We start from the raw sequence: 144,179 nt of genomic DNA, 5'->3' as shown, positions 1-144,179 counted from the left end.
GATGTATTTTCCCCCTCAACCCCATTCTCTTTGCCTTCTCTCTCTAAACTTTGAACCCCTGCACTAATCAAAAACCAATCAACCTCCACTTTAAATATACACAATAACTTGGCGTTCACAGCTGTCTGTGGTAATGAATTCCACAGATTCACCAACCTCTGGTTAAAGAAATTCCTCCTCATCTCTGATATAAAGGGATGTCCTTCTATTCTGAGGCTGTGACCTCTGGTCCTAGAGTCCCCCACATCCTCTCCACATCCATTAGATCTAGCCTTTCAATATTTGATAGCTTTAAGTGAGACCCCTCCTCATTCTTCTAATTTCCAGAGAGTACAGGCTCAGAGCTATCAAGCACTCCTCATACACTAACCCAAGCCACACGCACAAAATGCTGGAGGTACTCAGCAGGCCAGGCAGCATCTAAGGAAAAATATACAGTCCTTTCATTCCATGGATCATTCTCATAAACCTCCTCTGGGCCGTCACGTTCTTTCTTGGTTCTGAGGGACCCAAAACTGCCCACAGTACTCCAAATGCCTTCGAAAATCTTAGCATTACATCTTTGCTTTTATATTTTGGTTCTTTGTAAATGAATGCTGACGGTGCGTTTGCCTTTCTCACAACCGACTCGAACTGCAAATTAACCTTCGGGGAATCCTGCACCAGGATACCCAAGTCCCTTTGCACCTTCTATTTCCGAACTTGCTGCCTGAAAACAGAAGGTCACAGCTGTTTATTCAGCCTGTGTGGAGAAAGCAGATGTGTTTGTATGTCAGATGTGGATCAGAACTGGGTGACACCATATTGAGTGGTTCCTGCAATGAAGTTGTTAGTGGGGTAGTATGCGGCGGGTCAGTGTGCTATTGAGGGCTCACCACGGCAAAGTCTACAGGCATGCTAGGCCCAAAGCATTATGCACTTGTGGGAAGACTTGGCATGATTTGAGGCACCTTGTGTACTTTTCCTTTTTGAACTTGTAGAATTGTCACCAAATGGTGTAGCAGTTAGTGGACAGCACAGTAGCATAGCCGCTAGCACAAGGCTGTACAATGCCATCTATAAGACTGGGGTTCGATTCCCCCTGCTGCCCTAAAGGAATTTGTACCTTTTCCCTATGACCACCTGGGTTTCCTCTGGGAGCTACAGATTCCTCACACATTCAAAAGATGTACAGTGTGTATGGTTAGGGGTTAGTGAATTGTGGCATACGACATTGGTGCTGGAAGTGTCGTGACTCTTGCGTCACATTTCAGTCTTTGTTTTGATGTACAGTACAGTGCAAAAGTCTGAGACTCTAACTATATATGTGTGCGTAAGACTTGCACAATGCTGTAGAGAGTATGTCTTTCCAGTTACTAAGTAACACTGTACTACTGAGCTAATACAAAACTAAGTACTCTTATTTCTGTTTTCCCAACCACCTCCCTATTTTAACCAATATACAGCACTGTTTATGAGCAACTGGTTTCAGATTTATGGCGTCTCTGGTTTTTTAGATTTGTTTTTCTTTCATATTAAAAGATAAACATATCTCTGTACACAAAAACACTCAATGGCCAGTTTATGAGGTACACCTGTATGATGGCTCATCAGTGCAAATATCTAAATAGGCAGTCGTGTGGCAGCAACTCAATGCTCATCCATCCAGTATTTGCATGCCACAATTCCTGTAATAGCATCAGCTGGAAGTGAATAAAGAAAGGTACTGGATGATGCTACAGCAGTGTTCAAGGATGGCACTGGAAAACTCAAACATATCTCGGGTAAAACAGTGTTAAATGACATTTCAAGCTGTCCTGCTGAAGGGTCTGGGCCCAAAATTATAACTGTACTCTTTTCCATAGATGCTGCCTGGACTGCTGAGTTCCTACAGCAGTTTGTGTGTGTTGCTTAGAAGATTATGGGCTCAGATCATGACGCAACAAATGTGAATTCTTTAAACCAAGTATCACTTAAGTCTGATTTATACTTCTGCGTCAACTCGAGGCCGTAAGTACTGCGTCGCCGCAAACCCTACGCAGAGCTGACACGTATCCCTATGCCAGAGCCTGACGCGCACCTCTCCCAAAATGTAACTATGCTTCATGGCAACGCAGAATGCAACAGCTGTGATTGGTCTGCTTGGTAGCATCGCATTTCCTCCTACGCTGCAATAGCTTCCCATTGGGCGACTGAAGGGCAGGGAAGGAATTCTGGCTGCAATGCTTTCCATAAAGCTTTACAGACCTCCGAAATTATGGAGAACACATTTCGCTTTTACGAAAAAAGACGCTCGCTTCCTGTTTACCCCGAGAAAGACTACCATGACCATGAAGCCTTGCACGGGCAGGTGTGTGTGCGCATGCGCGACATGCCTGAATTGCAGAGCGATGCAGGCACACCAACGTACAAGTATAAATGCTCACAACGTGTGTCGGCCACTTGCATAGGTTACGGCGTCGAGTTGATGCAGAAGTATAAATCAGCCTTTACTGACGTCATACGGTTGATGCACAAGGATTACACAAGCATGCAGAGAAAATTCAAGCAGTAGTGGATGCCCCGAGGCCAAGGGGTGTGTCAAGTTTGAGGTCCTTTTAAGGATTTGTCAATTACCAGAACAGGTTCCTATCAAACCTGGCTACTGTGCTCCACCCCTTAAACGTATTACTACAGATCGGGAAGAGATGGCAATGGATAAGGCAGTGTGAGGTGGCTTTCCAAAAGGTAAAGGAAATGGCAATCTTCCCTCCTCACTCTTTCCTCCTTCCCCCTCACTCTTTCCTCCTTCCCCCTCACTCTTTCCTCCTTCCCCCTCACTCTTTCCTCCTTCCCCCTCACTCTTTCCTCCTTCCCCCTCACTCCTTCCTGCTTCCCCCTCACTCTCTCCTCCTTCCCCCTCACTCTCTCCTCCTTCCCCCTCACTCTCTCCTCCTTCCCCCACTCTCTCCTCCTTTCCCCCTCACTTTCTCTTCCTTCCCCCCCACACTCTCCTCCTTCCCCCCACAGTCTCCTCCTTTCCCTGACACTCTCCTCCTTCCCCCACACTCTCTCCTCCTTCCTCCCCTCATTCCCTCCTCCTTCCCCCTCACACTCTCCTCCTTGCAGGTAGGTTTGCTAGAGAGGATCCAGTGGATTTAAACTAGATACGGGGGCGGGGGTGGGGGGTGGGAACCAGAGTGTAGGAACAGATGTAGGGAAGAAGGAAGAAAAAGAAAATAGTAAAGTTGTTTGCACTGTTAGTGATAAACAGAGAGTAAGAGGTGGAAAATTTCTTAAATGCATTTATCTTAATGCTAGGAGCATTATAAGAAAGGCGGATGAGCTTAAAGCATGGATTGATACCTGGAAGTATGATGTGGTAGCTATTAGTGAAACATGGTTACAGGAGGGGTGTGATTGGTAACTAAATATTCCTGGATTTAATTGCTTCAGGTGTGATAGAATCGGAGGGACAAGAGGGGGAGGTGTTGCACTGCTTGTCAGAGAAAATATTACAGCGGTGCTTTGGCAAGATAGATTAGAGGGTTCGTCTAGGGAGGCAGTTTGGGTGGAATTGAGGAATGAAAAAGGTGTAGTAACACTTATGGGAGTGTATTATAGACCTCCAAATGGGGAGTGAGAGTTGGAGGAGCAAGTTTGTAAGGAGATAGCAGATATTTGTAGTAAGCACAAGGTTGTGATTGTGGGAGATTTTAATTTTCCACACATAGACTGGGAAGCACATACTGTAAAAGGGCTGGATAGTTTGGAGTTTGTCAAATGTGTGCAGGGTAGTTTTTTGGCAGCAATACATAGGGGTACCAAGTAGAGAAGGGGCAGTGTTGGATCTCCTGTTAGGGAATGAGGTAGGTCAGGTGATGGAGGTATGTGTTGGGGAGCACTTTGGGTCCAGTGATCACAATGCCATTAGTTTCAATATAATTATGGAGAAGGATAGGTCTGCACCCAGGGCTGAGATTTTTATTGGAGAAAGGCTAACTTTGAGGAGATGCGAAAGAATTTAGAAGCAGTGGTTTGGGACAATTTGTTTTATGGGAAGAATGTAATTGAGAAATGGAGGTCATTTAAAGGTGAAATTTTGAGAGTTCAGAATCTTTATGTTCCTGTTAGGTTGAAAGGAAAGGTTAAAAGTTGGAGACAGTCATGGTTTTCAAGGGATATTCGAAAAAAGAGAGATATCTACAATATATATAGGCAGCATGGAGTAAACGAGGTGCTCGAGGAATATAACGAATGTAAAAAGAATCTTAGAAAGAAATTAGAAAAGCTAAAAGAAGATATGAAGTCACTTTGGCAAGTAAGGTGAAAATAAATCCCAAGGGTTTCTACTGTTATATTAATAGCAAAAGGATAGTGAGGGATAAAATTGGTCCCTTAGAGAATCAGAGTGGACGGCTATGTGTGGAGCCAAAAGAGATGGGGGGGGGAGATTCTGAACAATTTCTTTTCTTCGGTGTTCACTGAGGAGAAGTATATTGAATTGTGTAAGATAAGGGAAACAGGTAGGGAAGTTATGGAAACTATAATGATTAAAGAAGAGGAAGTACTGGAGCTTTTAAGGAATATAAAAGTGGTTAAGTCTCCGGGTCCTGCTAAGATATTCCCTAGGACCTTGAGGGAAGTTAGTGTGGAAATAGCAGGGGCTCTGACAGAAATATTTCAAATGTCTTTAGAAACAGGGATGGTGCCGGAAGATTGGCGTATTGCTCATGTTGTTCCATTATTTAAAAAGGGTTCTAAGAGTAAACCTAGCAATTATCGGCCTGTGAGTTTGACGTCAGTGGTGGATAAATTGATAGAAAGATTTTTAGAGATGGTATATATAATTATCTGGATAGACAGGGTCTGATCAGGAACAATCAACATGGATTTGTGCGTGGAAGGTCATGTTTGACAAATCTTACTGAATTTTTTGAAGGGGTTACTAGGAAAGTTGACGAGGGTAAAGCGGTGGATGTTGTCTATATGGACTTTAGTAAGGCCTTTGACAGGGTCCCACACGGAAGATTGGTTAGGAAAGTTCAATGTTAGGTATTAATATTGAAGTAGTAAAATGGATTCAGCAGTGGCTAGATGGGAGATGCCAGAGAGTGGTGTTGGATAACTGTTTGTCAGATTGGAGGCTGGTGACTAGTAGTGTGCATCAGGGATCTGTACTGGGTCCAATGTTATTTGTCATATAACAGAATGATCTCCTGGTGGTTTGATGTTTATTTTTAGAAGCTTTTTGTATGATGCATGACTCTGGGGTTGTATACCTAATGGGTTCTTCTTTTTTCCTCTCTTTTCTGTTAAGTAGGGTTTTTTTTTGTTAGCACAAATTTTTTTAATCTTTAAGATAATTTTTTTTTGAGGCATTGTAAGTGTTGTTACTTCGATGTACTCATGTTATTTTTCCTGTATATAACAATAAAAAGATTTGAAAAGAAAGAATAAATTAATGATCTGGATGAATTGGGTAAATCGGATGAGTAAGTATGCAGATAATACTAAGATAGGTGGAGTTGTGGATAATGAAGTAGGTTTTCAAAGCTTGCAGAGAGATTTAGGCCAGTTAGGAGAGTGGGCTGAAAGATGGCAGATGGAGTTTAATGCTGATAAATGTGAGGTGCTACATTTTGGTAGGACTAATCAAAATAGGACATACATGGTAAATGGTAGGGCATTGAAGAATGCAGTAGAACAGAGGGATCTAGGAATAATGGTGCATAGTTCCCTGAAGGTGGAATCTCATGTGGATAGGGTGGTGAAGAAAGCTTTTGGTATGCTGGCCTTTATTAATCAGAGCATTGAGTTGGGATGTAATGTTGAAATTGTACAAGGCATTGGTGAGGTCAAATTTGGAGTATTGTGTACAGTTTTGATCACGGAATTATAGGAAAGATGTCAACAAAATCGAGACAGTACAGAGAAGATTTACTAGAATGTTACCTGGGTTTCATCACCTAAGTTACAGAGAAAGGTTGAACAAGTTGGGTCTTTATTCTTTGGAATGTAGAAGGTTGAGGGGGGACTTGATAGAGGTATTTAAAATTATGAAGGGGATAGATAGAGTTGACGTGGATAGGCTTTTTCCATTGAGAATGGGGGAGATTCAAACAAGAGGACATGAGTTGAGAGTTAAAGGGCAAAAGTTTAGGGGTAACATGAGGGAGAACTTCTTTACTCAGAGAATGGTAGCTGTGTGGAACGAGCTTCCAGCAGAAGTGGTTGAGGCAGGTTCGATGTTGTCATTTAAAGTTAAATTGGACAGCTATATTGACAGGAAAGGAATGGAGGGTTATAGGCTGAGTGCAGGTCAGTGGGCCTAGGTGAGAGTAAGAGTTTGGCACGGACTAGAAGGGCCGAGATGGCCTGTTTCCATGTCGTAATTGTTATATGGTCAGACATCCCACCCTGCAAAAACTCATTTCAGGGAGGTAGCCCCATCAATTTGCGGGACACTTCCAGGAGAGATGGGATGTCTGCAATAGAGTAGCTCCTTAGCAGCTAGCCAGCTAGTTTAAATAACATTAGCTATGCTAATGAACGATTGACACCTGTTAAACTCACCTCAACATGTCTTGTACAGTCTTAACCCACCATGGGCAACAGAAAATTCACTGTTGCAAACAGTGCAGCGAGCAACACTATCATTATTTTGACCCCTATTAGGCAGGGGTACACTTTAGGGTAGTCTGGGGTGACGTACGTTTTATATTTTTTTGGAACACTGCCACTCTGAATTTTTGGAACTCTCTCGCTCTTGCTCTCTCTCTATCGCGCTTGCTTTCTCACTCTCTCTCACACGCTCTCTCTCTCTCTCTCATGGTCGCTCTCACTCGTGCTCGCTCTCTCGCGCTTGCTTTCTCGCTCTCGCGCTCTCTCTTGGGGTCGCTCTCACTCGTGTTCGCTCTCTCGCTCTCGCTCTCACTCTCTCTCACGCTCGCTCTCAAAAAATTCAATTTCCAGGACATTGTATATAATTTGCGGGTATCAGGGAGTCACTATCAATATGCGGGAGACTCCCAGAACTTCCGGGAGAGGTGGGATGTCTGTATGGTTGTATGGTTCCCCCTCACTCTCTCCTCCTTCCCCCTCACTCTCTCCTCCTTCCCCCTCACTCTCTCCTCCTTCCCCCTCACTCTCTCCTCCTTCCCCCTCACTCTCTCCTCCTTCCCCCTCACACTCTCCTCCTTCCATCCCTCACACTCTCCTCCTTCCCCTCACACTCTCCTCCTTCCATCCCTCACTCTCTCCTCCTTCCCCCTCACCACTCTCCTCCTTCCCCCTCACCACTCTCCTCCTTCCCCCTCACACTCTCCTCCTTCCATCCCTCACACTCTCCTCCTTCAATCCCTCACTCTCTCCTCCCTCCCCCTCACTCTCTCCTCCTTCCATCCCTCACTCTCTCCTCCTTCCATCCCTCACTCTCTCCTCCTTCCATCCCTCACACTCTCCTCCTTCCCCCTCACACTCTCCTCCTCCCCCACACTCTCCCCTTCCACTCCTCACCCTCACCTCCTTACACCCCTCACCCTCACCTCCTTCCACCCCTCACCCTCACCTCCTTCCCCCTCACCTCCTTCCCCCTCACCTCCTTCCATCCCTCACACTCTTCTCCTTCCCCCTCACTCTCTCCCCCTTCCACCCCTCACTCTCTCCCCCTTCCACCCCTCACTCTCTCCTCCTTCCACCCCTCACTCTCTCCTCCTTCCACCCCTCACCCTCACCTCCTTCCACCCCTCACCCTCACCTCCTTCCATCCCTCACACACTCCTCCTTCCCTCCTCGCTCTCTCGGCCATCCCCCCTCTTTCTCCCTCCCCCAAAACTCTCCCTCTTTCTCCTTTTAGAGATTTGGTACCTGTGCAGCTCTCTTACTATCTTTATTTCTCTGCATAGTATTGTGCAATACTTTCAATAACCGAGGTACTTTTATGATTTGTGATGTATCTAGAAGAACAAACACTACATTAATAAGCTTTGATTTACTTCCTAGCTTCACCTGACCATGTACTGCATATTCCCCCCCTCTGGCGCACCCGTGTGTCCCTCCCCCCAGCGCACCCGTGTCCCCCCCCCAGCGCACCCGTGTGTCCTCTGTTCCCCCCCCCCCCAGGCGCACCTGTGTGTTCCCCCACCTCTGGGCGCACCTGTGCATCCCCCTCTCTGGGCTGAACCGATATCCTTCCTCCCTGATGTGTACCTGCGTCCTTCCTCCCAGGCTCTGTCAGCAGTCCTCCCTTTGGGCTTCACCTTTATCCATCTCCCTGGACTCTGACCATCTGTCGCCACGGTTGTGTTGTGGTTAGCGCGATGCTGTTACCACTCGGGAACGTAGGAGCTCAGAGTCCTATTCTGATGAACTCTGGAAGAAAATTTGTATTTTCTTCTCGTGCATGTCGGTTTACTCTGGCTGCTCCGGTTTCTTCCCACAGTCGAGAAATGATCAATGTAACGTGTCCTGTGATTCAGCTAGGGGTTAAAATTAACGGGTTGCGGAGCGACACGGCTCGGGGGATCGTAAGAGCCTGTTCTGCTCTGTATCTCCAAGAAATCGGAATCAGAATCACTTTATTGCCAGTGTGTGAAACAGACCAGAATTGATTGTGGTTTGGTGGCAGGCATAAAACACAGGACAATACTATAACAGGCAACACGATGGCAGCCAACAATTTACAAGACAATAGTGAACAATCAGCGGAGTGGTTACATGTACAAACATCAATAATCAAACTTAAATAATTGTGAACATATGAAGAGATTAAATGATTATTAACAGAGCAAGAAGGGTAGGAAAGACCATTTAATGCAGGGGTCCCCAACCAATACTTGCTTCATGGTATTGGTAAATGTGCATAAAAGAGGTTGGGAACCTCTGAGTTAACCAATGTTGTTTATAGACATTTAGGGTATTACACCTGAGTGAGTTTTGTTGAGAAGCCGGACAGCTACGGGAAAGAAGCTTTGGACATGACGTGTAGTAAATAAATCTGTCTCCCTATCGTCTCATATTCTCTGTGTGTTTCATCTACTGAAAAACACAATTCAGTTATCTTGATCAGAAAGTTGGAGAGAAAAAAACAGCCTATTGATTCTGAAATCTTATAATTCCTCTCACAAAGCAATCAGTCCCACAAACTGGCAGTGTCAAGATGTTGGCCAAGAAACATTTAGGACAAGAGGTGCAATGTCTTCACAGAAAACGGAGAACCCATGGAATTCTGTACCATAGAGGGATGTGAAGCCAAGTTACTGAATACATTTGAGAAAATAGACAGATTCCTTGACACAAAAGGGAAGGGAGCAGGAATTAAGTCCTTTTATCGCTGAAATATATTGTTAAATTTGTTGTTTTGTGGTAGCAAAACATACAAAGTTACCATAAGTTACAAAAAAAAAGAGTGCAAAAGAGGACTAATGAAGGCGTGTTCTTGGGTTTATGGACTGATCAGAAATCTGTTGGCAGAGGGGGATGAAGCTCTTCCTATAAAAAGTTTTCAGGCACTTTAGCTCCTCCTTGTAGTAAGGGTGGTGATGGTCCTTGATGATGGATGCCTCCTTCTTTAGTCACTGTGTTTTGAAGACATCCTCAATGGCAGGGAGGCTTGTGCCCATGATGAATCTACAAGCCTTGGCAGCCTGTAGTGATCCTCCATAGAAACTTGCTAGTCTTTGGTGAGAGACCAAATCTTCCCAAAGTCCTAATGAAGTACAGCCTGAGACTGCATCAATATGTTGGGCCCAGGATAGATCCTCTGAGATGAGGCAGAGGATCAGGCAGAGTGGTGGAGCAGGATCGAGAGGCTGATTGGCCCATCCCTAATATTTTTCTCTGTTTCTATCTTGCCTGCTGTAGAAATTCAATCATCAATTAAAGCAAATCAACTCGGTACAGTGTTATTACAGCATCAGCGACCTGGGTTCAATCCTGCCACTGTCTGCAAAGAGTTTGTATGTTCTCCCCATGGCAATGTGGGTTTCCTCCGGGTGCTCTGGTTTCCTCCCACAGTCCAAAGACGTACCGGTTAGTAGGGTAATCGGTCACGTAGATGGAATTGGGTAGCATGGGCCTGATTATTAGAATCAGAATCAGGTCGAACGTCACTTACATATGTCACGGAATTTGTTGACTTTGTGGCAGCAGTACCATGCAATACATGATAGAAGAAAAAAACTGTGAGTTACAGTAAATATATGTATAAATACTCAAGTTAACTAAGTAGTGCCAAAATAGAAATTAAAAAAATTAGTGAGGTAGGTTTCATGGGTTCAATGTCCACTGAGAAATCAGATGGATGGTGGGATAAAGCTGAATCACTGAGTGTTTGCCTTCAGGCTTCTCTACCTCATTCCTGATGGTAGCAATGAGAAGAGGGCATGTCCTGGGTGATGGCGGTCCTCAATGATGGATACCGCCTTTCTGAGACATCGCTCCTTGAAGGTGTCCTGGATACTGTGGAGGCTAGAGCCCATGATGGAGCTGAGAAAGTTTATAAATCTTTGCAGCTTGCTTCCATCCAGTGCAGTAGCCCCCCTCCCCCCACCCCTCGCATACCAGACAGCGATGCAGCCAGTTAGAATGCTCTCCATGGTATATCTGTCGAAATTTGCAAGTGTTTTTGGTGACATACCAAATCTTCTCAAACTCCTAATAAAACAGAGCCACTGTTGTGCCTCTTTGTAGCTGCATCAATACATTTGGCCCAGGATAGATCCTCAGAGATGTTGACACCCAGGAACTTAAAATTGTTCACTCTCTCCCCTTCTGATCGCTCAGTGAGGACTGGAGTGTGATGCCTCGTCTTACCCTTTCTGAAGTCCACAATTAGCTCTTTGGTCTCACTGATGTTGAGTACAAGGTAGTTGCTGCAGCACCACTCAACTAGCTGATATATCTTGCCCTCTAGGCTCTCTCATCACCATCTGAAATTCTGCCAACAATCATGCATGGCATTTGAGCTGTGCCTAGCCACACACTCATGAGTGTAGAGAGCGTAGAGCAATGGGTGCGCCAGTGTTGATTGTCAGCAAGGTGGAGGTGTTATTTCCAGTCCGGCTAGGAAGTTGAGGATCCAGTTGCAGAGGGAGATACTGAAGCCTGGGTTCTGAAACTTTTCATTCAGAACTGTAGGACTGATTGTGTTAAATGCCAAGCTATAGTCAATAAACAGCAACCTGACATAGGTATTTGTATTGTCTGGGTGATCCAAGGCTGCATGAAAAGCCAATGAGATCGTGTCCGCTGTGGAGGTTTACAAGGAAAAAGGTTTACAAGGACGTTGCCGGGACTTGAGAAACTCAGTTACAGAGAAAGGTTGAATAGGTTAGGACTTTATTCCCTGGAGCGTAGAAGAATGAGGGGAGATTTGATAGAGGTATATAAAATTATGATGGGTATAGATAGATGAATGCAAGCAGGCTTTTTCCACTGAGGCAAGGGGAGAAAAAAAACCAGAGGACATGGGTTAAGGGTGAGGGGGGGAAAAGTTTAAAGGGAACATTAGGGGGGGCTTCTTCACACAGAGAGTGGTGGGAGTATGGAAAGAGCTGCCAGACGAGGTGGTAAATGCGGGTTCTTTTTTAATATTTAAGAATAAATTGGACAGATACATGGATGTAAGGTGTATGGAGGGATATGGTCTGTGTGCAGGTCAGTGGGACTAGGCAGAAAGTGGTTCGGCACAGCCAAGAAGGGCCAAAAGGCCTGTTTCTGTGCTGTAGTTTCAATGATTCTATGGTTCTATTGCAGTGTGTTCAGGTCCTTGTTGAAGCAGGAGTTAATTCTAGCCTTAACCAACCTCTCAAAGCACTTCTTCACCGTAGGTGTGAGTGCTACTGGATGATGGTTATTAAGGCAGCTCATGCCGCCCTTCTTGGGCACTGGTATAATTGTTGCCCTTTTGAAGCAGGTGGGAACTTCTGGCTGTAGCAGTGAAATGTCTTTGAACACCCCTGCCAGTTGGTTGGCACAGGTTACCATACTGTATCTCTAAATATAAAATAATATGAAAGAACAACTCTGTCTGCTCGCTCTTTTCTCTTGTAGATCCTGACCTGTTCCTGAAAACAGCCCGCCTGCAACGCCTGCCCTCCTCCTCCTCTGAGATGGGCAGTCAGGAGATATCGCCACTGCGAGTGACCAACAAGGATCCATTTTCTGGTGACTGCGCCTGTCGCCAGGATGGCTTGACCATCATCATCACCGCCTGTTTAACATTTGCAATCGGAGTCACCATCGCCTTGATTTTGCAGATATATTTTGGAGACCCACAGGTGTCTATTCATTCTTAACCACAAAAACACTCCATTGCGATTGATCAGGCACTTTTCACGATTTCTGGACATGCTAATTAGCCAGTCAAATACATTAGTACTGATGTAATTATGGTAGACAATTTGTACACAGAGAAGTCCCACAAACAACAGTGTGGCTTAATTAAGCCGGCTAATGTTGAGGGTTCAGTATCAGCTAAGATACCAATCAGGACAAACGCCCATGTTCTCTCTCAAAATATTGTTTTTGATTGTTTCAACCCAAGAGGACGATTAGGGTCAAAGTTTAACCTGTCTTGCTACCCAAGTTCAAGTTCAAGCTTAATTGTCAATCAACCATATATGAATACCCATGAATATAGCAAAACGAAACAGTTTTTCTCCAGGACCGGGGTTCAAAACATAGTACCAATAGTTAGAACAACACAGAGCACAAAGAATGCAGTAAAATACAGTCATGTTAAAAAAAAAAATTACCCAAGTCCCTGAGTCCATGGATATTGCAGCAGTCTGAAGTCGAACACAATATAGCTTGTTTTCTGCTGAGCAGACACTGGAGGGCAGCACTGACAACAGCACAGGATTTTGTAAAAACTCATTTGTACACAGGATGTGGGTATCACAGGAGAGACCAGCATTCATTGCCTAGGCTCTGAACCAAGTGGCCCGCTGGGAATCAGCCTGGAGCCACATATGGGCCAGACTGCTTCACAATGGTAAATCTTCATCCCCAAAGAACCTTGGGAATTAGCAGAGTTTTCCACAACAGTCTATGGTCACTATTATTGATACTGATGTGCTTATTCCATATTGATTTAATTCATAGCTCACAGAGAGATACAGCATGAAAACAGGCCCTTCGGCCCACTGAGTCCATGCCAACCATCAGCCATACATTTACACTAATGCTATTGTAATCCGATTTTCCCTACATTCCATCAATTCCCCAAACATCAAGTTAAAATTCAATTTATTATTATCTGTCAGTACATATATAAAAAGCAAACAAAACAATGTTCCTCTGGACCACAAAACATGTATCACACACAGCGCATAAAACAAAATATTAGCCCAAAAAGTTAGTGAAAATGCATGTAATGTGCTGCACAGGCAAAACAGTAGAGTATAGAGTAAACAGCATGCTGTCCTAGTGACGAGACCTCAGTGGTGGCAGGGTATTCAGTAGTCTCACAGCCTGAAGGAAGAAGCTGTTACCCAGTTTAGCAACCCCGATGTTCCTGTACCACCTCCCTGATGGTAGAGGGTTAAAGAGACTGTGGGATAGGCGGTAGGGATCCTTCATCTACATTGCTCCTGGTAAATGTCGCGAATGGGGGAGGGAGAACCCTGTAATCCTCTCGGCATTTTTTTTTACTGTCTTCTTAGGGTCTTGCAATCCATTCTTTACATCATACCATTCATTTAATTTCAAATGACAATTTACAGTGGCCAGTTAACCTGTCAAGCTGCATGTCTTTGGGATGCAGGAAGAATCAGGAGCACTTGGATGAAATCCATACACTTACAGGGAGAACCAGCAAACTCCACATAGATAGCACCCCAGGACAGGATTGAACCCAGCAGAGCCACCGCACACAGTGCCACAGAACTAAATTTCTTGAATTTAAATTCTTCATCTGCCATTCACGGGATAAGAACTGTTTCCAGATGGTCCATATCTCTGGATGCTTATCCAGTAACATGGTACCATGTGTTCTCAGCCTGACTGGAGCAGTAGAAAGGGTGTGAATACTGAGTTTAAAAGGAGGGTCTTCATTCTCTTAAAAGTGTGGTCAAACGAGGGAGAAGGGAATAGATTTAAGAAAGATTAGAAGAAATCTTGTCCCACAATGTGTGGTGGGAGTCTAATCTCAGAATGAGTAGAAGTAGAAACAACCTCACATTTAACACGTACCTGGATCACCCAATGGAGTTTCAAGCCTTGAGCTTGAAGGTGATTAGATCCAGCAACAGCCTTCCAGCCATGTAGATATGATGTACTCAATGGCCATCTTCTGTGCCACAAATTTCTAATTGTTGTGAAATTCAACTGCTGCCACATATAGTCATAAGGGAGAAGACCCCTAGACATGAAGGGATCCAAAACAAAACACAAGTTTTGGCATTCTTACTGCATACTAGTCAGAATGCATTTAGGACATTTTTCACCATTATGTTTATTGAGAATCTACCAGATTTGGCAAAGTTTGTAAAAAGTCCACAAAACAAAGGAAGTTTTGTGTCTATGACTCCATGTTCCTCTCATTTTCTGTGCAGATCTTTCACCAAGGAGCAGTGGTTACAGATGTGGCCCATTGCTCTGCAGTTGGTACTGAAATACTGAATCGTGGAGGCTCTTCAGTGGATGCATCTATTGTGTCTGCGTTATGCCTCGGAATTATCCATCCCCACAGCTCTGGAATTGGAGGGTAGGTGGTGTTGTGTGTCAATAACAGAAATGCTCCTACTCTTTCGCAGAATTGTTGTTCTACAAAGAGGGCTATATGTCTTTAAAAAGAACTTTGCAAAGTTGCGTTGTAAACATTTAATGTGAAATTCCCTCTTCCATTCCGGCTCAGCACAAAGAGGCCAGTGTTAGGTTGTATACTGGAGCTGGGCTATATGGCAAATATTAATTTCAGCAGCAACCGGTCTTCAGATTTGAATGTGGATTGTAGATCGAACTTAAAATGCAGCTCTGAACAAAAGCCTCCCTGGAGCTGCAGACTGGGGTTGATTACAAACCAGGAAACACCCATTGAATTGATGTCTGCATGAATCCAGAGAGAGGATCACATTCATTTTGGGTGTCTGGAGTGTGAGTATGAAGAAGGATGTGTCTGAGAACTATATGTAATTCAAGGGAAGCATTGTAGATACATTATAACCATAGAATTGTCCTGTTGTTGCCTCTGATCTTTAGCAGATAAAAATGGCATGTAATATTGGGTTGAGAGAGGCCTCTTCCTCCAAGAGTGTCTCAATATGATACCATGCTGCTCGATTTTGTTGGGGAAAAAACACTTAAATATCCTCTAACTTCAGTGTCCCTGTGGTGACTTTGTTCACGCCACAACAGCCTGTAGTTTAATGTAAATGGCAGAAAGATGTTACTTTTTTTCAGTGGTGGCATAGAGAAACAACATTGGTGTTCAACAGTGGAGAGAGTCAGGAGCTTTAAATTCTGGGGCATTCACTGGGGAGCAGTGCTATCTTTCTCTTCTCTGAGGAGGTTGAGGAGGTTTGGCATACAACTGAACTGTACTGTTGAAAGAATCCAGACTGGTTGCATCAAGGTCTGGTATGCCAATGCAAATGTTCAGGAACATTAGAAGATGCAGAGAGTAGTGGCCACAACCCAGTACATCTGTAACATAATCCGGCTACCATTAGAAATATCTACATGAAGCACTGCCTCAAGAGGTAACATCTGTCATTGAAGATCCCCACTATCCGTCTGACTAGATTTAATTAGTTGGAGACAATATTGTGGGACAAAGGCCCTGTTCCTCTGTTCTACAGATTCAAGGACAGCTGCTTCCCTTCAACCACTTGTTCCTTAGACCATAAGCCCATAAGATATAGGAGCAGAATTGGGCCATTTGGCCCATCGAACCTGCTCCGCCATTTCATCATGGCTGATCCATTTCTCTCTCAACCCCAATCTCTTCCTTGTCTTCTCCCCTTATCCCTTCATGCCCTGACTAACCAAGAATCTATCAGCCTCTGCCTTAAATGTACCCAGTGACTTGGCCTCCACAGCTGCCTGTGGCAACAAATTCCACAGATTCACCATACTCTGCCTAAAGAAATTCTTCCTCATCTCCCTACAAAAAGGACGCCTCTCTATTCTGAGGCTGTGTCCTCTGGTCTTAGACTCCCCCACCATAGGAAACATTCACTCTATCGAGGCTTTTCAACATTCTGGTGTTCAGGTTTCAATTGGATCCTCCCCCCATTCTTTTGAATTCCAGTGAGTACAGGCCCAGAGCCATCAAACACTCCTCATATGATAAGCTTTCAATTCCGGAATCTTTTTCATGAATCTTCTTTGAACCCTCTCCTATGTCAGCACACTCTTTCTGAGATAAGGGGCCCAAACTGTTCACAATACTCCAAGTGAGGCCTCACAACTGCCTTATAAAGCCTTAAAGTTGGTTCTTGGACTAACTGGCACAACCTTAATCAGTACCTCAGCTCTCTTTGTACTACAATGGAATTGCTTTTCATTCTATCTTGTGAAGATTGTGTACATTTTTTTTTGTGAGTGTTTGTATCTGATGTTAAGTGGCTTGATGATGCTGCAGGTTTTTCCATTGCACCTGAGCATACATTCACTTGTATATTTGACAATAAACTTGACTTTGAGATATAGAAATGGATGTCCTTTTGGTATTAGCTTAAGGAACAATGCCATACCAGAACAGAGTATAGTCCCTTCTGTGGGAGCACTGACATCCAATGTTGACAGGTGAAAAAATACCTGGAAGTCGTCCATGTCTGTTACCTTGACAACGCAGAAGCTTGAAATATGTTCAGGTACTCACCTTTTTTTGCCTGTAACAAATGTGCAGTGAAGATATCCTGATAAAGGATCTCAGCCCAAAATGTTGACTGTTTATTCCTCTCCATAGGTGCTGCCTGACCTGCTGAGTTCCTTCAGCATTTTGTGTGTGTTGCGGTAACAGCGGCTTCTGATGGTTGATGTCTTTTCTTTCAGGGGTGGAGTCATGTTAGTTCATGATATCAGGAAGAATGAAAGCTTCATCTTTGACTTCAGGGAGACGGCTCCAGCAGAGGCCGAGGAACAGATGCTCACACGTGGCTGGGAGGATAAGGTTAGTGATGCTGTCCGCACCTGGCTTGCCCTCCAAAGGCAGAATACTGCAGATGTTTGAGATCAGAAATAAAATACAAAATCACAGAAATGTATAGCAAGCCAGGCTTTGAGAGAGAAGGGTCTCAGCCTGAAACATCAACTGTTTATTCCTTTCCATACATGCTGCCCGACCTGCTGAGTTTCTGCAGCATTTTGTGTGTGTTACTCAAGATTTCCAGTAACTGCTGAATTCCTTGTGTTAATAATTTTACTGGTTGTCAGACATTTGAAGAAATACAGAGCTCATGATAAATATCGACTTCTGTTTGAAGCCTTGAGTTTGTACTTCAATCTTGTTTGCGATTCATGGTCCTCGTCTCTTCCTTAACCTGAGCAAAATTACCAATCCCTGCTTCATGTTTCAATGGCCATATTGTCTCCTTGGCCTTTCAAAACTAATTTTTTTTCGCTGTAGATGTGACAATAATAAACACATTCTGCAGATGCTGGAATTCCAGAGCAAAACATACACACACACACACACACACACACACACACACACACTCACACTCACACTCACACTCACTCACTCACTCTCACACACACTCACACTCTCTCTCTCTCTCTCACACACACACACACACACACACACACACACACACACACACACACATATTGCTGGTGGAAGACTTCAAGTCAGGTAACATCTATGGAGAAGAATAAACACTCAGTGTTACTGGCCAAGACCCTTCACGAGGACAGAAATGTCAACTGTTTATTCCTTTCCATCGTTGTTGCCTGGCCTGCTGAGTTCCTCCAGCGTTTTATATTTGTGACAATCCTAAGTCAATTCCAGCACCAAAGTTTTACCTCTTGTTGCAGCAACTAAAAGTTGTTGATTCCTCTTAAAGAAATGTCCAAGGGCAACGGTGCTCTTCCCTCAATTTTACATGGAAAAATGTTTTGCAGAGGAGGATTAGAACTGAAAGAACTCCATTATAATATCTTATTTCCCTGTTTGTGCAGCCTGGTCTCTTGGTAGCTATCCCAGGTATGATACGAGGATTTCACCAGGCCCACCAACTCTATGGCAGGTAAATATTACACCAAATCCTAATCTCGAGTGCTGTCTATGTGGAGTTCGCACGTTCTGCCTGCAACCATGTGGGTTTCTCCCGGGAGAACATAGAATGTTACGCAAAATACAGGCTCTTCGGCCCACGATGTCGAGCCGCCTCTTATCCTACTCCAAGATCAATCTAACCCTCCCCTCCCACACAGCCCCCCATTTTTCACTCATCCATGTGCCTATCTAAGAATGTCTTAAATGTCCCTGTGTACCAGCACCCCTGACACTGTAATGAGCTCTCCGGCCTGTGCGGGGCGCCAGCGAGTGTGGGGCGATGATGATTTTAGAGCATCTGAATTAGTTAATTCAGTTTAACAAGAGTCATTTAGATTTCATTGTGTTTCTCTCGAGAGACTCGCTCTTTGTAACAGACCTTCCTTGCCCAACAAGCCCATGCCTTCTAAATATGCCCAAGTGACCAATTAACCTATTAACCTGTATGTCTTTGGAATGTGGGAGGAAATCAGAGCACTTGGAGGGAACCCACGCGGTCACGGGGAGAACGTACAAACTCCTTATAGACGGCGGCGGGAATTGAACCCAGGTTGCTTGCGCTATAGTATTATGCCAAGCATTCCAGTACCATTGACATGGCGATTTACAGTGGGAAGTGCTGGCTAATTACTATGGAAAATGTTTGTCCTGTGCATTTACTTCACTGTTACTTCTTGCTTTCCTCAGAATCTCCTGGTCTGAGTTAATGTCTTCAGCATCAAAATTTGCACAGGAAGGTTTTAATGTCAGTCAGGAACTTGGTAAGTATGACTTCTGTTCTTCCAATGTGAGATTCAGTACAACAGGCTGCTAGAACAGAGGGCAGGAGATCCATCTGTTCTGTGCGCATCCGACAGATAAAAGGCTTTGAATAAAGTTCAGTCCACAAAGAGACTTGGGGAGGTGACAATATTTTACAAGATACGGAGGGTTGAAGCAGACTTCTGTAGGGAGATGCAGAGAGCTGCTCGAGGGTGATATGAATGCCCTGAAAGGGTCATGAAATTTTGGAAGCTTTTACCCCTCAGGGCTATGGGGGATTCACATCCAGCTGCTTCCAAAACTGAGATCTGATTTCTGGATGTTGGAGATATCGAGGGACATAAGGTATTGAGGTAGAAGACCAGCTATGACCTTATTGTTTGTCAGAAAATGTCTGAAGGGCTACGCTATATTCCTACTCCCTGATTTTTTTGTTCTTATTCCTCAGAAAGCACAGAATCTTTATTTATTTAAAGACGCAGCCTGGTAACAGGCCCTTGTGGCCCATCAAGCCTGCACTGCCCAATTGACCAATTGACCTACTGACCCGTATGTCATTAGAACGTCAGGAAACTGGAGCACCCGGAGGAAACCCACACGGTCACGGGGAGCGACGGAACTGAACCTGGGTCGCTGGCACTGTGACGGCGTTATGCTAACCGTTACATTGCCTTGCCACCCATCTTGAATGTGGGGTCTGGTTCTCAATCAGACTTGAAGACTGTCACGGGCATCAAGACTTTAAGCAGGTTGCTGACTGTGGAGACCAGAATGTCAGAAGGAGTGGCATCCTAGGTAGCCACGCAAGGCAGCAGGAAAGTTCAGAGCAGGCACTGTTGATCTGACGGATGGGTTTAGTGATGTCATGGGTAAATGTTGCTATAGAAATGAAGGAACAAATAAGTCTAGTAAATATTATATTGCATTTATGCACTCCTAACCTTGCCTTCTGACAAACAAAAGAAGTGAGTAGATGAGATAGTGAAGAACAATTATAAGGCAAGAATAGAAGACGTACAGTAGTTCCAACATTCAGTTTAACGGAGAAGAAGGCATCCGTTAGTCTTGTGAGACCATGGATCTGCGCCTGGAAAGTCTTCACTCTCCAGGGCGCAGGCCTGGGCGAGGTTGTATGGAAGACCAGCAGTTGCCCATGCTGCAAGTCTCCCCTCTCCACGACACCAATGTTGTCCAAGGGAAGGGCATTAGGACCCATACAGCTTGGCACCAGTGTCGTCGCAGAGCAATGTGTGATTATGTGCCTTGCTCAAGGACACGACACGTTACCTCGGCTGGGTCTCGAACTTACAACCTTCAAGTCACTAGTCCAATGCCTTAACCACTTGGCCACGTGCCCACACAGTTTAACAATTAACCAGTTTAATGAGCTAATCAAGTGAGCCTCAATAACTTGACAGTAGTTCATTCCCAGCTATGTATTTATAAAGGTTGTAAGAAAATTTAAAATCTCAGTATGTCATTCTCTCTCTGGGCTATAAATCAAATGTACCATTTTCGACGAATATTTTAAAGTTGATATTTAATTATTTACCTTCAGACTAATATTCTTGTGGCTTCCATGATTCTAGCTAAAGCAATTGATCAAGTAAAGGACAAAAATATGTCGGAGATTTTCCGCGAAATCTTCCTGCCGTATGGGCAACCACTGCAGCCAGGGTCTTTCATGAAACGCTTGGATCTGGCGGCCACTTTAAATGCGATTGGCACGGAGGGTGCTTCAGCATTTTACACCGGGAATATTACCGAAGAAATGGTTTCTGAGGTAAAGAGTTAAGTTTGTCAAAGCAATCATTTGATCTTCTCAGTTCTCTGCGATGGTAATTAAAATTTGAAGCTGTTCAATCTTTGTGACTCAGTTATCTGAAGATGATCATTTGCCTGTTTTGGGAATATCCTGATATAGGGATTGTACAAAATGGATTCCAATGGCCTGAAGCAAAGTGTGAAAACTAAGAGACTGATCTCCATCATTAGGTCTATGATAATATAACCAATCAGCACATCACAAAAACCAGCCTCTCCTCACGGACTGCCTACACTTCCCACTACCTCGGCAAGGCTGCAGCTCGATTGAAGACCCCTCCCCTCCCATCTCAGACATCTTCTCTTCTTCATCCTCCCATCAGGCAGAAGATAGAAAATCCTGAAAGCACGTATCACCAGGCTCAAGGACAGTTTCTATCAGTTCATTTCCATAGAAGCTGCCTGGCCTGCTGAGTTCCTCCAGCATTTTGTGTGTGTTGCCTCAGTTTCTATCATGCTGTGTTAAGACTACTGAATGGAGCTCTTGAACGGACTCCTGGCCTCACAAGTTACCTCATTTTGGTCCTTGCACACTATTGTTTATCTGCACTGCATTTTCTTTGTAACTGTAAAACCGCACTCTGTATTCTGTTATTGTTTTTCCCTGGTACTACCTAGATGTACTGATGTGATGAAATGATCTGTATGGATTGAATGGAAAACAGTTTTTTCACTGTCCCTCGGTGCATGTGACAATCATAAACCAATTTACCAATTGACCACTAAGCCTCAAGGTTTCTCTGATGCCCTAGCAATTTACGAGAAGGCATTTCTAATAATTTATTCCTGAGGATTCAACAACTGTACAGAGAGCAAGTAGTCATATCAGGAACATGGACCTCCTGAAGAGATTAATGTTGACTCATCCCCTCTTTCGTTGTAGGTTCGGAGTAAAGGCGGAGTGCTCACTGCCGAGGATTTTGCTAACTACAGCGTGATTGTCAAGAAGCCAATTGAAGGATCATACCAAGGTACGCATTGATCTCTGCTTGCTAGTCTGAGAGGTGGGGTGGGGGTTATTACATCTTCCCAGATCCTACCAACATGTGAAAACCTGGAAGCCGCACCTTCCTTAAATAACAGCTTTATTAAAGATGAGCTTTATTTGTCACAAGTACATCGAAACCTGCAGTGAACTGCATTGTTTGCTGCAATGACCAAAACAGTCCGAGGATGTGCTGGGGACAGCCTGCAAGTGTTGCCGTGCTTCCAGCTCCAACACCGCATGCCCACAATTTACTAACTCTAATCCGTACACCTTTGGAATGTCAGAATCAGATTTAATATCACCAACATATGTCATGAAATTTGTTAATTTAGTGGTAGCAGTACAATGGAATACATGATAATATAGAAAAAAATACGGAATTACAGTAAATATATATATGTATGTGTGTATGTATATATATGTGTCTGTGTACACACATATATACACACACACACACACATATATTTATATAAATAAATAAATAAATAAATAAATAAATATATATATATATATATATATATATATATATATATAAAAAATTAAAATAGTGCAAAACAGAAATAATGAAAAAAAGGTAGTGTTCATGGGCTCATTGTCCATTTAGGAATCAGAAGGCAGAGGGGAAGAAGCTGTTCCTGAATCGCTGAGTGTGCGCCTTCAGGCTTCTGTACCTCCTACCGGATGGTAACAATGAGAAGAGGGCATGTCCTGGGTGATGGGGGTCCTTAATAATGGACCCTGCCTTTCTGAGGCACCCCTCCTTGAAGATGTCTTGGATACTATAGCGGCTAGTAACCATAAAGGAGCTAACTAATCTCACAAGTTTCTGTAGCTTTTGATCCTGTGCAGAGACCCCCACCCCTCATACCAGACAGTGATGCACCCAGTCAGAATGCTCTCCACGGTACATCTGTAGAAGTTTTTGAGTGTTTTAGGTGACAAACTAAATCTCCTCAAACTGAATGCAATCTTGCCACTGTCTTGCCTTGTCTTGGGAGGAAACCGTAGCACCAGGAGTAGACCCACATGTTCACAGGGAGGACATACAGACTCCTTAGGGACAGCAGCAAGAATTAAATCACTATCTTATTATCACTGGTGCTGTAAAGTGTTTTGCAAACCACTACGCTACTGGGTTATGCTTGCTGCCGTGAAGGTTCTCTTCCAAGTTACACACCATCCTTGGAAACATTTTGCCAGCTGTTCTGAATCCTGGAACTTCCTCCCAAGGAGCTTTATGGAGGTAGATACTGGACTAAAATATTTCTGCCCGCTTGAAATACTTTGTCATATAACCAACAGGGGTTTGGCAGCAACAGCACTAACCAAGTTGGCCAAGTCCTGACTATGCACTGTAACTCAGGATATCACTGCTGCATAGGAGTGGCTGATTGGTATTGGTATTAGTATTGGTTTATTATTAGCTCATGTACCAAGATGCAGTGAAAAGCTTGTCTTACATACTGTTCACACATATCAAATCATTACACAGTGCTTTGAGGTAAAACAGTAACAATGCAGAATGAAGTGTAAAAACTACAGAAAAAGTACAATGTAGGTAAACGATAAAGTTTAAGATCACAATTGGGTAAATTGTGAGGCCAAGAGTCCATCTTATCTTACAAGAGTTTGATAACAATGGGTTAGAAGCTCTTCTTGAGCCTGGTGGTATGTGCTTTCAGGCTTTTGTATTTATTGCCCTTTGGGAGAGAGGAGAAGAGAGAATGTCTGGGGTGGATGAGGTCTTTGATTATGTTGGCTGCTTTACTAAAGCATGGAGAAGTATAGCCCATAGAGGGGGTGGCTGGTTCCTGTGGATCGCTGAGATGTGCTCACTACCCTCTGCAGTTTCTTGCGGTCACATGCAGAGCAGTTGCCATTCCAAGCCGTTACGCTTCCAGACAAAATGGTTTCTTTTGTGCGTCGGAGTCGGTGTGCTCCACCGCAGTGCTGGGGGCGGTGTGGTACGGCGCCCAAGCTGGAGTCAGTGCTGCCCCCAGAGTTCACTCAGTGTTCGACTGTGGACAGCTACAACATTCATGGACTCAGGATCTTGAGCTTTTTTTGTGTGTGTGAGACTGTATTTTACTGATATCTTGTATGTGCTTGCTATCTTATACATGCTATATGTGCCTCGTGCTGTGTGTGACTGTCGGTACTGTACTGTGTCTTACACCTTGGACCCAGGGTAACGCTGTTTCATTTGGCAGTGCTCATGTGTATTCATATATTGTTGAATGACAATTAAACTTGAACTACTGAACTGTTGAACCATTAATACACAGGCAGCTACGACACAATCCTTGACAGATTAGGTGAGAGTCCAGTGACATGGAATGCAAGATGACTTGGGACCCTTCACTGCCATTGTTATGTGTCATCGTCTTCCACCAGCTCCACCGTTGAGGTCTTGGTTGGATCTCTCTTTGTCTGGAACCTCCTTCTTGACCTTACCACCATGGGTGGCCTTACCAGGAGCTAAATGCTAGATGGCTAAACTGCAGAAAACATCATTGTCGGGATCTCTGGAACTCGCAAGCCTCTCCATCACGACAAGGTGACGATCCCCCGAGTGGACAGGCTTAATGTTGAAGACCTGAGGCCCAGAACTGGCCGCATGCCTAGCCAAGCTGCTCCTGTACAGTTACAACACTGGTGTGCGCCTGACAATGTAGGGGATCGCTCAAGTATCTCCTGATCATAAAAAGCGGGATAAGTTGGCACATGGATGAAAGAAATATGGAGGACAATGTGGGAGAGATGGGTTAGATTGATCTTGGAGTAGGTTGCAGGGTGAGTCCTCGGGATGTGCGCAGCACAACTGGCAGGTATGTTTACAGACATTTTAAATCTCTCTCACTCCCAGTGTAGAGTGCCCTCCTGCTTCAAAACATCCACCATTGTCCCTGTACCTAAAAAGACTAAAGTAACATGTCTGAACGACTGGCACTCTGTCGCACTCACCTCAATAGTAAGCAAATGCTTTGAGACCCTGGTTGAGGACTACATTTGCAGCTTGCTACCACCTGCACTGGGCCCCCTACAATTCGTCTACCAACACAACCGATCAACAGATGACGCAATTGCCACAGCTCTACACACCGTCCGGAGAAGAAGGATGCTTATGTGAGAATGTTGTTCTTGGACTACAGTCCAGCATTCAACACCATAATTCCCTCCAGGCTCGACAAGAAGCTCAGAGACCTCGGCCTTCACCCTGCCTTGTGCAGCTGGGTCATGGACTTCCTGTCAGATCGCCGGCAGGTGGGAAGAGTGGGCTCCCTCACCTCTGCCCCTCTGAACCTCAACACAGGTACCCCTCAAGGCTGTGTACTAAACCCCCTCCTTTACTCTCTGTACACTCATGACTGTGTCACCACCCACAGCTTCAATCTGCTAATTAAATTCTCTGACGACAATACACTGATTGGCCTAATCTCAAATTATAATGAGGCAGCCTACAGAGAAGGAGTCATCACCCATAATGGTGTCAAGAAAACAACCTCTCTCTCAACGTCTCAAAAACAAAGGAGCTGGTTGTAGACTACAGGAGAAATGGAGACAGGCTAACCCCTATTGACATCAATGGATCTGGGGTTGAGAGGGTGAACAGCTTTAAGTTCCTCGGCATAAACATGACCAAGGATCTCACATGGTCTATACATACTGGCTGTGTGGTGAAAAGGCACAAGAGTGCCTCTTTCACCTCAGACGGTTGAAAAGGTTTGGTATGGGCCCCCAAACCCCAAGAACTTTCTATAGGCACACAATTGAGAGCATCCAGACTGGCTGCATCACTGCCTGGTATGGGAGCTGTACCTTCTCTCAACCGTAGGACTCTGTAGTGAGTGGTGTGGACAGCTCAGCACATTTGTTGTTGTGAACTTCCCACTATTCAGGACATTTACAAAGACAGGTGTGTAAAAAAGGACCTGAAGGATCATTGGGGACCCCAACCACAAACTGTTCCAGCTGCTGCCATCCGGAAAACGGTACTGCAGCATAAAAGCCAGGACCAACAGGCTCTGGGACAGCTTCTTCCACCAGGCCATCAGACTGATTAATTCATGCTGATAGAATTGTATTTATATGTTATATTGACTGTCCTGTTGTACATAATATTTATAAATTACTATAATTGCACATTGCACATTTAGGTGGAGATGTAACGTAAAGATTTTTACTCCTCATGTATATGAAGGATGTAAGTAATAAAGTCAATTCAATTCAATTTACTAGTAGCCACTTTATTAGATACCTACTTGTACCCTATAAAGTGGCCACTGAGTGTACATTTGTGGTCTTCTGCTGTAGCCCATGGTTAAAGTTTGACGTGTTGTGCATTCAGAGATGCTCTGCTGCACACCTCTGTTGTAACCTATTTGAGTTGCTGTCACCTTCCTGTTTGTTTGAACCAGTCTGGCCATTCTCCTCTGACCTCTCTCATTAACAAGGCATTTTCAACCACAGAACTGCCACTCACACCAGTCTCTGTAAATGTTGAGATTGTTGTGCATGATAATCCAGCAAATCAGCAGTTCCTGAGATACCCTGTAGCATCAACAATCATTCCACGGTCAAAGTCACTTAGATCACATTTCTTCCCCATTCTGATGTCTGGCTTGAACTATCACTGAACCTCTTGACCATGTCTGCATGCTTTTATGCATTGAGCTGCTGCCTCATGACTGGCTGATCAGATATTTATATTAATGAACAGGTGTACCTAACAAAGTGACGACTGAATGTATAATTGAACAACTTACTCACCTACAACCTGCCCACCAGTGCTCAGTATTGCTTTTTACAAATAAAATATGGCTTTGGAAACAGTTTAGTCAAAAATACTGATTAGTCAAAAATTCTTCATTCCTGATGAAAGGTCTTGGCCCGAAATTTCCATAGGTGCTGCCTGACCTATTGAGTTCCTCTAGCATTTTGTGTATGTTGTTTTAGTCAAAGGTAGCTGTTATTTTCTGGTGTTTTTCAGGTCGTTTTGTGCTCACTGCTCCACCCCCACATACGGGACCCGCACTCATTGCTGCTCTCAACATTTTGGAAGGCTTTAACATAACGACCCAGGCATCCAGGAATCTGACCTATCACTTACTCACAGAGGTAGGACTTACCAGCTGCGTGTAAGATTATCTTTTCAAGAGGTCCCTTGGGATTGAAGATGGCTTGCTCCTACTCCAGTTTTGTGGGTTCTGGGGTAACCGGGGTAACCAGCGGACCCAGTGTAGGTCCTGCAGAGTCCAACATAGGTAGGGATGGGGTCAGAATCAGAATCAGGTTTAATATCACAGGCATATTTCCTGAAATTTGTTGCTTTGTGGCACCAGTACAATACATATACATAATAAAAACTAAATTACTATAAGAAGTATGTACCTACAGAATTGTGCAAAAGGTTGAGATGCATATACAGTATATAGCTAGAACTCTGGTCAGGTCACTCGTCTGAGTGCTACTGGTACCATGTAACCCATGTCGCATGGTCGGGTGGTCGGCCACTAAATCGGCTCCCCCAGCAGGCTTGCCTGGTGAGGAGGGTGGCTAGACACCCTGCAGGATGAAAAACGAGACCTGTCAAAGGTGGATGAACCCGCTTGTAGGGTCAACGGCCATCCAGCAAACACGTGCTGTGAAGCGCAGAAAGGGCATCCGTTGCATCGAAGCTTGGTCTGGCCATTCACCGCAACAGAACCTCCCCCAGTCGTCTTGGACTCCACCATGCCACTGGATCCGGGAGGGGATGTCGAGAGGGTGGGTCTGGACCTGTGCAACCCCCTACTCGCCTAAAATCCACTCACGCACACGCTGTTCCTTTCTGAGGAGTGGGGTAAACCCCACTAACTGACTGAAAGGAACCATCATCATCCTATGGGATGGATAGCCAGAGAGAGGGTGCATAAGACTTTTGCACAGTACTGTATGTTATGTCTTTCCAGTTACCAAATGACACTTAATACTACTGAGCTAATACAAAACTAAGTACTCTTATTTCTGTTTTTCCAAACACCTTCCTATTTTAACCAATCTAAAGCACTGTAAAACTCTTGGGCATCCTAGCTGTATGTATGTGTCTCAGACTTTTGCACAGTACCTGGGTAAATGTTAACTTAAATAAGTAGTGCAAAAAGAGAGGCAAAATTACTGAGGTAGTGTTCACGGGTTCATTGTCCTTTTAGAAATCAGTTGGCAGAGTGGAAGACACTGTTCCTGAAACATTGAATGTGTGTCTTCAGGCTCTTGTATCTCCTTGATGATAGCAATGAGAAGAGGGCATGTCCTGGATGGTGACGGTCCTTAATGAGGATACCCTTTTTTTTGAGGCATCACCTTTTGAAGATGTCCTTGATGCAGGGGAGTCTAGTGCCCATGATGGAGTTTATATGATGGCCGACTTTATAATTTCTGCAGCTTTTTTCCAGTCCTATGCATTGGCTCCTCCAAACCAGACTGTGATGCAACCAGTTAGAATGCTCTCCACTCTACATCCGTAGAAATTTGCAAGAGTCTTTGAAGACATACCTTTCCTCAGACTCCTAATGAAATATAGCTGCTGTCGTGCTTCCTTTGTAATTGCATCAATATGTTGGACGCAGGATAGATCTTCAGAGATGTTGACACCCAGAACGTGAAATTGCTCACCCTTTCCACTTCTGATCCCTCGATGAGGACTGGTGTGTGTTCCCTTGATTTACCCTTCCTGAAGTCCACAATCAGCTCCTTGGTCTTACTGACATTGAGTGCCAGGTTGTTGCTGTGACATCACTGAGCCATCTGATCTGTCTTGCTCCTGTACATCTCCTCGTCACCATCTGAAATTCAGTCAGCAATAGGACCCTAGTTAGACCCCACTTGGAGTACTGTGTTCAGTTCTGATCGCCTCACTACAGGAAGGATATGTGAAGCCATAGAAAGGGTGCAGAGGAGATTTACAAGGATGTTGCCTAGATTGGGGAGCATGCCTTATGAGAATAGGTTGAGTAAACTCGGCCTTTTCTCCTTGGAGTGACGGAGGATGAGAGGTGACCTGACAGAGGTGTATAAGATGATGAGAGGCATTGATCATGTGGATAATCAGAGGGTTTTTCCCGGGGCTGAAATGGTTGCCACAAGAGGACACAGGTTTAAGGTTCTGGGGAGTAGGTACAGAAGAGATGTCAGGGGTAAGATTTTTACTCAGAGAGTGGAATGGGCTGCTGGCAACAGTAGTGGAGGCAGATACAATAGGGTCTTTTAAGAGACTTTCAGATAGGTACATGGAGCTTAGTAAAATAGAGGGCTATAGGTAAGCCTAGTAATTTCTAAGGTAGGGACATGTTCGGCACAACTCTGTGGGCCGAAGGGCCTGTATTGTGCTGTAGGTTTTCTATGTTTCAATGTTTCTATAGTTGCGCAATTGGCAAATTTATATATGGTGTTTGAACGGTGGGCTAAGCACACATCCTTGAGGTGTGCCAGTGTTCACTGTCAGCGAGGATATGTTATTTCCAATCCTCACAGACTGTGATCTCCCAGTGAGGAAGTCAAGGATCCAGTTGCCAAGGGAGGTTCAGAGGCCCAGATTTTGGAGCTTGTTGATTAGAACTGAGGGTATGATTGTGTTGAAAACTGAGTAGCGGCCTGACGTGGGTACTGCTATTGTCCAGGCGATCCAAGGGCGAGTTGAAAGCCAGCAAGATTGAACCTGCTGTAGATCTATCGTGGCAATAGCAAAATGCAGTGGGTCCAGCTCTTTGCTTAGGTGGCAGGGTGGAGATACATCTCTACCAAAGGAGGTGTAAGGTGCAACTTCCCTCTGTTAGCCTGCAGGCCACCCTTGGCAAGGTGTAGCATCTGCATAGCCCCCGATCAGAGTCACATGGAGCCATGGGAGCAGGTGATGGGTGGTTGTATGAGCAACTGGTGCATGTCACAAGTCCTGGTTAGTCGACCACTGACACCAGGCAGACAATCTCCGATAATGGCAGGGGTCACCCATCTTGTAAAGGCACTATCCAGAAGAAGGCAATGGCAAAGCACTTCTATAGAAAAATTTGTCAACATCATTCGTGCTCAAGACCATGATCACCCACGTCATACAACACAGCACATAACGAACGAACATAGGTGCTGCCTGGGTTCCTCCAGCATTTTGTATGCCTGAAGTAACGTACTGGTAAATGTAGTGAAGAGCACTTAACTTTTATCTTTCTGTTTCAAGATGCATCTAGTTGATGATCTGTGTGCTTGCTATCATAAAGATATACATTATATTTATTGCTTATGCACATCACTACTTCATCAATTTCTTTTCTCTAGACATTGAAAATTGCCTTAGCTCTTGCAAGCAGTCTCGGAGACCCTTTCTTTGATTCCACAACAAATGAGGTGACAGAGAAGATGATAAGGTGTGTGGTCTCATTTTGGTTTAACTGTTACTTAGATGCACACTCAGTGGCCACTTTATTAGGTAGACCTCTACACCTGATGAAAGGTCTCAGCCCAAAATGTCAACTATACTTTTGTCCATGGATGCTGCCTTGCCTGCTGAGTTTCTCCAGCATTTTGTGTATATTACACCTCTACACCTGCTTGTTAATGAAATATCTAATTAGCCAATCACGCGGCAGCAACCCAGTGCATAAAAGCATGCGGACATGGTCAAGAGGTTCAAGACAAATGTCAGAATGGGGAAGAAATATGATCTAAGTGACTTTGGTACTTGACAGGATAGATTGAGTGTCTCAGAAAAAGCTGATCTCTAGAAGACCATAAGATTTAGAAGCAGCATCAGGCCATTTGGGCCATCAATTTTGCTCTGCCATTTCATCATGGCTGATCCAATTTTCCTCTCAGCCCCAGTCTCCTGCCTTCTCCCCATATTCAATCATGCCCTGACCAATGAAGAATCTATCAACTTAAATATACGTAAAGATTTGGCCTCCACAGCTTCCTGTGGCAAAGAATTACACAGATTCCCTGCTCTCTAGCTAAAGAAATTCTTCCTCATCTCTGCTCTAAATAGACATCCCTCTATTCTAAGTCTGTATCCTCTGGTCTTAGACACTCCTGGGATTTTCACACACAACAGTCTCTGGACTTTGCAGAGAATGGTGTGAAAAACAAAAAAAAAAAATCCAGTGAGTTGCAGTTCTGTAGGTGAAAATGTTTTGTTAATGAGAGAGGTCAGAAGAGAATGGCCAGACTGGTTCAAGCTGGCAGGAAGGCAACAGTGTCATGTGGGGGGTTAGCTTATTAACTGGTCATAAGCCGCTTCTGCTGTGTCAGTCATTGATTGGCTGTTCTTTCCCATTGGTTGGTTTGCCCGCTATGGCACCGGTTTCTGGTTCTGAGCATCCCGGGTGTGTAAGAATAGCATGTGTGGGAGTCTCAGTCTGTGTCTTTTGAAACCCAGGGCCCACTTCAGGCTGAAGTAGCGACCAGCGCTGAAGGACCGTTGAGAAGGAGCATTGCAGACAGAGACAGGCCCCCATGCTTTTGTTTGGTTAAGTATTCCTTTGGAACAGGCTTTGTTCTCCAGTCTTATAATTTGGGGAGATTTAATAGAATGCCCATTAAGTTAAATAACAATGCATCACAACAGTAGTGTGCAGAAGAGCATCTCTGAATGTACAACATGTTGAACCTTGAAAGAGATGGGCTACAGCAGCAGAAGACCATGAACATACCCTCACTGGCCACTTTATTGGGTGTAGGAGGTAACTAACAAAGTGACCACTGAGTGCAGATAAACAATTGGGTCAAACAGTTCAAGACATTTTAGTCACCTCCATTTGTGAGGGTAGCAGGGTGGAGATATATCGCGACCAAAGGAAGTGTAAGGTTCTCCTTCCCTCCGCTAGCCTGCAGGACTTTCTTGGGCAAGGTGTAGCACCTGCTTAGCCCCCTGATCAGGGTCACGTGAAGCCAGGGAGCAGGTGGTGGATGGTCGTATGAGCAGCCAGTGCATTGTAGAGACACTGCCCAGAAGAAGGCAGTGGCAAACCACTTCTGTCGGAATATTTGCCAAGAACAATCAAGGTTATGGAAAGACCATGATCGCCAATGTCATGTGACACAGCACATGATGATGATGATTTGTGATAGGACATTAAACTTTCTAAGATGGTTGAAGAAAATCAGTGAAAAAAAACTGCAGATGCTAGAAATCTGAAATAATAACAGGAAGTGCTGGAAAACTTCAACAGGTCAGGCAGTATAAGACCATCAGTTCATAAGACATAGGAGCAGAATTAAGCTATTCAGCCCATCAAGTCTGCTCTGCCATTCCATCAAGGCTGATCCCATTCTACCCCATACACCTGCTTCCTCGCCATATTCTTTGATGTCCTCTCTGATCAGGAAATTATCAACTTCTACCTTAAATAAATGCATGGACTTGGCCTCCGCTGCAGTCTGTGGCAGAGCATTCCACAGACTCACTACACTCTGGATAAAAAAATTCCTCCTTACCTCTGTTCTAAAAGGTCACACCTCAATTTTGAGGCTGTGCCTTCTAGTTCTGGATTCCCACACCATAGGAAACATCTTCTCCACATCCACCCTATATAGTCCTTTCAACATTAGGTAGGTTTCAATGAGATCCCCACACATTCTTCTAAATTCCAGTGAGTACAGGCCCAAAGTTGCCAAACGCTTCTCATATGTTAACCCCTTCATTTCTAGAATCATCCTCATGAACCTCCTCTGGACTCTGTCTAATGACAGCACATCCTTTCTGAGATATGGGACTCAAAAGTGTTGACAACACTCCAAGTGTGGCTTGACTAGTGTCTTATAAAAGCTCAGCATTATCTCCTTGCCTTTATATTCTATTCCCCTTGAAATAAATGCCAACATTGCATTTGCCTTCTTTACCACGGACTCAACCAGTGAATTAACCTTCTGGGAGTCTTGCACGAGGACTCCTAAGTCCCTCTGCACCTCTGATGTTTGAATCTTCTCCCCATTTAGATAATAGTCTGCACTATTGTTCCTTTTACCAAAATGCTTTATCATACATTTCCCAACACTGTATTCCATCTGCCACTTTTTTGCCCAATCTTCCAATTTGTCAATTGCATTCTTCCTCAGCACTACCTACCACTCCACCTATCTTCGTATCATCAAAATCTTTGCCACAAAGCCATCAATTCCGCTATCTAAATCATTGACAAACAATGTGAAAAGTAGCGGTCCCAATACTGACCCCTGAGGAACACCACTAGTCACTGGCAGCCAACCAGAAAAGGCCCCTTTATTCCCACTCACTGCCACCTGCCTGTCAGCCATTCCTCTATCCATGCCAGTATCTTTCCTGTAACACCATAGGATTTTATCTTGTTAGGCAGCCTCATGTGTGGCACCTTATCAAATGCCTTCTGAAAATCTAAGTAAGTGACATCCACTACCTCTCCTTTGTACACCCTGCTTGTTACTTCCTCAAAGAACTCTAACAGATTTGTCAGGCAAGATTTCCCTTTACAGAAAGCATGCTGACTTTGACTTATTTTATCATTCGTCTCCAAGTACCCCGAAACCTCATCCTTAATAATAGAATTCGACACTTCCCCAACCACAGAGGCCAACTGGCCAATAATTTACTTTCTTTTGCCTTCCTCCCTTCTTAAAGAGTGGAGTGATGCTTGCAGTTTTCCAGTCCCCTGGGACCATGTCAAGATCAAGTGATTGTTGAAAGATCCTGACCAACGGATCTGTTATCTCTTCAGCAAACTCACTCAGGACTCTGGGGGTAGTCCATCTGACCCAGGTGACTTATCCACCTTCCAGTTTTAGCATCTGTAGAAAGAGAACCCATTAACGTTTCAGACAGTATCTGTGGAAAGAGAAACAACAAACATTCCAGGCAGCATCTGTGGAAAGAGAAACAGTTAACATTTCAGATAGCATCTGTGGAGAAATAAGTAACATTTCAGCTCTGAATCCATTCATCAGAACTGAAAAAAGAGAGAAACATGCTTATCTCTGTAGCAGAGAGTGTGGGGAGGGTAATGGGTGGAACAGGGGAATTTATGTGACAGAGTCAAATAGTGCGGCCATTAAAGGACAGTTCACCTACTTTGTCTGTGCAGTGTATACCATGTTGAAGAACTTTTCAGTGGTATCGTAAAGGCATAATTGATAAATATATTGACACGGTTTTGTACTGTGTAAGGGTGTGCTCAGACAAATTTTTACACTCTGGAAGACGGAGTCTATGTTCAGTACACTTTGTAGCAAGCAACCTCAAGGTTGAGCTGTCAGGAAGCGTTCAGATTGTTTGCCATAATTTCAGTGGTAAATCTTCAGAATGACAAATTAATGCCAAGATAACTTTCCAATCCTCTGCTGTATTTCCAGAAATCAGCCAAATGGCACAGAGGTGCAGCAGTTAGTAATTCATGTCTATAGAGATCCAGGTTCAATTCTGTGTGTGTGGAGTAACACACAAAGGCTGGAGGAACTTAGCAGGCCAGGCAGCATCTATGGCTAGGAATACATAGTTGACATCCCAAGTCGGGAGCCTTCATCAGGACTGGAAAGGAAGGGGGAAGAAGGCAGAACAAGAAGGTGAGGGGAGGGGAAGGAGTACAAGTTGGCTGGTGATAGATGAGACCTGGTGAGGGGGCAGGTGGGTGGGTGCGAGAGGTCAGCAGAATACTGGGAAAAGCATTGATGTGGGGCTGGCCCTTTTAATCATCGGTAGAAAGTGGGAAGAGGTCCTGCACAGTGAGGATAGGGAGTGAGGAAAGAGGCTGAAGAGCAGGATTTCCAAGGTAGTCATCTCTGGATTTCTCCCAGCGCTATGTGAATAGGATGATAGCGCACTGTTAGACTGTTTACCAGAGCTTTGTTTAGCTCTGCTTACCACACTTTTATTACAGACACCCTGTGCAATACTACTATCATCAGTTCTTACCTGGACGGTGTGAACGTGCACCCATTACTGTATAATATTATGGTAATTCTTGTACTACCATCTTATCAGTATGAACTTGTAAATCTTATCCATCTTATTTTTAAGGTAACTTTTTTTTTGTTCTTACTTCTCTTCTAGTATTTGTATATTTGTGCTCTTGCAACACTGCCGAGACACTGTAATTTCTTTTGGCATCAATAAAATATCTATTTATCTAGTATAGGTGAATGAGTGGCTGAGGAAGTGTTGCAGGGGGCAAGGTTTCAGATTTCTGGATCATTGGGATCTCTTCTAGGGAAGGCACGAACTGTACGGAAAGGATGGTTTATACCTGAACCCGAGAGGGACCATTATCCTTTTGGGCAGGTTTGCCAGAACTGTTGGGGAGGATTTAAACTAATTTGGCAGGGAGATGGGAACTGGAGTGATAGGGCTGAGGATGAGGGTAATTGGTATACAAGTTGATGTTGTGCATAGTGAGACTGTGAGGAAGGATAGGAAGGTGATAGGGCAAAATTGCAGTCAGTGGGGTGAGTTGAGGTGTAACGGGGAGAATGTTGAAAAGGGTGATGAATACAGGACTGAAAGTGTTATATCTGAATGCACAGTATACAGAATAAGGTAGTGCAGTTAAAGATTGGCAGGTATGATGCGGGCATCACTGAGTCATGGCTGAAGGAAGATCATAGTAGGGAGCTTAACTTCCAAGGATACACTTTGTATTGACGGGAAGCTAGGCAGAGGGGGTGGGTAGTTCTGTTAGTTAAAAAATGGAATCAAACCCATGATATAGGAATGGAAGATGTAGAATTCTTGTGGGTAGAAGTAAGAAACTGCAAGGGTAAAAAGACCCTGATGGGAGTTATATACCGGCCTCTGAACAGTGGCCAAGATGTGAGATGTAAATTTCAGTAGAAAGTAGAAAAGGCATGTAATAAGGACAATGTTATGATAGTCATGGGGGAATTTCAATATGTATTTAGTTTGAGGAGATCAGGTTGGTGCTGGATCCCAAGAGTGGGAATTTATAGAATGCCTGTGAGATGGCTTTTTAGAGCAGCTTGGAGTTGAGCTCGTTGGGGCAAAGGCATTTCTGAATTGGGTGTTGTGTAATGAACTAGATTTGATTAGGGAGCTTAAGGTAAAGGAACCCCTATGAGGGAGTGATTATAAATTGATAACATTCACCCTGTAGTTTGAGAGGGAGAAGATAAAGTCAAATGTATCAGTATTACAGTAGAGGAAATGGAATTACAGAGGCATGAGAGAGGAGCTGGCCAAAGTGGATTGGAAGGGGACATTAGCAGGAATGACAGCAGATCAGCAATGGTTGGAGATTCTGGGGGCAATTCATAAGGTGCAGAATAGATGCATCCCGAAGATGAAGAAGTATCTAAAGGGAAGATAAGGCAACTATGGCTGAGAAGGGAAGTCAAAGATAGCATGGAAGCAAAAAAGAGGGCACATAATAGAGCAAAAATTAGTGGGAAGTTAAAGGATTTGGAAGCTTTTAAAAACCAACAGAAAGCAACTAAAAAAAACTATAAGGAGAGAAAAGATTAAATGTGAAGGTAAGCTAGCTAATATTCTTAAAGAGGATACCAGAAGTTTTTTTCAGATACATAAAGAGTAAACGAGAGGCAAGATTGGATATTGAACCAGTGGAGAGATAATAATGGGGGACAAAAAATATTAGACGTAATTAATAAGTATGTGTGTCACTCTTCACAGTGGAAGACACTACAGTAGACCAGAAATTCGAGAGTGATGGGGGCAGACGTGAGTGTACTCTTTCTAAGGAGAAGGTGCTTGGAAAGTTGAAAGATCTGAAGGTAGATAAGTCACCTGGACCAGATACTCTATACCTGGGGTTCTGAAAGAGTTAGCTGAATAGACTGTGGGGCATTAGAAATGTTCTTTCAAGTATCATTAGATTCTGGACTGGTTCAAAGGACTGGAAAATTTCAGATGTCACTCCACTCTTCAAGAAGGGAGGGCGGCAGACAAAATGAAATTATAGGCCAGTTAGCCGGACTTCAGTGGTTGAGAGGATGTTAACATCCATTATTAATGATGTGGTTTTGGGATACTTGGAGGCGGCACATGATAAAGTAGGCCAAAGTCAGCATGGTTTTATAAAGGGGAAATCTTACCTGACGAATCCATTGGAATTCTTTAAGGAAGCAGCAGGCCAAATAGACAAAAGAGGATCATTGAGTGTTGTTGGAATGGATTTTCAGAAGGCCTTTGACAAGGTGCCACACATAAGGCTGCTTAACAAAATAAGAGCCCATGGTATTACAGAAAAAAAACTGCTGGCATGGATAGAAGATTGGCTGACTGTTAGGAGGCAAAAAGTTAGAATTAAGGGGGCCTATCTAGTTGGCTGCCGGTGACTGGTGGTGTTCCACAGATATTGGGACTACTTTTTTATGTTATAATTCAATGATTTGGATGACAGAATTGATGGCTTTATGGTCAAGTTTGCAGACAATGCAAAGATAGGTGGAAGAGCAGGTAGTGTTGAGGGAGCAGGGAGTCTGCAGAAGGGCTTGAACAGACTAGGAGAATGGGCAAAGATGTGGCAGATGGAATATAGTGTAGGGAAGTGTATGGTCATGCACTTTAGTAGAAGGAATAAAGGCTTGGACTATTTCCTGAAAGGGAAGAAAATTCAAAACTCAGAGACGCAAAGAGACTTGGGAGTCCTCATGCAGGATTCCCTAAAGATTAACCTTTAGGCTGAGTCAGTGGTAAGGAAGGCAAATGCAAAGTTAGCATTCATTTCAAGAAGACTAGAATATCAGTGGAATGATGTAATGCTGAGGCTTTGTAAGGCACTGGTGAGGCCTCAGTTGGAGTATTGTGAGCAGTTTTGGGCTCCTTATCTAAAAGATGTGCTAGCATGGAGAGGGTCTAGAGGAGGTTCAGAAGTATGATTCCGAGAATGAAAGGGTTAACATGTAAGGAGGGGTTGATGGCTCTAGGCCTGTATTCTCTGGAGTTTAGAAGAATTTGGGGGAGGGGGGGAATCTTATTGAAATCTATCAAATATTGAAAGGTCTAGACAGAGTGGATGTGGAAAAGATGTTCCTTATAGTGGGAGAGTCTAAGACCAGAGGGAACAGCTTCAGAATAGAGGGGCATCCATTTAGAACAGAGATGAGAAGGAATTTCTTTAGGTAGAGGGTGGTGAATCTATGGAATTCATTGTCATGCGTGGCCATGGTGGCCAAGTTATTGGGTATATTTAAAGCAGGGGTTGATAGGTTTTTAATTAGTCAGAGTGTCAAAGATTATGGGGAGAAAGCAGGAGAATAGGATTGAGGGGGAAAATAAATCAGCCGTGATGGAACGTCTGGGCAAACACAATGGGCCAAGTGGCCAAGTTCTGCTCCCATGTTCTATGGTCTAATCCAGTCCAGTCCATTGTGATGCAAGTTTACTGTGCTTTCACCCTTCAGCAAATTGGAAGCCAATTCTCTGCGTCAGCTGATTAATGAAAGTGTGGCCTTCCCTCCAAACCACTACCTCCCCCTCTATTCCCTGAAGACTGGGCCTTCCGCAAGCCAAGTCCATGTTATCGGACCTGATGACTTCATCGTTTCCATTGTAAGGTAAGCAATCTAACAATTCTTCACCCAGGAGTTACATAGAAACATAGAAACCCTGCAGCACAATACAGGCCCTTCTGCCCACAATGCTGTGCCAAGCATGTACTTACTTTAGAAATTACCTAGGGTTACCCATAGCCCTCTTTCTTTAAGCTCTATGTACCTAACCAGGAGTCTCTCAAAAGACCCTTTCGTATCCGTCTCCACCACCGTTGCCGGCAGCCCATTCCAGACACTCACCACTCTCTGCATAAAAAAATTTACCCCTGGCATCTCCTCTGTACCTTCTTCCAAGCACCTTAAAACTGTTCCCTCTTGTGTTAGCCATTTCAGCACTGGGAAAAGGCCTCTGACTATCCACATGATCAATACCTCTCATCATCTTGTACACCTCTGTCAGGTCACCTCTCATCCTCTATTGCTCCAAGGAGAAAAGGCCAAGTTCACTCAACCTATTCTCATAAGGCATGCTCCCCAATCCAGGCAACATCCTTGTTAATCTCTGCACCCTTTCCATAGTTTCCACATTCTTCCTGTAGTGAGGTGACCAGAACTGAGCACAGTACTCCAAGTGGGGTCTGACCAGGGTCCTATATAGCTGCAACATTACCTCTTGGCTCTTAAACTCAATCCCATGATTGATGAAGGCCAATGCACCATATGCTTTTTTTTTTGTAATTTATTTTTTATTGAAGTTCATCATCAAACAAAACTTTCCATAAGATGTATTTCAGATACTGTACATATATATCATATAATCATATTTGTCACAAATCTCCACATAATATTTATCTGAGGTATACACTTATAGAAAGGAGAGGAAAGAAAGAACAATCAAAAGAAGAAAACTATGTGCAAAGTAGGGAGTGATTTTTTTTTACAACATATTCATTGACTTGTGAGAATAAAATCAGGCCTATGAGGTGTTATGTAGTTAAACCATTTTTCCTAGTATGAAACAAATTGTTCCAACTTATGGTTAACAGATGCTGTTATCTTCTCCATTTTGTGAATGTCCATTGTAATTTCCATCCATACATTTAAAGTTAGGCTCTCCTGTGATAACCATTTCCTGGTAAGGGTCTTTTTACCAGCCACCAGCAATATATTCGTTAAATATTTATCTCTTTTCAACCATTCTTGAGGTATATACCCAAAATATATGGTCTTACTCTCTAAGTGTATTTCACATTTAAAGATCTCTTGTAGGGCATTGTGTATCCCACTCCAATAGTCTTTGATAACGGGGCATTCCCAGACAATATGCTAACAGTTTGCATTTTGATTTCCACAATTTCTCCAGCAAACAGGGAGGTTACTATCATAATGGGATTTCTGAGAAGATGTGATAAAATATCTTATCAAATTTTTCCACCCGAACTACCTCCATTTCTGTGAACTGGTACACTTCCATTGATACCTCCATATTATAGTCCATTCTTCCTCAGATATTATTATCCCTCCTTCTTTCTCCCCTTTTGTTTTAATGTATGAAGTCGAATGTGTTTTAAGATTTGACAAACCCTTATGCACGCTTGAAATTATTCTACTACTGTTGTCTGAATTATATGCTTTTCTAAGTAGCTCTATCAAACATGTACTTGCCTTGGTTACATTTTTAACCGTCCTATTAACATACTGTCGCATCTGTAAATATCGATAAACGTCTTGACTTCTAATGTGTTTTTCTTTGAGCATTTCAAAACTGAACAGTGTTCCTTCTTTCATTATATTGCAAATAGCTGTTATACCGTATGCCTTCTTAACCACAGAGTCAACCTGCGCAGCAGCTTTGAGTGTCCTATGGACTCGGACCCCAAGATCCCTCTGATCCTCCACACTGCCAAGAGTCTTACCATTAATACTATATTCTGCCATCATATTTGACCTACCAAAATGAACCACCTCACACTTTTCTGGGTTGAACTCCATCTACCACTTCTCAGCCCAGTTTTGCATCCTGTCGATGTCCTGCTGTAACCTCTGTCAGCCCTCCACACTATCCACAACACTCCCAACCTTTGTGTCATCAGCAGATTTACTAACACATCCCTCCACTTCCTCATTCAGGTCATTTATAAAAATCACGAAGAGCAGGGGTCCAGAAAAAGGATCCTTTTATTCCCACGCAAACACGGGAAAATCTGCAGATGCTGGAATTTCAAGCAACACACATAAAAGTTGCTTTTATTCCCACTCACTGCTTCCTACCGATCAGCCAATGCTCTAACCATGTTAGTAACTTTCCTGTAATTCCCATGGGCTCTTAGCTTGGTAAGCAGCTTCATGTGTGGCACCTTCTCAAAGACCTCCTTAAAGTCCAAATATACAACATCCACTACATCCCCTTTATCTATCCTACTTGTAAACTCCTCAAAGAATTCCAACACATTCATCAGGCAGGATTTTCCTAGAAGGAAGCCATGCTGACTTTGTACTATCTTGTCCTGTGTCATCAAGTACTCCATCACCTCATCCTTAACAATTGACGGCAACATCTTCCCAACCACTGAGGTCAGGCTAATGAGTCTATAATTTCCTTTCTGCTGCCTTCCTCCTTTCTTTAAGAGTGGTGTAATATTTGCAATTTTCCAGTCCTCTGGCATCATACTAGAATCCAATGATTTTTGAAAGATCATTTCTAATGCCACCACAATCTCTAACGCTACCTCTTTCAGAACCCTAGGGTGCAGTTCCTCTGGTCTGGGTGACGTATGTACCTTTAGGTCTTTCAGCTTTTTGAACACCTTCTCTCTTCTAACAGTAACTGCACCCACTTCGCTTTCTTCACACACTACAACATGAGGCATACAGATAGTGTCTTCCACAGTGAAAACTGATGCAAAATACTCATTTAGTTCATCAGCCATCTTGTTGACCCCTGTTATATTTCTCTCCTGCCTCATTTTCTAGTGCTCCTATGTCCACTCTCATTTCTCTTTTTTTTAAACATACTTGAAAAAACTTTTACAATCCATTTTGATATTATTTGCTAGCTTGCTTTCATATTACATATTTTCCCTTCTAATGACTTAGCCTCCATAATCATCTGTGATAATGAAATCCATAGATTCACTATCCTCTGGTTGGAAATTCCTCCTCAGCTCTGTTCTAAATGGATGTTCCTCTATTCTGAGGTTGTGCCCTTGTGTCCTCTGGTTCTAAACTCCCCCACATCCTCGCCATATGCCCCCCATTCTTCTAAACTCCAGAAAGTACAGGCCCAGAGCCATCAAAGGCTCCACCTGTTAACCCTTTCATTACCAGAATCATATGTTAACCCTTTCATGGTTATCGAGCTGTTGGCAGTTCCCAGCAATTCCCTGGACGGGACCAACACCTTAAAAGCAGCAGCTACTGCTGCTGGTGGTACTGATGCCATGGCTACGAATGCTCAGGGTGGACTTGTTTTATAGAACGCGCACAAGTAGGATTTTCATTGCTGAAGGGTGAGAGTTACTGTTTAGTGTGGTAAACAGTAGATCGGCAGAGTGGTTTGCATTGAGTGTCCATGCTCCAGTGCCAGCTTGCTTGTCCACACCACAGGACCGATGTCTATCCTTCACTTCCATGACAATTGCTACTGCTCCTCAGAGGAATTAAATGCTCAAAAGACACTTTAAGATTTGTGAGATATATTGTTCCGCTTAAAGGCACTTTGAACTAAAAATACTGATCGTTCAGCAATGGGAAGGATGATTTAGAAAGTTTTTGAATATTTGAGTAATTTTAGGCCCCTAACCTAAGAATGGATATGCTGGTATTAAAGAGAGTCCAGAGGAAGTTCATGGGAGCAATCCCGGGAATGAAAGGGCTAAGGTATGAGGAGCATTTGATGGCTCTGGGCTGGTACTCACTGGAGTTTAGAAGAAACGGGTGGTGGTGGGGGTGGGGGGGGGGGAACTCATTGAAACTACCGAATATTGAAAGGCCTTGATAGAGTAGATGTGGAGAGGATGTTTCCAATAGTGGGGAAGTCTAGGACCAGAGGCAATAGCCTCAGAATACAAGGATATCCCTTGAAAACAGAGATGAGGAGGTATTTCTTTAGCCAGAGGGTGATCAATCTGTGGAATTCATTGCTAGAGACAGCTGTGGAGGCCAATTCATTGGGTGTATTAAAGCGGAGGTTGATAGTGTTGTGTCTGTGCTCAACTACATATTAATTAAATAAAAGAATGCACAGGGGAGATGGCCTTAACTGGTGTATTCACATTGCAGTGACAGAGAGAGAACAATGTGCATGTGTAGACAACAGACAACACATGCATAGACACAGATTAATACAGATAGATTCTCAATTAGTGAGGGTATCAAAGGTTATGGGAAGAAGGCAGGAGAATGGAGTTGAGATGGATAGTAAATCAGCAGTGATGGAATGGTAGAGCAGAACAATGGGTCAAATGAGCTGATTCTGCTCCTATGTCTTATGGTCTTTCTGTTATCCATGGAACATCCCCAAGCTAAGCAAGACTTGCAAGAGTATTGACCTGAAAACAGTTCTCTGTTCACCCTTTGTGCAGCTCTCTGAACCGGCCCTTTGGCAGTGGGATCATGACAACCTCCGGGGTCCTTCTGAACAGCCAGATGTTGGACTTCTCCTGGTCGGATCAAACGCAGGACGATCTGACAGTGAACATGGTAAGTGAAGAGTTGAGCATTAAAGTGGCAATCTGCCTATGTTCCAGCACAAGTATATCCATCTAGAAATCCATTTTTAGGTATGTGTGCTTTACTTGTGAGGAATGGTATTGGTTTATCATTGTCACAGGTCTCAAGATCATGAAAGGCTTGTCTTGCAGACTGTTCATACAGATCAAATCATTACACAGTGCACTGAGGTAGAACAAGGTAAAGCGATAACAATGCAGAATAAAGTGTTAAAGCTACCGAGAAAGTGCAGTGCAGGTAAACAATAAAGTGCAAGATCATATCGAAGTAGGCTGTGAGTCCAAGAGTCCACCTTATCAGACAAGAGGTCCGATCAAGAGTCTGATAACAGTTGGATAGAAGCGGTCCTTGATCCTGGTGGAAAGAATGTGTGGGGTAGGTGGGGAGTTTGCTTTTTCAGGCAGTGAGAAGTATAGACAGAGTCCATAGAGTGGTTCTTGTGAAGTGGTGAGCTGTGTCCAAAACTCTGCAGTTTCTTGCAGTCGCATCAGAGCAGTTGCCACACCAAGCCGTTAGGCAGCCAGGCAGAATGCTTCCTGTGGTACATTGATAAAAATTAGTAAGAGTCAACAGGCCCTGCTGAATTTCTTTAGTCTCTTGATGTAGACTATGGTGTGAAATTTATTGTAATGCTAATATAAAATTACTATTAATTGCAAGTATAAATTGCACCAAACAAATAAATAAGGAGGTAGTGTTCATGGATTTGTGGGCATTCAGAAATCTGATGATGGAAGGTTTCCATAAGACCATAAACTTAGGAGCAGAATTAGGCCATTCAGCCCATCGAGACTGCTCCGTCGTTTCATCATGGCTGATTCCGTTTCCTTCTCAGCCGCAAACTCCTGCTTTCTTCCTGTTTCCCTTCATGACCTGACTAATCAAGAATATATCAACCTCTGCTTTAAATATACCCAATGACTTACCTCCACAGCCACCTGTGGCAGTGTACTGCTCCTCTTTTCTGTCTTCATCGGTCTGCCCTCAAACTGACTCATATTCAATCATAGTATCAATGTTATCCTGAGAAACCATTCAGATTCACTATTCAGCAACAGAGGGTCGAGAAATCGTTACGGGAAGCCAAACAATAACTTTGCAGGGCTTACAGGGAAGTTGCCGGAATTATGTTTTTCAGAGAGCTGGAAAATGGGCCACAATCCCAGGATAAAGTCTGTTAATTGGGACCGAGATGAGAAGAAATTTAATTTCTTCACCCAGAGTGTAGTTGATGTTTGGAACGGTCGGCCATGAAACCTTAACCACTGAGTATCTTCAAGGCACAGACTTTAGATATTATGGAATCAGGGATATGGGGTTAGTGCAGGGAAAATGGCTGAAGACCAGCCGTGATCTTTCTGAGTCCAAGTAGCTCCTGCATCTACTTCTTGTGCTTTTATGTGATTAGACTCTGATAGAGTAGATCGTGATTCCTGACTCACTTGTGCTTTCCCATCTTTATCTGTCTTTCAGAGAAATATTATTCAAGCTGGCAAAAGGCCTCTGTCCTTCTTGTTGCCGACCATTGTCCGGCCATTGCAAGGCGTGTGCGGAACGTACCTGGCCTTGGGAGCATCCAGTGGAACCAAGGCCCTGAGCAGTGTTACTGAGGTCAACAAACATTAATGTTTATTGCACAGCTGCCATTCCTTCCACTCCAGAACACACTTCAATCAGATCAGCTCAAAGGGGAACCTTTAGTAAGGCAGCAAGAACAAGGGTGAAAAGTCTTGCGTCTTAAATCAAGCCACTTTGGCGGGAAAGTGGGAATTGTTATTTGCTACATACAAACAGAAGTGTGTGTGTACACAAGTCTCTGCATATGTCTGGTGTGTGTGAGTGTGCACATGTGTGTATCTGCATAAGTGTGGTGTACACATGGGTCTGAGTGTGCACATGGGTGTGTGTGTGTGTGTGTGTCTCTGTATCTGCATATATGTTTGTGGTATGTGTGAATGTGCACATGTGTTTCTGCACAAGTGTGTGGTGTGCACGTGGGTATGTGTGTATGTGTGTGTGTGTGTGTGTGTGTGTGAGAGATAGTGCACACAGGAGACAATTTCAGGATTCAGATCCTAGTCCAATAGATCATGGTGAGTAGAAGAATCTATGAACATTCAATTAAACAGAGTTCAGCTACAGAATGAAAAGCAGTTCCCCAAAACACAGTGGTCTACAATTTCTGTTATATAATTTCTACACCCCATGGACAGTGGCATAGCTTGTAGAGTCACTAACTCACTTCTTCAGAGACCTCGGTTTAATCCGGACTTCCAGTGCAGTCTGTGTGGAGTTTGTATGTTCTCCCTGTGACCTGCAGCATAGGTAATTGGGCTGAATGGTCTTTTGAGCAATACATACAAAATGCTGGAGGAACTCAGCAGGTCAGGCAGCATCTATGGAGGGAAATGAACAGTTGATGTTTCAGGGTGAGATCCTTCTGGGGAACACATTATAAAGGTTCCGGAAGTGTGGCTAACCTTGCAGGCCTCCCCCAGCACTATTCTCAAACTGTGTTGGTCGTTAACGTAAGTGACCCATTTCACTATATGTTTCGATGTCCATGTGACAAATAAAGCTAATCTTTCTTCCCTTTCTTCACCTGGACAGGAAAGAAAGAGGGCAGAAGCCCGAGTGAAAGGGTGGGTGTCGGGGGAAGGGGAAGGAGCACCAGCACGAGCTGGCGTGTTGGAGGTGAATCCAGGTGTAAGGGAGAAAGTGGGGAGCTGGGTCTTTTGCTGTTCTATAGATACCATTGAAATTTCATAGAAATCTGATGGTTTGTGGCCTCATTCATCCTCATTACTTTTATCACACATTTATGCAGGTCTTGTTGAACGTATTCTCTTTCCACAAGCAACTGAATGAAAGCCTGGCTCTCGGCCGGCTCTACGCCCAGCTCCAGCCAGATGTTTTGCTCGTCGACAGTAAGTACATCAAGCCACTCATTGTCCTTTCCAGATAGTTATTTTAGTTATAAAGTGCATTCTGCAACCTCAGATATGCTGAAGGAATCCACACCCAGTGAGGTAGTGTGGAATTCACCACTGTGGCGCTGCAGAAGATGCAAACAGTCTGTGTATAGCAAGCTCCCGCGAAGTGTCATGGAATAATGACTGGATCATCAGTTGTTTGAGGGGTAAATATCGTCCAGAACTTTGACTCCAGGTTCCCTAACTTTCTTTGAGTTAGTGCTCTGGTTCCATCGGACTTTCCAGGCAGTCCGAGCCTCTGGCTGACATCTTATCCCAACGCTCTGACAATACAGAGCTCCTTCAGCACTGCCCTGAAGTATCAGCCGAAAATAGAACCCTCGAGTTTCTCATCCAGAGGTGGGGACACTTCCCCTGAGCCACGACTACCGATCACACTGTGACCACCAGTCCTCAGGGATTTTGTGGCCCCATGGGCATTATGCAATGCAATATTTAGTACTCTACACAATGGAATTTTATGGAGAACCCAATCACTGTTATGCTACTTTGACTTTGTGTAAAACCTTTGCAGTAGAACAAAGGGACCTGGAAATGCAGGTCCAGAATTCCGTGATTGTGGTGTCACAGGTGGATAGGGTAAGAGAGCTTTTAGCAATTTGGTCTTCATAAATCAGGGCACCAAGTGCAGGAGTTGGGATGTTATGCTGAAGTTGTATATGATGTCAGTGACGCCAGGTTTGGAGCATTGTGCACAGTGCTGGTCACCTACCCGCAGTGAAGACTGATAGAGTACAGAGGAAATTCGTTTGCTGTGTTCTGCCGAGCATTGTGAACGTGCTTTGTCAGCGCCATAGTGTGTGGCGACACTTGTGGGCTGCCCCCAGCACAGCCACACGTGTGTTGTTTGTCAAGACAAACGGAGCATTTCACTGTGCGTTTCGATGTACTTGCGATTAATAAATCTGGATTTGAAACTGAATCTGAGTCTGGTTTATGGAACACAACCTGACTTTGTTCCCTAGTTATTTCTCAAACTTGCGTTACACATTGAGACAACTCTGTGGACACCTGTGGCAAGTCGACAATTCATTACGGAGGGCAGAGTGACTCTGCTAGTGAAGCCACTGCCGTGCAGTGCCAGGGACCTGGGTTCGATCCTGACCTGCGTGCCCTCTCTCTGGAATTGGTACTTCCTCCCTGTGCCTGCATGGGTTCTCTGATTTCCTGCCCATATCCCGAAGGTATACAGCAACACACGAGGTGCTGGAGGAACTCAGCCAGTTGGCCAGCAGCTGTGGGGGGAAGTGGACTGTTGTCATCTCAGAGCGAGACCTCCTCATATGCACAGAAACGTCAGATGTCCATTTTCCTCCGCAGATGCTGCCCAACCCACTGAGCTCCTCTAGCGCCTCATATGCTGCTCCAGATTCCAGCATCTTCAGTTACTTGTGTCTCCAAAGACATGTGGGTTGGTATGTTAACTGGCCACTATACATTTCTCTGAACATATAGAATCTGGAGTGGCTAATTCATAGGAATGTGAAGAGATTAGAAGATGCCCAGGTAATGAATGAATTCCAGTTTACAGATATCTTGAAATCCCTTTTGTCCGTAGAGTACACATAAAAATCACTCCATATGGTAATGACATCAAAAGCACATAAGACCAAAGACATAGCAGTAGAATTAGGCTAGTTAGCCCATTGAGTCTGCTCTGCCATTCCATCACGACGATTTATTGTCCCTCTCAAGCCCATTCTCCTACCTTCTCCCCGTAAACTCTAATCAAGAACTTTTCAACCTCTGTTTTAAATATACCAGGTGACTTGGCCTCCATAGCTGTTTGTGGCAATGAATTCCACAGATTCACCACCCTCTGGCTTAAGTAACTCCTCCTCATCTCTGTTCTAAAGGGACGTCTCTCTATTCTGAGGCTGTACCCTCTGGTCCTAGACTCTGCCACTATAGGAAACATCCTCTCCACAACCACTCTACCTAGGTCTTCCAATATTCAATGGTTTTCGTTGCAATCCCCTTATCATTCTCCTAAACTCCAGTGAGCACAGGCCCAGAGCCATCAAATGCTCCTCATACATTAACTCTTTCATTCCTGGAGTCATTCTCGTGAACCTCCTCTGGACCCTCTCCAATTCCAAGACTGATGAAAGGAAAATTACTAAAGGAGGATAGAGAGAGGAAACAAGGTCTTCTGAGCAAATGTCTTTTGGACTTTTGAACTTAATGATATTGGGATATTAGGGAAGGCTTGTTTTTGTATTTAGAGATATGTATAGGTCAGGTATTTGTAACAGGGGACAAGCCTGCAAGGTAGGAGTAACATAAATGGTGGGTTGATGGTCAGTGCAGATTCAATGGGCCAAAGGGCCTGCAGTATTGTTCTGTGTTTGTAATCATGGATTTAGCCTCTATGAATTAGGGATCACTAAATAGAAATAAGTAGCCCACTGAAATGGAGATGAGACGGAACTTTTTTCTCTGAGAGTCATTAGTTTTGGAATCCTCCCCTCTCGAGAGTGGAAGTGGGATCTTTGAAGATTTTAAGGTAGAGTTGGCTAGTTTTTTGGTAAGAGAAGTAGGATGATTGTCAGAGACAGCCAGGAAAGTGGAGATGAGGTTACGAGCGTATCAGAGAGTGCAAATTGAATGCCAAGCAGGCTTGAGGGGCTGAATGGTCTACCTTTGTTTTAATTCATATGATCAGAAGTTGGCATAGACAAAATGGCTGAATGGCCTCTTTCTGAGGTGTAAACGTCTCTGATCACGTGAAGTATCTCCAACATAGTACTGTGCGAATGTCTTAGGCACATACATGTAACTAAGACTTTTGCACAGTACTGTGGTAATTTTATGTATTACACTGCACTGCTGCTGCCGCAAAAAACAAATTTCATGACGTGAGTGATGATAAACCTGATTCTGAAATGGGTCTCTGTTGTGGTCTGAGAGTGGGAATGGGGCAGGGAGAGGAGAATCATGGTTCAAAAAAGGGAGGGAGTGGGAAGCGCCAGAGAGACATTCTGTAATGATCAGTAAACCAACTGTTTGGAATCTCAGGATTGGGTATGTCTGCATCTGTGCCAACCCCCTGCCCCTGGGACTCCTTCTCTGCCACCTGTCCCACACCCCTCCCACAGCTCTCCACCCTCACCATTCCCAATATCCTTTGCTCCCGCCAGATTTACAAACTTGCTCTCTGCTCCATGTTGACAAACACAGTACTGTGCAAAGGCTATATATACTGTATGTGCCTAAAACTTTTGCACAATTCTGTATAGTAACACAGGGGTGGGATGGTCAAGTAGCAGTTAGCACAACGCTTTACAGCACTAGTAACATGGGTTCATTTCCCGTCACTGTCTGTAAGGAGTTTGAATGCTCTCCCCTGTGACCCCAAGCGTTTCCTCCGGGTGCTCTGATTTCCTCCCACATTCTAAAGATCATAAGATCGTAAGACACAGGAGCAGAATTAGGCCATTTGGCACATTGAGTCTGCTTCACCATTCAATCATGGCTGACCTTTTTTTCCCCTCTTCAACCCCATTCCCGGCCTTCTCCCTGTAACCTTTGATGCCATGTCCAATCAAGAACCTATCAATCTCTGCCTTAAATACACCCAGCGACCCGGCCTCCACAGCTGCATACGGTAACAAATTCCACAAATTCACCACCCTCTGGCTAAAGAAATTTCTCCACATCTCTGTTCTAAATGGACGCCCCTCAATCCTGAGGCTGTGCCCTCTTGTCCTAGACTCCCCCACCATGGGAAACAGCCTTTCCACATCAACACTGTCTAGGCCTTTCAAATTCGAAAGGTTTCAATGAGATCTCCACCTCCCCCCGCCCCCCCCCAATCATTCTAAATTCCAGCGAGTACAGACCCAGAGCTATCAAATGTTCCTTGTATGAAAACCCTATCATTCCTGGAATCATCCTTGTGAACTGTCTCTGGACCCTCTCCAATGCCAGCACATTTTTTCTTGGGTGAGAAGACATATGAGTTAGTAGGTTAATTGGTCACCTGGGGGTTTGGACAGTGAGGTTCCTTGGACCAAAAAAGGTCTGTTACTGTGCTGAATAAAAAATGAAAGAAAAACATACTTTAATAATAATTTTACTTTGAACTTTGACCTCTTTGTCATTAATCAGATGAATTTCCAGAGGAAGATATGGAATACCTTGCGGAGAGAAATCACACAGTGATGAGAGAGGACATCTTTTCCTTGGTCCATGTAGCCAAGAGGATAAATGATTTCATCACTGGTGCCAAGGACCCCCGAAGTAGTGAGGCTGCGGTGGCTGTCATCTCCTAGCTGAAAAACATTTGTTTCCCCTCTTTCCCTTTGCTCTTTTGGTTCGCTGTGATGTCAGAAAAATGAGAGACAAAGGTTAGCAGTGAAGAACAATGGTCGTGAAAAACAGTAAGAGGAGAATCAAAATCCTGGATATGCTACCCTTCATCTTGAGCCTGGCTATCACTGATGTATCGGACTTGAGATGGCCACTCATCTGCTGTTCACCATTGTTGTCTGGAGTAGAACTCATGTCATTCTGCCTCAGAATCATTGTGAAATATATAATTACTTGGCAATACTTTTCCTGCACACACCCCACCGTTCTCCCTGGTTTTCTCACTCCATACTCCAGTGATTCCAAGGATTCTCAAGATCCTGGAAGTGTTAAGCCATCGTTCAATTGTGAACCCAGTGATATAACTGACAGCGCTCGTTCTAGGAGGCAATTGTTAGTTTCTTTATGTTATCCCACTGATGTGCTGTGCTTAGAGTACAATTTGTTATATTTAAAAGTTGAAGCTAACAAAAGTCTGGCGACACACACAAAGCGCTGGAGAAACTCAGCAAGTCAGGCAGCATCTATGCATACTTATGGCCAGCACCCCAACTGGGGCGTAGGCCATGGACAGCAGCTGTCCAGAGTGCTCTGTCCTGGGCCAGTCTTTCAAGTTGTCCCAGGTGTAACCTATTTTATTTATTTATTTAGAGTACAAGTCCTTCTGCCCCCACAAGCCACAGTGCCAAGCAACCCACCTATTCAACCCTAGCTTAATCACAGGACAATTTACAATGACCAATTAACCTACTAACTGCTACGTCTTTGGACTGTGGGAGGAAACTGGAGTACCCGGATGAAAGCATCAAGATCTTTCCTCTCCCAGGGTGCTTCTGTTGGTGTTTCTTTCGCTCTGGGCTTTTATGGAATGGGGTTGCTAGCTGCATGCCCAGCCTTCCTCATTTCACAGCCAGGCTCGGGGCCACCCATGGCAGAGTTTGGCAGCATCTAGGGGGAGGAATACACAGTCAATGTTTGATAAACGTCCTGAAGAAGTGTCTTGTCTTGAAACTATGACTGTTTATTTCTCTCCATAGATGCCGCCTGAGCTGCTAGGTTCCTACAGCATTTTGTGTGTGCTGCTCTGGACTTTCAGCATCTGCAGAAGTCTGCCAAGCTTTAACACATCCTGTTGTGATTACCCTGTTGACATAGGAATATAGAAAACCTACAGCACAATACAGGCCCTTTGGCCCACAAAGCTGTGCCGAACATGTCCTTACCTTAGAAATTACTAGGCTTACCTATAGCCCTCTATTTTTCTAAGCTCCATGTACCTATCCAAAAGTCTCTTAAAAGACACTATCGTATCCGCCTCCACCACCGTTGCTGGCAGCCCATTCCACGCACTCACCACTCTCTGAGTAAAAAAATTACCCCTGACATCCCTGTACCTAAGTTGGTTACCCAGAGTAATGGACTGGAATGTCTCAGTGGGTAATGGAGAAATGCAGAGGAATCCCCTAACCACGAGTGCAGCCCATGCGTACTGACAGTGTGCTGTACTCAGTCTCCAAACCGCCCACTGCACCCACTACGTCCTCTTCAATTTGGCCATGGTGCAAATCCACAGGAAGATCAGTCACCCAAACTAGTCCCATCTCTGCTTTGACCCCCTCCATATTTTCAGTGAGTATCTGAAGGTGGCTCACTCATGGGGAGCAGGAGCCACTGTCCGTGGGGGGGCCTCCCGACCAGCGCGGCAACACTTTGGAGGTGACCGGTCATTTGTGGCGGCACGGTGGCGTAGTGGTTAACACAATGCTTTACAGTACAGGCAACCTGGGTTCGATTCCCACCACCGTTTGTAAGGACCTTGTATGTTCTCCCTGTGACTGCCTGGGTTTGCTCTGGATACTCTGGTTTCCTCCCACATTCCAAAGACGTAGGTTAATTGGCCCCATGGGTGTAATTAGGCAGTGTGGGCTCATTACGCTAGAAGGGCCTGTTACCGTGCTGTATCTCTAATTAAAAAATAATAATAATATAGAAGTTTACAGCACCATACAGGTCCTTCGGCCCATGATGCTGTGCTGACTTTTTAACCTACTCTGAGATCTAGGACCTTCCTGCCCATGTAGTCCTCTATTTTTCTATCATCCATGTGCCTACCTAACAGTCTCTTAAATGTCCCCAATATATCTGACTCCACCACCACCTGACTGTAAAGGGGAAGCAGTTGTTCCTAAAATGTTGAGTGTGCATCCTCAGGCTCCTGCACCTCCTGCCTGAGAGTAATAATGAGAAGAGGCCAAGTCCTAGACGGTGAGCATCCTTAATCATAGACGCCACCTGCGTGAGGTATTGCTTTTTGAGGATGTCCTCGATGGTGGGGAGGTTTGTGCCCGCGCTGGAGCTGGCTGAGTCCACACCCCTCTGCAGAGTTTTCCGATCCCGTGCAGTGGCACCTCCATAAATCACCAAATGAACCCTGAGAGTCTTGGCAGAAATCAGTCATTTGGTCACGCTGCATTTAAATAAGATAAGCATTCCATTTTGAAACTGTGCTGACACTGGAGAGGGTTCAAAGGTGGTTCGCAAGAATGATTCCAGGATTGAAAGGCTTATCCTATGAGGACCGTTTGATGGCTCTGGGCCTGTACTCACTGGAATTCAGAAGCGTGGGGCGGAGGTGGGGGGATCTCTTTGAAGCCTATTGAATATCGAAAGGCCTCGATGGAGTGGATATGGAGAGGATGTTTCCTATGGTGGGGGAGTCTAAGACCTGAGGACACAGCCTCAGAATAGAGGGACGCCCATTTAGAACAGAGATGGTGAATCTGTGGAATTCGTTGCCACAGGCGGTTGTGGAGGCCGAGCCATTGGGTATATACAAGGCAGAGGCTGATCGGCTGTTGATTAATAAAGGCATCAAAGATTATGGCAAATGGGTTTGAGAGGGATAATAAATCAACCTAGGTAGAATGGTGGAGCAGAATTGATGGGCCAAATGACCTAATTCTGCTCCTATATCTTATGGTCTTGCCCTTTTCCTGCACCCACCTCGTTCTAGGTCATTGGCACCTATTTTCTCCTGCCAGATGGCGATGAATCAGTGGAATTTATTGCCACAGACGACTTTGGAGGCCAAGTCATTGGGTATATTTAAGGCAGAGGTTGATTAATTCTTGATTAGTCAGGGCTTGAAGGGATACAGGGAGAAGGCAGGAGATTGGGGCTGAGAGAGAAATGATGACATGGCGGAGCAGACTCGATGAGCCAAATGGTCCCTCGAATTCTGCTCCTAGAGAGAAAGGAGTGACAGAAAGTGATTTCTACTATTGTTCATGAATGTTGGCAGACACATTCATTTACAAGCAAGACAAGACCTATGGCTATTCAACCAGAATTACTTTGTAGTTTCTTTCCAGTACACTTACAAACCGTTAAAGTTGTTTCCCTTTCCTCCTCAGTAGCTCAATTCCACTGAACATTTTCAAAAGTCCCCTTCAATAAAGATCACACTAATTAATTCAAAATAGTTTTTACTTTTGGTTTTACTTCAGAGGTTTTCCCCAGCTTACAGTCGTCCAGCTTATGAATAGCCTGCACATTCGCATGAGCAAGCATTTGGAGATGGGTGGGATGGATTTGCTGGCCACAATTTGTAGGCATCTGCTGGATGGGAAGTTGATTTGCAACTGCAATTCCTACTTGTGAATAGTTTGCAGGAACGGAATGCTACTGTAACCTGGGGATGATCTGTATTTGTCTGTCAAAGTACAGTACATGGCCTCTTGAAGTACACACGCAGTGGCCACTTTATTATGTAACTCCTGTACCTAATACAGGGGCCACCAAGTGTGTGTTCATGGTCTTCTGCTGCTGTAGCCCATCCACTTCAAGGTTTGATGTGTTGTGCATTCAGAGTTACTCTTCTGCACACCACTGTTGTAATGTGTGGTTATTTGAGTTACTGTCACCTTTCCGTCAGTGTGAACCAGTCTGGCCATTCTCCTCTGACCTCTCTCAATAACAAGGCATTTTCGCCCACAGAACTGCCACTCACTGGATGCTTTTTTGTTTCTCGCACCATCCTCTGTCAACTCTAGAGGTTGCTGTGTGTGAAAATCCCAGGAGATCAGCAGTTTCTGAGATACTCAAATCACCCTGTTGGGCACTAACAATCATTTCACAGTCAAAATCACTTAGATCTCATCTCTTACCCATTCTGATGTTTTGGTCTGAACAACAACTGAATGCTTTTATGTCTGTATGCTTTTATGCATTGAGTTGATTTTTTGAATAGATATTTGCATTAAAAAGCAGGTGTTTAGAGTATCTAATAAAGTGGCCACTGAGTGTATATTGTACTTCATTTGACTTTCCTGTAACTCAGATGCTCATACAAGCCCATGTAGAACCACAGCTTGCTGCAGTCCTTGTGTTTACTATAGTCGTTCAAAACACTTGATTTAAAATTCACCCTCTGCTCTCGATGCTACACATCAAAACTTTGATCATTTATTTTGTTACAGTCTGGAAAAAGAATTGCAGAAATGTAGTTGAACTCGTGCATCTTAATACATTAACATGAGATTCTGCTGATGCTGGAAATCCAGAGTAACACACACAAAATGCAGAAGAACTCAGCAAGTCAAGCAGCATCTATGGAGAGGAATAAACAGTCAACAATTCGGGCCCCGACCCTTCTCTAGTCCTGATGAATCAGAATCAGGTTTATTATCATTGGCACGCATCATGAAATTTATTAACTTAGCAGCAGCAGTTCAATGCAGTACATAGTATAGAAGAAATAAAATAATAATACAATACTAATAAATAAATAAGTAAATCAATTACAGTATACATATATTGAATAGATTTTAAATCGTGCAAAAAACAGAAATAACTTGTATTAAAAAAGTGAGGTAGTGTTCAAGGGTTCAATGTCCATTTTGAAATCGGATGGCAGAGGGAAAGAAGCTGTTCCTGAATCGTCTGAAGGATCTCAGCCTGAAATATTGACTGCCTGACTTGCTGACTTCCTCCAGCATTTTGTGCATCCTTCAGTGGGACTAGTGAAGGGTCTTGGCCTGAAACCTCGACTGCTTATTCCTCTCCATCGGTGCTGCCTGATCTCCTGAGGTTTCCTCAGCATCTTAATACATTAGACACTTACTGTATGTTACTGATCAAACAAGCCTCTCTTTGCAATGATGTAATTGCAAAGTAAACAATTTCTTAGCCACTGGTGCCAAATATTTCCATGTTGGCCCATGTTTATTTATTAATTATTCAGCCTATTTTATTTGTGTGCTGTGCCCTCTAGCCTGTAGATTCTATGGACCATACTGGGCAGGTTAAAGCAACCTTCTGTTGAGAAGAGTGCCACTTTTTCCCGTAGTTTGTTGGATATGAAACTTTTGCTCTCAAGGTCCAAGTCATCTTGCACAACTTTTACATTTTTCATCGGTACATTCAGTACTGTAAAATCTGAAGAGGGAGAAGAAATGCACACAATCACGAGATTCTGCAGATGCTGGAAATTTTTGAGCAACACACATACAAACTGCCAGAGAACCTCAGCAGGCCAGGCAGCATCTATGGAGGGGAATAAACAGTCGACGGTTCAGGCTGAGTCCTGAGGAAGGGTCTCAGCCTGAAACATTAACTGTTTATTTCCATCCATAGATGCTGCCTGGCCTATTGAGTTCCTCCAGCAGTTTGTGTGTGTTGCTCTGGATTTCCAGCATCTGCAGAATCTCTTGTGTTTATGATGTGCACAATAGAGAATGCTTCCTAAGTTAAATGTGACAGTTGGGTGGTAAATTAAATTTGATAAGTTGGTAAATTGATTTATTAATGTCACATATAGCTAGTTACAGTACCATCCGTACAGATGCTTTCATCACATCATTGAGGTAGTACAAGGGAAATCAATAACAGAATGCAAATGAAGTGTGGTGGGGTGATACTAGGAAGGCTGCTGGTGTCGGGAAGATCAGTCTGCAGTCTGTATTGAGCGGCGACAGAAAGACCGTCAGCCTTGGCATCAGTTGGATTTGCATTTGAGGGGAATCCATCTGAAAATTGGAAGGCTAACAGGATTGGGCTTCAGGGGGTCTCTCCAGGATTGGGACTGGCTGCAGATAGAAGAGGGAATTTGGGGAGCAGGGGTTACTGGGGGCAGGATCAGGACTTGGTTGTGCATATTACTGGGGTTGTAGGAGAGAGAGCTCAATCAAACACTTGGAGAAAGTTTTCGACTTGGGGGCGGAAGAAATTGGTGCCAGCAAGCAACGCTACCTAAGGCAACATCCTCAAGATGGTTTACAAAGATGCTCCTTTCACTTTTGCGTCTTTTTTTATTTAAAAAGTAGTTCTGCTGCTGATGGAGCCTGTGATCTACATTCTGGCAGTGTGTTTTCAGGCCGATTGAGGGATCTGGCACTTTGCTGTTCCCAAGAGGGTTTCATATGGGTGCAGCTTCGAGGTCAGGAAGCCTGGAGACGGAGTGTGGCCCATGGTCGAATCCATCTCTTGCTGATCTTATTAATTAAAGTGCCAAGAAAGATTGAAATAATCAAGGCAGGTGCAGAGGGGGAGTGAGTGTTCAGTGCCGTCTTCCAGCCTCCAGGAAGGTGTCTGTGTGTGACAGTCTCCCTCTCCCTCTCCCTCTCCCCCTCCCCCTCTCTCCCTCCCCTTCTCCCCCTCCCCCTCCCCCTCCCCCTCTCTCCCTCCCCTTCTCCCCCTCCCCCTCCCCCTCCCCCTCCCCCTCCCCTCTCCCTCCCCCTCTCCCCCTCTCCCTCCCCCTCTCCCTTCCCCTCCCCCTCTCCCCCACCCCCCTCTCTTTCTCTCCCCCCCACCTCTCCCTCCCGCTTGCTCACTGCTTCCAAGGGAAGGTCCATGCATTCGAATGATCTCACCCTCTCTCCCTCAGTGGTGCCGGAGGAAGGTTTAATCCACATGGACTGTGGACTGAAACACACTATGATGTGTTTCTAGTTTTTGTGATTGCTCCTTTTTATTTTTGTTGCTTGTCTGGGTGATTTTGAATCGGGCGACCTGCAGATAAGGAACACTGAGCTGAACTGAAATATGCCTTTTGATTTTGTGTTTTATATTCTGTCTTTTTCAGTCGTTTTTCTTTTTTTGGTTTGTTTTGCAAGTGGGGGGAGGGGGTTTGGTGTTTTTTTTTCTTTGAATATGTTCCACGGCTCTTGTTTCGTGGCTGTCTGTGGGAAGACATATCTCAGGGTTGTATGCCGCATAATTTAAATCCCTTGAAGCAAAAGGAGCCTTTTTCAGGAGAACTTATCTGGAAAGCAATGAATGGCTCCTTGGGACCCCCTTGAATATGGACTAGAATCTTGTACAAATGGTATCAAAGCAGTCACAAGCAGGACTGCACAGTGAATGGCAGAGCTCTGATACGTGCAGTAGAACAAAGGAACCTGAGGATTACAGATCCATAATTCTTTGAAAGTGGCATCACAGGTAGATGAGGTTATATAGGGAGCTCTTGGCACATTGGCCTTCATAAATCAGGGCATTGAGAACAGAAATTGGGATGCTATGGTGAAGTTGTATAAGATGTTGATGAAGCCCGGTTTGGAGAGTTGTGTGAGGTTCTGGTCACCTACATCCAGGAAAGGTATCAATAAGCTTGAAAGAATGCAGAGAAAACTGACAGGTAATTATCGGCCTGTGAATTTGACGTCAGTGGTGGATAAGTTGATGGAAAGTATTCTTAGAGATGGTGTATATAATTATCTGCATAGACAGGGTCTGATTAGGAACAGTCAACATGGATTTGTGCATGGAAGGTCATGTTTGACAAATCTTATTGAATTTTTTGAAGAGGTTACTAAGAACGTTGACGAGCATAAAGCAATGAATGTTGTCTATATGGACTTCAGTAAGGCCTTTGACAAGGTTCCACACAGAAGATTAGTTAGGAAGGTTCAATCGTTAGGTATTAATATTGAAGTAGTAAAATGGATTCCGCAGTGGCTGGATGGGAGACGCCAGAGAGTAGTGGTGGATAACTGTTTGTCAGATTGGCGGCCGGTGTCTAGTGGTGTGCCTCAGGGATCTGTACTGGGTCCAATGTTGTTTGTCATATACATTAATGATCTGGATGATGGGGTGGTAAATTGGATTAGTAAGTATGCAGATGTTACTAAGATAGGTGGAGTTGTGGATAATGAAGTAGGTTTTCAAAGCTTGCAGAGAGATTTAGGCCAGTTAGAAGAGTGGGCTGAAAGATGGCAGATGGAGTTTAATGCTGGTAAATGTGAGGTGCTACATTTTGGTAGGACTAATCAAAATAGGACATACATGTTAAATGGTAGGGCATTGAAGAATGCGGTAGAACAGAGGGATGTAGGAATAATGGTGCATAGTTCCCTGAAGGTGGAATCTCATGTGGATAGGGTGGTGAAGAAAGGTTTTGGTATGTTGGCCTTTATAAATCAGAGCATTGAGTATAGGAGTTGGGATGTAATGTTGAAATTGTACAAGGCATTGGTGAGGCCAAATTTGGAGTATTGTATACAGTTCTGGTCACCGAATTATAGGAAAGATGTCAACAAAATAGAGAGCGTGCAGAGAAGATTTACCAGAATGTTACCTGGGTTTCATCTCAGTTACAGAGAAGGGTTGAACAAGTTGGGTCTTTATTCTTTGGAGCGTAGAAGGTTGAGGGGGGACTTGATAGAGGTATTTAAAATTATGAGGGGTATAGACAGAGTTAACATGGATAGGCTTTTTCCATTGAGAGTGGGGGAGATTCAAACAAGAGGGCATGAGTTGAGGGTTAAAGGGCATAAGTTTAGGGGTAACATGAGGGAGAACTTCTTTACTCAGAGAGTGGTAGCTGTGTGGAACGAGCTTCCAGCAGAAGTGGTTGAGGCAGGTTCGATGTTGTCGTTTAAAGTAAATTGGATAGATATATGGACAGTAAAGGAATGGAGGGTTATGGGCTGAGTGCAGGTCGGTGGGACTAGGTGAGAGTAAGAGTTCGGCACGGACTAGAAGGGCCGAGATGGCCTGTTTCCGTGCTGTAATTGTTATATGGTTATATGATGTTGCCAGGATTTGAGGATCTGAGTTACAGGGGAAAAGTTAATCGGGTGAAGACTTTTATTTCCTCGAGCGCAGGAGAATGAGGGGAGATCTTGTAGAGATATACAAAATGATGAGGGCAAACATAAGCAGGCTTTTCCCCCTCAAGCTGGGTGAATGAGACTAGAACTAGATGTCATAGGTTATGGGTGAAAAGTGAAACATTTACAGGAGGTCTGGCGTGGAACTTCTTCACTCAGAGGGTCGTGAAAGTGTGGATCGAGCTGCCAACTGAAGTGGTGGATGCAGGCTCAATCTTAACATTAAGGGAAGTTTAGAGTAGATACATGGATGGAAGGGCCTTGATTCATGTGTGTGCAAATGGTACTAGGCAGAAAACCAGGCCAGCATGGACAAGATGGGCCAAAGAGTCTGTTTCTAAGATGTCCATCTCAGAATGCTGAAGGAACTCAGCAGGTCTATGACTCTTGATGAATGCCTGCCCTATGCTCAGCCAACCTGGAAAAAATATCCAGAAAGGTACATTATACCCAGGTTTGGACTTCGCAGAGACAAACATTATGTTGTGCAGTTCGATTGAAAGTCAGCAAAATATTCTGATCCTTGACTTCACAAGAAATGATTGAGTCAGAATTCTGATGAAAGGTCATCAATCTTCTCTCCCCTCAGTCCAACCTGCTAAGTATTTCAAGCAGATTCTTTTTCCATTTCAGGTTCCAGCATCCACTGTATTTCTGCCATTATGTTATTTTAGATGCTACTTACCCACTGCCCGTTACACCGCTGGCATTAAGGACAGCAATGAACGTCCTCCATCTCTGGCGGTGTTCAGGGCTTCCTTCATCGTGTCATTAGCTTCCTCTTGGTTTTCAGTCCTGTCTGATATGTAAGTCCCTGGTAGAATACCATTGCTCTCAGATGTTGAAGGATTCTTCATTGCTGTTTCCATAACAATTTTGTTTTACCAGTTAGGGTTGTTAGCCCTGAGCTGAACCCCTGAACCTGGAGGACCAGTGGACCACTCAGTCTGGCCTTTACCCTTTGACCTGTTTGGCATGGGTGTCTCTACCAAGAGCCAAAGCATAAAGCCCTCACTCCAGGCGACATAGCTCTCCAGGTCATTGAGGCACGCAAGCTTCAAACCCAATGACAAGGTTGTGGTCCTCTGGAGGATTTTAGGCACACTGACATAACTGTAAACTGACACCTGATGCCATTTTGTATAGAATGGTAGTGTAATACAACATGTATACAAGCCCTTCACCCTAACTGATGATGCTGATTAAGATGCCCGTCTCAGAATATGCCAACACACGCAAAATGCTGGAGGAACTCAGCAGGTCAGGCAGCATTGAAGGAAAGAAAGAAAGAGCTGACTTTTCAGGCAGAAGCCCTACATAAGTCCTGATGCTTTCCTAAGATGCTGCCTGACCTGCTGAGTTCCTCTAGCATTATGTATGTGTTACTCTGGAATTCCAGCATCTGCAGAATCTCTAATGTTTAATTTCTTTCTATGTCAATTTCTTTATATCTAAGTAACAATGAGTCCTGCTTGGTGGCGCAATAATATCAGCGCCAGACTCCGGAGCGAAGGTTCCCGAGTTCGAATCCAAGTTGGGTTGAGCGTTGTGCTAGCAACTCGGCCTCGTAAAAACAAGAATAGCTTGCTACGGAGACACTATTATGATGGTGCCCCGATAACTCCACTGCCGAGTTAAGGGTTCTTCTTCTTCTTCTAAGCAACAATGAACACCATTATTCATAAACAGCATGCATGGTAAGCAACAGTAGATGGGAACCAGTGATGGTCAATCTGTCTTGATAATTGGCTATTTGAGCTACAGTCACCTTCCTATCAGCTTGGACCAGTCTGGCCATTCTCCTCTGACCTCTCGCATTTTCATCCACAGAGCTGCCATTCGCTGATTATTTTTCCCACACCATTCTCTGTAAATTTTGAGATTGTTGTGCAAGATAATCCCAAAAGATCAGCAGTTTCTGAGATACTCAAATAACCCCCCCATGGCACCAACAATCATTCCATGGTCAAAGTCGCTTAGATCACATTTCTTCCCCATTCTGATGTTTGTTCTGAACAACAATTGAACCTCTTGACCATGTCTGCATGCTTTAATGCAGTGAGTTGCATAAGTGAGCAGTTGTACATAATAAAATGGCCACTGAGTATATGTGCAAATTAATAAACACATTTTTCCCCATTTCCATTTCTTGACGTATGTGTAGGTAACATCGATTCATGTTGCAGAAAATTATGATATGGACCTTTTTCCAGGAACACATATTCCCCATAATTCAGGAGTCACTTGTATTGATATTATACATAGTGCCTATAAAAAGTATTCCTCCCCCTACCCCCCCCCCCACAATTTGCCTTTTTCTGACACTGATCAACAGAAAAAGGCTCTTTCATGTCAAGGTGAACAAATAACATTACCCATTTTCTGGTAGCGCCCAATTATCAATAGGCTGATGACATTTAGGTTTGGTTGCCTGTGGTTGCTTTAAGTGGTTGAGAACAAGGCGCATCAATACTTCATGTGAGCTGTTATAACCTGACCCCGTTTGTTCAGAAATCCTGATGGCTCAGCATCTAGCTCACGTGCTAATCTGGGATGTGAGTGGGAGGTTCAGGGTACAACCAGTGTATGCCCACGGTCAGGGGTCTGGAGTGTGGCTGAGGTTCGGGTCTGGACCATCAGGGTCAGAAACATAGGTCGACGTAACTGAAGTCTGGGTCTGTAATATTTATATATTTTATGCTGTCTTTAAACTCACTGGGTAATTGATTATACTGCTATGTAATATGTGAAAAGTGTGAAATAAAGGTGTGGTTGACTATCCATTTATTATTATTCATCCAGCACCAGCAAAACCACAATGAGACTGGATTATATCGATCTGATTATATGCAATGTGACACCATGAGGAATGTAGAATCCTTTATTTATTTATTTGAGAGGTGTGCCATTTCAGTTGGTTTTTAAAATACAGGATGGTAACTGGCCCTTCCAACCTGCTGAGGCCACACTACGCAATTACACTCATGTGACCAATTAACTTTCTGACCTGTATGCCTTTGGGATGTCAGAGGACACCGAAGGAAGTCCATGCAGTTACAAGGAGAACATACTAACTCCTTAACGACAACAGTAGGAAATGACCCCCATTGCCGGAGCTGTAAAGTGTTGTGCTGAGCACGACTGTTCCATGCTGCCCTAGTTAGGGTTAACCACATGGCCCAGATCTACCAAATTTTCTCCAGACTCAATGAGAGCTATAATTCAAGGTCTCAAGGGATGTCACAGTCAATCTTATTCCTTTTCTCATCCGGTGCCTCTGTGTGTGCACTTTCTGACAGAGTACACAGTAGGTGAGAGCTACAACTCTGGATGACATTACCCAGTCCTAATCTCTCTGTTGCCCATTCCGGCACTGGTGTTTAGAGCGACAATGAAGGCTCTCCATCTCTGGCAGTGTTCAGGGCTTCCTTCATTGTATCAATAGTTTGGTTTTCATTACTGTCAATCCTGTAAGTTCCAGGTGGAGACTCGGGAATACCATTGCACTGAGATATAGAAGCATTCCTCATTGCTGTTGCTGTAAATATATTTTTTGATGAGACAGATATGTTACTCTGAGCTGAACCCCTGATCTGAAGGACTGGTGGACCGCTCTTAGTCTGGTCTCTACCCTTTGACCTGTTTCGCATGGGCGACCCTACTGAGACCCAAAGCATAAAGCCCTGACTCCAGCCACTGTAGCCCTCTGGGTCATTTGGGCATACAAGTCTCCAAACCACGACACGTTTGTGGTCGTCTCGGAGGCATTTCTAGTAACAGCTCCTATTTCCTCACTGCTTTATATCTAGAACTGGTGCGGAGATCTCGCTGTTCCATCTATCAACCTGATTGATAAATTTGCCTACTGTACATAAAGTGTCGTACAGATGCTGCCTATCCTAATCAACTATTCTGTGTTGGGTTTTATGGAATCTCCTCTCACATTCCAATTAAGTCCATCTATGTTACTGTGGGGCATGAGTAATGTTCTTATTTGTACTTACAAGTTTGGTTTACTGTGATTCATATGTGCTGCTGCTTACGATCCTGTGTAAAAAAACAAAAATTGAGGGGATTTTAAAAAAATGTCAGCAGTTAAATGAAATGACATCATTATAGAGTGTTGAGTTGGTATGTCTTGAAGCACCTTCCAACACTTCCTAGTGGATGACTTAACATGGAGAGATATGGAGTTCACTGCCTTGAACAAGACCATTCAACATTTTAGGAATGCACACAAAATGCCGGGGAATAAACAGCTGACATTGTTTCTGGCCGAGACCCTTCCTCAGGACTGGAAAGGAAGGGGCAAAGCCAGAATGAGAAGCTGGAAGGAGGGGAAGGAGTACTAGCTGACAGGTGATAGGGGAGATCAGGTAAGGGGGAATGTGGGGGACGGGGGAGAAATGAAGTAGGAAGCTGGGAGGCGATAGGTTGAAGAGGTAAAGAGCTGAAGAAGGAAGCTAATAGGTTCTATTAATCTAATATCATTCAACATTTGACATCCGTGTATAACAATCCAAAACCACTTCCACTCTCATGCTTTCCTGAAGCTTTGCATTTCCCATTTCTAATAGTTTCCCGAAAAGATTAAATCATTTATCTCTCAACTATTCTTTGAATCATGAAATACCATCTCTCTTTAATTTACTGACGATAATTTATTCTGATTGTCCCCTCTCATAGGATCAGGGAGGGATACAGAATGGATATTGGCTCTTTGGCCCATCTAGTCTATGCTTCCATACCATGCATCTGTGTATTGTCCATGAAGTGGCCACTTTATTAGGTGCACCAATATTTCTGCTTGTTAAATGAAGTATCCAACCAGCCAATCAATGCATAAAAGTATGCAGACATGGCCAAGAGATTCAGTTGTTCTTCAGAACAAACAGAATGGTGAAGAAATGTGATTGAAATTACTTTTTACCAAGGAATAGTTGATTGTGCGAGGCAGGGTGGTTTGAGTATCTCAGAAACTGCTGATCTTCTGGGATTTTCACACACAACAGTGTCCAGAGTTTACAGAGAATGGTATGAAAAACAAAAAAAGATCCAAAAAAAGAACAGTTGAGAGGGCAAAAATGTCTTGTTAATGATTGAGGTCAGAGGAGAATGGCCAGAGTGGTTCAAGCTGACAGGAAGGAGACAGTAACTCAAATAAGCACATGGTACAGCAGTGGTGTGCAGATGATTATCTCTGCTAACGCACAACATTTTGAACCTTGGAGTGGATGGGCTACAGCAGCAGAAGGAGACTACAAACACACACTCAGTAACCACAAGAGGAAACTAGTAAGGTGGCTACTGAGTGTGTAACAATCAGGGATTTTAAATTGGTATTTAATATACACTTAGGAAGAAAATGATTTTCTGCCCCATTCTGTTTGGTTGGAATAGCCTTTTTTAACAGTTCTGTGATTCTGTGTTGGAAAATCTGGGAGATTTAGAGGCAAGATGATTGGGAAAGAATATTATAACTTTGAACTAAAGCTTTGAGGGAACAACTGCCAGATACAAAGCAATTAAAAGCAAGTTTGTACAGCCACAAGAAATTGCAGGAGTTTAAAGATCCTGGTGGGTTATAAAGCTGAGGGAGATGGCAGGGGTAAAGAAGATGCAAGAAGTAATTTGAAAACAAGAATAATAATCATTTTTAGGTAGAAGCAGTGTAAGTCAGTAAACAGGGGGATGATGTGGGAGTGGATCAAAATTAGAATTCAGTCAGGAGGCTGTTGGATGTGAACGGCTAGTACTGGAAGAATGGGTGTCTAGACATTGCATCAAAAGTAGTCGTATTACCTAAATGTTAGCCCTTACTCCAGCTGAGAATTATTTTTGTTCAAAATTTGGAAAAGAAATTCAACTTTAATATAAAATTTCTGCATTGAACACCCGTGTAAATCATTGCCAATGCTGTAGCTTACAATCACATGATAGGTTTATTTCCTTACAGTACTGTGCAGAAGGTTCAGGCATATATTGTAAATAGCTAGGACCTTTGCACAATACTGCACCTATTTAGAGATACAGACAGGCCTTTCTGCTCTTTCGAGCCATGCTGGCAGCACCCCACCAATTCAACCCTCGACTACTCAACAGGACAATTTACAATAACCAATTAACTGACCAACCTGTCTGTCTTTGGACTGTGGGAGGAAACCCATGCATTCCACAGGGATGATGTTTAAACTCCTTACAGAGCCATTCGGATTGAACTCTGAACACTGATGCCCCGAGCTGTAACAGTGTCATGCTAACCATTGTGCTACTGTAGATGCTAAGGTCCTTCTAGGTATATTCTTCTTGATTTATACTGAAGTAATTCAAGTTTCTTCTGTTTGTTTCACTTCATTCAATCATCTCTATTTATGCAGATTCATTAAAATTGTGAAATGATAATTTCTTTCATATATCATTCAGTATATTTTTAGTATTAAAGAGGACGATGTATCAAATTCAAAGGTTTCAAAGATACATTTAATGTCAGAGAAATGCATACAATATACATCCTGAAATACTTTTTCTTCACAACCCTCCACAAAAACAGAGGAGTGCCCCCAAAGAATGAATGATAGTTAAATGTTAGAACCTCAAAGCCCCCCCAGCTCCCCCCACCCACACGTTAGCAGCAGCAAAGCAATGATCCCCCTCCCCACCAGCAAAAAAAAGCATCAGCACCCACCACTGAGCACTCAAGCGTGCAGCAAAGCATCAGCAAAGACACAGTCTTGCAGTACCCCAAAGAGTACTCGTTCTCCCAGTAGTCAACATACCACAGGCTCTCTCTCTCCCTAATACGGGAGAAAGAGGTGTCCCCTCCTCATCTCATTTTGCTACAGATTTCAAAGTTCAAAGTAAATTTTATTATCAAAGTACATATATGTCACCATATACAACCCTGAGATACACCTACGAATTTAAAGTTGCTAACCCTCTCTACCAATGATCCTCCGATGGGAACTGGACTTCTGGTTTCTTTCTGCTAAAGTCTAATCAGTTCCTTGGTCTTGCTGACATTGAGTGAGAGGTTGTTGTTGTGGCACCACTCAGCCAGATTTTCAATCTCCCTCCTATATGCTGATTCGTTACCATTCTTGATTTGGCCTACAATAGCAGTATCATCAGCAAACTTGAATATGGCATTAGAGCTGCCTTAGTCACACAGCCATAAGTGTAAAACGAATAGAGCAGGGGACTAACCACACTTTCAATTGTCCATTATGCCTTTAGTTAAAGCAATCTTTTGACTTATTTGGGTAGGTAGGGTTGCAATGCCCCACCTGTAGATGCTTCTCCTTGCTCAGTAAGATGGAGAAACTGAAGCACTGTGAGCTTGGCTCCAGCACAAGTAAGCCAAAACTTTTCCGAGAAAGGGATTGGGATGAATCAGAACACCAGTGAAGTTCTCACTTGAGCAATTGTCTGTTGTGTTTCCTACATTATAATGATTGTTTCTCAGAAACCTTAGAATTAAAGCACTTGGAGACAATCTGAAGATTGCAAAAGTTTCTTGAAACTATGAGTCTTTTATAAGCCAGAATGGGTTCAGAATAAAACAATGCTCGAGGAAACTTGCCGGCTTCTCAACTAGCTTGGCACAATTGGGACAGATGGAAAAGAAATCTTATATTGATTGAGTGCATGAAGTGTGTAATGCACTAAAGTGTTGAAAATTCAGTTTTCATTGCTTATTTGGCCCAGAAGCTCCCAGGAGACCTGTTCCTGGTTTTAAAGATTAACTTTATTGGTCACATGTACATCGAAGCATAGAGTGAAATGCGTCACTTGTATTAAATCAAGTCAGAGAGGATTGTGCTGATAGCCTGTGAATGTTGCCCGGCTTCCAGTGCCAGTGTAGATTAGAACTCTCTAACCCTTTGATGATTGATATATCTAGAGCTCTTTTTACTGTTAATTAGGTATTTTTTTGTTTTTAGAGATACAGCATGGTAACAGGCCCTTCTGGCCAGAAGACACCTATATGACCAATTAATCCACTAACCTATACGTCTTTGGAGTGTGGGAGGAAACAGGAGCACCTGGAGGAAACCCACATGGTCATGGGGAGTGTGTACAAACTCTTTACAGACAGCAACGGGAATTGAACCTGTTCTTACAGCCGGAGCATTGTAAAGTGACTGTGCTAATGGCTATGCTACCAATAGCTCTACAACTTATTTGCTCCCACAGGCACTTCAAATCTCCTATTTTTTTTTTAGGCACAGGAGTGTCTGTACATGAAGTGACTCTGACAGGAGATGATAAAGTCATGGTGGTGGTGGGCGTGGATGTGTGAGTTAGTGGGTGGAGGTGTTGATCAGCCTTACTGTTTGAGGAAAGTAACTGTTTTTGAGTCTGGTGGTCCAGGAGTGAATACTATGTAGACTCCTCCCTGAAGAGAGTGGGACAAACAATCCATGAACAGGTCAGGCAGGATCCTTCATGGCACGGCTGGCCTTTTTTTTGGCACCTTTCTGCATATTTGTTCATGATGGCAGGGAGGCTGCTGTTAGTGATGCGTTGGGCAGTTTTGACTACATGTTTAAGGCTTTCCTGTCCACTGCAGTGCAGTTTCTGTACCATGCAGTGATGCAGCATGTTCTGATGTTCTCTACTGACCATCTGTAGAGGGTCATGAATATGGATGTGCAAAGTCCAGCTCTCTTCAGCCTCCTCAGAAAGTAGAGGCGTTAGTGAGCTTCCTTGATTGTGTAGGATGTGTTCTGGGACTTCAGAGGTTGTGCAAGACGGGGACTCCCAGGATCATGAAACTGCTCACAATTTACAGTGCTGATGTAAAGAGGGGTATGAGTGGTACAAGTTCTCTTGAAGTCAATAACCACCTCATTTGTCTTGTTTTCATCGAGTTAGTTACTGTGTGTTGTGCCACTAGCATTTAGGGCAGGAATGAAGGTCCTTAGCAGAAGGATTCTTCATTGCTGTTTCCGTTGCAGTTTTGTTTTACCAATCAAGGTTGTTAGTCCAGAGATGAACCCCAACTGGAGGACCACGGGACCACTCTTAGTCTGCCCTCCACCCTTTGACCTGTTTGGCATGGATGACCCTACCAAGAGTCAAAGCACAAGGCCCTGACTCCAGCCAACATAGCTCTTCAGATCGTTGAGGCACGCAAGCCTCCAAACCCTACAACAAAGTTGTGGTCCTCTTAGAAGTTGTTTAACATTGAGGAGAGGTTATTTTTCTCACAAAGAGTAGTTGGTATCTAGAATGAACCGCCAAAGCAGTTGGTGGAGGCAGGAACAGTCACAACGTTTAAGAGCATTTTGTACTTGAATGACAAAAGAGAGGGTAATGCAATTCATGCAGGCAAGTAGATTGGCATCAACATGATGAGTTGTAAAGCTTGTTTCTGTGCTCTACAGTCCCATAACTCTTTACATCTGGTTCCACCATTGCAAAGTGATCCACTTTAATCTCTTCCATTCTCTGGCATTACTTACTTACTAAAGCCCATCACCCCTGCTGGGGCATTGTGCCAACAGCAGCTCGCCAGAGTCCTCTATCCTGGACCAGTCTTTCAAATCGTCCACAGGTGTAGCCCATCTTTGAAAATCCTCCCTTTCCCAGGAACGAGGTCTTTGGAGCTTCTGTTGGTGTTTCTGTATCTCTGGGTTTTTATGGGATGGGGTTGCTATGTCCATAAAGTCACATCAGGCACAGGAGGGTTTGTACATAAGGTGACTGACAGGAAATGGTAAATTAGTGGTGCTAGGGGATGTGGAGGGGTGGGTTAGTAGCTGGAGGATTTGATCAGCCTTGCTGCTAACTGTTTTTGAGTCTGGTGATCCTGGTGTGGATGCTGTGTAGCCTCCTCCCTGATGGGAGTGGGACAGACAGTCTATGAGCAGAGTGGGTGAGATCTTTAGGTTGGAAAGTTGTCCGCTACAATTGTTTGCATGATTTGTGCTTTTTTTAAATCTTTCTCTCGTGTATTGGGAATTGGTCTTTTTTAAAAATGGGTTCTTTTGGGTTTCTTGCTTTGTGGCTACACTGAAGCAAATACATTTCAAGGTTGTATAATTTATACATTCTTTGATAATAAATGTACTTTGAATCTTTCATGATGTTACTGGCCCTTTTCCAGCACCTTTCTGAATTTACGTCCTTGATGGTGGATGGGCAATTTTGACTACTTGTTGTAGAACCTTCCTGTCTGACACAGTGCAGTTTCTGTACCAAGCAGCGATGCGACTTGTTAGGATGCTCTTTGCCGCATATCTGTAGAATGACATGAGTAGAGACTCCAGCCCTCTTCAGTCTCCTCAAAAAGTAGAGGTGTCAGTGAGCTTTCCTGATTTGTGCAGAATGTTTTCTGGGACTATGAGAAGTTGTGCAAGATGTGCTCCCCAAGCTGTTTGAAACTGCTGTGAAGAGGGGTTTGAGTGGCGTGGGTTCTCCTGAAGTTGATACCCACCTCTTTTGTCTTGTTGACATTGAGGTAGAGGTTATTTGCCTAGCACAAGATCTCAAGCTCTTCCACCTCCTGTCTGTGGCCTGTCTTATCGCTGTTGGTGGTGAGCCCTACCACTACCATGTCATCAGAGAACTTGACAATGTGATTATTTAGGTGTTTGGCCATGCAGTCGTGTGAGCAGAGGGTACAGCAATGGGCTCAGTACACAGCCCTGGGGAGGGGGGGGAACACGTGTTGAGGATTATGGTGAGGGAGGAGCGGTTGTGCATCCCGACCACCTGAGGTCTGTTGGTTAGAGGGAGTCCAACACCCAGTTGCACAGTGCTGTATTTCCCACCGGAGATGCTGCCAGACTTGCTGAGTTCCTCCAGCGTTTTGCGTGGATTGCTCAAGATTTCCAGCATCCGCAGAAACTGTTATGCCTTCAGCTTATTCAGAATTCTTTTGTCTTGTCTCAAAGTACTGTATAATGATTTGATATGTATAAACTGTGCGAGCAAGCTGTTCACTGTATCTTGGGACATGTGACAATAGTAAACCAATTCCAACAAGCACTGACAGAACGATATCGGTACGATCTTCATTCTGGACAAACCAACAGGTGGGAGAAGTCCTTGACGTCATCGCGCGTCGGGTGAACGTTGATTGGGTGAGGCCCGGGCCTATGGGAAAGCGCTTTACTGCCGCACTCCCAATGGGAAGAGGGTTGTGTGCGGGGTCGGCGAGGCTGTGTTGACGGCGCCGGGGAGCGGGCCGTCCGTGTGGATTTATTCACGGTGCTTCTGTGGCTTCGTGGAAGGGTTCGGCTGCCCGCTGCACGTCGCTGGGGGATGAGAGCGGGCAGGGTGGCCGCCTGAGGCAAGCCGGTAAGTGTCCGGGCCCTGATGCGTTCCGCTAGCGGCAGCGGGCCCTAGTGGGTCTCGGCCCGCCCTACCGTGGAGTCAGCGGCAACTAGGGGTAGGGGTAAGGGTAAGGGTAAGGGTAAGGGTACGGGTACGGGTGGGCGAGGGAAAGGACCAGGTGCCCAAGGCCCCAGCCGCTGTCCAAACCTCGCGGCCTTCCCTGTGCCAGACTGAGAACCCCATCCCCGGCCTGTATCCTCACCCGGAGGGTATTGGCGGTATAATTCTAACCCTGGATGGTGTGTCGTGAGCAAGGAGTCTTTCACTTACGTTTATTTACCCTACTACTTGAGCGGATTGAATGCAGACGCAGGTCCAACGAGTTTTGCATTGTAGATAGGGGTCTATCTCCAGCTTGCAAGCAAAGCCTCTCCGAACAGTTTATGATATGTCAGTCATCTGCAAAGTACAGCGTTATCGTTTGTTGTGTCTTTGTCATCATGACCTTGTCGTGGTTATTTTTTGAATTATAAACATAAGGCCATCCAACTGATCATTTCTTGTCCAGGTATTGCTCTTTCCTGTCTACCTGTCGGGTTTTTCCATCCTGCTAACTCCTGAAAAGTTGCTATTGAATCCGCTTCCATTTACCTCTTGTGTTATGTGTGCATTCAAAGTTCAAAGTAAATTTATTATCTAAGAATGTATATCTATCATATACTACCTAGAGATTCATTCCTTAGTAGACATTTACTGGGGAAAACTGAAATAGAATATAATTTATGAAAACTATATATACTGACAAATAACCAATGTACAAAAGAAGACAAACTATGCAAATAAAAATAAACACGGAGAACGTGAGCTGTAAAGAGCCCTTGAAAGTGAGTCTGTGCTTTGTTCAGAATAATCGCGATTAAAGGTATCCACTCCGGTTGAGGAACGTAATGGTTGTAAGATAATAACTGTTCCTGAACCTGGTAGTGTGGGACCTAAAGTTTCTGTACTTCAGTAGTGAGAAGAAGGTATGGCCTGGATGGTAGATGTCTTTGATGGATGTGTTTTCTAGTGGCAGTGCTCCATGTGACTATCTTCAATGGTGTGCATGGCTTTGCCTCTGGACTGGGCTGCAGCCACCACTTTCTGAAGCCTTTTTTTCTTCCTTGGCATTGGTGTTTCCATGAATATGGATACAGTAAGCTGTGATACTGTGAGTTGGGATGCTTGCCAAAGGTTTCAGTGACATGTAATATCAATGCAAACTTCCAAGAAAGTATGTCAGAGAAAGTTGTACCTTCTCTGTGATGACACTTGCTGGTCCCAGGACAGATCACCTGAAGCATTCATGCCAAAGAATTTAAAGCAACAGACCCTCTCCACCTCCTTTCCTTTTATGGTAACTAAATGTCTGTTTACTTGTCTTTAGGCACAAGAAAAAGGTGCAGAGGAGATTTTGGAGGATGTTGTCATAACAGGAGAATTTTAGTTGTGAGGAAGGATTGATTAAAATGGGAGACTGAAGGGAATTTTGAGGCATATAATGTAATGAGAGGCCTGGGATTAACAGGATAGACGTATATTCCTGGATACAGCAGTTGCTGTTGAGGCAGCCTGGATTTAAGGAAATAAGGATTGGACAGTAGTTGTGGAAAAACCCTGTACAAGTGTCTGAGTGGTGGAGGTCTTAACGCTCTTCTTGGTCAAGAAAGCACAACAGCAATCCACTTCCTGAGGAGATTGAGGCGTGAGCCCCACAACCCCCCACCCCCCATTTTTCCAGGAGCAACATCAAGAGTGTCCTGACCAGCTGCATCGCCATCTGGTATGGAAATTGCAAGGCATCTGAATGCGCTTGGTGTGACACTATTACAGCTCATAGCATCGGAGTTCGATTCTGACGTCATCAAAAAGGAGTTCATACTAGGTTAACTGATCATTGTAAATTGCCCCTTGATTTGGCAAGGGTTAAATCAGAGGTTGCTGGGCACTGTGGCTCGAAGGTCCTATTCTGCAATGTATCTCAATAAACAAATAAATACATTTGTGGTAATATTACATTGAGACGTACTAAATTAAATTTTTAATATTTACTATGGATATGTAATACAGGGAGTGGGAAGCGCAGAATCAAATATCGCTGTGATAATTGTCCTGACGAAGGGTCTCGGCCTGAAACGTCGACTGCGCCTCTTCCTATAGATGCTGCTTGGCCTGCTGCGTTCACCAGCAACTTTGATGTATGTCGCTGTGATAATTGTACGTTCTAGTATCAATTGTTTGGCTACAATAAAGTATAAAGTACTATGTTGTGCACCTTAGTCCAGAGGAGCATTGTTTCATTTGGTAGTACACATGTACAGTTGAATCAGAAACAAGTTTAATATCACTGGCATATGTCATGCAATTTGTTAATTTTGTGGCAGCAGTACAATGGAATACATGATAATATAGAAAAAAAAACTGAATACCGTTAAGTGTGTGTGTGTATATGTATGTATATATATCAAATAGTTAAGTAAGTTCTGCAAAAGCAGACAATATAAAAGAAGTCGGAAACAAGAGAAAATCTGCAGATGCTGGAAATCCAGCTGAAGGGTTTCGGCCTGATATGTTGACTGTACTTTTTTTCATAGATGCTGCCTGGCCTGCTGAGTTCCTCCAGCATTTTGTATGTGTTGATATAAAAGAAGTAGTGAGGGAGTGTTCAACATTTCAATATCCATTCAAGGATCTGATGGCAGAGGGAAAGAAGCTGTACCTGAGTAGCTGAGTGTATGACAATAAACTGAACTTGAACTTTAGCTATGCAGTTTAAAAAGAAGAAGCTTGGATGAGTATTGAAGAACTATAACTTACGAGCCTTTAGCCCAGTAGCTCTGGAGTAGGTACAATAACCTAGCCACAAAATTCTATGATTAAAGTTGATTATTTAGTGTCATTAATACAAATGTTTACTTGTGTAAGCACCACACTCATTTGAAATCATACATTTGTTAAAATGCAGTTTATTTTACTTTGCTACATTTTGTACTTTTTTTTTCTGATGGCTTGAATAGCCGCAGTGAATAATCACAGGAAAAGGCGGCTTGCTGTGTTTATTACAGGTAGATATGAAAGGGGATATGTTGTTTTACTTTGAAGGATGCATGATTGCAGAAGTAGTTGTATTACTGGAACAATCCTACAGAAAATGTGTTCTGGTTCTGCTTTCCATCTGCACTTCTCGTGAGAAGAGCCATGGTTTATTTCAGCAATCAGGTTTTTGAAATGCATCAAATTTGGATACCTTGCATCCATTTCCACACTGCTTAAAATGACACAGTTTTGGCCCTTGGGGTTTGCGTTTCCACAGACAGTTAATTTGGAATTGGTGCAGACCTTTTATTTATGCATTGACAAGAAGAATAAAGCCTCGGCTATGAGGATCCCTGCAGCACCTGATAACCCTGTGATCTGTCTCGGTTGCCAACATCAGGCTGACTTTCAAAAGAATGAACTCTCTCAACTTGGCAGGCCCTGGTGGAGTACCTGGTAGGGCTCTGAAAATCTATGCCAACCAACTGGTGGGTGTGTTCAAAGACATTTTCAATCTGTTGCTGCAGTCAGAGTTTCCCACCGGCTTCAAAAGAGCAACAATTATAGCAGTGCCCAAGAAGAGCAGGGAGAACGGCCTTAACGACTATTGTTCAGTAGCTCTCACCTCTGCAGTGATGAAGTGCGTTGAGGTTGGTCATGACTATGTTTAACTCTATCTCAGCAAGGACCTAGACCACTGCAGTTTGCCTATAACCACAATAGGTCAATGGCAATCTGATTGGCTCTTCACAAGGCTTTGGGTCACCTGGACAATACAAATACCTATGGCAGGATGCTGTTTATTGACTACAGCTCAGTATTTAACACTATCATTCTTAATCTGATCAAAAAGCTCAAGAACCTGGGCCTCTGTATCTCCCTTGACAACTGGATCCTCTACTTCTTAACTGTTAGCCACAATCTGTGTAGATCAGAAATAACCTCTGTCTTGCTGACAATCAACACTGGGCACCTCAGGAATATGAGTTTAGTTCGCTGTTCTACTCTCTCGACACCCATAAGAGTGTGGCTTGGTACAGCTCAAATGCCATCTAGAAACTTGCTGATGACACGACTATTGTTGGCAGAATTTCAGATGATGATGAAAAAGCATACAAGAGCGAGATATATCGGCTAGTTGAGTGGTGGTGTAGCAATAACAATGCACTCAACATCAGTAAAAGCAAAGAACTGATTGTGAACTTCAGAAAGGGTAAGATGAGGGAATACACAGCAATTCATAGACAGATCGGAAGTGGAAAGGACAAGCAATTTCAAGTTCCCTAGTGTCAGTATCTCTAAGGATCTAACCAGGGCCCAACATATCGATGCAGCTACAAGGCACGGCAGCAGCTACATTTCATTAGGAGTTTGAGGAGATTTGGTATGTCACCAAAGACGCGTGTAAATTTCAATGGTTGTACCATGGAGAGCATTCTAACTGGCTGCATCACCGTCTGTTATGGGCAGTGGGGGCTACTGTGCAGGATCAAAATATGCTGCAGAGTGTTGAGAGCTTAGTCAGCTCCAGCACGGCACTAGCCTCCATTGTATCCAGGACATCTTCAAGGAGCAATCCCTCAAAAAGGTGGCATCCATCATTAAAGACCCCCGTTACCCAGGACATGCCCTCTTCTCATTGCTACCATCAGGAAGGAGGTACAGAAGCCTGAAGGCACACAACAATTCAGAAACTGTTGCTTCCTCTCTGACATCTGATTTCTGAATGGACATTGACTCACTACCTCACTTTTTTTATTTCTGTTTGCACTAATTAAAAAAAAATTACTATTATTATGTATTGCATTGTACTGCTGCCGCAAAGATAACACATTTCATGACATTTGCCGGTGATATTAAACCTGATTCTGATCTTGACATTAGGGGTTAAGGGCTTATTGTTGTGCTGTAGTGTGGTATCATGTTGGAGGAACTCAGTATGCCAGGCAAGATCTTTGGAGGATACCCTTCATCACTGTTGTATGTTCCATGATGTGAGTATTTGTTGAAATCTTTGTATTTTATAGAAGTGGCTATTTGTTTTCAAAAAAATTGTTTTCCACAAGATGTGATAACACTAGTAAGGCCAGTGTTTACTTCCAATCCTAAATTAAGCATGCTTGTTAGCAAAATGCTTTGTTAACACCAATCCAATAGTTTCCTGGTTCCTGCTGTTGATTTACTTCAAATTGCTTTAATAATTTGAATTTAATTAGTCTAGCTGCCTCACTGACTAATTAAGTCTCTCGATGAGAAGTGTATGCCTTCATTTAACCAGGAATGCTAACTTACCAACACAGATGAGTGACCCAAGAGTTGAAATGCTTAAGAAAATGCTTTTTTTTTTGGAAATCACTTACATTTTTATTTATTTCTCATGAAACGTTCTGGAGCCTGAATAACCACAGTGTACACAGGTGTATTCTTTTGATTGACTGTACATGAATTAAATTCAAACTCTTTGTAAATTCTAGCTTGTTGAAGTCATGAAATAGTTTCATTTTCACTCCCGGCCATTTCTGGCATCTCCAAGCCTGAATCCTTGAAACTGCGGTGAGCAAAGCAGTTCCGAATTGCCTCGGTGCTTATTTCTCACTAACTAACTATCAGTGACAAAAATCACTGCTTTTTGAATGCAGGCACACATAACTGTCACTATTTTAAAACAGTACCCTCTAAGTATGGTGTAGTGTCTAACGGCCACGTACAGGCGACTGCCGCTAGTTAGAAACTGTTTTGCAACAGTGTTCTGTCCCAAATAAGTGGCATAGTGTCCCCAGTAAACAAAGGGAATTCCAGCTATTTTCTTGATTTGTTTTTGTTCTTTAAGAGTTGTCCCAAATAAACAGCTGTCCTGATTAACCGATGAGCAAATTAACCAGAATCCACTGCTTTTATTTATATATAATATAATTTATAGTGTATTTTATGTATACTGCTGCTGAAAAACAATAAATTTCACAGCATATGCCAGTGATAATAAACCTAGTTCAGAATCAGGATTAAATTTGAGTACCATCTGGACCTTTGAATATATGACATGACCTAAATATGTCAGCATTAATTCTGTAATGCTTGTTTTCAGACTGAAGTAATCAGTTTCAGCAAAGGCTTGTTTCATCTAAATTGCACGTTGCACTTTAAGTGACAGTTGGACAAGGATTTATTAAATGCCTTTTACATAGAGCTTTATGAGCAGAAGCAATAATGAATTGTTTAATATTTTACTAAAGGCACAATTTCTGTATACAGTTGGCCGAGGCTCCATTTTCGTTGCAGTGCCTTATTTCTGGTGGTGAAATGTTTTCGATGTTGAGCATCCTGCAAAATTATATTTTATTTAGCCAAGAGCAGCACAAGTATGCTAACAGAGAGCTTTTATTGAATTGTGCTTTTATATTTTGGGACACATATTAACTGTTCAAATTATTTGACAAATATTTAGCACTTTCTTGTTCTTTTTTCCAAAACAAATGCGTGACCGGAAGTTGTGTTTAATAGACAGGGTGGCTCAGTTGCCGGGCTTTTTCTCTGCTTGTGCTTACGTGGTTAATGTTAGTGTATTTATCTTGAGTCAGTGAGGGCAATAGCCTAAATTCTAGGGGGATCCCATTGCTACATTTTAGGTAGGGCAATTCTCCTTTGTCTGGATTGATAGCAATTTGTTTATTCCATTGGAACATGATATACCATTGAACTATAATGAAAGGAAGCAGATTGTCTGTTATATACAGTAAGTATTTAGCTATATAGATTTCTTTCATGTCCCTTCATAATTTCCAACAAGATCAACAAGGTTTTGGTGTCCAGATTGTTGTCCATTCACCTGGTCAATATGAGCATCTTTAGTCCCTTGTTTCTGGGAACATGAGATTTGGTTGGATGAGGAAAGAATCTGGATACATTAGGCTTTACCATAACCTTCAATCTAGTTAAAAATTGCAAGATACAATGTTGTGTGGGTCAGTGTTATGGTAGAAATGTCACCAGTCCTGATGAAGCGTCATGGTCCAAAATGTCGACTGTTTACTCCCTTCCATGGATTCTGCTTAGCTTACTGAGTTCCTCCAGCGTTTTGTGTGAGAAAATGATCAAGGTAGACATCTTAAAAATTCTAGGTGCGAAAATTAGAGATCTGTTGGCCATAGTTTTCTAAGTCATTCCAGACTCAAAGTGTTAATTTTTTGGACTGCAGGGTTATAAATGTCAGAAACACAAGAGGTTCTGTAGGTGCTGGAAATCCAGAGCAACACACAAAATGCAGAAGGAATTCAACAGGTTGGACAGCATCTATGGAGAAGAATAAATAGTTGAGGTTTTGGGCCGAGACTCTTCATCAGTCCTGATAAAGGGTCTCGGTCTTCTCCATTGATACTGCCTGACCTGAGCTCCTCCAGCATTTATAAGCAACACCCATGTCAGTCTCTTATTAAGCATAGAGGGCCACTGCAGTTGCTTTACTGCAAATGTTGAAACACTTGTACAAGAAGAACATAGCTAATCTATGATGGATGGAATGGTAAAAATGTGTTATAGTGGTTATACTAAGTTAAATGTGTGTTAGTGATGTACTCGGTGAATATTGAGTCACTTTGAAATCAAAGATGAGAAATAACCAAGTTACAATCTTTTGCCGATTAATTTTAAGTAAACTCTGAGAATAATGATTTAAAGAAAAAAAATTCTTATAATCCAAATTCAGAATCCTGTATGTTGATTTGTTTACTGTTAGAAAATATCAATTGGATTACAGGTAGTCTGATTGGAGTTATCAAAGGGAAGCAGTGTTTGACTAACCTACTGGAGTTTTTTTTGTGGATCCAATAGCTAGAATACACGAAAAAGAATCAGTGGTATATTTGGATTTTTGGCAGATCTATACTCAAGTTCTATTAAATAGGTTAAAGTCGATGTGGGATTGGGATAATATGGTTATAATTTGGTTGTCAGGAATAAATGGGCCTTGGTGGCAGGTAGTGACTATTGGGGCTTGGGTCCTAGTTAATTGACAACCACCAATAGGTTATGAGGAGGATAGAAATGAAATTCCAACAGTCTTGAAAATTTGAGTGAAACCACTGAAACTTTGCTAATAGCTACTAATTCTGAGAAAACTGAGTATATTGATTTATCTTCTGTGAATATTTTAACATGCAAGCAAATGTGGGTGCAATGGTGTGTAGTGGTTAGTGCAAAACTGTTACAACTCAGGGTGTTCCAGAGTTTAGAGTTCAATTCTGGCAGAGTTCTATGAGGAGTCTCTGTACGTCCTTTCTGTAGAATGTGTGTGTTTTCTCTGGATTCTCCGGTTTCATTCCATAGTCCAAAGATGTACTGGGTAAGTTAATTGGTCATTGTAAATTGCCCTGTGATTAGGTTATGGTTAATTAGAGTTGTGTGCTTGGGGCGGTATTACTAAATAAACCTGCTGCTTCTTCGCAAATGGATAACATTTGGAATTTTATATTTATTGTACAAAGTACATATATGTAACCATATACTATTCCAGTTTTGCTGGAAGTAGTCAATTTATTTGGCACTTTCTTGGGTTATAAGATTAAATGGGGGGAAAAGTGAATTATTCCCGGTCCGAGTAGAAGAACAGGAGGGGTTTAAACAATTTCCATTCAAAATTATCCTTGAGAAGTTTACTTGGAATTGTAATAACCAAAAAGTATAGTTCTCTATTTGAAGCAAATTTTATCCATCTAATTGAAAAGATTAAAAAGAAAATAGAATTTTGGAAGGTACTCCCAATTTCTTTAGTGGTAGAGTAAATGCAGTCAAGATGATCTTTCTTCCCCAACTGCTCTATCTATTTCAGAACCTGCCCTTCTATCTTACCAAAACCTTTTTTAAAGGATTAGATTCAATAATTCTACCTTTTATATGGAATTATAAAGCCCATCGAATTAGGAAAGAACATCTCTGCAAGAATAAGACTATTGGGGGGCTGGCACTACCCAACTTTATTTTTTATTATTACTGGGCTGTTAACGTTAGCCATATAGCATACTAGATAGATGATACTTTATACTTTATTGTCGCCAAACAATTGGTATTAGAACGTACAATCATCACAGCGATATTTGATTCTGTGCTTCCCACACCCTGGATTACAAATATTAAATGTTAAAATTAGTAAATATTAAAAATTTTAAATGTAAATCATAAATAGAAAATAGAAAAATGGGAAATAAGGTAGTGCAAAAAAACCGAGAGGCAGGTCCGAATATTTGGAGGGTACGGCCCAGATCCGGGTCAGGATCCGTTCAGCAGTCTTATCACAGTTGGAAAGAAGCGTTCCCAAATCTGGCCGTATGAGTCTTCAAGCTCCTGAGCCTTCTCCCGGAGGGAAGAGGGACAAAAAGTGTGTTGGGTGGGTTGTGTTCTTGATTATCCTGGCAGCACTGCTCGGACAGCGTGCGGTGTAAAGTGAGTCCACGGACGGATACAGTTGTACTCCCTGGATGGTTGGAGATGGAGCATGAGGATTGCCCGCCATATTCCATAGGGGCAATTATTACGTCTCCTATTCGGTTAAATAAAGCCTGTTATAGAGGCAATCCCATTATCCATAGTACCATACAGATGTGGAGACAAATGGGGAAGCATTTGAAACTCAGAACATTATCTTTTCTTGTACCTATATCAGCAAACCCCTCTTTTATCCCCCCCATGTATAGATGGGGCCTTTGATGCACGGCGAGAATTAGGGATACGCAACGTTGAAGAAGGGATTTTTGCATCATTTCGGCAGCTCCAGGACAAATTCGGATTGCGAAAGAGTCATTTTTTCAGGTATCTCCAGCTAAGACACTATATAAGATCACATCTTTCTGGTTTTGAGATGGCAGAACCTAATAAATTAGATAATCATTTAAGATCATGTTTAGGGACAGAACACATCATCGGCTATCTGTATGATACCGTACAAAACAAGTGTCATACAACAATGGATATATAAAGAGTGGGAAGAGGAGTTGGGTACAGAGATAGAGGAGGTTATATGGAATGAGGCTTTGGAGTATGTTGACTCCTGTTCCATCAATGCCAGGCATTGTTTAATACAATTTAAAATCCTACATAGACTACATTACTCAAAAGTAAGGATTTATAAAATATTCCCAGAGGTGTCCCCAATGTGTGAGAAATGCAAGTCCTCGGAGGCAAATTTGTTACATAGTTATGCTTTATGTCCCAGGATACAAGAGTATTGGAAGCAAATATTTGAGGTCCTGTCGAAGATACTAAAGGTTCAGATGATACCAGACCCCATTTTAATAATTTTTTGGAACTTTTGCGAGGTCAAATAAATTCCAGGCTACCCAGCAACAACTCCTGATTTGTAGCATACTTAATGGAAAGAAACTCCTACTGATGTTCTGGAAAAAGGAGAAAACTCCATCACTCAGGCAATGGCTGGCTGCATTAAAGGATACTCTGCATCTAGATAGGATAAGATGCGTTATCAAGGACAGACTCAGGGAATTTGAAAAAAAAATCTGGCAACCATTACTGTTGTATTTAGAAGAGACCGACAGCTGAATTAAGTGTGGGGGGCGGTAGGACCTAAACAGCACATATGGGAGGGGGAAAGGAGACAGGGTGGTAGGGTTTCCTTTGCTTTTTGCTTGTTTACTATACGTACATTCATTTGACTTTCATTATGTTGTTATAAGAAAGAAAAGAAAAAAGCATTGTACTTTAGGACATTGTCGGTTGTGGTTAAGCTGATGTTCCACAATAAAAACATTTGAAAACATATATGTAACCATATAAAATCCTGAGATTCATTTTCTTGTAGGCATTCTCAGTAAATACAAAGAAAAGACAATGAAATCAATGAAAAATTGCACACAACAAAAGCAAACAATTAATATGCAAAAGCACACAAAACAATAATAAATAAGCAATAAATATCAAGACCATGAGTTGTAGGGTCCTTGAAAGTGAGTGCATAAATTGCAGAATCAGTTCAGTGTTCGGGTGAGTGAAGTTATTCCTTTTGGTTCAAGACACCGGTGGTTGAGGGGAAATAATGGTTTATGAACCTGATGGTGTGGGCCTTGAGAACTGACTTTTTCCATAAGAAAATATTATTATACACACTGGAACTACTTCAGTTAGTCTGGTAATGTTCTACATTGGGAATTCACTTTTTTAAATGTGGGATTGGCACAGTATTTTGATTTGTACATTTTCATCACTTAAATTTTAAGTCCAAGGGCAAAAATATACATACTGAGGTAAGAAATGCTGCTGTTGGAAGTAATTTCTGTTCTTATTAAAAAATGTTCAGGAGTCATTTAAAGGACTAACTGTAGGTGCATCACTCTGTACCTGTTATTGACAACTTTTGGGATCCTGAAAATTTTGATCACTGCTGTCCAGCTTTTCATCATTTGAAATATGTTCTATCTTTTTTAGATGTGAAGTGGATGACTTCGCATTTCCCTGCATCGACATCCATTTGCCAGTTTTGCCCACTCAGTTTTAATCTCCTTGAAATCTAATGCGACCTTGCTTGTGTCATCTGCAAACTTGGATATGTGGCCTTCTATCCTGTCATCCAAATGATTTATAAATATGGTGAGTTGTTACGGCCATAATATTTGTTAAACCTCACAATTCACTTCCTACCCCTCATCCTTAATCAGACTCTGTCAATAATTTATCTTCAGTCAATAAATTGAACTGAGGTCTAATTGGTTAATGTGATTCTGCTCTGTACTTGGACATGGACTTTGCTAAATGTATAATGAGTTGGATCATGCTAGTTTTTAGCCACCAATTCTGTAGGGGAACCACCAGGTAGCTGCAGTGCATCTCAGTCCTGCCCAAAATGTCTACGTCCTAATACTGCTTTGTAACATGCTAGAAGTATAGTTGTACACTCAGTGGCCACTTAATTATGTACCACCTGCCCCTAATAAAGTGGCCAGTGACAATATAATCTTGGTCTTCGGCTGCTGTAGCCCATCCACTTCAAGGTTCAGCGTTTTGTGTGTTCAGAGGTGCTCTTCTCCACACCACTTTGTAACATTTTGTTACTTGAGTTACTGTCACCTGTCAGCTTGAACCAGTCTGGCCATTCTCCTTTGACCTCTCTCATTAACATAGTATTTGCATTCACATAACTGCAGTTCACTGGATGTTTTTTGTTTCCTCACATCATTCTCTGTAAACTCTAGAGATTGTTGTGCGTGAAGATCCAAGTGATCAGCGTTTTCTGAGATACTCAAATCACCCTGTTTGGCACCAACAATCATTCCATGGTCGAAGTAATTTCTTCCCTCGATGTGATGTTTGGTCTGAACATCTAAACCTCTTGACCATGTCTGCGTGCTTTTATGCATAGAGTTGCTGCCACATAACCATATAACAATTACAGCACGAAAACAGGCCATCTCGGCCCTTTTAGTCCGTGCCGAACTCTTACTCTTACCTAGTCCCACTGACCTGCACTCAGCCCATACCCTCCATTCCTTTCCTGTCCATATATCTATCCAATTTAACTTTAAATGACAACATCGAACCTGCCTCAACCACTTCTGCTGGAAGCTTGTTCCACACAGCTACCACTCTCTGAGTAAAGAAGTTCCCCCTCATGTTACCCCTAAACTTTTGCTCTTTAACTCTCAACTCATGTCCTCTTGTTTGAATCTCCCCGACTCTCAATGAAAAAATCCTATCCACGTCAACTCTATCAATCCCCCTCATAATTTTAAATACCTCTATCAAGTCCCGCCTCAACCTTCTACACTCCAAAGAATAAAGACCTAACTTGTTCAACTTTTTTCTGTAACTTAGGAGATGAAACCCAGGCAACATTTTAGTAAATCTCCTCAGTATTCTCTCAATTTTATTGACATTTTTCCTATAGTTCGGTGACCAGAACTGTACACAATACTCCAGTTTTGGCTTCATGAATGCCTTATACAATTTCAAAATTACATCCCAACTCCTATACTCAATGCTCTGATTTATAAAGGCCAGCATACCAAAAGCTTTCTTCACCACCCTATCCACATGAGATTCCACCTTCAGGGAACTATGCACTGTTATTCCTAGATCTCTCTGCTCTATTGCATTCTTCAATGCCCTACCATTTACCATGTATGTCCAATTTTGATTAGTCCTACCAAAATGTAGCACCTCACATTTATCAGCATTAAACTCCATCTGCCATCTTTCAGCCCACTCTTCTAAGTGGTCTAAATTTCTCTGCAAGCTTTGAAAACCTACTTCATTATCCACAACTCCACCTATCTTAGTATCATCTGCATACTTACTAATCCAATTTACCACCCCATCATCCAGATCATTAATATATATGACAAACAACATTGGACCCAGTACAGATCCCTGAGGCACACCACTACACACCATCTTCCAATCTGACACACTGTTATCGACCACTGCTGTCTGGCGTCTCCCATCCAGCCACTGCTGAATCCATTTTACAACTTCCATATTGATGCCCAACGGTTGAACCTTCCTAACTAACCTTCCGTGTGGAACCTTACGGAAGACCATATAGACAACATCCACCGCTTTACCTTCGTCAACTTTCCTAGTAACCTCATCAAATGATTGATTAGATACTTGATAGGAGAGTAGGTATTCAGGTGTATCTGATAAAGTGCTACTGAGTGTATGTCTGATCGCCTCCTCACTGCTGGAATTGGAAACTGAGTTCAGCATCAGTTCCTGGGTTGTACTGAGGTGAGCAGCAGGGTTCATTTTGTTTCTGCCCACACAGCTTTAGCTGGGTCTAACTGATAGAGCAAACACTACCTAATTCATTTGAATCAGGTCACCAATTTTTGTTAAAAAGGCAAGATGTTTTTAATAATATCTGAAGTACAGTGGTGGCCAGAAGTCCCAAGTGTAGACCTCAGAATATTGCTTGGGCCTCCAGAGCAATGGGAGCAGTGTGGTTCTGAGGATCCAGCAAGATGTGGGTGAGATAATGGTCAAATATGATCTTGTCTAATTAAATGTAGAGTTGAAATTCAAGTAGAGATGTTTAAAGATGATTGTAATTGTTTTAAAATTATTATTGTCGTATTTGGTTGATAACCCTGATATGAGTAACATTAATACTAAAATGTTCTGAATAAGAATGTCAAAAAAACTATTTTGAGAAGGTTTTAATGCCCTTGGGCAGCTGGGATGATTGCTCAATGTGTCTTCAAACCTCCTATTTTAGACGAGAAAATCTGCAGATGCTGGAAATCCAAGCAACACACACACACACGATGCTGGAGGAAATCAGCAGGCCAAGCAACATCTATGGAAAGGAATACAGTCGATATTTCAGGCCGAGACCTTTCATCAGAAATCGGACCCTTCCTGCTGAAGGGTCTCAGCCCAAAATGTCGACTGTACTCACTTCAATAGATGCTGCCTGGCCTGCTCAAGTTCCTCCAGCATTATGTGTGTTGCACCTATTTTAGGATTGTCCTAGCATGTGAGTCATATGAATTTGAACTACCCCCAAGGTGTTTATTGTGTATTAACTTGCTCTAATTTTGTCAACAGCTTCTATGGCTCACCATCTGGCCTCAATCTGAAACAAAATGGATTCAGATGACCTACCTAATGTAGAAGGCATGTTTGGCTCCATGTGGTCTACACCCACTGAGGAAATGAACCTGGAGCCAGATAAAGGTCAGCTGGATCTGGAAGTCGGGGAGGATGACTTCACAGTACGGATCGCTTTCAAGGGGAACATGAAGGATGTTGATTTTGCAAATAAACTAGACCTAATCGTTAATAACATGCCATGCCTTCTGAAAATGGGTAAGAATTCCATCCAAGAAATGCTTTCCATCCAAAAATGTCGCCTTTCTTTTAAATCAAAATAACGTATTTTCACTGTTATTTGTGTAAGAAAATTCACCTAATTTCTGTAAAGTTAATTTCTATGCAATGTTTATCATCTCTAATGGTGGCAGTCACAATATTTGCTCATTTTTCTTGAGATTATAAGACAAACCAGAATTAAGCCATTCAGCCCTTTGAGTCTGCTCCTTCATTCAATCTTGGCTCAAGTATTTTCTCTCTCAACACCATTCTCCTGCCTTCTCCGAATAACCTTTGATGACATTCCTAATTAAGAACATATCAACCTATACTTTAAATATGCCCAATGATTTGGCCTCCAGGAGAAGTTTTAATCAATATGTATTCTGAAATAATTCCTTGTGGGAGCAACAGATGTGGCTTCTTTAAATCTTCATGTTCCTGTTGGTTTTTTGAAACTTTTCTATTGTGAGTCTGGGCAGAAGGGTCTCATCAGCTGTGGTTGGCAGCTCATTCAGGAGAAGAAAAATGATCTCGAACCGCCACTGCCTAGCAGCTATACCCATTCATGGGGAAGACTTTGGGAGTAAACCCAGAGGAAAAATCTGCAGCTAGAGTCCCTAGGGAAATCCTTGGCAACTTCTAGAGTAGGTTACATGGTTGACACAACATTGTAGGCGGAAGGGCCTGTAATGTGCAGTTAATTTTCTATGTTCTAAGGCAGTCCTATGTTGAGTTCAATGTTGACTAGCAACACCACTGGTGCCAAACTGTATCAGACTCTGCCGTTCCTTTGGATTCATCAGCTGCATGAAGGGGGCAAGCCTGCTGTGTGGACAACATCTTGCTCTCCATATTGTACTGCCCTAGCTTGAGTACTGGCTTGAGATAGCTAGATGCAGCAGCCATGGTCAACCTCAACCAACGGAGGGCCTGTCTAATGTGAAACTCCTAAGTTACTGGCTTTTAAAGCTGCTCATTCCTGGAACTCCAGAAATATGTGACTTGCATTATCTTGATTTGAGCAAAAATCTGACAAGCAGTTTCTTAACATAAAAGTCCATGAAATCCCTAATGTATCTCTATAAAACATAGTTGGAGGATAATATAACAAGATATTATACCATTGTGGCATAATAATATAACACATAATTTATAAACCACAAAAAGTTTGTAAATATGTAAGTTGAAAGCAACCCTTTTGTAGAACACCAGTTAAAAATCATTACAAGACCATAAAGTGTTTGCTAACTTGTCTACTAGATTCAAAGAAACTGAAGCTTGAGAAAGTGGAGCCATGGAATAGTGTTCGTGTGACATTTAATATTCCCCGAGAAGCTGCAGAGCGGTTACGACTGTTGGCACAGAGTAATAACCAGCAGTTGCGTGACTTGGGCATTCTTTCTGTTCAGATTGAAGGTATGCTATCTCTTCTACCTTCTGGAAGGAGTGGGTATTTTAGCTTTGTTGTGAAGACATTCACCAGCTTGTTACAATTATGGGTGGAAAGTTTGAAAGTTGTTCAAAGTAAGTTTTTTAACGAAGTATGTGTATGTCTCCGTAAGATTTATTTTCTTGTGAGCATTCACAGTAGGACAAGAAATACAATAGAATCAATGAAAAGCTACATACAAAGACTGACTAACAACCAATGTACAAAAGAAGACAATCTGTGTAAATACTGTTTAAATTTCCCCCTGGGATCAATAAAGTATGACGATGACTACTAAAAAAGGACAAATAATAAATAGTGAATAACACTGAGAAAATGAGTTGTAGAGTCCTATAAAATGAGTCTGTAGGTTGTGGAATCGGTTCAGTGTTGAGGTGAGTGAAGACTGTTTCAGGAGCCTGATGGTTGAAGGGTCCTGGTAGTTTTCCGGATGACAGGAGTGAGAAGAGAGCATAATCTAGATGGTGGAGTGTGGGAGGGGTGGGATCCTTCGTTCTGTGCATGCATTGGTGCACAATCAAAATCTGAAGACTAACATTTTAAAGTGTTATCTGTATAGAATCTCATTGCCCAACTAATACCTAATGTCTTAAACTTGCATGTATCGGGTTCAGACCACATTTGGATTCAGCATGCTGATCAGGTTTGTGTCAGGCTTCAATTTTGTGCTCGTTTGTGGATTTTGTTCGAATATTTCAGTAAAACACAAAGTTACATGAGCTAATTATCTTTTCAGAAATTAAAGTTTGTTTCTTCTTTAGGTGAAGGGGTTATTAATTTGGCTTTAGTACAGCAGAGAAGTCAAGAGATAAGAGTAAATGGACCGGTGAATCAGATCAGAATGGACCCTGGATTTTCTTTGCAAGGAGGACAAGGTATTTCACCTGTTCTGTCTATAATTCTATATTGTCCAATACCACAGTTGTTCCTTTAAATATAGTGCTGATGTATCACTTGAAAAGGCAGGTGCATGTAACTGTTTTCTATTAATTGACTGATAGAATGAAAATAAGGTTAACTTTGGATGAAAGAAGGCTTTAGAGCCACATTCGTTTATCCATTCAGCGAGCTCTCTCCAAGTGCCCAATTCTAGACTTTTCCTTTTAGTACTGTGGGGCATCCAATTTGTTTGTCACTTTTTCTCCATTCCTGCACATAACTGTGCATGAATACTGTAGGTAAGTGGATATTTTGCATGTTTTATTAACTAAATTAAATTATTTATTAGTTGTTAACTAAGTTGTGTCCAGATTCCTAACTGATGAGATGTCTCTATATTTGTGGCTGAAATAAAGACCACGGAGTCTCTGTGGGTGGAAGTTAAGAACAGGAAAGGATCAATAACTCTACTGGACCACACAATAGTAACAGGGACATCGAGGAGCAGATAGGGAAACAGATTCTGGAAAAGTGCAATAATAACAGGGTTCTCATGGGGAGATTTTAATTTTAATTTCCCAAATATAGATTGGCATGTCCCCAGAGCGAGAGGTTTAGATGGGGTGGAGTTTGTTAGGTGTGTCCAAGAAGTTTTCTTGACACAGTATGTAGGTAAGCCTACAAGAGGAGAGGCTGTGCTTGATCTGGTATTAGGAAATGAACCTGGTCAGGTGTCAGATCTCTCAGTGGGAGAGCATTTTGGAGATAGTGATCACAATTCTATCTCCTCTACCGTAGCATTGGAGAGAGATAGGAACAGACAAGTTAGGAAAGCGTTTAATTGGAGTAAGGGGAAATATGAGGCTATCAGGCAAGAACTTGGAAGCATAAATTGGGAACAGATGTTCTCAGGAAAATGTACGGAAGAAATGTGACAGATGTTCAGGGGATATTTGCGTGGAGCTTTGCATAAGTGCGTTCCAATGAGACGGGGAAAGGATGGTAAGGTGCAGGAACCATGGTGTACAAAGGCTGTTGTAAGTCCAGTCAAGAAGAAAAGAAGAGCTTACGAAAGGTTCAAAAAAACTAGGTAATGATAGAGATCCAGAAGATTATAAGGCTAGCAGGAAGGAACTTAAGAAAGAAATTAGGAGAGCCAGAAGGGGCCATGAGAAGGCCTTGGCAGACAGGATTAAAGAAAACCCCAAGGCATTCTACAAGTATGTGAAGAGCAAGAGGATAAGGCATGAGAGAATAGGACCAATCAAGTGTGACAGTGGAACAGTGTGTATGAAACTGGAGGAGATAGCAGAGGTACTTAATGAGTACTTTGCTTCAGTATTCACTATGGAAAGTGATCTTGGCGATTATAGGGATGACTTGCAGCAGACTGAAAAGCTTGAACATGTAGTTTCTAAGAAAGAAGATGTGTTGGTGCTTTTGGAAAGTATCAAGCTGGATAAGTCACCGGGACCAGACGAGGTGTAACCCAGACTACTGAGGGAGGAGATTGCTAACCGTTGGCGATGATCTTTGCATCATCAGTGGGGATGGGAGAGGTCCTGGAGGATTGGAGGGTTGGGGATATTGTTCCCTTATTCAAGAAAGGGAGTAGAGATAGCCCAGGAAATTATAGACCAGTGAGTCTTACTTCAGTGGTTGATAAGTTGATGGAGAAGATCCTGAAAGGAAGGATTATGAACATTTGGAGAGGCATAATATGATTATGAATATGGCTTTGTGAATGGCAGGTCATGCCTTCGAGCCTGATTGAATTTTTTGAGGATGTGATGAAGGTAGAGCAGTTGATGTAGTGTATATGGTTTTCAACAAGGCATTTGACAAGGTACCCCATGCAAGGCTTATTGAGAAAGTAAGGAGGCATGGTATCCAAGACACATTGCTTAGTGGATCCAGAGCTGGCTTGCCCACGGAAGGCAAAGAGTGGTTTTAGACTGGTCATATTCTGCATGGAGGTCAGTGACTAGTGGTATGCCTCAGGGACCCCTGCTATTCGTGATTTTTATAAATGACCCGGATGAAGAAGTGGAGGGATGGGTTAGTAAGTTTGCTGATGACACAAAGGTTGGAGGTGGTGTGGATAGTGTGGAGGGCTGTCAGAAGTTACAGCAGGACGTTGATAGGATGCAAAACTGGGCGGAGAAGTGGCAGATGGAGTTTCCCAGGGCTGAAATGGCTAGCACAAGAGGGCACAGTTTTAAGGTGCTTGAAAGTAGGTTTTCTATGTTTCTACTGGCAAAATGATATATTCTCAGTTAATGTATTATGCTAGGAAAGATTACCCCAATGACTGCATTTAAACTGGTCAACTTTACTGATCAGTAAAATTATTTGTATCTGATAATATGGTATTTGTATTAAAAGTACTCATTGTATTAAAACAACTGAGCAAAAATGAGCATTGTTTCGTTTAGCTCTCTACATGGGTGCTACGGTAGCATAGCAGTTAGCACAATGCTATTATGATTTGGGGTGTTGGAGTTCAGAATTCAACCCTGGCATCGTCTGTAAGGAATCTGTGTGTCCTGCCTGTAAAATGACGTGGGTTTCCTTTGCGTGCTTTGGTTTCCTCCCACGGTCCAAAGATGTACCGGATTGGTTAATTGGTAATTGTAAATTGTCCTGTGATTAGGTTAGGATTAAATCAGCGGTTGCTGGGTGAGGCGGATTGATTGGCTGGAAGGGTCAATTTGGAATGCCTCCGATCTGCCAATTAAATTTGCTGACGACGCTACATTGACTGGCCTTATCACAAACAATAACGAGGTGGCCTACAGGGAAGAAGTCATATCTCTGACACTGTGGTGTCAAGAAAACAACCTCTCCCTCAATGTCGCAAAAACAAAGGAGCTGGTTGTGGATTACAGGAGGAATGGAGACGGGCTAACCCCAATTGACATCAATGGATCTGGGGTTGAGAGGGTAAAGAGTTTCAACAACATCCACAACAGCACCGCTTTCACCTCAGATGGTTGAGGAAGTTTGGTATGGGCCCCCAAATCCTAAGAACTTTCTACAGGGGCACAATCAAGAGCATCCTGACTGGCTGCATCACTGCCTGGTATGGAAACTGTACCTCCCTTAATCGCAGGACTCTGCAGAGAGTGGTGCGGACAGCCCAGAGCATCTGTAGTTGTGAACTTCCCATGATTCTGGACATCTACAAGGACAGGTGTGTAAAAAGGGCCCAAAGGATCATTGAGGACCCAAGTTAACCCAACCACAAACTGTTCCAGCTGCTACCATCCAGGAAATGGTACTGCAGCATAAAAGCCAGGACCAACAGGCTCTGGGACAGCTTCTTCCATCGGCCATCAGACTGATGAACTCACGTTTATTTGAGTGTACTCTATATTACATTGACTGTTCTATTTATTATAAATTACTATGATTGCACATTTCACATTTAGATGGAGACATAATGTAAAGATTTTTACTCCTCATGTATGTGAAGGAAGTAAGAAATAAAGTCAGTTCAATTCAATCTGTGCTGTATCTATAATCAAAATCAGGTTTGATATCACTGCATATGTCATGAAAATTGTTAACTTTAAGACAGCAGCAGCACAATGCAATACACAATAATAGTGGGGAAAAAACTGAATTAGAGTAAATGTATATACAATTAGTGCAAAAAAGTAGTGAGGTAGTGTTCATGGGTTCAGTGGCCATTCAGAAATCAGATGGCAGAGGGGAAGAAGCTGTTCCTTAATAATTGAGTATGTGCCTTCAGGCTCCTGTACCTCCTTCCTGATGGTAGAAACGAGGAGAGAGCATGTCCTGTGAGATGGGGATCCTTAATAATGGATGCAGCCTTTTTGAGGCATCGCTCCTTGAAGATGTCCTGGATACTATGGAGGCCAGTGCCCATGATGGAGCTGACTGAATATAGAACTGCAGCTTGCTTTGATCCTGTACAGATGCCCCCCAGTACTAGATTGTGATGCAGCCAGTTAGAATGCTCTCCAAGGTACATCTGTAACAATTTTGTAGTGTTTTTGGAGACATACCAAATCTTCTCAAACTCCTAATGAAATATAGATGCTATTATGCTGCCCTTGTAACTGCATCGTTATGTTGGGTCCAGGTTAGATCCTCAGGTATATTGACACTCAGGAATTTGACATTGTGCGCACTTCCCACTTCTGGTCCCTCTGAGTAATGGTGTGTGTTCCCTCATCTTACCCCTTTTGTTGTCTAGTCAGTTCTTTGGCCTTACTGGCGTTGAATGCAAGGTTGTTACATCTCACTCCTGTACGCCCTCTTGTCACCATCTGAAATTCTGCCAATAATGTATCGTCAGCAAATTTATAGATGGCTGAATGACAATTAAACTTGATCTTGAACTTAGAAAGATTTTTAAAAAGCATGCATGCTTGTTAATGTTGAGAAAACATTGGTTCTGAATTGGGAAAATGTTGTCCTGGATGCAAATGCTATTAAGACAATTAGAATTTGGCAAATTATTCAACAGAATTCTAATTTATTGTTCTATTTTTGGAAACAGGTTTGATTCGAGTTAACAACCCATCTGCTCCCATGATCCCTTCAAGTAGCAATATGGCAGCTTCCTTGGCTGGCGGTGGAGCCAATTCAGAGCTAATGCAAAATAGATTACCACATCCTTCCTCACGACCCACTGCTCAGCCTGGTAAGAAAGGGATGTTGTCCATTAAAAAATGCAGTTACCTACAAGAGACAAAAGTTTTTCTGTCCAGTTCTTTCAGTTTTAATTTTTTTACTTTTTATTTTTCTATGCAGGTTTTAATGTTTTGGGAAAGTTGCTATTTGTAGTACATTCATTTATGAAAGTGTACTTACTGTTTAGCTTGAGTAAAGTTTATGGAATAAACATGAGGTTTGTAAATTAGTTTCTAATCACCAAAGGTCTTTGTATGGAAATACATCCAAATGTTTTCCTGCTTTGCAATTGTTACACCAACTCTTTGAACCTCTTTATTTTGCATAACTGGGTGCTCCAATTTGAACAGAAAACTCTTAACACTCTCAGTTTATAGTCTTCAAGTTGTGTAGGAAAGTTTTCAAAATGAATTATTTAAATTAACGTACCAAAAAGCATTGACTATTCACAGGAACTTACTGTGCAATTTCCTGATAGAATTTATTTTTTTGTTTGCTTATTTTAGTGTAGTCACATGTACCAAGGTAAGTGGGGACAAACTGTTTTGCGTGCCATCCATCAAGTGCATTGTTGTTGGACAAAGGAATACAATAACAGAATGGAGCATAAACTGTTACAGAGAAAGTGCAGTGCACACAGTCAGCAAAGTGCCTGGCCTTGTAGATTGTGAGGTCAAGACTCCATCTTATTTTCTAGAATTCTGTTCACTCATCTTCAAACACACAATAAAAGTTGCCCTTGAGCTTGAGTCCTTTCAGGCTTTGGGTACCTTCTGCCCGACGGGACGGGGGTCGAAAAGAGGATGACCAGGGTGGATGGAGTCTTTGATTACGTTGATTCCTTCACCAAGGCTGACAGAAATCTGTCTCCTTCTTTAGGGATCTTTTTCCCCTTACTTGACCAAATGAATCGGTGATTGAAACCAGAAACTTTTATGCAGTGTCACATTCCTTTGTGGAAGATCAAAAATCACTCTAAGGCTGACTACGGTTGTAAATTTGTTCTCATAAAATATGAAAAACTAGAATAATTTTTTAAGAAGGTCTTAACCAGTTTTTCTCATTTCATACAATTTAATATGTGTGCAATCTGATGCTTTGAGAATACATGCGCAATCTGATGCTTTGAGAACTTAGCTGATGCCAAAAAAAAGAAACACGTTGCTGCTGTCCCTTACTTTACCTCACAGAATCAGGTTTGTTTAGGGAGCTTAAGGTAAAGAAATCCTTAGGAGACAGTGATCATAATATGATAGAACTCACCCTGCAGTTTGAGAAGATGTGCCAGTATTATAGTGGAATAAACAGAATTACAGAGGCATGAGTGAGGGGCTGGCCAATGTTGATTGGAAGGAGACACTAGCAGGGATGATGACGGTGCATGATGGCTGGAGTTTCTGGGGCAATTCGGAAAGTACAGGATAGATATATCCCAATCATGAATAAGTATTCCAAAAGGACAGCATAAAAGCAAAAGAGAGGGCATGTAATACAGCAAAAATTAGTAGGAAGTTATTGGATTGGGAAGTTTTTAAAAATCAACAGAAAGTAACTAAATAAAACCAAAAGGAGAGAAAAGATGAAAAATGAAGAAAAGCAAGTCAGTATTATCAAAGAGGTTCCCAATTGTTTTTTCAAATATATAAAGAGTGACTGAGAAATGAGTAGATATTGGACTGCTGGTAAATGATGGTGGAGAAGTAGTAATGGGGGACAAGAAATGGAGAGCAAGTATATTGTGTCAATCTTCACCATGGAAGACACAAGCAATATGCCAGAAATTTGAGTGTCAAGGCTTGCTTATTTCGGCTTTTTTCTTAAAGATGTGCTGGGTGCATCCCGGCTACCGCTGCATTCTCCACGGCAATATATCGGTCTGCGGCTTGGGGGTTGGGGTGGTGGGACACTGGGGTGTCATCTCATCGTCTTCGGTTTCCATCAGGGCAGGCAGGTCATCTTCTTTTATGTCTGCCTGCCTCAATGTCGAGGGTCAAGGTTTGTCGTCTGCTGTGGAAGGCTTGAAAAACGGCAGTATGCTTGACTACTTAGTCTCGCGCATTTTTCTATCATCTCATGCAGTTGCTTTACGTTCAGTTCCTGGACGACTTCACTTTCAGTTCGTTTGCTACTGCTTTTGGTTTCGATTGTTATCCTTTCCTCTTCCAATTGCATCAGCTCTTCATCTATCAGTTCTTGGGTCATGGGATGCCAAAACCTCTTCAACATCATCTTCGTCAGCTTCCACAAGCCAAACTCACTTTGTCCTTACTTCGTTCACCACGATCGAAATGCTTAAGTATGTCTAGTTTTATGCCAAGTGTAACACCCTTACAAGCTCTTTTTAGGCTTTTCTGATACCTTAGAACTCATCTTGCAAACGGATGCTCAAAATATATCAATATAAAGCACAGATGCTCACAGGCACGAATGTAGGCTAGAATGCAGTTCCGGGGGAGAAGCTTGGCTGCCCGGGGCACGCGCTGCCTTTTTTCGCGCGCTGCTTTTTTTTGTAACAGTGAGAACACCACCTGTTAGCAAAAACAGGTAACTAATGTTGGTCTTTCATAATAGTGAGGTTTTGTAAAGCAAACGTTTGAAAAGCAGGGGACACCTGTACTATAAAACTCTATTAATTCATAATTATTGATGAAGGAACGATAGTGTACACAGCTGTGTTCTTTTGATTGAACATAAGTGAACCAAATAAGAGCAGATAATGGACTGCCTCACGTTGCTTTTGATGATTGCATCCTTCAAATCTTTATTTTCATTGTAACATTCAAGATAATTGTCAATACCTTTAAATTCCTTGTAGTTCCTAATTTGAAGTAGTGACATCGTTTCATTTTTACTCCAAGCCGTTTCTTGCATCTGCAAGCATGGATGCTTGAAACTACTGTGAGCAAAACGGTTCTGAATGTCTTACTGCTTATTTCTCACCATCAGACACCAAAAAAAAATGCTTCTTGAACACAAACACATGCAACTGACGCTATTTAAAAGCTGTTTGCTCTAAGCACAGTGTTGTCTAACACCCCCACAAGTGCTCTCAACTGCTGCTAAAACAGTTAGAAACTGTTCGGCAGCAGTCTCTTGTCACAATTAAGCAACATAATGTCCAAAATAAATGAAGGGAATCCTGGCTTTTTTCTCAGTTTTTTTTTCTTTAAGAGTTGTCCCAAATAAACAGTTGGCCTGATTAACCGATGGCCAAATTAAATGGAATACATTGTATTTCAAGGTCTTGATGATATAGGAACATGCTTAAACTTGGCTTAATTGGCACACTCTAAATATGTCCTTTTACAAACACTTCCTTCCTGTTTTCTTTTGAGAGCAGGTTTCCTAACCTGTGGTCCACAGACCCCTTGCTGAATGATATTGGTCTATGGCGTAAAAAGGGTTGGAAACCCTTGTCTTAGAGGGTAAAATTAAAAATGGCAGATGTTGGAACTCTGAAAGAGAAGCAGAAAAATACTAGAACCACATGCATTAGACAACGTACTGTAGAGCATTGTGCTAACCACTACGCTGTCATGCTGCCTTAATTCCTGGAATCTCGCAGTTGCATTGAAAAGTCATATTTCTTGGGGAGTTACCCCTTAAAATATGAATCTAATTAGTATTTACAACGTCAAATTTAAAAACACAATCCTATTTGTTTCTTCTAGTAGAACTTGAGTGCATTCTAACATTATAATAGTATTTCTTATAATAAAAAATCTCAGATTTGAATTTACAACCGCATTGCGTTTTATTTTCTAACCAGGTATGGATTCTGTTCTCTCGACTCTGAACATTCAAACTGCAGGACACCCCTCCGGATCATTGCCTCAGCAGCCTCACATTGTGCAGACAATGTCCACCAACCGGCAGGTCGCCCCAGCCAACCTACAGCAGCACCAGTTGCAGGGAGGTCGACCTCCATTTAATCCAGCTCAGATTTCCATGGCTGGCACGTGGAATCAGGTCCCAGCAGCAGCAATCCAATCCCCCTCCAGCCAGGGGGCTCTAGGGACTTTGGCAAATCCTGTGTGGAAGAAGGCTCCTATGCCTGGACAAATGCAGCCCCAGCAACTTCAGGCCAGGCCACCCATGGCAACTGTTCAGACCCCTGCTCATCCTCCACCTCCCTACCCATTTGGAAGTCAACAAACATCACAGGCTCATCAAACCTTCTCTCAGCCTTGCAGCTCACCGCAATTTGCATCGCCTCCACCTAAGAACCACCAGGGTGGACCTCCTCGAGTTCCTACGCCCCTGCAGCAGCCACATCTAACCAATAAGTCTCCAGCCTCGTCTCCCTCTACTTTTCAACAAGGCTCCCCCTCTTCCTCTCCAGTCAACCAGCCACAACAGCACATCGGGCCTAGAACACCTCAGAGCAGTTCCCTGCCACAAACGTTTCAGCCCACAGTGTGCCAGAGTTCTCCAAGCCGAGGTCCCATAGTTCAGCAAGGAAACTTACCAGCTGGGTTTATGATGCAAGCAAATCAGGTGGCCCAGAGTGCTCATCCTACCATAGGAGGTAAGTATTTCTTGTTTTTAAAAAAACTTAAAAAGATTTTTTAATAAGGAAAATGTAGTTCTAAAGTGCATCCTGGAGGTTTTGTTTCGAAATACTGGGTGGAACGGGCCCTTTGAGCTATGCTGCCCAGCAACCCACCTACTTATCCCTTGCCTAATCATGGGACAGTGTACAATGACCAATTAACCTACTAACCTGTATGTCTTTGGTCTGTGGGAGGGAGCCCCCACAGTCATGGGAAGTAGCACACAAACATGCTTACAGAGGATGCCAGAATTGAACTCTAAACTCCCCAAGCTATAATAGTATAAAAATTAGAACAGATGGCTTGCCATAGTTGTACAGCCCAAAATGGACCTTAAGCCCATAAGAAAGGGTTGAATAGGTTAGGATTTCATTCCCCAGAGCATAGGAGAATGAGACGACATTTGAAAGTTTTACAAAATTATGAGGGGTGTTGATGAGGTAAAAGCAAACACTTTTTTTCCGTTGAGCTTGGGTGAGACTTGAGCTAGAGGTCATAGGTTAAGCGTGAAAGGTAAAAATTTAAGGGGAACCTCTTCATTCAGAGGGAGGTGAGTGTGTGGAATGAGCTGCCAGCGGAAGTGGCGGGTGCATGTTCAACTTTAACATTTAAGACAAATTTGGAGGGGTATGGAGCACTGTGGTCTGGGTACAGGTGGATTGGACCAGGCAGTTTAATAGTTTGGCATGGACTAGATGGGTTGAAGGGCTTGATTCTGTGCTGTAGTGTTCTATAACCTAAGTCTCCAACCATCAAGCACCCATTTATGTTAAAGCAAAAGAATCTGCAGATGCTGAAAATCTTGAAAAACGTACAAAATGCTGGAAGAACTATGCTAATCAGGTATCATTTATGGAGGGGAATAAACAGTTGATGCCTTTGATGAAGGGTTTCGGCATAAGGCATCAACTGTTTATTCCCCTCCATAGATGCTGCCTAACTTGGTGACTTTGTCCAGCATTTTGTGTGTGTTACCCGTTTATGCTGTCCCCTTTTTCTCCAACATTCTATAAACTAACTTCAAGATCATGTTACTGTAGTCATGAGGAACAATTTATGGTGGCATATAGAACTGCCACATCTTTGAGAGGCGGGAGGAAACGCGGAAGAAATCCACACTGTTGCAAAATATGCAAACTTTACATGGACAGCACCAGAGGTCAGGTTGGAGTTGAACCAGCATCTCGACAAGCTGACTGTGCATGTGGCTATGAAATGATTTAGGATGGCTTGAATATTGTAAAGTGCTTTGTACAAATCATTTTTTATTTCCAGGAATGTATCCAGAGTTGGTATTTAGCAATTGCAGTGAAATCAAAGCTAGTGCCCATTTCAATTTGTTTCAGGCATGCAAAAGCGTCTTCCACCAACCTTTCCTCCTGGTCAGCCTAATCAAAACTTCACTCAGGCACAGATTAACCAAGCTGTTGCATCTGCCACATCGATGAACAGTGGAATTCTGCAGGTGCAGCCTAATCAGAATGCACCGCATACAGGTTGGCTTTTCTAGAAAAAACAAGTAATTGAGTTGATGTTTGTGTTATTCAGGGAGGAAATTTGGGAGTTAACAGTGGGTAATGAATACCTCATTCTGTAATTGCTACTGTTGTTCCCTGCTGCACCTTGTGGCACATTGGGTTGCATCCTTTCGATTCCTTTAGCATTTTTGTCTGTTTTTGAGACAGAGCTGCTAGCTCAACACTCAACCCAGCACGGATGGTAAGTGTGCAAGGAGCCGGCTGGATTCGAACCCAGGACCACTTGTCTTGAAAGTTCAGTGCTGATGCCGCTACACCACCAGTCAACTAGTCTATAATTGTGACAAGCTCTTAAGAACAGACATTCAACTGTTTTGATGTAGAGGAAGAGAATTTCTTCATTTAAATGGGGAAATGGGATTGCTCTAAGGGTTAGCAGCTTGCTGGGGCAAATGGGAAATGTGACTTGTAGATAAGTACAAGATGAATTTCAGAAGCTTACAGTACTTTTGCGCTCTTGTTCTAGGTGGTACTAGTAATGTCGCTGCTCAAAGTCCTATGAATGTACAGTCTCATGGGCCAACTAATGTGATGCAAACAAATCTCCTTGGACTTCATGGGAACATGAATAATCAGCAGTCCCTCAATACGCAAGTGAACATGAGTAATGTGCAGGGGCAGCAGGGCCCCCAGTCACAGTTTATTGGGATGCATCAACAAATCGCACCTTCACAGGGCCAGGTGATGAACGTTCAATCGCAAGGTCCACATCCACCAAACCAGATGATTATTTCTCGCCCTCAGCTCATCCAAAACCAAATGATGATGGCGACGTCCCAAAGTCACAGTGCCGTCGCACCGGGACAGAGGATGACTCCGCCCAAGCCGCTGCATTCACAGCAGGGCCAGCAGATAATGACAACTCATGGGCAACTAATAGGACCTCAGGGGCAAGTTGTCTTGCAGCAGAGCCAGATGATGGGGCTACCCGAGCAGATTGTTGTGAGTCAGGTGCAAGGAAACAAGCAAGGTTTCAATAATCAGAACCCGCAGAATGTAATAGCGGGGCCAGGTCAGATGATGAGGGGACCTGCTGTCAACTCGCAGGGTAATATGGTTCAATTTTCCACACAAATGATCCAGCAGAATCCACTGAATGGGAATTCCCAAGGGATTGGCATTCAGGGTCAAGGGCTTAGACCATCAGTACCTCACGTAAATCAACAACATGGTGACCATACAACATCAGCCAGTGATGTCAATGTAACGCAGATGCTGCCTGATCTTCAAATGCAGCAAAGTGTGGTCGCCTCTCACTTGCAAACCATGCAGGCCGGCAACTCTACTGGATCCCACTTTTCAACCCACAGTATGGCATTCAGTGCTCCTTACAGCACAACAGCAAGTGGAAGTCAAGTGTCCTTGGTCACTGCCTCTGGTTTTCCGAACAATAAGGATGTCACTCTGACTAGTCCGTTGCTTGTGAACCTGCTGCAGAGTGATATCACGTCAGCGCAATTTGCCATGAATAACAAGCAAAACAGCCAGGCTATCAACAAACCCAAGAAGAAAAAACCGTCGCGTTCACAGAAGAAAAAGAACAATGGATCTCAGCAGGCAGAAGAGCAAACGCAACATGTGTAAGTTTGAAAATAAATATTACCAAGGGTTTTTCAAGAAACTGTTGTCTTTTGAAAGCTTTGGTTGTGTTTGAATTACCCTCCTCCTTGCATTGGTGTTGAGTTTGGTCTAAGTTTCTGACAAAGGGTCTCAACCTGAAATGTTGACTGTTTACTCTTTTCCATAGATGCTGCCTGGCCTGCTGTGTTTCTTCAGCATTTTCTGTGTGCTGCTCTCATTTTTGATCTAAATTTGCCCTTTTTTTGAAAATAGCTTTATTTTCTGCTGGGGTCATTTATTGTGTCCAGTGCTTGCAATGTGTCCTCCTTTTCATTGGTGAGGCTCAACGTAAATTGGGGAATCACTTAGCCGAACACCTCTGCTCCATCTGCCAAAAGCGGAACTTCCTGATGGCTGATTCCTGTTCCAACATGTCAATCCATGGCCTCCTCTTGTGCCAAGAGGAGGCCACCCTCAGGGTGGAGGAGCAACACTTAGTATTCTGTGTGGTTAACCTCCAACTTGATGGCATGCATATTGATTTCTCTTTCCGGTAAAAAGTTTTTCACCTACCCCCCCGCTGTTCCCCATGCTGGCCTTTTACCTCTCTTCACCTGCCTGTCACTTCCCCCGGGTCCCTTCCTCCTTCCCTTTCTTCCACGGTCTACTCTTCTCTCCTATCAGATTCCTCCTTATTCGGCCATTTTCGTTTCCCATCCGCTTGGCTTCACCTATCAACTTCTAGCCATCCTTCTTCCCCTTCTCCCCACCCCCGCACCACCTTTTTATTCTGACGACTGTCCCCCTTCCATTTTAGTCTTGAAGAAATGTCTCAGCCCGAAATGTCAACTGTTCATTCACTTCCATAGATGCTGCCTAACCTGCTGAGTTCCTCCAGCATTTTGTGTGTTGCTTTATTTTCCCTGTTAGTTTTTTTTTCACTTGTCTTCCCCACCCTTTTAAAATATTAACTTGTGGGCAGGGATGTGGCTGAATAGGTGCCCAATGCAGTGATTTATTGTCACTAACATGACATGAAATTTGTTTTGCAGCAGCAGTACGGTGCAGACATAAAACTATATATTACAAAAATAAATAGTACAAAAAAAAACTGAAGTAATGATCAAGGACTGTTCGTAAATCTGCTGGTGGGGAATAAGCTGTCCTCATCATTGAGTTGGTTGTTCGTCCATCGTTGACGTCGATGAGGACCTCGACACCATTATGATGGTGTCGAGACTAGCGCGTGATTTGGATTTAAGTGAGGGAGAGTTGCGCAGCGTCAGCCTCACTCTCTCTTCCCAATTCCCATCTGGATCCAGTGGCAAGACAGAGTCTAGACGGCTGGAGATGGGACTAGGCGCTGTGGATGACCAGGACGTATTCTGTGTCTTGTCCTGCTCTACACGTTCCACGACGCTTGCAGAGACCGCCTTCTTGACCATTGGACCTTCCATTGGTCTCGTCCGCTCAATCTGCCGGAGTCTGTCTTCACATGCTGGGATAGACAACTCCCTATCACACCGAGGGTTTGAGACCCGTCGGCTACCCTCACCTGGTTTAGCCGGCTTGTCGAAGCCGTTGCCCAGGGTGTGGCCGCTGTCGCATGCAAACAGCTACGGGGAGCCACAGGTGAGAGCTGAGTGCCAGGTGGGGACCAAAGGTGGACTAACTGCCCTGAAAAGGACGTGACATATTCCCCCACCAGAGGTGCTACCCCTCCCTGACACCCCATACTCATCATGGAGTATTGTTCGTCAGGCTCCTGTAGCACCTCCCTAATGGTAGTAACGAGAAGAGGATATGTCCTGGGTGGGGACCATCCTTAATGATGGATGACACCTTGTTGAGACATAGTCTCTTGAAGATGTCCTCAATAGTGGGGAAGGTCGTGCCCTTGAATGAACTGACTGAGTCCACATTCCTTTTGAGATCCTTTGCATTGGAAGTTTCTGGTCAGAAAGCTCTTCACTGTACATCTATAGTGCTGTTGATGCCCATGGCAGGTGTCCTGAAACTCCTAAGTAGGGTTGCTAGCGTGCCTCTTCATGATTACATTGATGTGTTGCCCCAAGAGTATTGATGTCTAGGAACTTGAAGCTGTTCATTCTTTCCACAGATGAGTCCTCATTGAGGATTGGTAAGTTTTCTTGCCTTCCTAAAGTCTGCACTCAATTCCTTGGTTTTACTAACATCAAGTGCAAGGTGGTTGTTGCAACTGCACTCAACCAGTCAATCTACCTCGTTCCTTTAAGTCCTGCTCATCAGCAGCTGAGATTCTACCAACAACAGTGGTGTCATAGGAAAGTTTATAGATAGCATTAGAGCTGTGTGGGTGTAGAGAGTAGAGCAGTGAGCTGGTGCAGATACTTGAAGTACACTTGTGTTGATTGTCAGTGAGATGCTATTACCTATCTGCAACTGGTCTCCCAGTAAGGAAATTGAGGATCTAAGCAGAGAGAGGTGCAGAGGCCCAGGTGAAAATCTGAGGTGTAAGAGGACTTGGGAGTGCTTTTGCAGGATTCCCTAAAGGTTAATTTACATGTTGAGTCTGTGGTGAGGAGGCAAATGCAATGTTAGCATTCATTTCAAGAAGACTAGAATATAAAAGCAAGAATGTAAATTTGACACTCTATAAAGCACTGATGAAGCCTCACTTGGAGTATGGTGAGCAGTTTTGGGCCCATTATCTAAGAAAGAAGGTACTGAAACTGGAGAAGGTTCAAAGGCGGTTCACAAAAGTTATTCCAGGATTGAGCAGGTTGTCATGAGGAATGTTTGATGGCTCTGGATCTGTATTCACTAAAATTCAGAAGAATGAGGGGGTGACCTCATTGAAACCTATTGAATGTTGAAAGGCCTCGATAGAGTGGATATGGAGAGAATGTTTCCTATGGTGGGGGAATCTAAGACCAGGGGACACAGCCTCTGGATAGAGAGATGTCCTTTTAGAACGGAGATGATCAATTTCTTCAGCCAGAGAGTGGTGAATCTGTGGAATTCATTGCCACAGGCAGCTGTGAAGGCCAAGTCATTGGATATATTTAAGGCAGAGGTTGACAGATTCTTGATTAGTCAGGGCATGAAGGTAGGAGATTGGGGCTGAGAGAGAAAATGGATCAGCCATGATGAAATGGCAGAGTAGATTCAGTGGGCCAAATGACCTCATTTTGCTCCCATGGTCTTATGGTTTTGGATGGTGGTGTACTCTTGAGTTGTAATTGATAAACGGTAGCCTGAAGTAAAGTGTCATAGAGCACAATATCATAGAAACAGGCCTTTCAGTCCATCCAGTCTATGATGCACTGATCTTCTGCCTAGTTCCGTCCACCTGCACCTGGACCATATCCTTTCAAACCCCTCTCAACCATGAACCTATCCAAAATTATCTTAAATGTTATATTTGAACCTGAATCTGCCACTTTCTCTAGTAGCTTGTTTCACAGTTGCACCACCCTCTAAGTAAAAAGTTTGTCTTCAGATTTCGCTTGAATATTTCACCTATGACCAGTTCCAGTCTCAGCCAACCTGAGGAGGAAAAGGCTGCATGCATTTTACCTATCTATCTCATAATTTTGTAGATTTCCCCTCATTCTCATGCCCCCCAGGGAATAAGGTCTCAACCCATTCAACCTTTCCCTATCACTCAGGTCCTTAATCCTGGCAACATCCTTGTAAATTTACTCTGTACTCTTTCAGACTTGTATCTTTCTGGAGATAGGTGACCAGAACTGCACAAGAAACTCCAAATTTAGCCTTGCCAATGTCTTGTACAACTCTTGTACTCAGTGCTCTGATTTTTGAAGACAAAGGTGCTAAAAGCTCCTTTTACTGTCCTATTTACCTGAGACATAACTTCAAAAGAATTATGGACATATATATTCCTGGGTCGCTTTGTTCTGCTGCACATCTCATTGCCCTACCATTTGCTGTGAAAGTCTTAACCTTGTTTGTCCTCCCAGTGGTATGTCTTGCAGTTGTTTCTAGGCTCTGGCCATTCCTTGTGCATTGCCCAAGATGGTGAGAATCTGTATGCCTTTTCTACAAAGGGGGACATCACATTCATTCACAATCCTGTGTTTGTCCTTTCTTGTGCACTTCAACAGGATTGCTAATTGGTAATTAGGGGCAGAAATACTGTCCTGGGTTCTCCAGTTATTCTGGACACAGATGCCTGTGGCAACCTATTTTGAACTCCGCTAACTATTTCTTGTTATAGTTAATTATCTGCTCAACTATGCAAAATAAATGATTTGACGTACCTCATTTCCCTCAAACTTGGCCTATAGGGGCCGGAGTTTTACCAAAAGACTGGCAGATAAATGAGAACTATCTTATTTGTATAGCTTAATTACCTCATTTTCAACCTGGCAACTGTTTTTCAACATCAACGTTGAAAAGAATTATTTGGTGCGAAAGTATTTATTTATTTAGAGATACAGTGTGGAACAGGCTTAGCCTGATTGCAGGGCAATTTACAATGACAATTAACCTACTAACTGGTACATCTTTGGAACGTGGGAGAAAGACTGAGTACCCGGAGGAAACCCACGCATTCATGGAGAGGATATACAAACTCCTTACAGACAATGTCGGAATTGAACTCTGAGCTCCGATGCCCCGAGCTGTAGAAGTATCACTTTGATCTCTACACTACCATGGAGCCACAATTACTTCTACTTTCTATCCTCTTCTTGCTGGAAAATGATACTGCCTAATTGCTGATTTTATATTAAATCATAGAACATCTGTTGTACTGTAGATTGACTCTTTTTACTTTGTACCTCTGCAGTTTCTCAGAGGGACAAAACACTGAAGTAGATTGGACTTTTCAGAAGCAGGATTTGCTTATACTGAGAGCTACTTGCTTATTATTTATTTATTGATGCAGTGCTGAATAGGCCCTCCCACCACCCAGCAACCTCTGACTACCCTGATTTACCCCTATCCTAATCACGAGCCAGTTGGCAATGACCAGTTAACCTGCGGTACATTTTTGGATTGTGGGAGGAAACCAGAGGACCCGGAGAAAACTCACACATTCCACAGAGAAAACGTAAAGACTCCTTACAGAGAACACCAGGATTGAACTCTGATGCCCCAAGCTGAAACAGCATTGCACTAACTGCTCTGCTACTGTGGCACCTGTTTCCATGCTTTCCCTATTTGGATCACCTTAATTTGGTGATATGGATAGCATCTTGTTTATTATGCTAAACAGTAAATTGATTTCATCTGTAAGCTGGGAGCTAAGGTATTCCACATCATGGTAGCGTAGTGGTTAGTGTGACACTATCACAGCTCTGGACTATGGAGTTCAATTCCGATGTCTTCTGTAAGGAATCTATATGTCCTTCCTGTGGAATGCGTGGATCTTCTCCGGATGCTCCGGTTTCCCCTCACATTCCAAAGATGTACTGGTTAGTAGGTTATTTGGTCAACGTAAATTGTCTTGGGATTTGGCTAGACTTAAATCGGGGAAGTTGCTGGGTTGGTGCTGCTTGGTGGGCCAGGAGAGCCTGTTCCGCCTTGTATCTCTAAATAAAATATATAACATGGCCCCAGATTGTAGATTAAATCAATTTACTATTCATCATAAACCACAAGATTCACTTTGTACAGCCAACTTAAACAGGATTTCTGACGTTGCAGTTCTCTGGAGTAATACCATTGTGCATAGCATAATTAAAACATTATTAATTTTTGAAGGATTTCAGATACCCGTCAGATGCAGCCAGGGCTGGATGACGGAGAACCGCAACAAATGACAGGAGAACAGAGTGTAGGAATTGATCCAGCAGCCAACAAATTGTCTGAATTTGCAAATCGATCTGCTGGTAAGTAATTTGTGTACGAGTGGCTTGGGACTTCTCACATTTTGTTTCCTGGCTATCTGAAATAAAACCTGAAAACATTCTCCATGTACCAACTGATACTCCCTCCTCCCCCTCTTTTTCCATTTCCTGTTGTGGTTACCCTCTTACCCCTTCTCTTCTCACCTGCCCATAACCTCCCTCTGGTTCCTCTCCTTCCCTTTTTTACCATGGTCCACTGTCTTCTGTTAGATTCCACCCTTTGTCTTCCACCTATCCTCTCCAAGTTTCTTATTTTATCCACCCACCCACCCACCTTCCCCCTTGCACATCACCTGCCAGCTAGTACTCCTTCCCTATACCCCGCTACTATCCTGGCTTCTTTCCCCTTCCTTTCCAGTCCTGATGAAGGGTCTCAGACTAAAACAATAGCTTATTACCTTCCATAGATGCTACCTGATTTGCTGAATTCCTTTAGCATTTTGTGTGTTGCAGAATGTTTCATTGTTTTGGAAAGCACCATTTTAAATTGCATTTTAATGTAACACTAAAAGGTTTCCCTGAATGGGCAAATATTCATGACTTAATAAGTTTTTGAAATTTCATTCTGTAAAACTGTTCAGTAATAAGTTTAGGTTAGATTAGATTATGAGGACACGCAGTCCTCTTTTATTGTCATTTAGTAATGCATGCATTAAGAAATGATACAATATTCCTCCTGTGTGATATCACAGAAACACAGGACAGACCAAGACTGAAAAACTAACAAAAACCACATAATTATAACATATAGTTACAACAGTGCAACAATACCATAACTTGATGAAGAACAGGCCATGGGCACAGTAAAAAAGTTCAAAGTCTCTCGAAAGTCCCACATCTCACACAGACGGGAGAAGGACGAAAACTCTCCCTGCCATGCCTGACCACGGTCCGACTCTGAGTCGTCCGAAAACTTCGAGGCTCCGACCAGCCCTCCGACACCGAGTACCGAGCACCATCTCTGCCGAACGCTTCAACCCCAGCCTTGGTCGCCAGCAGCAGGCAAAGCTGGGGATTTTGGGGCCTTCCCTTCGGAGATTCTCGAAGTTCTCAGTTGTATTTTAGGATATTATTTCACCCCAAGCTTTATCCTTAGTTGAGTGCCATAAATGGCTGTTCGAATTTGTTGGTGACTTTCCCTTAAGTCGCATTGCCACTAAACACGTTGTAACTATGAGCAAAGTCACCGGAGAGACACTGAAGCTAGTAGATATAGAAGCCTTTATGCTAACAAAATGAGTATACAGGCATCATATTCAAGACACTCATGGAAAAAGAGACCTGCTTTATCCAATATTAAAGATCAAAGGTAACAGCAAGACAATTCTATAGTTCCGATGTATCTACAATGCTTCCTTTAAATTACATATAGTTTTCACATCCACGCTCCAGACACCCAAAATGAATGGTACTCCCCACTGACTCTAGGCCAGATTCATGCATATCCAGGCTTTTGAGGTCTAAGTGGAGTGTTTCTTTGTTTGCAATTGACTCCAGCCTGCAGCTCTAGGAAACCCATTGTTCTGAGCTGCATCTTAAATTCAGCCTGCAAACCACATTCAAAACTGAAGTATGGCTGCTGTTGAAAGTAATATTTGCTACATACCCTAACTCTGGAATATGCCCTAACAAACATCATTAGTGCTCCCTTGAAATAAAGCTGTGGTTTGAAGAACCTAACCATACAGTAATCATCATTCATGGAAGAAATGATTTGTGTTTTCTTGTTTGCAGATTGTAACAATTTGTCAGGTTGCTGGTTACCAAGTGTCTGTTTCATGTATTCCATGCAGGCTTCCATTTGCAGGCTGTTGATCAGAGAACACTGCAGCAGACAACTATACAATCTGTCCAGCACCCACAACAGCAACAGCAGCAGCCACAACAGCAACAGCAGATGATGATGATGATGATGATGAAGCAGCAACAACAGCAGCAGCAGCAACAGCACCAACAACAGCAGCCAGACTCAAAGTCAATTAGAATTCCAGTGACCCCTAATACACTTCCACCTAAAACTGCCTTAACTCCAGATGCGTCGAGAATGCCAATGACCACAGCTGGTAATAAAGCAGTCATGGTAAGCTTGCCTGGCCAGAGTGGAGTGCCGCCGTCACCAGATAAATCGAGGATGCCTTTATTAGTTGGCCATCAAGCTGGTAACACACTCAGGAAGATGCCTTTCCAGGAAAATATTCAAAATGTCCCATCGTCCGTCCCCGAGGAAGGAAACACAACTGCACATCATCCTGATGGAACAGCAACTGAACTTTCGCTCTCCACTGGATCCCAAGTTAATCCGGGGCCACAACCTGTTCCCCTACCCACCCAAGTGCTCATCACTGGGACTAAGCCTGGACATCCTCAGATCTCAACGCCACAAGGTGCAAGTCCACAGCAGCAGGGACCCCTTCCTTTACAAGGCACACACAACCTTCACTTTCCTAATACTACTACTACTACACAAACCTCAAGACCAAAAACACCAAACCGAGCAAGCCCCAGACCCTATTTTCCCCATACACCCACAAGTAGACCACCCAGCACAGAACCTTCTGAGATAAGTTTGTCACCTGAAAGATTAAATGCATCTATCGCAGGTCTTTTCCCTCCTCAAATCAACATTCTCTTACCTCCTCGGCAGCCCCCTTTAAACAGAGGATTTGATCAACAGGGTCTAAACCCAACCACTCTGAAAGCAATTGGGCAGGCCCCATCCAGCATTCCTCCCCTTGCCAGCAACCCATCTGCTACTGCGGCTTCACAGGCAAATAAGCTGGATTCAGTAATAGTCAGTTCAGCAAAACAGGCTACTGGAAAGCGTGCAAGTCCTAGTACTAGCAGGAGAGCCAGCACTGGGGCCAGTCGAAAAGCTGGTCAGAGTTCGGGCAGACAAAGTGGGAAAGGCTTGAAATCAGCATTGACCCTGCAGCAAAACCCTGCCATCGTACCAAACATGGATGTACAAAAGAACATTCTAACAGGCGCAGCACAGGTTCTGTCAAATTCAGTTCCCGGAAGTTTGAGTGATCCTAGCAATATAGTTCCAAGTACTCAAAATACACCAATTTCTGTCAGAATTTTTGCTAACCATCCTGAAGAAAGCAAGGAAGGTTTACCCTTGTCTGGCCATGGTACATTGAAGCAGGTCTCTAGTAACAAAGAACAGATGTCCTTTGAATGCAGTCCTCAAGGCATCAACAACTTGGAGAAGAAGATTGGTCCTGAGATTCAAGTAAAAAAAGGAATTAAGCCACTGGAAGCTGGTAATCCTGGTGGATGTGGAGAAGAAAAAAGCCTGCCACCTTTAAGAGAAGTTCCAGTTTCACTTAATCAACTTCTGGACACTTCTGGTAGTCCTGGTGCTGCCGTTAAGACCACTAGTTCCAACCAAATGGGACATCCTATACCTTCTGGAGATAAAGAGAAAGATGAATCTGTTAAGGAAATTCCTAGCACATCAGCACAAGTCATTTGTGACAGTGGCTTAGCCCCAAGTCGACCAGAACCGGGGGAATTAAATAGTAACGTGACTCAAAGTGGTCCACCTAGGGTGCCCACACCAGTGGTGCCTGCGTCTATCTCTGCTTCAAATCCAATAACAGTGTTTCTAAGTTCTAGTCCCATTAAATCTGCAAGCAGTGTAACTGCACCTGCACAGACTCAGTCTCAGCCTGCGGTTGTTCCATCTGTGGTCACAATGCCAACCCTGGGTAATAAAGTGGTATCTGATGTACAGCCAATGGTACAGACAGGCTCTCAGCCAGCGTTCATCACTGCACCTGTGTTTATAAATACGTCTGTATTCCAGGTGGTTAAAGAACCTTTGTTATCTCAATCAGCCACCGTTCCTAAAGTAACTTTACCTTCAACTTCTTCATTGGTGTCCCAGTCTGTTACTGTAATCCAGGTATCCCACACTGCTCCGAGTTCATGCTCAGCAGTTTCAACTACCCCACCTGTCAATAGCACCATTAACTCTTCTTCTGCACCAACGAGCAGACTGCTGGTTCAGAGGTCATCTGCATCCCCAGTTCAGCCACCTTCCACTTCTCCGGCTCCTCCAACCGTCTCCTCACCATCTCCTCACAGGCCAGCTGCAGACTTCGGCCTCAGTGAACCTCTTCAGAGTAACGGCACGGTTGACCAAAGCTCTTCAGCTTCATCCCACCCAAGTGCAGTTGCAACGTCACCTACTTCAGCTAGCCCAGGTAGCTCTAATAGTAGTAGGCGAAGTCCAATATCATCCAACAAAGGAAGAGGGAAAGTAGATAAAATTGGTCAACTCCTCATGACCAAGGCATGTCAGAGGGCCTCCCCAGATAAGAAAGATGACCCAGCAGCATCTGAATTGGCTTACCCAGGTGTTGATGGTCAGATGCCAAAAGCAGCACTTCCTGGTAGTCCTGAAGGAGAAGTTCCTCCTATTGAGACTAATCAGACCAACATTTCTTCTCCAACTAGTCAACCAGACGTAGGCACTTCTGTTAACATCACACTTGGTACAACTAGCAGCTCTGCTTCTTCTGTCTCTGTTTCCTCACCTGCAAATACATTGAGTAGCACTTCTCAAAGCAATGTCACGTCAGCTGCCTGCCCCCAGAGCCTTGATCCTGAATCTGTAGTAACTGTTGGTGATAGCAGTCTTGCAGTCTCACAATCTGAGGGAAGTTGTTCGTCAGCAGAGAAAGTGGGAACAGATAAAGAGCACCAACCAAATACAGGTACCTAATTGGAACTGTGCATGTGTTTGCAGAATTCTGTGTGAATTAAGTAAGCATCAGCACATAGTCTTATTTGTTGTAATTTTAAGTAGCATATAGTTTTAACCACCATATCTACATCTTTTGAGTTGCTTCTAAAATTGAGAACAACCATCCCTCAACCAGTGGAGCATAATCACACTACTCTGCTTTGAGCTGCATGTTTTGACTTTTGAGCTATCTCAAAGCTTATCAGATATTTTGAGAGAAGAAAGCAAGATTGGCAATATTATGACACTTTTAATCCGAATTATTCTACGTTGTTCCATGCATCCAAGTTAATAAATCATGCAAATCAGTGATTTAATTACCAAATCTGTGGATGTTATTGTACAACTTCTGTCAGTGTCTAAATGTTCTCTACCTTTTTATTCAAAAGTAGAATATTTTTCCAAGAGTATCAATGATATTAACCAATTCTAGAAAGGATTGGGATTAGGACAGTGTCTTTTGCAACCATTGGGCATTGGTTCAAGCCAATTTAAATATCTTTAAAGTGTTGTGCTGCAGGAAAACACATCAATAGTTTTGCACATTAATGTCCCATAAATATGATATCACCAACAAAAATTCAAATTTTGCATGATAGCTATTTGCCAGAAGATTGAGCTCTTCAAATAACCAGTTGAGATCTTTAACATTTACCTGAGAGGATTGCTGGCAATCCTTGATCTATTTAACCACAAGGGAATACTCTGACCATGCAATAATTCCTCCAGTAATTTATAATCTTGAATGTAGATAGTTTTCACTTCCCTAAGGCTTGGTTCTGCAAGTAAATTACTCTTTAAAATGATATTTTTTATTCAGTGGTTTATCATCATTATCATCATCATCATGTGCTGTGTCGTATGACGTGGGTAGTCATGGTCATTCCATGACCATGATTATTCTTGGCAAATGTTTTTACAGAAATTGTTTGCCATTGCCTTTTTCTGGGCAGTGTCTTTACAAGACGCGTGACTCCAGCCATTATCAATACTCTTCAGTGATTGTCTGCCTGGCGTCAGTGACCAGGACTTGCGACATGCACCAACTGTTCATATGACCATCTAGCACCTGCTCCCATGGCTTCACGTAACCCTGTTAGGGAGGGGCTAAGCACCTTGTCCAAGGGTGACCTGCTCGCTAGCCTTACACCTCCATTGGTAGAGACGTTTCTCCTCCACATCACCCAATTCGGTGGTTAGTCAGTGCTTTGATATGACTGGTCATGACCTTACCATAGTAAGGGCTCTTTCTATAGTTGTCAAAATCCTTTCTTTGACAAATAATCACTCAGGCTAAACTTACTGAACTGCTCAAATGTGTGATCCAGACCCACAGTCCCGACTTTTCAATGATTCTAGGCTCGTGTTTAGGTATTTTCAATCATCCTGAATAAGAAAACAGGCATAATGAGGTAAACAGGCTCTGAAGTTGATCCTGCCATTATGCAGTTCTCAAGTTTCTCCACTGGTTGGTGCTGGAGCCAATGTTACCACAAAAGATTTCAGTACATACAGACAAGTGTCCAAATACATAATCATTCTGTCATAATTAGGCACTGTTGACATTTAAAACCCTATCATAGAAGAGCATTTAAATAACTACTGATAATAATGAAAAGAAAGTAATGTTATTTCCATTGGAACAGGAGGATTTAAATATCAATATTGCCTTATTATGACCACATGATTATGTTTTTAGCACTGAAATCATTTGTGGTAACATTAGCTCCAGCACCAACCAGTGTTGCTCTGATTTAGGAGTATTGTTCATAGTCAGAATTGTGTACGAGATACAGCATAGAAGTGTGGTCCAGAGGTAGATGGTTTTTTTTGAGCTGCACAAGACTTTCTCCATCATGCCACATCTGCCCCCATCAATATGACCTGCTCTTGATATACCTAATTATCTGCACCTCAACGTATACACTATTTCTCTAAAATATTAATTGTAATAGTTCCCACTATCAACTTCCCGGGCAAAGAAATTCTACTTTGTATTTATTTTTACCTTAATTCTGTTTTATTTCTCCACTTCTGGCTGCCATTTCTGATTCTTCTATTGCCCTCCTCTTTATCTCCGCTTCCCTGAGGGAAAATCATCAGATATTAATTCGGCTTGAATTGTTGCAGTTTTCAGTCTAATTTTAACTTTCTTTTGGCCTAGTTCACTGTGGCATTGCTTCTCTCTGGGTGTCAAAAGATGTCTGAGTTGGAGGAGATGATTTTTCAAATGCCTCTGCAAGGTGCAATAAATGTGAAATGCACCTCTACTCATAGAAAACATTCTGCTATCAAACAAATGCTTGTCAGTTTTTAAATTTATCTTCCCTAGCCACATGCTATACTATAGTTGGTGTATTGGTTACTTACAATGTAAAAGGATTGCTGAAAAAAATTGTATCTTCAAATTTGCAAAGGCCCAGCCATATATTATGTCACTGTATTGTAAAGTAATTTATACTCAAGGTGGCCACTTTATGAAGTACACCTGTACTGCTGCACGTTAATGCAAATATCTAATCAGCCAATCATGTGGCAGCAACTCAATGCATAAAAATATGCAGACATGGTCAAGAGGTTCAGTTGTTTTTCAGATCAAACATCAGAGTGGGGAAGAAATGTGATCTAACTGACTTTGACCGTGGAATGATTGTTGGTGTCAGATGGGGTGGTTTGACTATCTCAGAAACTGCTGATTTTCTTGGATCTTCACATACAGTTGTCTCCAGGGTTTACAGAGAGTGATGCGAAAAGCACAAAACATCCAGGGAGTGGCAGTTCTGTGGGTGAAAATGGCTTGTTAATGACGGAAGTCAGAGGAGAATGGCCAGACTGGTTCAAGCCAGCAGGAAGGCGACAGTAACTCAAATAACCATGTATAACAGTAGTGGTGTGCAAAAGGACATCTCAAACTGCACAGCAGATCGAACCTTGAAGTGGATGGGCTACGACAGCAGGAGACCACAGACATACACTCAATGGCCATGTTATTAGTTACAGGAAGTAACTAATAAAGTGGCCACTGAGTGTATGTGACAATAATACCACATGCCCAACACAAACCCTTTAACATGCAGTGATGATGCAGCTCTTCTTTCCAGTTCTATCCTATCAGGTGTTCTGCATCTGTCATTTCCTGATAAAGCTGCAGGTGGCTTATTGCAATAGAAAGCTGAGTTGACAAAAGGGTTCGACCAAACAATAAGAATTAACCATCTTCCTGGCATAGCCATAACACTCGACAGCTAAGGATAAGCATTAAAGAACTTGAGGGTAGGCTTGAGTGCAAAATCTCAATTCATAGGAAGTTTGCAACATCTGGAGAATCTATAGTCACAATTCTGTTACGTTGAATATCAGATACCATCAAAATTTCTCTGTACAGTGATACTACCCTGAATTTTAAAAGCATACTGTATATCCACTCATTCCCCCCCCATCCAGTTTTTCAGACAACTCAAGGCAAAAGTTGCTTAAAAGCAAAATATTTTGGTTGCTGAATCTGAACTGAAAGTAGATAACACTAAATTGCTATTTTGTATGAGTGTAAAACAAGAGATGGTAGTGTCTGGAACATTGACTACTGGTAATTTTAAATGTCTGATCTCTTAATTGAGACAGCTGAAGAGTGGGAGCTAGGTGACAGGACCTATACTTAATAATGACTTCTTTCCTTGGAGTGAAGAATTTACTGAAGCAAATCATGTTCTTCCTGTTGGATTTTTTTTTGTTTCCCATATCTTGGAACATTATTTGGCTTTCAAACATATAAATGTACTGACTAAAAAGAATATGAAGCAAGAAAAACATAGATGGAGGAGCTCAGGTGGTCGAGCAACTTCTATGTGGGTGAATAAATTGGGGCGCCATTGGCGTGACAGTACGACAGCTCGGCATTCTGGAGGTCAGAATTCAATTTTGGTACATTCTCCCCGTGACCGTATGAGTTTCCTCCGGGTGCTCTGGTTTCCTCACAGAGTCCACAGATGTTCCAGTCAGTAGGTTAATTGGCATTATAAATTGTCCTGTGATTAGGCTAGGGTTAAATAGTGGGTTGCTTGACAGCATGGCTTGTTGGGCCAGGAGGATCTGTTCTGCACTGTATCTCTAAATAAAATATTGCAAGACTGAGCAGAGAGGAAAGATGGCCAGTATTTTAAAAAAGGGGAGGGAGGGAGCAAGTGCTGACAGGGTGAATAGTTAGGCATGGCCTAGATGGGCCAGAGGACCTGTTTCTGTGCTGTGGTGTTCTGTGACTGACAGTGGAAGGATGATGGACAAAGGAGCCAGATGGGAGAGAGTGAAGGTGGGGGGCAGCTGCTAGAGGTTGATAGGAGAGACCCCAGGTGGAGCGGAGGTTTCCATTGAGGGTCTAGGATCTGAGGCACATCCCAGAATTAAGATACATTCTACAAAACTGAGATGAGGTTCAAATTCTTCTGCTAGAAGGTGAATCTGTGGAATGGTGGAGCACATTTAATTCTGCTCCTTAATCCTAATGGTTTTATGAACACAAAGTTTATAAATCCTGCTATATGATGTGAGAAAAATGATCAATGGGGCTATTAAAGAACAAAAGGAAAGTCATTTGAAACTGGGGCGGGAGTGGGTAGAGAGTGTAAAACGCAGAGGACGGACTGGTTAAACGCTAGATTCTGCAAATACTGGAAATCAGTCCAGAGTAACAAACAGGAAATGCTGGAGGATCTCAGCAGGTCAGGCAGCACCTATGGAAAGGAATGAACAGTCAACTATTTTGGGCTAAGACCTGAAATGTTGACTATTTATTCCTTTCCAACGATGCTGTCTGACCTGAGTTCCCCGTGCATTTGTGTATGACAAGGACAGGTTAAGGCAGACAGGAGGAACAATTACTCATGTCCACAGACTTCACCCATCGCATCTCTTCCTCAATGGTTCCTGTTTAACAATTTCTTTAGCAGATTCCAGCACTTGTAGCCTTTGTTTCTGCTCATCACCCTCCATATCTCTATCTCCAACTTTACCCTCTTTTCTACTCCTCCCATCCCCCCCCCCCACCACCACCCAGGGGGAAAAAAATTGGCTCTGTCAGTCATTCTGCTGTCCTTGGTCCACCTAATAGCCCCTGTGTTACCCTTCTCTTCTGTTTATAGCAACAATCTTCTATTGCCACTGCCCTGTTGCAGGGTTTCAACCCAAAACCTGAATCACTCCTTTACCCTCTCCACAGATGTTACTGTACTGGCTGAGTTCCTCCAGAATTTTTTTTGCTCCATATTGCAGCATCTGCTGTCTCTTCAAGAATATGTAGTCTTGCATCATAAAAGCAGACAATTCCTCTTCCGCTTCCCCATAATTCTGATTTCCTTTTTCCTGCTCAAGCATGCAACCAATTTTGTTTTGAAAGTTGCTGTTAAATTTTTTTTGCCGCTTTCAGATAAAGCACTCCAGATCATAATATCATATTGCAAAAAAAAACTTATGTCCATTCTTGTCTCCTGACAGATTCCTGCTTCTTCAGCCCTTTACCTCATCTGCCCTTACCTCATCTGCATATCAGCTCCTACCTTTTCATTTCGCCCACCTTCCCCTTCACCTATCACCTCATAGCTTGTACCCCCACTTTATTCTGGCTTCTTCCCCCTTCCTTTCCAGTGCTGATGAGGGGTCTCAGTCCAAAAAGTTGATACTTTATTCATTTCCATAGATTCTGCCTGACTTGCTGAGTTCCTCCGGCATTTTGTGTGTCATTCGGTTCTTTTGACAACACTACACTGGCTCCTCCAGTCTCTGACTCCTGTCAATGGAAACAATCTCCCCCTTTCAGTTCTTATGAAAAGCCCTGATTTATGAACATCACACTTCATTAGTAGTTGGTCTTCTCTGGTTTCTGCACAAAATTAGTTGTTAAATCAACTTGCGGTCAAATGATAATTGTCCACAGGATAGGCAGAGGTCATTTATCTTTTCCCCATTGCTATTGAAGACGAAATTGTAGTTTATTTGCAGCCTCTATTTTTGCTTGAATTGGAAATTCTTAAATTATTGTATTGAGCTAGTTTAAATCGGTGGTAAGTGTACTGCATCAACTTGTTATTTTTAAGCTAATAGTATGTTGATCATTTTGTGCTAATGGCAGGATATTGCTAAATGTGCATGCAAAATTTCCCATTGGAATTCAATTTTAATTAATAACCCAATTTGCATTCCTTGCTGTAAACATTATTTTGATTAACATACAAAGCATTGGCATCTCATCTATTTTTATGCACTTCTCTTTTGGTAGTTGAGCAAAGAAAAGAAGCTTTGGAACATTCGGACACAGGACTGCCAGCCACCAGTAAGTAATTATGGTTTTAATGGTCTTTTATGTGTACACTGTATGAAATTCCTTGTTGCTACTTTAGCTGGAAATTCCACAAACTGAGCCCCAGTGGGATTAAAATTTCAAATAAAAATGGAAGCTCATCAGTAATATAATTTACTCATAACAGTAATTACTTACTACCCTTTACGCCACTGGCGTCTAGGTCAGCAATGAAGATCCTCCATCTCTGTCCATACAGCGATACACAGATATGAAGGGTTCTTCATTGCTGTTTCCGTAACATTTTTTTTCCCCAATCAGGGTTGTTGGCCCTGAGCTGAACCCCCAAACCTGAAGGATCAGTGGACCTCTCTTGATCTGGCCTCTACCCTTTGACCTGTTTGGCATGAGTTACCTTACCAAGAGCCAAAGCACAAAGCCGACTCCAGCCAACATGCTCTCCAGGTCACTGAGGCACACAACCCTACAAATCCAATGACAAGGATGTGGTTGTCTTGTAGTTCATAACAGTAAAGCTTCCCAGGATGTGGCTTGCATTACCACCATACTGTGGGATAAAATTGGCAATTTAATACTGAATTTTCGCTAGTTTTACCACTTTTTTGAGTTAAATGTGTCCATATCTGAGGAATAAAGGATATTCATTCAACTTTTAAGCATTACTACTTTGACTCCTCTTGGGTTTATGAATATTGCGATATAATAGTGCATTTCTTTTTTTGTAGGAAGAGGTGCAGTCGACGTTTCAGGCTGAGACCCTGACGAAGGGTCTGAAACGTCGACTGCACCTCTTCCTAGAGATGCTGCCTGGCCTGCTGCGTTCACCAGCAACTTTTATGTGTGTTGCTTGAATTTCCAGCATCTGCAGAATTCCTGTTGTTTTCTTTTTTTTGTTCCTCCTGTCACGTACTTTCTCCCCTCTTTCTCCACACACCACTACGCCTGGCCATTCCATGCACCTGCCAAAAAATAAGCTTGGAAATGTTATACTTCTGGGGTGGCATGGTAGCGTGGCAGCTAGCAAAATGCTTACTGCATCGGTGATTGGAAGATTAGGGTTCAATTTCCACCACTGTCTATAAGGAGTGACCACGTGAGTTTCTTCAGCATGCTCTGGTTTTCCTGCATATTTCAAAGACATTGGGTTATGGTTAATAAGCTGTGGGCATGCTCTATTGGAGCCAGAAGCATGGCAACACTTGCGTGCTGCCCCCAGCACGTCCTTGGACTGTGACTGTCCAAACAACACATTTCACTGTGTTTTGATGTACATGTGACAAATAAAGCTAACCATGAGGGAAACAGAAAAAATTTAAAATTTTCCCAAGGTGAATTGGCATTGGGCTTTGTTTGATTGAGGCTTACCTGCAGACTGTCCCTTCCATACTACAGTTCTGTTGTATGATGTAGGATGAGGCCAATCAGCTTATTGAAACAACGCTGTCTCTCAAAACAATTGTGTTGGTCTCTTTCCCCATTGAATTTTCTGTAACCCATTCACACTTGCTGGACCCCAAGATACTCTTTTCTGAATCAAGGTAATCTATGAAGACCTCTTTGTTCTGATGCCAGTAATGGCCTGGATCCTGTAAATCCGGGGAGATTAATGTCTTCACTCTGACAGACAGAATAAAGAATCTGAAGGTTTGCTTCATTTAACTGTTGGACTAGCAGTGAGATGTACTTTTGATTCAATGATTGTTTAATGTCATTTCCAGTCCAGTACACAAGTGTAAAGGAAAATGGGGTCATCATTACTCTAGATCCATTGCAGCATAGAAAAAAAACACAGTAAGATAAACAACACAATAATAAAAAAACAAAATAGAAATATAAATATGAGATGACTTGTACACATTGATTATATGTCCATAAAGTGATACTGGGCACACGAGTGTCTATGCATAAGGTGGCTGGCAGGAAATGATGAAGTAATGGTGGGTTAGTGGGTGGAGCCTTACTGCTTGGGAAAGTAACTGTTTTTGAGTGTGGTGGTCCTAGCGTGGATACTAGCAGCCTCTCTGATGGGAGTGGGACAAACAGTAGACAAACAGCAGGGTGGGTGGGGTCCTTCGTGATGTAACTGGTCCTTTTCTAAAAGCTTTCTGTATATATGTCCTTGATGGTGGGTAGGCTGATGCCAGTGATGCCTTGGGCAGTTTTGACTACCCGTTGTAGAACCTTCCTGACCATCGCAGTATAGTTTCCGTATCATGCAGCACCCTCTACTGTGCATGTGTAGAATGCTATGGTAAATGATGTACTTTTGATGTGGTATGTATTGGAGAATCAATCTGCTGGACTTTCGCAGGTATCATCTCACTTGTGTTGAAGAGAAAGATTAACTTTTTGTCAAGTACATCAAAGCATACAGTGAAAAATGTCATTTGCATCAACAACCAACACGGTCCGAGAATGTGCTGGGGGCACCTCACAAGTGTCACCATGCTTCCAGCACCAACATTGCATGCTTACAACTAACTATCCCTTACAACTAACTATCCCTAACTCATATGTCTTTGCAATGTGGAAAGAAACCTAAGTGGTCATGGAGAGAACATACAAACTCCTTATTGTCAGCATGGGGACTGAACACTGATCTTTCAATCACTGGTGCTGGTAATCTGTATGGAAAGGAGTTTACAACACCTTTCCCATGCAGGTGCTGTTTTGTGTGAGCATGTTCTAATATTTCTCTGCCTTAGCTAACAAAACTGGCAATAGAGCTTTTAAAATCAGTCTTCCCACCAAATGTGTCATTTTATAAGATCAGATTAATTTGAGACTTCTCTCTTCATTGGCTTGGATACTTGGATTTGGTGGTTGCATTATGGCTATAGAACAGACCTCAGTCCTCCAGTTGGACATCAACCACCCGCTAGCTGCAGCAATTGATGGATTGAGCTTAGTGATGATGATCACCACCCTACAAGGTGAAGGACTCTACACAAAGCAACCTGCAAATTTCACATCCTCAAGCACATTGTAAGCTTTGAGCCCCTTTGAAACTTCACTGTGTAAATCTGATGGTGATCTTTATGGTTGAAATCCAGAACTTCCAGAAGACATGCTAAACCAAAGTTATTTGTCCTTCAACCCTTGGTTTGAACTGGGAAAGAGAGGAAGCATATTGGTTAAAATTGGCCAAATTGTTATAAGTGGTATGTACCTTGATGTAGAAGCCAGGTTTCTCATCTAACAATGGAAATTTTGTGCCATTGATCCAGAGAATTGAAATTGAATTCAGCTTTATTTTCTTGAGATACCAAATACTAGTACAAAAAAAAGTTTTGTCTCATGAATGGTAAATGTGAAACTACTGGATTATCACCGGATTCCATAAGAAGATTATCTTCTTAGTCTGCCCATAACATGATTCCAGATCCACTAATGTGTTGGTGATTTTTTTTTTACTGTTTCCTAACTTCGGGGTAGTTGGGGGTGGCCATTTAATTCTAATGTTTCCAGCAATGTACACACCCCATCAACGCATGGTTAGCTAATAAATTAAAAGTGGGAGGAATAGGGACAAAACTTGCCATTATACATACATATGTGTAAAACATCTAGTGTGTGAAGGGAAGTTTGTTTAATTGTTTATGTTCCTGCTATTAACGGTCATTATGAGCGATGTTTGAGGCTTACAGTTTGCAAATTGATGTGTGTTAACACACACAACATGCTGGAGAAGCTTCGTAGGTCAGGCAGCATCTGTGGAAAGGAGTGAGCAGTTGATGTACTGAAACTGGAAAAGAAGGGGCAGAAGCTAGAATAAGATGGAGGGAGCAGAAGGAGTACAAGCTGGCCAGTGATGGGTGAGACCAGGTGAGGGGGAACGTAGGTGGTTGCAGGAAGGAGGGTTAAGTAAGAAGATGGGAGGTGATAGGTGAGAAAGTTAAGGGGCTGAAGAAGGAGGAATCTGATGGGAGAGGAGAGTGGACCAATGGGGAGAAAGGGAAGGAGGAGGGGCACCATTTCAAAAGTGCTTCTGAATCCAGGGATTGAAAAACTGCATCTAAAAAAAGCATTTGTTTGTTATCTAGGCTCACATACTTAATATAATCTAAGATGAATGTCCACTGAGCTATTTATTGTTTAAGAATATTTTCTTTTGTTTTTAGCACCCCAAGTTGTTCCAGAGCAAATATCCCCCAATTCAGTGCAACAAGGGACCACAGTGAAAAATGGTAAGGTGATGCCTTCAAAAGATGAATCTCTAAATAACTGGAAAGAAACATTTGATTCTTCAAGTAGTACACTCCTTTACAACTGATCACTCGTATAATGATGCATATGAGATTGGACTGTGTTAACATGACAGTTTAACAGTGCTATATCTATTTGCATCAAAAACATTCATGAAAACTTCCCTGATGTCCATCCATTCTGAGCCATTAAGGGTTTATGTTTGATCCCTGGTCTGTAATGAGTTAGCTGCTCTCAGCTACAGCATCAGAGGGATGCTAAAGCTGGTATGGAAACAAAAGATTGCTTGGGATCTTTGGTGGTATGTTCAACAAGCAACCCACTTGGTGAATTGTAAGGGTAACACAGATGCCATTTAAGTTGGCTTTGAACTCCTGTACCATGGTAGCACATACAAAATGCTGGAGGAACTCAGTAGGTCAGGCAGTTTCTTCCCCCTTCCTTTCCAGTCCTGATGGAGGGTCTTGGCCCAAAACATCGACTCTGTATTCCTTTCCGTAGATACTGCCTGACCTGCTGACTGTGTGTTACTTTGGATTTCTAGCATATGCAGAATGTCCTGTGTTCCTGCACCATGATTTAGCTTCCATGGTCAGCCATGTCATTGAAAAGTGGGTAAGGCTCAGTGAGTTTTATAGCCTATTCCTTGTGAGCTTTTGTGTTTCTTATTCGTCCTCCCCATTTTGTCATGATTTTTCTTTATAAAAGGTGGATTAATGCTTAACAGCTGTAAAGGATTTTTCAAACAAGCATTTTGCTGTCAAAATAACATGATCCATTAAGCAGATTTTGTTTTGTGTGTGCAGGAGAAGACTTGAATGTTGCAAATGAAGTGGCTCAGAGGTAGGTGTATATATACAATTATTAATATAATGAAATTTAGAGTTAGAGATTTAAATATTGATTCACAACCTTTGATTAAAGGTTATGGATAGAAAAGCATATGGTGCAATGGCCTTCATCATTTGTGGGATCGAGATTGGGAGCTGAGAGGTAATGTTGCAGCTATATAGGACCTTGGTCAGACCCCACTTAAAGTACTGTGCTCAGTTCTGGTTGTCTCACTATAATGTGGAAACCATAGAAAGGATGCAGAGGAGATTTTCAAGGATGTTGCCTGGATTGGGGAGCATGCCTTATGAGAATAGGTTGAGTGAACTTGGCCTTTTTTCCTTGGAGCAACGGAGGATGAGAGGTGACCTGATAGAGGTGTATAAGATGATGAGAGGTATTGATCGTTTGGATAGTCGGAGGCTTTTTCCCAGGGCTGAAATGGCTGGCACGAGAGGGCACAGTTTTAAGGTGCTTAAGGTTTTTTACGCAGAGAGTGGTGAGTGCGTGGAATGGGCTGGCGGCGACGGTGATGGAGGCAGATACAATGGGGTCTTTTAAGAGACTCCTGGACAGGTATATGGAGCTCAGAAAAATAGAGGGCTATGGGTAATTTCTCAGGTAAGGGCTTGTACTGTGCTGTAGGTTTTCTATGTTTCTATGTTTTTAGTTGAACTGTAGAAAATTTCCAGTGCAGAAGGCTATGATTCTAAAATTTCCACGTATATTAGGCATGAATACATTCCTGTCATAGAACACTACAGCACAGAAGCAGGCCCTTCAGCCCATTTAGTCCATGCCAAGCTATTTATCTGCTTAGACCTATTGACCTGCACCCAGACCATAGCCCTCCCTACCCCTCCCATCCATGTACATATCCAAATTTCTCCCAAATATTGAAATCAAACCTGCGTCCACCACTTACATTGACAGCTCATTCCACGTTCTCACCACCCTCTGAGTGAAGACATTCCCCCTCATTTTCCCCTTTAACCTGTGACCTCTTATTCTGGTGTCACCCAACCTCTGTGGAAAATACTTGTGTGCATTTACCTTATCTATACCCCTCCATAATTTTGTATAGCTCTATCAAATCTCCTCTCAATCTTCGACTTTGTAGGGAATAAAGTCTTAATTTTATTCCTAGTTCTGGTGGTAATTCAAGTGTCATTGAGCCAGATATGTGAAAGAATTGAGAGTCACAGGTTGAAAACAAGCTACTTTAACTTGCTGTTTCAGCTTAATTTAATATTTTTGGAATGAAAGATCCTTAACTTTAGACAAGCTCATGGGGTTTAAAACTGAAGCAACATCAAGCTGCAAATCCAATCTACCCATTTTTGAATTCTCATTTCTGAACTTTTTTCCCATTTAAAGGATTCTAAATTTAAAATAAGACAATTGAACCAAGAATCAATTATGTAATTACTCTGCACTCCAATCAATTTTAATATTTTGTTTTGTTGTTTGAAGTTGGATGACACTGTAGCGTAGTAGTTAACAACGCTTTATGGTACAGGTGAACCCCGGTTCAATTTCCACCAGTGCATGTAATGAGTTTGTGTTCTCACCATGACTGCGTGGGTTTCCTCAGGGTGCTTCGGTTTCTTCCCACAATCCAAAGACATTCTAGTTGGTAGCTTAATTAGTCTTTGTAAATTGTCCTGTGATTAGGCTAGGATTAAATCGGAGCATTGCTGGGCGGCATGGCTCATTGGGTAAGAAAGGCCTATTCTGTGCTGTATCACAATAAATAAATAAACATTTACAAAGTAGCAGCAGGCTGGTCATTACCACCCGTAGCTCCATAGATTTTTAAAAAATCTTCTGTACAAAGCAATTGTTCAACTTCTCAGCCCACTACAGGTGACCTAGCAGAGATTTGGAGCCTTTCTAAAATGCAGGCTCTAGTGCTACATTGAACAGCTCTGAATTCTTACATTTAATGTTATTTTTAGGTATAATAGTTTAAAGTTGCTTTTTTGTGACTTTTCCGGGAGAAAAAGCAATATAAGTTTTTGGCAAAACAGGGGTTTTGTAAGTGTAGTGATCTGTAGGTAATGCAAACACTTCAGTTCCATCTTACAATGAGGCATCCTCTGCATGACTCAAAGTTCTTTTCATTTATATCAACTTTTTTGGTCAGTTTTGGACACCCCTACATCTCAAGTCATTGTCACCAATTGGATGGTTAATTCAGATTTCTTCACCATCACGTTGACAGAATGGGGAGATTCCCATGGGCAACTGAGCAGAGATTGATATATTGTCTTGTGCTGAACTATTTGACCTCAGTTTAAGCGATTCTTTTACCATGGAGTGTTATGGTCAAGAGGCACAATTGTCTGCTGTTGATTGAAATGCAAATTCTGACTATTCAGTGGCAAAGTCTATTTACGGCCATTGATCTAAAAGTCACCCAACCATTTATTACCAATAGTTGAGGTCTTGTTTACATGAAAATCAGAGCTCATTGCTTTTAAGACAAGGGTGGGAAAGGTTAGATTCTAGAAGATGGTTGGCTGCCACTGACTAGTGGTGTTCCACAGGGATCTGCATTGGGACTGATTCTTTTTACATTATATGTCAATGATTCAGATGATGGAATTGATGGCTTTTGTTGCAATAGGAAGATAGATGGAGGGGTAGGTAGTTTTGAAGAAATAACAAGGCTACAGAAGGACGTAGACAGATTAGACAAATGCAGAAAGAGGTGGCAAATGGAATACAGTATCAGGAAGTATATGGTCATGCACTTTGGTAGTAGACTATTTTCTAAATGGAGAGAAAGTTCAAAAAACTGAGGTGCAAATTGCTTGTGCAGGATTCCCTGAAGGTTAATTGGCAGGTTGAGTTGGTGGTAAGGAAGGCAAATGCAAAGTTAGCATTCATTTTGAGAGGACTAGAATATAAAAGCAAGGAAATAATGTTGAGGCTTTATAATGCACTGATGAGGCCTCACTTTGAGTATTATGAGCAGTTTTGGGCCCCTGAGAAATGATGTGCTGAAATTGGAAAAGGTTCAAAGGAGGTTCACGAAAATGATTCCAGGATTGAACAATGTCATATGAAGAGTGTTTGATGGCTCTGGGTATGTATTCACTAGAATTCGGAAGAACATGGGGTGCCCTCATTAAAACCTATTGAATGGTGAAAGGCCTTAATAGAGTGGATGTGGAGAGGGTTTTTCTTATGGTGGGAGAGTCCAAGATCAGAGGACATGGCTTCAGAATAGAAGGACATTCTTAAGGCAGAGGTTGATAGATTCTTGATTTGTCAGGCATGAGGGGATACAAGGAGAAGGAAAGAGATTGGGGCTGAGAGGGAAAATGGGCCAAATGGCCGAATTCTGCTCGTATGTCTTATGGATCTCCACTGTTATGACTGAAACAAAAATTGCACCTATAAATTACCCTTTTGCTTTTTGTGCAAATTTACAGTTTTAAGCATTTTCTCATTTCTCTCTTCTTCCGCGATAGTGAAGCAAAAAATACTCTAGAGAAATCGAAAAGTCCTACCAGAAAAAACTCAAAAAGTGAAAAGGAGAGCGAGGAGGCTTCATCTCTTCAGGAATCTTCTGAAAATGGGCAACGGAAGAGGGCTTCACGACCAGGCTCTACAACGGGGGGCGTAAAAGGTAAACCTCCTGTTGCTATTTATTTATTTGTTTTATATTTATTTAAAGATACAGCATAATAACAGGCCCTTCCAGCCTGACGCGTCCACTCCCACCCAATTACACCCATGTGACCAATTAACCAAGTAAACCTCACATGGCTTTGGAACATGGGAGGAAACTAGAGCACCCTGAACAAACTCATACAATCATGGGGAGAACGAACAAACTCCTTACAGACGGAATTGAACCCAGGTCGCTGGTGCTGTAATAGTTTGCATTCACTGCTACGCTAACAGATTGACCTAAATAATCCCAGCTTTTAATATTCCAAGGTTCTTGCTACAGTGGTAAAGTAATAGAAACCCACTGCTAACCACCATGCCAATCTATACTAATCCCACTAACTGCATCAGTTCCATATCCTTCTGCCTTGCTCACTTGAGTACCTGTTCAGATGTCTTCTGAATATTACTTTTCCCATCACTGACTTGTCATCTGGAATGACCTACTTTGTATGAAAAATTTACCCCTCAGATTCTCTTTAGACCTCCTCCTGCTCACCATGAACCCATGCTCTTTAGCTTTAGGTAGTCCTACCATGGGAAACAGACACTGGTCTCCACAGACTATTGGTGCCTCCCAGAATTTCATATATAGGTTTCCCCCGCCATCTGAAGGTAGAGCATTCCTATGAAACCGTTCGTAAGCTGGAATGTCGTAAAGCGAGGAAGCAATTACTATTTATTTATATGGGAAAAATTTGTGAGCGTTCGCAGACCCAAAAAATAACCTACCAAATCATGCCAAATAACACATAAAACCTAAAATAACAGTAATATATAGTAAAAGCAGGAATGATATGATAAATACACAGCCTATATAAAGTAGAAAAACTTTTCTACAATCATTGCCGCACTGTTCTCCGTAGCGAAAATCTCACGCAAGTGCTCTCGACAGAAACACGGCGCAAGCGCTCTCGGCAGAAACACTCTCTCCAGTAACCTTTAAGCGATGAAGCTGCCAAATCATACCAAATAACGCATAAAAATACACAGCCTATATAAAGTAGAAATAATGTATGTACAGTGTACTATCACTTACTGGAATTGGGAAGACAGCGCCGAGCACACTGATGACAGTGTGTTAGGCTGAGTTGTTGGAGGTTGGGGTGGTGCAGTGGTCCCCAACCTCCAGGCTGCGGACCGATACTGATCCACGAAGCATGCAGGGATGCAGCGGTGGCTGGGACGCACCCAGCACATCTTTAAGAAAAAAGCTGAAATAAACAAGCTAATTAATTAGGTGCCGCCTGGCATGTAAATGTTGGCCCAGATCAGAAGCGACGCAATCGGCAATCGCTTCTGATCTGGGCCGACATTTAGGAGGGAGGAGAAGATGGCGGCAAGTCACAGCGCGTGCAGCCGTTCCAAATGATATCGATATGTGTTAACTAGGGGGCCATGCACAATCCTGATTTGATGGAGACAGCCATGAGAAGCACGGATCGAACACCTGGAGGAACTTCTGAAATGCCCGCTTTGCTGCCACTGCTACTGTGTGATTGAGAATCTCCGGAGGGGAAGGCCCAAATCCTCGGCTTTACCTGTTGCCAGTTGCCAGGGCCGGGGTCGAAGCGCTCGGCAGAGATGGTGTTGCGTGTCGGAGAGCTGGTCAGAGGCTCAGAGATTTCGGAGGGACTCAGAGTCGGACTGTGGTCAGGTGCTTCCAGGATGCTGCATTGGCAAGTTTGCGGCGCTGGAGGTTCACAGTCTGCGTGAGATGATGGGACTTTCGAGAGACTTTGAGACTTTTACCGTGCCCATGGACTGTTCTTATCAAATTACGGTATTGCTTTGCACTGTTGTGTCTATATGTTATAATTATGTGGTTTTTGTCAGTTTTTAAGTCGGTTTGTCATGTGTTTCTGTGAAATCATTCTGGAAAAACATTGCATTATTTCTTAATGCATGCATTACTAAATGACAATAAAAGAGGACTGTGTGTCCTCATAATCTAATCATAATCTAAATCTCACGCAGTTGCTTCACATTCAGTTCCTGGACGACTTCACTTTCAGTCCGTTCGCTACTGCATTCAGTTTCGATTGTTATCCTTTCCTCTTCCAATTGCATCAGCTCTTCATCTATCCGTTCTTGGTCATGGGATGGCAAAACCTCTTCAACATCATCTTCGTCAACTTCCACAAGCCAAACTCACTTTGTCCTTACTTCGTTCACCACAACCGAAATGCTTATTTATGTCTAGATTTACGCTAAGTGTAACACCTTTACGAGCTCTTTTAGGCTTTTCCGATACCGTAGAACTCATCTTGCAAACGGCTGCTCACAGGCACATGTTTAAGCAATACTGGCTAGAATGCAGTTCCGGGGGAGGAGCTTGTCTGTTCGGGGCGTGCGATGCCTTTTCTTCGTAACAGTGAAAACACCTTTTAGCGAAAACGGGTAACTAATGTAGGTTTTTTGTAACAGCGAGGTTCGTAAAGTCAATGTTCGAAAAGCGGGGGACACCTGTACCTCTATCACATTACCTCTCCACCTCCTTCGCTACAGGGAAAAAAATAAACACCCAGCTTATCCAATTTCCCTCAAATTTGTAATGACTAGTGTATGCAGTTTTTTGCTCAGTGATGACAATGTGCACACTGAACAATTTCTTCAATAAAAACAGTATAAATAAGCCAATTCTAAAATCTGCAGACAAATCATCACAAACTCCACGTTGTCAACACTGTCCACATCGGAAACCAGAAAAGGAAATGTGATTGTGTACGATCGTGAAATACACTTAACATGCCAATGAGGTAGATGGTGACGACCTTTTGTGCACAGTTTAAATTCCTTTTGTACACTTGTAGCAAAAGATGTGTGTGCTCACACACGCACACACCTTAGAAGGAACACTGAGCCTATCCATTCTCTCCTTACAACTCAAGCTCTTCAAGCCAGGCAACATCCATGTGAATATTGTCGGCTCCATCTTTCCTATAGCATGGCAACCAGAATTGCGCACAGCACTCCATGCAGTTAATAACTAACACGTTGTACAATTGTAACATGACTTCCAAGCTCAGTACCTCAGCTGATGATGTCAAACATGCCATATGTTGCCTTCACCCATCTGTTCACCTGTTTGTTACGTTCAGTAACTATGCACTTGTATCTTAAGGTCTCTCTTCAATGACACTCCCTGAGGCCCAGCTATTCATGGTGTGTGTCAGAATCTGGTTTATTATCACTGACATATGTTTTGAAATTTATTGGTTCGTATTATAATTTATAACATTTTATATTTTGCAGCAGTACAGTGAAATACAATGTTATAAATTATTGAAAATGCTTAAATAAAATAAATGAGAAGTGTAAGAGAGAGTTAGAAAAAAATGAGGTAGTATTCATGCGTTCATTGTTGGTTCAACAATCTGATGGCAGAGGGGAGGAAGTGTCTGTCTTCAGACTTCGTTCTGATGGTAGTAGTGAGAAGGGGGCATTCTCTGGGTGCTTTGGCTTAACTTTCTCAATGCATCATTGCATATTTGTGTGAGTTGTATCATACCTACCATTTCTGTGCCCACTTCCCTTGCTGTTCTCTCATTGTCCACTGTACCAATAATTTTGGTGTAATCTGTAGACTTGCTGATCTTGCCACTTGCATTCTCATCCAAAACATTAATACATATGACTTATATATGGACCCAGTACCAATCCCTGTGGGACACCATTGAATTCAAGACAACGATCTGAAAAGCAACCACCCTCTTCCAATAGCCACTACCATCTTCTGCCTCCTAGTATTAAGCAAATTTTGTATCCAGTTTGCTATTATGCCTTCAATCCACTGTTCCAACCTTCCAGACTAGCCTACTGTGCAGGATGTTGTCAGAGGACTTGCCAAAATCTGTATGGACTGTTTATAAATTCCTTTTAAATGTAACGGCCTTTGCCCCAACTGACTCCCATTGCCTAGGGTGAATAGCCGTCGACCCTGCCAAACAGTGCAAATGCTTTGGTGTGGATACGGTGTGAGATGCCCAATGACCAGCCACGACACAAATATGAAACAATATACCAAGTGCGAGTAAAGAATTATACTTTATAACAAATTTTGGTGATGGGTTAGTAGCAACAACCAAAAGAAAAGGTGCCACATAAGTAACCTACCAGTCTTGTGCACATCATATTTTAATACGTTGGAGCTCACGCCTCCGATTCCATCTACACTGTCCTTCTGAGACTCCGGCCACCATCTGAACCCTCGAGGTCCGGTATCTGCCGCCCTGGAACCACTGTCCGTTCTCCACATGTCAGTCCTCTCGACACACCTCCCAAAAAAGCCCGCGCTCCTCAACTCAGCACACATATACAATATATCATAACATGACTTCCATTGGCTAGCAAAATGAATACAATTTCCATTATCACATAGTATAATCCAAACATTGCTGTTACAGAGAACCCCTTGCTCAGCAGTAAACAGTACAAAAAGCCATTTTAGTATAACACATCAGAGAAACCATTTTGGTAATAAGCGATTAACAGTTAACAGACCATCTAGTATTACTGAAAACCCTACATAGACAACTACCCAAAAAAACTGATTAAATTGATGGGACATAATTTCCCATGCACAAAACCATGTTGACTTGCTTTAATAGTCCAAAGTCTTTCCAGATGCAAATAAATCCTGTGTCAGAATCTCTTCCAATAACTTTCCCATGAGTGATGCAAAGGTTCAAGCATGTGGTTCCCTGCCTTGCAACACACACAAAATTTGCTGGTGAACGCAGCAGGCCAGGCCGCATCTCTAGGAAGAGGTACAGTCGACGTTTCGGGCCGAAACTCTTCATCAGGACGTCCTCAAAGGCACAACATGATCTATGTTCCAGCCATCCTGTACCTTGCCTGTGGCTAAAGATACAAAAACCTGTGCCAAGGCCCCAGCAAATCTCTTCCCTTGCTTCCCATAACACTCTAGGATATACTTGACCTGGCCGAAGCAATGTATTGACCATTGTTTCAAGACCTCCATTACTACCTCCTTCATAAAGGGGCAGCACAGTAGCATAATGGTTAGCACAACGCTGTTATGGCTCAGGGTGTCAGAGTTCGGTGTTCAATTCTGACACTGTGTGTAGGAAGTTTGCATGTCCTTTCCATGAGCACATAGGTTTCCTCTGGGTGCTCCGGTTTCCTCCCACAGTTCAAAGACATAGTGGTTCGTGGGTTACACACACACACAAAATGCTGCAGGAACTCAGCAGGCCAGGCAGCATCTATGGAAAACAGTACAGTTGACGTTTTGGGTCGAGACCCTTCAGCAGGACTGGAGAAAAAAAAGAGTAGATTTAAAAGGTGGGGGGGAGGGGAGGAAGAAACACAGAGTGATGGGTGAAACTGGGAGGGGGAGGGTTGAAGTAAACAGCTGGGAAGTTGATTGGTGAAAGAGATACAGGGCTGGAGGAGGGAAACTAATAGAGGACAGAAACCCATGGAAAAAAGAAGAAAGGGGAGGAGCACCAGAGGGAGGCAATGGGCAGGCAAGGAGATGATGTGAGAGGGAAAGGGGGATGTGGAATGGAAGTGTGGCCATTACTGGAAGTTAGAGAAGTCAATGTTCATGCCATCAGGTTGGAGGCTACTCAGACTGAATATAAGGTGTTGTTTCTCCAACCTGAGTGTGGCCTCATCACGGCAGTAGAGGAGGCGATGGATGGACTTGTCGGAATGGGAAGTGGAATTAAAATGGGTGGCCACTGGGAGATCCAGCTTTATCCTACGGACGGAGTGTAGGTGCTCGGGGAAGTGGCCTCTCAATCTAAGTCGGGTCTCACCGATATATAAGAGGACACATTGGGAGCACCGGATACGGTAGATGGCCCCAACAGACTCACAGGTGAAGTGTCACCTCACCTGGAAGGACTGTTTGGGGCCCTGAGTGGTAGTGAGGGAGGAGTTGTAGGGGCAGGTACAGAACTTGTTCTGTTTGCTAGGATAAAACCAGGAGGGAGGGACAAATTGACAAGGGAGTCACCTAGGGAGCGATCCCTGCAGAAATCAGAAAGTGGTGGGGGGGGGTGGGGAGGGAAAAATGTGCTTGGTGGTGGCTTCCTGTTGGAGATGGTGGAAGTTCTGGAGAATTATGAGCTGAACGCGGAGGCTAGTGGGGTGGTAGATGAGGACAAGAGAAACCTTTTCCCTCGTAGGGTGGCAAGAGGTTGTGGTGAGGGCAGACGTATATGAAATGGAAGAGATGCGGTTGGTGGAGGAAGGGAGGCCCCTTTCTTTGAAGGAGGAGGACATCATCGTCATTCTGGAATGAAAAGCCTCATCCTGAGAGCGGATGCTCTCACCACCAAGCACATCTTTCCCTCCACACCCCCTAATGCATTCTGCAGGATTCATTCCCTACGTGATTCCCTTGTCCATTCATCCCTCCCCACTGATGTCCCTCCTGGCACCTATCCTTGTGTAACTTTCGGTTTGGCTAGCGGCTTAATCTAGGGGAAGACAGCCCGGCCAAAATCTTGTTTGGGTGGATGCTGCGTGATGTGTCCCCGTTACAAATCAGTACCACAAAATAACAAACCAGTACACAATGTGATTAAACAATTGAGCTTTATAATTCTTAATTTGACTATATGGTTAGTAAAGAATCCAAAAAAAAAGGAAAGGACCCATTCTCATGAAAGAGTCTAATGTGCAATGTTGGAGCTCACTGATAGGGCCGTTCGTCCACCATCGACCTCCTCCAATCGTCGCTGACCTTCGGTCCCTCGCTCCAAGTCCACTCTGTCCAGCGGTCTACCAACTCTCTCCATTCACGTCTTCTCCCCTCATCTCTCCCCGGCAAAAGACCACGAAATCCCTGCTCCCAGACCCACAAGAACGAACAACCTCCCTCTCATTGGAGAGCCCCACATTCCAAAGCCCATTATCTCTAGTCATAACCCAAACACTCTCCCCTCACCAAATTTAGTCATGTCCTCATGACGTTGAGATAATTCGCCAACCCTTTCTGCAAAGCACAAAGTCCAATACAAGTGCATAAGACAGTGACATAGCTCCCCAAAATGGTCACACTCTGTTCTCCTGGTGCTATGTAGGCCAGTCTATCCGGTGGTCTCCTAATTCTCTGAGACCTCTGCAACCCCTCACCTAACTCTTCAGGTTCAGACACTACTGGGGATACTTATGGTCTATCTGGCGAGGCCTCCCCGACCTATCACTCGTGCCCACCTGCAACTCGGACCCACGGTCCTGTGCCCAAGCCCCACTTCATCCCTTGCAGGGACCCACTGCAACCCAGGCTGTCCACAGGTAGCCCACCCACCCACTTCACCTGACTCAGCAGGAGAAGTGCTGGAACTCTCTTCCTTAATCAATGGTGAGTTAGCAAAAGGCAGCATATACCACACATCCAGGTCCTCATCCTCCAAATCAGTATCCCTTGCAGGGGTGAGGGCCGGCCTAACTTCTCCTGCTGTGGACTCTGCAGACGCCCCGTGTTTCCGCAGAGTCCTCTTACTAGGTGTAGTCTCCGAGTCTGGCTCTGGGTCTACTTGCACCTCTTGTCCCAGGGGCAGCAGGTGGTTCTGATGGAGATCCTTGACAGGCCCATTCCCATCCTCTGGTTTCACCCAGAAAACTGGTAGGTTTGGCACTTGACTCTCCACATAGGGTTTGGCTGCCCAGTTGTCTGCCAACTTGTGTTTCCTAGGTAGCCCCAAATTCTTTGTGAGGATCCAGTGTCCCGGCAGGAGTTGGGAGAACCTCACCTTTTGATTATACCTCCTCTTATTTCTTTGATTCTTCTTGGCAGCCGCGACCCCAGCTGATTCATAAACCCTTTTCAGCTCTTTTCTCATATCCAACACATACTTCAGACAAGTCTTCGGTGGTAAATCGCCCTCATCAGTCCCAAAGCAAAGGTCAGTGGGCAACCTCACCTCGTGCCCAAACATCAGATAGTATGGTGAGTGCCCGGTAGCTTCATTTTGGGTACAGTTGTAACTGTGGACCAGATGTCCAATATGTTGACTCCACCTGCTCTTCTTGCTGACCTCCAAGGTCCCGAGCATGTCTAGCAAGGTCCGATTAAACCTTTCGGGCTGGGGATCACCCTGTGGTCATAGGCCGTGGTCCTCAACTTCTGGACTCCAAGCATGCCCAGTAATTCATGGATGAGTCTGCTCTTGAAATCCCGTCCATGATCACCATGGATCCACCTGGGAAGGCCATAATAAATGAAATACTTCTCCCATAACACTTTAGCCACCGTGGACGCTCTCTGGTCCTTGGTAGGAAAATCCTGTGCTTATCTGGTGTAGTGGTCCTTGATGACTAAGACATTCGCCACGTTGCCTGCATCGTGTTCTATGGACAGGAAATCCATGCACACCAGGTCCTGGGGCCCTGCACTCTGCAAGTGGAACAAGGAAGCTGCCCGCATAGGCAGCGTCTTCCGCTATATGCATCGAGTGCACGACTTGCAGTGTTCTCCAACCTCCAACTTCATTTGGAGTCAGTAAAACCGGTCTCTGAGCAATCCATAGGTCTTTTCCACCCCCAAATGTCCAGAATCATCATGAAGTGACTTCAGCGCAATCCTCCGATACTTCTTGGGCAGAAACCACTGGCAACTTCGAGGTTGGTCTGGGGTGATGTGACCCGGTATAGGATCTGGTTCCGCAACTCCAACTGAGGCCATTCTTTCAGTAATGGAGGCACCACCACATGTTTCGTCTTCTCTGCTGGAGCCATGTCTCCCTTTTTGACCGCTGACCAAATGATACAGATGCCTGGGTCATCTCGCTGAGCAGCTGCCACTTCCCCAGAACTCAATTCCGCCAGCTGATTTGTCTTCAGAGCCGTCAGGTTACAGTAAACTTGGGGAATGGCGTCATCTGAAGCTCCCAATTGATCCACCACTCGATCCTGCCCCTCTTTCCCCTCTGCCTTTACAGTGATAGCAAACTGACACATGACCTTCACCCCTGGGACAGGAACGCTCATCCCTGTCCAGTCCCTCATGTGCCCTTTGATACAAAGCATCAGCATCAATGTTCCTGCTTCCCGGCCAGTACTTCAGGCTGAAATCATAGGCAGACAACGTCGTCAACCACCGATGGCCTGTGGCATCCAGTTTCGCCGAGGTCAGGATATAAGTTAGGGGGTTGTTGTCTGTTCTCACCTCAAACTTGGCCCCGTAGGGGTAGTCACTCAGCTTATCCACCACAGCCCATTTCAGCGCCAGAAACTCCAACTTGTGCATGGGATAGTTTTTCTTGAAGGGCGACAGACTCCGGCTGACAAATGCAACAGGTCTTAACCCGGTGCCCTGATACAGGACGCCCCCTAAGCCCTCTCGGCAGGCATTCGCGTGCAGTACATACGGCAATCGGGGGTCCGCAAGAGCCAGCACTAGCGCCTGGGTCAGCAGCTCCTTCAGCGACTGAAAGGCCTCCTCACATTTTGTGTCCCATCTCGGTCCAAAGGGCTCCAATGTGCTAAGATACTCTCCACCCTCCTGTCCTTTCTCCCCCTCCCTTTCTTCCCCAAGAGAGCGTAACCGCTCAGAAGCTGATTCAGCGGGTGACTCACTTTCGTGTAGCCTTTCACAAACCTCCGGTAGTAACCACAGAACCCAAGGAACGAGAGCACAGTCTGGGGTCTTAGCCAAGTGGTCATTGCCTCTATCGTAACCGAATCTGTAGCTAGTCCATCCCGTGAGACTATGTGCCCAACATAGCTAATAGACATTTGACAGAATTGGCACTTGTCCAGGGAAAGTTTTAACCCTTCAGCTTTCTGGCAGCCCAGCACCTTCAGCAGCCTCGCTTCATGTTCTTCCAAGGCGGATCCAAACACTGAGGTCATCCAGATACACCAATACCTCAAGCAAGTTCGTATCCCCCACTGTCTTCTCCACAACCCACTGGAAGGTTGTAAGGTCTCCCGATATGCCCCGGGGCATCCTTTTGAACTGGGAAAAATCCCAGGGGACAAATAAATGCTGTCTTCCCTTTGTCAGCCTCACTTATGGGGACCTGGCAATATCCACACCTCAAGTCCAGCACACTAAACCACTTCGCACCACTCAGGCAGGGCAGCACGTCTTCAATCCTCAGGACCGTATACTGGTCAGGGACGGTGTGCCTGTTCAGAGTCCTATAGTCCACGCAGATCCGTACAAGGTGACCTCCCTCTTCGTAGTGATCCTGACAATTGCTGCCATCCTGCTCACCTGTACAACCGAGGGATTCTGCGATTCGGGCCTCACCAGTACCCCAGCAGAAAATCCCAACTCCCCCTCGTGGTCTTCCACTAAAAGGGCCTCGCCCTCAGGCACTCCAGGAAATTTGGGGGTCCCCATCACTCTCGCTACTTCCCTGAGCCGTACCACCATTGGCTTCGACTGGGTGAACCACACAGTCCCTTATCTAAATTCGATATCTGGCCAGTGCAGCCACTTACTTCCTCAAAAGCAGCTCAAAACACCAGGTGCACGGACAATGTTCCCAGAAAGCTCTCGCCAGCCTTCTCCTTGCAGACCCCATGAGCCTCCTCACAAGAGGGGTGTTGGTCCCCACCAGAACTGAAACGCCGCCCTTCTCAACAGGGTCCGGACAAACCAGCACTAATGTATCAAGGGCCTCAGATACTACCACATCGACCTCCGAGAACTCCAACTTCACTGACAAATAACCGTCGTACGGATAATCACTAGCACTAAGCCCCCAAATTTTCCGTGCCCTGAATGAGGTCAATGGTAAATGCTTCAGATTCTGGGTGTAGAACAAATGGTACAACAACGTGACCTGCGACCCGGTGTCGAGTATGACTTTAGCATAAATACCCTCTATTTGTAGCAACATGCTGGAACATGGTCCCACTAAGCCTTCAGGAATAGGGCCTTTCATTTTCAGGGGTTCCTTGGTATATTGCTGGGAATGTGTTCCCCCAGAGACACCAGGCCGTTCCCTCACTGGGTGTCCTTCTAAGTTTTCCCAACGACTCTCTCTGCTTGGGTACCCGGGGGCTCACTCTCCTTCTGGCGTGACACCTGCCAGCAGCCCTCCGCATTGTTCGTCCTCTTAGGGGATCCGACCCCTGCCCCCCCCAATCAGCTCCATCATATGGGGGGGCCACACCCGCTGATAACAGCTGACGTATCTCCGTTCTCAACTCTGCTCCAACCTCCTCTACCACTCCCTGGTGTAGACTATCCGTGGTCACTTCGCCACAGGAAACCACTACTGAGGACTGTACCCTGCTGATGGAGGTCTCCCGCGCCTCCGACACGTTGTCTTCTTCCCATACCTCTCTGATCGGCTCAACAAAAGATCGTCGTGTCTTATGAGACTGTTGAAGACCCCAATCAGGTCATGGGACTGGGCGCCCCTGACTACCTGGTCCACCTCAGTTGCCTGAATGACCCCTCTGTGCTGCAAGCAATTTAGCTGCCAATCTAGCTGAAAAATAAAAGCAGAAAGCTTCTCCCCCTTCTTCTGACGCATGTTCTGAAACTCCACCATGAGCTCCATTAGGCTTTCTGTTGGGCCAAAAGCATTGTCCAGTGCTTGCATGTAATTGACAGCTGTCACTAAGGGATACTGCAACCTGACGGCTCTCACAACATCCGCAGCCCACCCACTCAAGCTCTCAACCAATCTCTGCTGCTTTACATCATCAGAGCTCTGCCACTCATCTAACCACTGAGAGGTCTGCTCCGCCCTAGTCTCATACTCCTCTTCCCATTTAGGGGTGGGCGTTGTTCCAGAGAATAGGCGGACCCTACCAAAGCTGGGGCTTTGAACCTGGGCATTTTTCTGTTTATTCTCCAGAGAGGTAAGGGCGGATGCTAACTCAGAATTCTCACTCTTCACTGGGGGCTGTGGACTAACTAGACATTCCAAATTGGATCATTCCTTCCCCTCACTCCTCAGAAACAATAGAACCCTGTCTTTGAAATCTCTGCCCCCAGCTACTGCTATGTCAGCACTGGTCTGCATTAAAATGAGAGCTGCGCCCGCCATCTTATCAAATCTCCGGCCACAATTGCAACTTTAACAGTACTTAACAGGTGAATTAACAATTCATGCGGAGTGCGAATATCTACCCCACTGGTTCAATGCTCAGGGTAATCACACAGCATCCAATGAAATCAATCCTGGACAAGCCCCCACAATTGTAACTCAGTTCATCTAGCGGCTTAATCGAGGGGAAGACGGCCCTTGGCCCAGCCAAGCTTAAGAAATCTTGTTTGGGCGGATGCTGTGCAATGTATCCCCTGTTACAAATCAGTAGCATGAAATAACAAACAATACGCAATATGTGATTAAATGATTGAGCTTTATAATTCTTAATTTGACTATATGGTTAGTAAAAAATCAAAAAAAGAAAAAGACCCATTCTCATGAAAGAGTCTAATGTGCAATGTCGGAGCTCACTGATAAGGCCGTTAGTCCACTATCGATCTCCGAGCGTCAATGACCTTCAGACCCTCGCTCCAAGTCCACTCTGTCCAGCAGTCTACCAACTCTCTCCATTTGTGTCTTCTCTCCTCATCCCGGCAAAAAAAAAAGCGAAATTCCTGCTCCCAGACCCACAAGAAAGAACAACATCCCTCTCATTGGATAGCCCCACATTCCAAAACCCCGTTATCTCTAGTTATAACCCAAACACTTCTGCTACATAGCAGTGAAACCTTAAAGTGCGTTACACTTGCAAGTGGAACAAGTGATATATCTGCCCCTACACCACCTCCCTCACTACCATTCAGGGCCCCAAACAGTCCTACCAGGTGAGGTGACATTTCACCTGTGAGTCTGTTGGGGTCATCTACTGTATCTGGTGCTCCTGGTGTGGCCTCCTGTATATTGGTGAGACCCAGTGTAGATTGAGAGGCCACTTTGCCGAGTACCTACACTCCGTTCGCCGGAAAAAGTAGGATCTCCCAGTGGCCACCCATTTTAATTCCACTTCCCATTCTGACATTTGCATCCATGGCCTCCTCTACTGTTGTGATGAGGCCACACTCAGGTTGGTGGAACAACACCTTGTAATCAGTTTGGGTAGCCTCCAACCTGATGGCATGAACATCGATTTCTCTAACTTCCAGTATTGCCCCCCCCCCATTCCCCATCCCCTTTTCTCTCTCTAACTTTATCTCGTTGCCTGCCCATCACCTCTCTTTGGTGCTCCTCCCCCTTTTTCTTTTCCTGTGGCCATCTGTCCTCTCCTATCAGATTCCCCCTTTTCCAGCCCTGTTTCTCTTTCACCAATCAACTTCCAGCTCTTTATTTCACCCCTCCCCCTCCCAGTTTCACCTATCACGTGTTTCTTCCTTAATTCTGACTCATCTTTTTTTTTCCTCCAGTCCTGCTGAGGGGTCTTGGCCCGAAATGTGGACTGTATTCTTTTTCCATAGATGCTGGCTGGCCTGCTGAATTCCTCCAGGGTTCTGAGTGTGTTGCTTGGATTTCCAGTATCTGCAGATTTTCTCTTGTTTGTGACTCTTGTTAGTAGGTTAATTGATCACTGTAAATTGCCCTGTGATTAGGCTAGGGTTAAATAGGTCAAAGGCTGTGCAGTGTGGCTCGTTGGACCAAAAGGGTCTGTTCTGCTTTTTATAAATAATGTTGGTATGCTTCAGAACGTCATGGTTCTTTCCTCTGAACTTACTAGTTTACATGTACCTTTCCATGTCAAGTACAAACAAAAGTATTAACTTAAGACCCTGTGTAGTTAGTGGCTGTGCACTCAGACTACTACACTTATCTTTAAGGGGAAGTATTCTCTCCCTTGTTACTCTTTTGCTTTTAATATACTTGTTGAATCTTTTAAGATATTCCTGTAACCCATCTGCCAGGGATATCACGTGGCCCCTTTTGTCCTCCTAACATCCTCCTTGAGTATGCCCCTACACATACTCTGCTTGGCCCCAGTAGGTGACTGTTCTATCTTAAAACTATGCTGATTGGTGGGTAAACAACAGGAATTCTGCAGATGCTGGAAATTCAAGCAACATACATCAAAGTTGCTGGTGAACGCAGCAGCAACTTTGATGTACGCTGATTGGTGGGTTCTGTTTTTCATTGAATTTTCTGATTTGTGGGAAGATTTGTTATAAATATCTTCCTATGTGGCCTCTTGCCCATGACCGTTATCGCATAATTAATTAGAATCAGACCCCAAATGCATGCCTGGTACACCTACTGGGCTCTATTGTCATTGGCGATTAACTAGGCTCTGAAAACTCACACTTGTTCCTCAATTGCACTTCCTTTACTTGTGCACAAGGAGAAAAGTCTGGCCTCTTGTCACCAAATTGTCCTAAAGTTTGAACAAAGAAATGCCTTTTTATACAGAAGCTGACTAGTTGGATACAGATATTGGCCAATTGGAGACCTTGTGGATATTCAAATTGCTTATTAGCATAATCAATCATGAATTGCACTAATATAATACAGGTATCAATAGCCACTAGAATCTACACATTAAAGGCTAATACTAATTCTGAGGTAGTAAAGTAACTGTCCAATAGTAACATGCACAAAGTGCTGGAAGAACTCAACAGGCCATGTAGCATCTATGGAAAAGAGTAAACAGTCAACGTTTCAGCCAAGACCCTTCATCAGGACTGGAAAAAAAGATAGTTCATAGTAAATGTCTTTATTTGCATCTTTATCTCTATATATTAAATGGCTGTGGTCCCCTTCTGTGCATAGGGAAGCAATGCTCTTCAAAGAGCTTTCTTGACTGTGATGGCTGCAAATTATCTGTAAACTGTCCTTGCCTGCACACTGTCTTAACCCTTGCCTTGTCAAGCCAACACACTAAGCTGGGACTGCTTAAAATCACACCCATCCATGGTGAGCTCTGTGCTACCCAGTGAAACCACCCTACTCGCATGTTAGCTGCACAAGCTATAAAGGAATATGTGTACCATCAGATTGCACAAACTGAAATCACTTTAGTATCATTAGACCTTGTAATCTTGTCATTTCCATCTCAAGTACCAGTCTTTTCAGAGTTTTGATCTCATCATCATTACATGCCGTGTGGTATGACATGAGTGATCATGGTCTCATGGCTATGATTGTTCTTGGCAAATTTCTACAGAAGTGGTTTTCCATTGCTGCCTTCTGGGCAGTGTTTGCATAACCTGGGCTGGTGATATGCACCACTTGCTCAGAATATCTGCACCTTGCCCAAGTGTGATCTGCAGGCTAGTGGAGGTAAGGAGTGCATTTCACCTCCTTTGGTTGAGACATATCTCCACTCTGTTATAGCTGCCCCAATTAGCCTTAAATAATCTTTCTTCAAGGTTGAGGAGTCTGGCCATTGGCCATGGTTGCCTTCCCCTTTTGTTGTCAAGGACTCCCTTTCCCATGTATATAGATATTAGATATTTACCTTGAGCCACTGTGTGGGCTCCCAACTATATGTGCACTTAAGGAGCCAAGCGGTCTTTGTGTCCCAACTTGTGTCCAGGAAAGCAAGGGATGGTGAAAATGGAGTTCAATACCAAGTTAGCATCTTGTTCTCCAAAGCAGGCTTGCTCTGGTTGAAAACTAAGGAGTCACCATGGGACCTTGAGCCTCTTGTCTGCTCTCAAGTGTACTGTGACTGTGTACAACATACATTGCTGCACCCAAATTTGTAAAATTAAGGGTTGGTAGAATTAGTTGCTGAAATGCATTGGGAATATTTGTTGTATTTGTGTTAATTTGCTCCAATGTCATATGGTCTTAACAATTAAAGGTATACTTTTTGTTCAAGTAATGCCAGATTACCTTACCAGTGAAGGTTTTCTCCTTGGGGCAGGGGCAGGGTAAGAAACTGGGTCACAAATTTTTCAACTTACAAAGAAGGACTACTGCGTGGAGTAACTTGGGTATTAAATTATTCATGAACCCTATCTCTGAGGTAGAGACCTGAAATGATCTTACAAAATTGTGTCCTACCATGCACAAATTACAAATTAAACCAAAAGCACTCTTAGGATGTAGAATTCTGTGCTGGGTTTTATAAGGTCAAAAAATATGTAATTTGTTTTGCCAATCACTGCAACTCATTCTCTAGAATGTTGATCAAGAGGGCATATTTTAAAAGGAAGTTTAGAAAAGTGGTGATAAGCCCGTTACATAAAACAAATCAGTACAGGTACAAGCCCCTCAGACTACACTATGTGTGCCAAAGACAATGCAGAATGAATTTAATTCTCTCCTGCCTGCGAATGATCCATATCCTTGCATTCCCTGCTTATCTGTGTGTCTAACTGCCTTTTAAATGCCACTATTGTATCTGCTTCCACTCTCCCAGCAGTCCATTCCAGACAAGTTTTTTTAAAAAACTTGCCCTGCACATCTTTAATCTTCCTCCCCTCTCACCTTAAAATTGACATTTTTACCCTATCTATGCTTCTCAATCTTTCTATTAGGAGTCACCTCAGCATCTGGTGCTCTAATGTTTTGAGTATTCGCTGATCTTAATCTAGTCTTCGCCCAGTATCCATCTTTTATAGGACCATAAGACATAGGGACAGAATTAGGCCATTTGGCCATTGAGTCTGTTCTGCCATTCCACCATGGTTGATTTATTATTCCTCAAACCCATTCTCCTCATAACCTTTGATGCCCTGACTAGTCAAGAACTATTGACCTCTGCTTTAACTATACTATGTCCTTCGGTACTAAATGTTTGTGAATTCTGTAAGTGGAATTTTCCAGGGCACTTACTCTATTGGATTAATGTTTGCTTATTACATTTAATGCCTAACAATTCAGACAATGTATTGTTCATTAGACAATATTCCCACTGCAGCACCTCCAGATAATTCTGCCAGATGGAACACAGGTCTTGACCTGTGGCTCAGAAATAGTCACTGCTGTTGTAATAATTGCCTCTTCTCTTCTTTCTCCTAGACACCAGCACAGCCACCAGCCCTACACAAACAAAACGAAGGAAATCCAAATAAAATCTCTCAATTGTAAACCTGTGAAAGTGTAAATGTTTGTGAATTTAAATAATTTTTCCAAGCTACTTTTCTATCATGAAATTGTGTATAGAGTACTGTTTTAATATTTGTCCCACTGAAATGTGACTTGAAAGATTTTTTTTGAATCCTGAAACTTTAAACAAGATCGTACAGCCAGTAAAATCCCCCACTGGAATGTAACTGTACTGGTAATTTTTGCAAAGATAAAGTTGTCAGATTTTGTCACTGTCACCAACCTTGGTAAAATATAGTATGTTATTTTTAATTTGATATTTACTGTTAAATTGTGTTAAGTCTTAAATACTGTATGTGAATATTTGTATAAGGGTGTAATAAAGCCCATTGCTACTGGATGTTGAGTGTGAAGCAGAACCCCTTACCAGCAAGTTTATATAGTCACATACCTTGTGAAATATTCTCTATCCATTCTTTCAGGTATCGGTCCCACCAGTAGCTGTTGCCGTCTCTAGTGCCAGTGGCAAACAGACTTTCAAAGTATGGATCCCTCTACAGACTGCTGTTGAGTACAGCCCACAAAAGAACTATACAGCGGAGGGCAGTTGTAATAATTTTAATTATGTTGGTAATTTGCTTACACTCTTCACCCCAGTCTATATTTACACTAATAAGATTTTGTACAGACGTGTAGTTTGCCCCACTTGTATCAATAACATTAAATGTTCAAATGAAAATTAGTTGCAAATCTTGGTTATAGCCATTTGTTATATTTGGCAACCCAGTTCCTCTTGGCCGGGCAGGTACTTCAGAATGCAATCATGTGTAAAGGGTGTTTGTTTTTCTCCCAGTGAAATTGTAGGAAATGTGATTTGCAGATTAGAACAGAAAAACACTTCTCTGCCATTGGGTGATCTTAAAGTCAGCACCCCTTTCCTATTTTACTCTGTTTGGATATGCTCAACGATGGGACCTGAGGTGGAGAATTTTAAATGCTTACAGCTATCTAGGTAAAGAAACATTCCAATCCCAATCTAGTTGATACCTTCCTTATGCGACTGGGATTTAAAGCCTCGGGATATCTGAATTTCACAACATATTACAGTATTTGATTCCTATCAGGGAAAGCAAATTCTCTCATCCATACCATCAAGACTTGTGCATGTTTCAGTGAGATTGCTTTGCAATCTTCCCAGCTGTATATCTGTTAATTGCGGCCTTTCTATTATAGAATGAATCTAGTGGATCTTGAGTTTTCTCTATTTCAAGTACGTCCTTCTGGAAATAGACTAGACCAATATATATTGATTTTCAGCCACAAACTCACCATCGCCCTACATAACTACACTATGAAACCTCTACTCTTGTTCTCAAACCAGTTTGAGATATAGGCCAATATATTGGTTGCCTTCATTGCTTGCTTGTTTTTGTATATTGACTTAGTAACTCAGGTTTG

General features: G+C 43.2%; 2 protein-coding genes across 5 annotated transcripts in view; both read left to right on the top strand.

Moving 5' to 3' along the window:
• LOC134342697 (glutathione hydrolase 7) overlaps positions 1 to 54,584 on the top strand; it is a 69,985-nt gene extending 15,401 nt beyond the window's left edge. The window contains exons 3-16 of the mRNA XM_063041138.1: positions 12,013 to 12,239; positions 14,517 to 14,668; positions 16,960 to 17,077; positions 18,085 to 18,152; positions 18,869 to 18,942; positions 20,533 to 20,726; positions 21,651 to 21,738; positions 26,746 to 26,873; positions 30,066 to 30,154; positions 38,130 to 38,282; positions 42,803 to 42,920; positions 44,424 to 44,561; positions 45,778 to 45,877; positions 50,054 to 54,584. Of these exons, the coding sequence (XP_062897208.1) occupies positions 12,013 to 12,239; positions 14,517 to 14,668; positions 16,960 to 17,077; positions 18,085 to 18,152; positions 18,869 to 18,942; positions 20,533 to 20,726; positions 21,651 to 21,738; positions 26,746 to 26,873; positions 30,066 to 30,154; positions 38,130 to 38,282; positions 42,803 to 42,920; positions 44,424 to 44,561; positions 45,778 to 45,877; positions 50,054 to 50,217 (1,811 nt within the window). The 3' untranslated portion in view covers positions 50,218 to 54,584. The remainder of the gene's footprint in view (positions 1 to 12,012; positions 12,240 to 14,516; positions 14,669 to 16,959; positions 17,078 to 18,084; positions 18,153 to 18,868; positions 18,943 to 20,532; positions 20,727 to 21,650; positions 21,739 to 26,745; positions 26,874 to 30,065; positions 30,155 to 38,129; positions 38,283 to 42,802; positions 42,921 to 44,423; positions 44,562 to 45,777; positions 45,878 to 50,053) is intronic.
• Positions 54,585 to 70,511: 15,927 nt separating this feature from the next.
• Positions 70,512 to 143,481, top strand: ncoa6 (nuclear receptor coactivator 6). Of its 4 annotated transcripts, none has more exons than XM_063041126.1 (17): positions 70,512 to 70,668; positions 80,406 to 80,520; positions 82,150 to 82,311; positions 85,267 to 85,527; positions 86,794 to 86,949; positions 87,745 to 87,858; positions 92,391 to 92,534; positions 96,294 to 97,052; positions 98,424 to 98,573; positions 99,082 to 100,195; positions 105,885 to 106,012; positions 107,824 to 110,754; positions 117,052 to 117,105; positions 121,215 to 121,280; positions 122,106 to 122,142; positions 125,610 to 125,767; positions 142,695 to 143,481. In XM_063041126.1, exons 4-17 carry the CDS (start codon positions 85,305 to 85,307, stop codon positions 142,745 to 142,747), a joined length of 6,087 nt encoding a protein of 2,028 aa, XP_062897196.1. In that variant the 5' UTR covers positions 70,512 to 70,668; positions 80,406 to 80,520; positions 82,150 to 82,311; positions 85,267 to 85,304; the 3' UTR covers positions 142,748 to 143,481. The 4 variants fall into 4 exon arrangements, with proteins under 4 accessions (XP_062897196.1, XP_062897199.1, XP_062897198.1 ...); XM_063041129.1 differs by having other exon boundaries at positions 107,824 to 108,414; positions 142,695 to 143,480; XM_063041128.1 differs by having other exon boundaries at positions 107,824 to 110,241; positions 142,695 to 143,480.
• The last annotated feature ends 698 nt before the right edge of the window (positions 143,482 to 144,179 follow it).

Source organism: Mobula hypostoma, chromosome 2 (assembly GCF_963921235.1).
Source record: "Mobula hypostoma chromosome 2, sMobHyp1.1, whole genome shotgun sequence".
NCBI lineage: Eukaryota > Metazoa > Chordata > Chondrichthyes > Myliobatiformes > Myliobatidae > Mobula > Mobula hypostoma.
This window is presented reverse-complemented; position numbering and strand designations above follow the sequence as displayed.

Coding starts and splice junctions, on each gene's coding strand:
- ncoa6 (XM_063041127.1), top strand. CDS start 85,305: ATGGATTCAGATGACCTACCTAATGTAGAAGGCATGTTTGGCTCCATG. Junction 97,053..98,423: donor TGCTCATCCTACCATAGGAG/GTAAGTATTTCT, acceptor AATTTGTTTCAG/GCATGCAAAAGCGTCTTCCA. Junction 125,768..142,694: donor TACAACGGGGGGCGTAAAAG/GTAAACCTCCTG, acceptor TCTTTCTCCTAG/ACACCAGCACAGCCACCAGC.